Consider the following 139,449-nt stretch of genomic DNA (forward strand, 5'->3'; position numbering starts at 1 on the left):
ATTTAGATGGACTAGCTAACAGCAAAGATGAGCAATTAACAATATTTTCCTTTTGTATTTACACTGCAAGCAGCTGAGATGGTTTCGGAGAAATTCCCAAAATGCTTACAACATTGGGAAGATAGAAGTCTTTCTCATCAGTCTTCAGCCAAAAACTCATTTATAGCTGTAAGAGTTAAATTAATCATGACATTCAGTTTCTCCTTTCATGGGCTCAAGGATGATGGATAGAATAAATCACATTTTAGTCAGAATGCTTCATATTAGATCCTGCCATAGCTAAGACTTGGTTTATTGCATTGGACGAAATAGTAACCAGACATGTTCTATAAATCACAAGCCACAGAATCAGGATAAAACTTCCCTTCTCCCAGAAGTACTCCTATAATTTCTGAGATGTTCACATAGTACACAAGAGCAAAATGACTACACAGACAGGTTGAGTCTCCTGCTCCCCAGCACTGAGTAGCATCACATCCAGCAAGATATCACTGTGATTAAACCAGACTTATGTTCAGAGTCAAACAGCACTCAGACTGAGAAAGCACGACAAAACTGGCACCTGGGTCTTCAAAACAGGTGTAGCTTTTAAAAGCACGAATTTCTGAGAAGGAGCACTGCACACAAATCTTCATCTCCATTCAGCAGACACAGCATCAATTCTATCTGCAGCTGTTTCAGGCAGGAAAAACTAACCCCATCATTTGGATATTATTGCAAGCATAATCTGACTTCATTTTAAACTGGATTTTATCCAGTGTTCTTGCAATAACCCCACAGAGACTTGATCTACTGATGGTTTCTAAAGTGATTTTCATAGAACAGATCCAACATATTTGAAATATCTTCTTTAATTTCCCAGTGACTAACGTGTGCTGTTTCCATCAACATAATGTTTTAATCTAGTAAAGAAAAACAAAATTTTAATTTAGGAAGTTCACCTTCTTCCTGTATATGCTGCATCTTTTCTGTGTTCCCAGCTCCCACCCCAAAAGAAAGCAAAACCTGAGGCACTGAAGGGCTAAACGTGTCGACTCAGTTAACTGTAAGAATTTTCCATCTGGCCAAATGCAGATTTATGCAGCAAAAGCTGCTGTCCCCAGACAACAGGACCTTTGACATTTTTAAGTTAAACTTTCCAGCTTAGCTCTTAGCACTTGAAAAAGTTCCTTTTTATTTTTTTCCTTTAAAATGAGGATGCTGCAAACATGGTAAAGAAATGACTGCAAACAATTTTCTAGATAACTCTGATTTTAGCAGGAGCTACTCAAGCTCCATCGTGGTGGACAATCCCCTCAGCAAACTTAAGTACATGCATGAAAGCAAACATGCAGGTTTGGACTTACTCAGACTCATATGCACTTAAAGTATTTAACTATTGCTTTGCTGAACCAGTAGCTAATGAACCTGTACATTACCTGAAAGAATTTGATATTTTTTCACGGTTCATTTTGCTCACATTTTCCCTGTGCTCCCACTCTGGAACAGGAACCCAGCCCCTGTGTCCATCCCTTTGCACTGCCAAGGCACTTCATTGAGCCACCACCCTCAACTAAAAAGTCCCTTGGTTCTGCTTCAGAGACCTGGCTGAAACCTTCTGGCTTCCTATACAGGCTTGATGCAAAGGAGAACACAGGCTCAGGTTCCTTCTTCTCTGCACAACTGGAAAGGCAAAGGCAGACCACGGGTCACTGCCCACACCCCATGCCCCAAGGTGAGTAGCAGTAGCCAAAGGAACTTGGGCTACAAATTCCAGTTTCTGCCAGTCAGGACACTGAATAGATAAATAAATAAATAAATAAATAAGTGCTGCAGAATGATCTTATTTGAAAACCCTCCAAATTTCAGTGCAGCAACAATCTCTTAATATGTTTGAACACAAACCAGAGATTGAGTGTTCTGCAATAAAATTTCTGTCGGTGACGCTAACAAAAATATTAAATTTCAACAATATGCTGACTTCTTAAAAACAGACATCTGTTTGTATTCAGTTTCTTCATGTGACTGCATTCAACAACAACGAAAGGATGAGAGCATTCCTTCCTCCAAATTGCTCCAAAACTGTAGGTGACTATCAAGCTGATTAAATTGAGAAATTAGCATTGAAGGAAACCAAATCTAGCACATCAATCATGTAGTCCCTGTTTGGGGGAAACACCTCTAGGGAAGAACCTGAACTTCAAGTGATTGAAATCCCTTGACATGAGTAAGGATTGCTGGATCTGGCACAGGATCCACATGAGATCCCAGACTGTCCCTCAGTGCCTCTCCAGCCTCGTCTTCTGCAACTCGCCTGGTCCCAGGGCTGCAACAAGAACTTCCTGTTGTATCCCAGTTTTGCAGCATGGAAAAGCAGAACCTCGTTAGAACTGAGAAAGTCTGATTTCACATGTGAACTGCAGAAACCTGAAAGCACAAGGATGAAAACGCTGCAGTGCCTGTGCTGTGCCCTGCTCTGCTCCACCCCCGCAGGGAGAGCAGGTGCCTGACGTGGCTGCTCTTCCAATCTCCATCCTTGGTGCTGTCACACCCCTGGCATGGGAGGTACAGCCAAACCCACCAACCTGAGCAGCTGAGCAACACTTCCACCCCACCTGTCCTCTGCAGGTTAGCTCTGGTTCCTTGTTTGACGTCCCGACCAGCCCACCTGCAGTGAGCCCCAAAGACTGAGAGTTTTCCAGTAGGATTTAAGCACTCCAGCCACAATTACCAGCAGTCCTGTCACTGAGTTTGGGAGTTGGGGAGCTCCTTGCCAACCTGACAAAGAAAACTAGAAAGCCTCAAGCTTGGGATGCTGGGTTGTCACTGTTATAACCCAGCTCAGTGGCTGACTGCAACTTTTCTAATGGGAAATTTTAAAGAAGCATTTGATGTCACTAGAACAGAGCCAGCCAGATTCCCAGCACAGCTCCAGGTCACACATGAGACTGAGGGCTTGAACACTCGGAGAGCTCTTGAACTAGGAAATGAAGAAGAGATGTGGACACACACACAGAACATTAGGTCTGCCTGGGAACAAATGAAAAGTGTAAACACTGCCTGTTATTCCCATTAAGAAATTGGTACTGGCTTATTTATAGCTACTGACCTCTTATTTCTCACACTTATATTTGTGGAGAGGAACAAGGACAGTAAATTTCCATAATAATCTAAATACATTAAAATTGTATGTTTTCACAATTACTGACACACAATTCTTGACAACAAACTAAATTAATGCAGCCTATTTGGTCTGAGTTACTCAAATAAACTACTTCTGGAAATAGCTAAGATTTTAATCCACTTAAAATTTCAGGAAATTGAGAAAAGCCACAATGAGATCAGAAATTGTTTTTGTCACGTTATGCAAGTATATCCAGAGACTTGAAGTGTTTGATTAAAGAAGGTGTTTCCACAATTTCAATGCAAGAGACGTGAGTAAATTAGATCGCAGTCCATAATCTACCCTATATATTAAACACATGTCAGAGGATAAGAAGGAACTGATGATGATGCAAAACTCTGCTTTTACTATAATTTTTCATTTATTGCTTTCCTAGATTACCATTTGAACAAGCTATAAACAAACAAACTCCGTGGAAATCTGTTCATATAATGTGCTTCTTCAAAGCCCTATTTTCTTACAGAACTGGAAAGGCAAATGCAACTGATTCCTTGGTTATACATGTACCAGGAATATACACTTCCAGTTAACTGGGTAATGCCCACTAATACCATGCTTTTCAAACTGAGCTAGAACCCATTGTACTGCCACTTAAGTAATATCATCAACACTTCCATAATCCTATTTGCTGGGATTTATGCTAACGATCTGCCAGCCTTTGCTGCTGCCTGGCAGACACTGTACAAAGTGCAGCATTCACACCCACACAAAGGAACAACCAGCCCTCCCAGTCTGTGTTCTGTACAGGACCACAGCCTCACACAATTCCCCTCTCCAGAAGATGTACAAATCTGAGCATAATAAAAAATAATCTTGCACCGACACACGAAAAAGGGTAGGATGGCAAAATTCCCACTGACTACCAGGAAGTCAGTAGCAGAATCAGACTGTGCCATTTTTATGCAACCCATGACTCCTACTCTCCTACTACTGCATTTACTAAGGTTCAGAAAGTCTGCAGATCAAAAAAATTTCCAGTCAGTCAGTCAGCAAGCCTGTGGATTTTTTTTTGAGCCATTTGACAGTATGGGTCAGTCCCAGTTTGGGAGTTCTGGCTTTTTATGCCAGGCTGTAAGATCTCACATCTAGTTACTGGGGGCAGTCAACACAAAATCCCCAAGTAAACAGCACAGACTGATTTGCTGCTTCATTTTTAGATTTTGATTCTGGAACTGTATTTATACATACTTATTTCTACAACATTAACAGTCCCTCACTTGTTTGGACTGTTTACCTGACTAAAGTGAAGTACAGGAGGGCAGTAAGAAACATTTACTTTCAGCAGCATTTGGTGGTGTTGTTGGGAAGCTGGAAGGCTCAGCTTTCTTCTCTTTCTTTCTGGTAGATTACTGTAGAAATTTCAGAGAAGTGACACCACTGTGAGTTTGCTTTTTGCCTATTTCCATTTACTGAAGCTCCCAGAGGTCAAGTTGATTGTTCAAGGTCACCCAGAAGCAAAGGCCCCAATAAGGATGACAGCTCTGACTCCCCTCCCTCCTGTTCCTGCAGTTCTTTATGCTGAATCACATGGCAAAGTTAAATCTTCCTCCTGGAAAACTTGCTCAGTTTGTCCCCCATTCTTCTGTTTCACACCACTTCACTGCTCTTCTAGAGCTTGCAAACAATATGTGACTCAGTGACCTTTTTTCTTCTATTGTATTTCTCAATAAGAAGAATTACGCCATAAGTAAACCACATTTTGAGTATTTATTTGCTTTCTTTTCTTTAAGAGTTGCCCCTTTACAACAGCCTTTGAGAGTGTGAGAATGAACTGCTTTTCTCTACCAGTCAAGCTCTTATGAAAAACGCAAGTAGGGCTTTTTTCCTGCACTGAATTTACTTTGTTTCTGTATTTGCGACTACCTGATCTGGACTTAATGATCTTTTCAACCAAAATGATTCTATGATTGTAGAAGGATCAGTGGGTATTAGCAATCAACTAACTTATAACCCAAAAAGTACAGAAGCTCTAAACTGTGCTTAAAAATTACCTATTTTCTATGGCCCTTGGAAGGATACCTGTATTAAAAGACTTCCTAAGCACTCAGTGACAAGACCAACATTCCACAAAATGGTTCCTGCCTGCAGCTCACATTCTTAGACCATGAGCCCATCAGCACTTGGATGTAGGTCACTGGTTTCACACAAGTTTCCACTCCTTTATTTGAACCGACTCCTTCGAGGAAAATAACTGGATGCACATGGAAACACACAGGACCCCAACAATAAACCAAGGGCAGCAGAGAGCAAACCTTGCAGACAGACAACAGCTTAGCATAAATACACAACAGTTCTAGAAGGAAATGAATCCTGACCTGGCCTGCACAGCATGGGTAATCTAGCAATTCAGAAAGCACTTCCAGCCCACTGGAAATATTTCCAAATTCAGAACAAGTGAGGCAACTCTTGGAAGAAGCAGCAATCCACATCTTTCTATGAGGTACACTAGTCATTTCAACTTGTAATTTATTAGAAATATTGAAGGCAAGCCATTAAAATCTCCACTCTCTGGATCTAAAACAAGATCATATTCAGCAGAAATTTCACATGCTCAATAACTTAAATTTGTGTAACTATCTAGATAGCAACAGGATTCCTGATAATTGTAACCATACCAGCATGAAGTGAAGGGTTAAAAAGATCCAAGAGGACAGCATGACACATACAGGATTAGCTTTTTCTTTCTGTTACTCCTGGGAAACAAAAAATATCACTCTACCCATCCTTCAAGGTACTGATACTCAGAAATATTTATATGCATGTTGGAGATACTTAATGGTGCTTCACAAAACTACTTTCAGAAATCTCAGGTGCAAGGTCGGCTGTGCTGCTGAGCTCCCATTTCCCAAGGCTTCCCAACCTGAAGACAGAATACAGGATAAACCCTCACGAAATACAGAGCTTGATGCAGTTCCTGGAGGATGAAGCTTCCTCCCACAGCAACCAGTCAGGTCCTTGGTGGGCAGGCAAGGCAGTGCTTCCCCCTCCCTGACACCTCCCTGGTTTATCTGGACAGGGCAAGGGATTTAATCCAGGTGTCCTGCCTAAACCATATCACAGCACCAGCATGGTGAGGTGAACCTATGTACCCTCTATTTACACTTGGCAGCCTCCTAAAAGCAAAACATAAATGTATTTGAGATACATCAGGCTTCTGCATATAAGGAGTCTGTGGAAAGAATGACCAGCTTTCTCTGATCCCTTGCCCACCCATGCTTGGCTCTTCCTTTTCTGTAAGGCCTTACCAGAAAATCACCAACCAGCCCCAAATATCCAACTGCAAGGCCCAGGAAACACATGTAATTCCTCTTTTACCCACAAATTTCAGTGTATGATACATGAAAGCACAGTTCCACAAGCCTGATCCATGGGCAGTAGCACGTGCTGCCCTTCTAAGGAAAAAGGCAGAGGGATCAATTATCAAGACACGACTGGGAGGGAGCCAAGTTATTCCTACCTAAGGAGGAGTGAACCTACAGGGAGCCTCTTGATTCCTCTGGTAGACCACAGAGCAAGTCTCATGTCCAAGTAATAAATTAAGCTCTGCAGAAGAAGGGTTGCTTCAGACTCTGGGCGTGGTGTCAACTCCTCCTGGGTTAGGGAGAAGGGCCAACACTCTCCACTGGCTTCAGACACCAGAAGTGCTAAATACTTTGATTTAAAAACACTAATAATGAAACATGTAAACCTTTTGAAACAAAACCTCCAGGTCTTACTTGCTGACACAATACAATTTGCTCCAAATGCCTGAAACAGTTACCAATGCTCTTTGGAAATAACTCACTTAAAACCAAAATAAAAGGGGGGAGGGAAAAGAAAGAAAAAAAAAAAAGAAATTATCTAATTTGATGCTAATTTGATCACTTCTAATGACAAATTCCCTAAACCTTCACATGTATGTATACACTTGTGTGCCACATCACTGCTTTCATTAAAAGCCTTCAAATACAAGGATTTTATTAAACAGCTGGTATCAAACACATTTTAGATGCACAAGCTGGATAGCAGATTTTCACCCTTAATACTAACAGGAAATTACAAACTCCACTCTATAAACTGTTAATGAAATAATCAACTCAACATGGAAAGTAACAAGCAAATCCAGTGACGAGGTAGGAATTTTCTGGAAAATGCCCTAAAAAGTTTTAATGCCCTAAATCTGGGGATGCCAAAAACAAATCTCAGGAGTTGTCTTTTTTTCTGAAGTATCATTTTGTCGCAAGTGACATCTGTGTCACTTAACCCGGCAGTGCTGGAAGAATTCCAGAGAGCTCACACACCTCAGTAACCACCACGGCAAGGACATGCCCACACTGACCCAGCCCTGCTGCTTCCCAGGGACACGGGTGTGCCTGGCACAGAGGCACTCAGCTGCCAGGAGAGCCAAGGCACTCCTCAACTCACCAGAGCACTGTTCAGGCAAAATAATCCATATTTTATGTGAAGGACACGGGGCTGTACGACTCTCTCAGAGCAAAGAGTTTCCACTGGAAATCACGTGCAGATGGACCTGCCCTGTCCCAGTGAGGGCAAAGGAACTCAAACCATTTGTGTGTCTGCAGATACCACATCACCTTCTGCTTGGTTTTTTAACATACAGTGACAGTGACCACAGTTCAAGACAGCACACAGTCACACGTGAGCTTATTTTGTAGACATGACTATTTATTACTTATTTAAAATTAAATAGCACTTTAATAGTTTTCTGAGTTGGGATGAGTGTTTATTCCAGGGCATTTGTAATGACTAATTGCATTTTAGCCAAAGGCAAATAATGCTTTTTAGAAGTATGTGAAACACTATAACAAATATTGTTGTGCCAAACAAGCTAAAAAGTCTCTGGAGAAAGAACATCAAAATTTGCTACCTTGCTATTATTTATTACGTGAATTAAGCTCTGTCATCTTTGGTGCTTTGTCTTGATGAGTTTTAGTTCCAACAGCATGATAATAGGCACAACTCCAACCTGAATAGCAAATAATTTTTTGAGTGTACTTTGACTCAATTCTGATGGAAGCAGTTGGATCCTGGGTGAGTTTATACAGGAAACAGAAGGTATTTCTTACAAATGAAAAAAATGTAAAACATCTAGCAAATACTATTGAGTTGTATAGGGCCTAAAAGGAGAGATCAGAACCTGCTCCAGCTGACTGAAAAAGTAACTGAAAGTTTTTCTGCTTCCTTTGTTTTCTAGCAAATAGTTCTGTATTTTTTTCATTCCTCATGTGTGTCTGACAACTGCCTGCTCCTGCATTAACCTTTTTAATATAAGAAAGTTGTAGGAACAGCCCTTCACAAAGATGAATGAAAGCTTTGCTACTTCATTCAAGGCTGTGTGAAACCAACTCAGCCTCAGGTTTTGGAAGTCTGAATCTCATTTTACACTAATGAAATAGATTGGCACAAGAGACCACATCTTAAAACCCTCTGCTGTCACATCTGTGTGATCCCAATCAAATTCCAAGCACACCTGGCTTTTGGTTTTGAACATCCAGGTCCATTCCATCCAAAAATACCATGGGTGCTAAAAAGCCACACAAATCTAAAGTAAATCCAAATTTCCTGATGCCTCTGAGACTGGAAACATCAACTTTCACATACACTGCCTCTGGGAACAGAACAATTAGATCAGTTGACATCTGTAAGTTCTGTTTTTAAAATGTACTTGGGCTTTGCAGTTTGGAACCCCACTGGACCTCTAAATGGCTGCCTAATGGTTTTTAAATATGTATTTGCCCAATGGAGTTGTTAAGGTGTTTAGTGGTAATACGTATTTGCTACTCAGGAATGCACCACTAATAAAGTTTCTTATGAAAATGGCTTTAACAAGTAATTGTTGACAGAGTGCAGGAGCTACTTTTCAGGCACTCGACTCAGCTACATCAGCTTTATTTGCAGAGAATCAGCCTTAAGCATTTACCCACTTATCTCATCCAAAATAAGCTATGTTTTCTATTCCAGGATATGCAACAGATCTGTTATTTGAGTAATCTGTTATTTCAGAACCCAACTGGACATGGCCTTGGGTAGACTGCTGTAGTTGACCCCACCTGACCTGGGGAGTTGAACCAGACAATTTTCAGAGGTACCTTCTGACCCCAACTGTTCCGTGACTTACAATTGCAGCTCATGCTTTCTTTCAGATTTCCCCTTATGAGGAGGAAAAGCTTAGCCTTTGTATCCAAAACCCACCACCTTGCCCTGAGATCTTGCTAAAAACCCTCATGTGTATTGTACTTAGGCATAAATGCACATAACAATGAGTTACTCCTTAGTACCACAGGATCTCAGTAATCTGTGATCGTTCCATGCAATCTACTACAGAATACTAAACAACAACAACAGTCAAACTCCCATTTTTAGTTTCAGTGCCCCAAATTAAGCAATAAAATTAAATTCTAAAGTTTCTGAAACCATACAAGGCTGACTGATGGAACTGCATTCACAGTTCATCCAGCCAACAAGTCAGAAACATCTCTGTTGGTATGTTCTAACTCCTATGGATTTTTATCAGCAGTCTGACTCTCGCACCAAAGCAGCCCAGTAGTGCTTTCTCTGCTGTTTGGACTTTATTTTAAATGTCAAATATTTGCTATTTTTCTTAAAACTACAGATAAAAATAGGACAACTTCTATGTCCGTTTTTTTAAAACACTTTTTGATTTTCATGTGCGCAGAGACAATGTTTTTTAAAAGTAACGACATTAAAAGGTAAAGTCAAAGAAGCCTACAAAAAAAAAAATTGACCCTGGAACGGAAATAAACATATTTTTTGTTCTGAAAGGCAATTCTCTACTTTTCCTTGCTGCAGAACACAGAGCACAATCTAACAGAACATGCATGGACACATACCCTAAATACTTTGCATACCTTCCCTACCCTTAGTGCAGAGAGGCAGCTCTCCCAGCTCATGAGCTCATGCAAACACACAGCTACATTTCCACTGCACTGTGGAGAGGGAGCAAAGCACTGACAGCTCAGGATGCTGAACTGCCCTTCATGCATCTGCTACACAGCCTGTCCCAGAGCAGCTCAGACACAGCTCCATCCTGCTCCTGAAACATCCTACCCAGCAGTTCACCTGAGATCATTTCCATGGATTCTTACTAACTGTATTCAATTTACAAATTCAGCTTGTCACTTCAAATGCTTTTTTGTGTGTTACTTTTCTGTATTGCTGAGTAGCTGTTCATCCCTAGAAACATCTGAGGACTTGTAGGCAGTAAGTCTGAGTTCTCTTTCTGTTTTCTTCTCTCTATCCAGAGACAAAGTTCACGGTCTGTCTTCAACTACTTTTTGTTTAGAAAAACCAAACTAATTTTCCATTTATATTAATAAGGAGATAAATTATGTCATTTTCCCAAACATTTATAATTCTAGAGGGGAAAAAAAAAATAAATGTGCATTGTATAACTTCAGGCCAAACTGAACTCTGAAAACAGTCTCAGAATCCTGACTTACATCTTTTAACCTTTTGGGCAAATAAGGATGCAATCAACTGACTCCTTATTAAACACACAGAAGACATCTTTCCTTCATAAAGACAAAAACACATCATTGGTGTATCTGTCAGTAACAAAGTAAGGCATCTTCTCAGTTCTGAAGACTTTCCAGGAATAAGTTTTGATTTGGATGTTACAACTCTTTCTTTACAGTGGGTAAATCCCCTGAATTTAGGAGCAGCGACTGACCTGCATCTGTAAAACCAAACTCAACAACTCTACAAGTGAACTCCCTTCCATTCACGTGGCATTCAGTCCTCCTTTCCTTCACACTGAGTTGTGCTGTTTCACAACACAGAGTTGGCCATTTTTTTGAGCTTTCAGGGGTACAGACCATAAGCCAGCACTATAAGCACAAGGGGTCAGGCTTTCACATAACCCACAATATTTCCCTACATTTCAATTAAAAAACATTGAAAATATTTTACTATAAAACTGGAGAAAATGTTAAATTCAAATGTTTTTAATCAGATTTGTTATATTACATATTCCTGCTTGCCTTTTCTCTAAGCCAGGTGAAACTTCATTAAATGACTGACATATATCAGCATCACCGTATTTTCCTTTTTTTTTTTACCAGGGAAGGTACAGATTAAGCAGCCTGGACAGCTCAGCACAGCTCTGTGCTTCTCTCACAGCAGCTGGCAGAGAGGCTTCCTGTGCCAGCCCAGTACATTCTCTTCAGTCATGTTTTCTACCAGCCCTTGACTCTCTGTCCCTGTTGAGGAGGCAGCACAAAGGGGCAGCCGGGCACGTGCAGAGCTTTGTATTTCAGCAACACTCCCTCCTCTCTGTGACACACGTTTGCCTCCACACCGACCAAAGGCAAAGGTCATTCTGGATGATCTTCCAGCAGCTTATTCACTTTGTTTGCAGCTGTCACTGGGAATTGCCATTTCCACAGCACATCTCCTCAGTCCCAGGGCAGCAGCACCTTCCCTGGACACGGGCAGAGGGTGAGCCGGGGCCTCACAGCTCGGCCAACGGAGCTCCATTTTATCCACAAAACCCACCGAGATTGAACTACTGAAATTTTGAGTCTTCAGTGACACCTGGACATTTTCAAATGCTAATAAATACAACAGATGTATCTACATTGTAATTTTAGTTTGCATAATGAATTCGCTTTTGGTGCAAAACTCCCCCCAAAATCCCTACTAACCACTGTTAGTTCATCCTGCCAAGCAATCCCTAAGCAGGCAAACTGGATTCCTTTCAGGTTACATTAATCTGGAAGACACTCTCCTTCTAACAAATTGCATTTTAGTTCACAGGATCAGACCACAGCTAACCTAGAGAACAATTCCCCAAATGCATACACTGGAAATACTGGACCCTCAACATCGCTTGTTTTCTCCACAAAAATTCATGTTCCCAGTGAATGTAGGCAAAGCCAATGTCTACACTGCTTTATGCAGAAATTATTCTGTACTAAAAGGAGGAACACAGCTCTCTCTACAGTAAATTTTTTCAGTATGTTTCTTGGACTTTTTTAAAACAGACATAAGAAAACAGGAAATTCCCATCATAGTTTGAATTAATAATTTAAAAAGTTAGAATTAATCCGTCTCCAAACAATACTTAATTTTTCAAATTGGGTTCTTTGTTCTACACAAACCTTTAAATACACTTAAATAAAATTATTTTAAAATATACTCATTTATATTTTACAGATTACATGTTCTTGTTAGATATGAAGGCTTGATTTCTATTCCTCATGAAAAAGAAAGTCAGATGAACTCATGGCTGAAACAGTTTTGCTCAGATATTGTATGCAGATAATCACTCGGACAAATGTTGAAGACCCAAAACTTTTGCATCTAAATGATAAATATTTTCTATCCCACAGAAATCTCAATCCATTAAGTTAAAAGAATATGAATATTTTTATTTTCTAACGACTTCTTAGGTACCCAAATATCTTGCTGACCTGCCCCTTCAGTGCCTGCTTATTTGCACTGGCCCTGGAAGGAGATGTCTAATATCTGAGAATTATACTCTGCTGCAGTAGAGTTCCTGTGTCATAAACTGATTAAACACACAGGGTGTGCTACATGAACCGTGGCTAAAGTCAAGTAAGGTACAGTAATGCAATTACTGCTGTTACTGAAGTCTCTCTATGGGGATATAAATGCAGGGGTCCCTCAGGACACAGACTTTCACAAGAAAGATTACCGTGAATAATCCTAGAAAAAAGGCCTTTTAGGAAACAGCGTATTACTTATTTGTCCTCATGCCAAATCCAGCTCAGAAAACTGACAGGAGGCAATAGTCTCCAAAGCAACAGGCCTGACTGCAATTCACAGGAAAAGAAACACAGAAAAATAATCAGCCAAACAGGAGCATTAACGAAGTGGCCCTTTGATAATAGCAGGACATGCCTATGATACCCGTGTTTTCACAGTTACTTGAACCTTATCTCAAGAGATCCAATATCCCAGGCAGTAGAAAAATCCTTTTGAAACCAGGATTTGCTCTTAACAACACAGTCTTTTCTTCTTTGAAAACTTAACACCTGCTTTCAAACCTCTATTTGTAAGTCAGGCCCCTGCCCTGCACAGCTCTGGAGAGGCTTTAACCGGGAGCGCAGGGATCGCCCCTGGCACAGACAACAGCATCAGTCTTGCTAATGTGATTAAAAGCAGCTGTGAAGACAAATGTATGCATATTTTAAGCTGTCTGTGGTGTAGGTGTAGATGCCAGTTGCCAACATATACAAGTCCTCAGGCCACAGTATTTTCCCTGCAGCTGATGCCCATGCTAACTAGATTAGACTAAGACAAGCACAGAACATATGCTGCCTTCACTTGGCCTTCCAAATTCAACATCCAGCAGTAACTGTGACCAATATCCAACCTAAACAGTGCTCTGGTCAACAAAATGTCCACTTTCATGGGAATACAATAAATATTTCACTAAGCAATTATTCAATAAATACTTAGTGAAATTATTGCAAATTACAGTAATTTATTGAATATTGCAGTAATTTAAATGCTGCAATAAATACCTTAATGTGTATTGCAGTGCAGTTTCATAAATCATAAACCTATCAACATTTAGAATATATAATATGTGCTATACAAACATCAAGCATTCCTTCATATACAAACACCACACAATTCCTCAATTAAATGGTGGAGTGGATTTAACAGTGCATAAATAAGATAAGACTAACTGCTGTTAGGCTTGGACACAGTTTTAAAATCTGCTTGTGCACAGTTCAGTACACTAAAGAACATATTGCAGTGCTGACTATTGATAACTGTTTATTTTTGTCTCTTTGTAAACACTCATGCCATGAAAATGAAACACAGATAAACAGATTAGAGGTACACTTCATCAGAGTGAATAGCAACATGTAAGAACAAAAGTAAAGCTTATGTGTGCAAACAGCTTTATCTGCAAGAGTCTGCATGCATTAGGCAGCGTTCATAGGACTTGCCAAGTCAGACAGTTAGCCTGGGTTTGAATTTTAAAATATTTCTTTAAGTCTTTCACCATATTTTTCGTTATGACTTAAATTGAATTTTGCAGCTCTTCAAGGCTAACCCACCATTCCTACTATTTCATTTGGAAAACAGCATTCACTGTCCTTGAGAACTTCAGTAATTTCCGTGGCTGGGGCAGTAGTGGCAAAAATACAGAATTAATGCTGCTACTGGATGAGCCAGAGGTGAGTTCACAGAACAGTGTGTGCCAGAAAAAGGGCCAAAAGCAATCCTGTATTAAATCATTCCGAACCCCAAAATTTCCTGAAGAACAATGTCAAAGGTTAACTGGAGATGTAAACCTTCCTTGAGGCCATACAGCAGGAGCAGGAACAGTGGCAGGTACAGCCCCAGGATCTCATTTCCTCTGTCTCAGCCTTGCCTGTTCGCTGAGGAATTCCCCAACCTTTACAGAATGCAGCACATAAACTATATTTTAAACCTGAAGACAAACTGTTAATACTTTATACAGCTTGCTGCTTATAAAATGTGATAAGAAATGTTAACTTTCAATACAATTGTATGTAAGCCAGGTGACAGCTCAATGCACTCACGCTGGGCTGTACAAACACGTGGGCAGCTGGCAGGCCCTGCCCAATTACCTGTGGGAATGAGGAACACGTTGCACACTAGCTCCAGGATGTGCCTGTGTATTTGAAATAGAGAGGACTAGGACTGTCTGTATAAAAGAAAGATAAGTTAGAGAGAACTCAATCTATCAAGCAAAAAGTAATCCATGTTGCTCTGCAGTATCTGCTCTAACCATGGTGCTAGAAAACCAACACTGAAAGCTTATAAACAGTCACTAGAGAAAGCCACACTCTTTTGAAGGCTTAGACCCAGTTACTCCTTTTGTAAATGATGAAAGAAATAACCAGGCTTTCCTTACACTTTAAATGTTTAGCTTAAGAATAATTGGAAGTCCGGCAACATAAACGCCTGAAAATACTGTAAGTATGTGAAAAAGGATTAAGAATGTTCAGTAATGCTGATATGAGGTTTGGATTAAGTAAAATCAAAATAAAATCCTCAAAACCAAGCCCAAAACCTAACTCACTAAAAAAGAAAAAGCGAACACTTGACTGCTAAATAATGGAAAACTTTCTCAAGGAGAATTAAGACCATTTAAACTCAGAAAATCAAATTCTAAACACGTAATGAAACCAAGGATGGATAAATTAGGCTAATCAGCAAATCTTTTTTGACTCTTTTCCCTATTAATGTTCTGTATGTTCACTGAGATAAAATTAATGTTTATTCTACATGTTTGCTGCTAAAATTCAGATTTGATTAATGGATGAGCACTGGGAATCATGTTCTCTTAGGAGCTCTTCAAGCCCCGTGGCAACCACTGCTCCTCTGGTGAGAAACAACGGCCCTGTAGCAACAGCTCAGGCAGCAGATCATTGTCTCAAACACTGGTCTAAGGAGGAAAAAGGGTACAAAGGATACTCCTGACCTGCTTTAACTGCCACAGTCAACACTGGTTCTGGCTGGCCAAGTGAAGCCAACCCCCTTCCTGAACCAAATTCCATTTACACCACAGCTGGGTTTGCCAGTCTGTGTGCAGACAGCAGACCTAACCATGCTGTATGAAAAGCAAGGAATAAGAAACTGGCTGGTATTTTTGCTTTCCTGTGACAGTTTCTGTTCAGAATCAGGCTTCTTTTCCTTTCAAATGACTTGGCCATATGTAAGAATCTCTTGGAAATGAGTGAGGTTCAGGAATATACTAAGTACTGTCTATATACTGTCAGTCGCTCTGGCATTGAGACACGTTTTAATGCAGGTCTGAGCTGCTTCTGCCCAAAGGACAACACACTCACAGAACCTCATTAAAAAGATCCCCTCAAAACCCAGGCATCCCTCTATCCTCTATGCTACAGGCATAAGGGAAAAAAAAACAAACACAAAACCTGTTGTTTCTTACTGTTCTTTGTTTTCTCTTTCTGTGACACAGCAAAAGTTGCACAATGAATTCAAAGGTAATGCTCCAAATACCAGTGTTTATTCCAGCATTTCCTCCTAGCATCAAAGATTTATGGCTATTATATCCTTGAAAGGTCCAGGGTGATTACTTAACTTTGTCATCAGGGTAGCACAGCTTGTACAGCTGAAACCTTCAGGACGTGCATTTGTCTGGATGAACGACGACGCATCCTTCAGAATGAAAGTAATTTGACTCTCCACACCCTAATTAATGCCATTAGTTAAATTCTTGCAGTGGAAGAACAATGAAACAACGTGGCTTTTTCTCCTTAAGCCACTAACACACAGAGCCAGGAAGGGCTGCAGTCCTGGGCTGGGTTTAACCAGCCCAAACCAACAGGGCCAATTCCAACAGATCCAAACCCTCTGGGTCCCACCTGCAGGGCACGCTGGGGCTGAGCTTTACCAACCACTCCTGTCAGTGCACTCAGGCTTCCCAAAGGAAAGGGATACTCATATCTTCCCCCTCTATCTGATTACCTCAGCCAAGAGCTATTGTGATAGGAAAACACAGTGGGTTTTGTTTCTCTTCTGGTTTTTGGACTTTAATTAACTAGTGCACCACTTCAATTGCCATAATAATTACTTTTCAATAGCATAGTTGTTTGCAGTTTTCTTTGAAAAGTTCTGTATTCTTTTGTCTCCATGCACATCTTTATTTAATTTTAACTTTTATGTATTCACACAAAGCATCATGCCCGGAAGTAATTTTATGTTTCCATGATAAAATTTCATAATGGAGACTTGACATTTCTCAGACTTAATGGTACAGTTAAAATGAAAAGAGAAAATCACGATTTTAAAATGAGGTATTTCAATATTTTCCAGACTCACCCTGCTAACAATGCAGGTATCTTCCACAGAATCTTGTGCTTTGCAAGTAAAGCAGAATGTCCTAGCCCACAGTTTGTTAACACACTTCCAAAATTACCTAAGTTCAAAACCTTTTTTTTATGGCTTTTATACAAATCGGAGGCAGCTGAAAGTGCATCTTCAACTTTCTAATATCAAAAGGCATCAGACTCATTTCAGAGTCTATCTTTCAGTGCAGTGATGGACATTGAGAGGTAAGAAGGAAAATCACATCCCAGGAAAGTGTAACAGTCCCTTCAAGGTTCTTTCTTAATTCCCTGTGACGGTTTTATCATTTCTGACCAGCTAAAGCAATTATGCAGTGTCAACACATGTAAAAGCAGAAGAAACCAAACTGCCATTCAGGTTTCACAAAAGGCACGTGGCAGAGAGGATAACCAGGTAACTGTCTGAAAGGGAGTTCAGGCTGTGACTGACTGGGCTTTACAAGTTTGTAATCAAAATACCACCACAAAAACCACCAACAAAAACATACCAACAGAAGGCACTGCTCACTGCCACACAGTGGGACGGGGTAACACATTGTTATTCACTGAAGGAACTCCACTTGGCCCTTGCACAACAATAATTTCACAGGGAAATTATAAATTTCAGAACTTGCACTTCAGAACATTGTTTATATATTATATTTTCACCGTATTTCCCAATCTGGTAACAAATACAGTGGAGTCATTCAAATGACATTTTTCCCCACTGTTTCAAAAATTAAGTGTCATGAAAACTTAAATTTCCCCCAGAATATGCCTGTTTTGTTGAAAATGGAAAGAGGAAAATCAAAGTAATTTCCACTTCTTTGTTTCATTTCAATGCTGAAACATTTTATTTTAAAGAAATTAAAATGCAAATAATATTACAATCTGTTTTTAAGTCTTGACAATACCCATCCCAAATAATTTGACACCTAAAAATGTTTTCTATTCCTGGAAAATTTTCCCATTTTCAGTTGTTGTTCAAACTTGGAATGAACACAAGTAGTCAAGATATTAACACTGCAACAACAAAATATGACCCTTTTCCTAAGACATGCAGAGCAGACAAATAAAAAAATATCATTACAACTCATGCGAAATTTTACATAAACACTGCCCTGCTGTTTGTTTAAGGATGCTTTAGCTCTTGTCAGTAATGTTAAAGCACCTCATATGCATTACAGATAAAACATGAGAGATAAAAAGGGCGTTTTAAACTGAATTTCACAGCCAGGATATGGGCACAGAAAGATTAATTAAATTCCTCACTGTTAGGAAATCTGTGCAAGCCAGAAATCGAGTTGTGCATCCCAGCCCCAGTGCCTTGTGCCACCTCCCCACCAGTCAGAGCCCTGAGCACAGGACCAACAGCACCACTCTGCCTTTCACCAGAGCTGCGTTTGGGGCATTATTTATAATTTTACTACTTCAGTTGATCAAAAAGTAATGGACTAGATGTTGACTTTTTAGCTGTTTTGGCAGTATAGTTGGAGGAACTTGAAATTATTAAGCAGATGTTCTGTGACATAACTGGGGGCTTGTTTTGCTCTAATGAGATTCAGTATTTGTTACAATGAAGGAAATTGCTTGTGGATTTGCTATAATGCATTTTACATACACTGGGTTACATTTATACTGGAGCAATGAAAAGAAAATATAGTAAAAGTCTACATTACTTTTCAGATCTGATGATGTCACCAGACTCATATTATTACATATGAAAAAAGATCAAGCTCAACTTTTTGAGGTCTGTTTCTGGTTTTATACTTGATATCCACCTCAGTGGTGAAATGGGTCCAAACAGTTGGCTCTTTGTGATGTCTCTCCAGGGGGATCACTGTACCATTGCAGCAGAACCAACCATAGTGAGCTGCACCTCAGTATTTTCAGGCCTCTGACCAAAATTATTCAGAAGCAGATCTCCTCTCTTTGTAGACATATGAGCAAATTTAATGCACAGTTTCTTTGGCTCTTTCAAACTTAATTTTAAATCTGTGGTGTTTGGATTTAAATTCAGAGTTATACGGGGCAATATGGAAAGCATATTAACAAATTCACAAGTTGACTCTGTGGACAAACGCCAGAGATTTGTATCAATCTGGGTGTAAGAGTGAGGACTGATCCAGAAAAACATTAGCAAGAATTGTCTGTCCTTTGTAAAAGACCTCAAACTGTGGCTTGGATATTTATTATGCGCCGTGCTTATAAAACTTCCAAGACTGTCTAATGGAAACAGAGCACAATAGAAACCAGTTCTGCTTTTCATTTTATATACTACCACTGGGAATCTTTCTTCTGATGTTCATCCACATTATAAGTTTTTCCTTCACAGTGGGTAAGAGTTTCCTTGCTTTGAAAATAGTAATTCATCATAACAAGAAGGAATATCAAGCATATATAAATGCCAGTCCAACTACTTATGCTGGATAAATTGGCAAAATCTTTTTAGTTCCCTTCACAGCACTCAGCACTACCAAAAACCTCCATTCAAAACATTAACAGAACACTCCAGAAACAGAGGAATGCCAATATTTAAATAATAATGTGCAGCACAGGCACCACATTCATATTAATAAGTAACCTCATTTTTCTAGCAAACAGTCCCATCAGTGAGAGCTGTGAACTCTGCGCTCCTTTGAAATCCTGGGAGATGAAGCTGGAAATGGTCAATCTGAGGGCTCTTAAAGGAATGCCACATTAAAAAATAAGCTATAATATTTAATCCTTATGAACCTTCTGCAGCAGTTTATCTTTACAACCTCCCAAGCCTCCTCCCACTCTTTAAGTCCTGCACAGTGACTTCAGACTAAGACTGAGCTTGGAGAGTCTCAGCACTGAGCTCAAGCCACAGGGACTAACCTTGCAGGCTTTTATCTTATACCACAGAAGATAAAGTCTTCTTCCTCATATCCCACAAGTTTCATCAGAATAAGAGAGGCTTAAGCAAATGATTTTTACCTTGTGTTGGTCACAGGCTAAAAGCATGGACATTCCCAGTCAGGATGTTTCCAGGGGTGTATTTATTAAGGAGCAGGAGCTCAGAGGCAGATGCTGGGACAGCCCCTCCAGAGGAAATCCAGGCATCCCTGTCAACTGCTAACCCTGCAATTATGGCCTTACTTCAGGGAGCTTGGATCTCCTGGTTTGGGTAAAAATTGCTCATGCTTTAAGTGTCCTACACCATGTTGCAATGTCAAACACCAATGAGCCACCTGCTAGTAAAGCACAGCAGCAGCAGAGTTGTCAGATCTGAAACACAACATCTTCTGTGGCTGAGCAGCCTTCCTAAACTGTCCAGCCAGCCACAACTTCTGACTTGGGAACTCACACCACACTGCTCTTGATAACTATGATAAAGCTCCTGGCTCCACTTGCAGACTGACCCAAACTTCAGTTTCCAAACTTGGATAGTTAAAACTCAAAGATTTAGAAAGAATCAGGTAAAATACATACATTTTAGTGGAACCAGAACTTGCATATCTACCTTTTCAGTATGTAGGTGTTAGTTCCTAAAATCCACTTAATGCCATAGAAATCACATTGAGAAAAAAAAATTCTGCACCTAAATATTCCAGAAAGTACAAGTTCTTCTACTGAGTGTGTGCATAACTAATGTTTGAGTACACCAATGGAAACTGTGAACATAAATGTTTGGATTCACAGTTGACTCCCTCTGAAGTTACTGTTCTCTTTTCTATTGTATCAGTTGAGACTGGAACAGGTTCAAAATGAACAAAGCATAAATTAGAAGTATCTTAACACGTAATTTTTTCAATATAATAAAATACTCATAAGAAACCAGTCTTTTAAGGTAGATGGGAAAGAGTCTGTATTTACTAGGACCTCTTATGGTTCATTTCTCCAAGAGTTACTTCTGTATTTGGAGGGTTTTTGAACTAGGAACACACAACTACTTTGACTTTTTTAGGACAACTATTAATACTTAAAAGGTTCAACAGTAGCATACATGTTTCATTTATAGTCACAATTTTAATTGCTCAGGAACACATACGGTAAAACTAAAAAACAGATATTTTGGGAAGGGGTGAAGAAGGAAAGTACTTTGGTCTCTGAGATGGTCCTCAACTCCTTTTTTGTGTATTTGTCATTCTTCCCAGAATGAAAGAGAAGCCCTGCTTGGACACTTACCCAACAGAACCGTGCCCAGACTTAGCAACAGCTCCTTTTGGACAGAGTAGAGCCTACAGGTGGCCTCTGAACTACTCATAATTTTTCAAAGAAACTGTGAAAATTTCTGGTGAGTTTCTGCACCTCCACAGAACTATGTACACACCAATTCTCTGAACACAAAGAAATCTGGATATTATCAGCCTGCAACAAAGTTCTGAAGGATCAGACATCAGCTCAGTTCACTTTTTTAGTTATATGTGGAATTTTCTTCTAAATTACCTCATCCAAAAGCCACTGAAGTGAATGGGAAAAACTCATGCTAACCTGAACAATTCTTATACCATTAGGATCTATAAAAAGTTATGTTGCCTTTCTTTAACTTCAGCAGCAACCTGCCTGGGAGCTCTGCAGCCTGCTACACGTGCAGCACCACATCAGGACAATTGCTCTTGGCTGGAATAGATAAATGGGAAAGCTTTTCCGAAATCAAACACATGGAAAATACTAGGAAGCTATTTAAACCCTTCTGAAATGCATAACTGAATCAACACAAACTATTTCCACACATAAACTGAGGCAAAGATAGTAAGTTTAAAAATCTAAGGTACCTTTTGATAAGTATCTTTTAGTAGGGAGCCCCTTTTCTACTTTCCTTCCCAAACTCACTGTGTGTATTTCCTCCCCATGGTTCAGTTGTTCACTTCTTTTTAAACATGAAGAGAATATTCACCAGGCATTTTTTCCATTTTGCCTTCTAGGTTAACCAACCCACACTGCACAGAGGAAAGCATTTAAAAAAATCAAGAATATATACTTGATTTTTAAAATTGCAAACTGTACACGAAATGCGTTGAATAAATATTTCATGCATTTAACAAGAAAAATGGAACACATGTTGATAATCTTTTGCTTAATTGCTGCCCTGTTTGTTTGATACTCCCCAAAATTAATGGATGACATGTCAAAATGATTACACAGCCTTGGTAACAAACAAGGAACGATGACAGGATGCCCTCCTCACACTGGTGTTTTGCTATAAAGAAGTCAACAGAAGTAAACATTTTGATCCAACGGCAAAGGCAAATTTTTGGAGTGAAATTTGTCTCTCAAGCTTAATGGAGGACTTTTCCCATGTACAACAGTATCAGTTAAAAAAGACTAAAGCATCCCAAGCACTTAATTCTACATATGCACTTGTACACAGTAACCATGCCAATGCAACAGCACTGAAAAGCTTTCTTTTGATAAGACAGTCAAGATCTTAATTTGTCCCCCTGTTCTTTCCCTTGTCTTGACAAACCCAAGATACAAAAGGATTGGATGCTACAAACTGAAATGGAGATTCCCAAAGATTATAATCCTACCAGTGGGCAGGATTATAGGTCACCACATAGCCCTTGCTAGAAGTGATGGAGAAGAAGACCAGCATTATCTTTATTTCTTTTTTGTACATAGCAGAGGATTTGCCTCTGAGAAAGTTCTGCCTGGCATAAGATCCAAAACAGAGGACACAGAAAAGACAGAGATCAACCCCTGAAATTGCCTGGGCTGGTTAAATTCCTAGAACACATTAGTTTAAAGCAACCTTCCTCTCAGCTAATTTTCACTCCTGATTATTCACATCCATGACCCTCTGATCTCTAGTAGGATTCTGCTTTTAAGGTATTCCCATCCCACCTTTACACAACCCAGTCTGATCCCCAAATCAAAGGGATCCAAATCTTCAGTTGTCCACATGCAGTAAGTTTCACACTGCTCTTCCACTGGACAAAATGAAGATGTATAAGGAATATATATATGGACTGTTATCAACTACATGAAGTCACATACTGTTGGCTCATGTAGCCCTGCTTATTAAAGACTTTGTTTGACAGCTAAGTCAGACAGTGAGAAAGCTGTGATAAAGCTACTAAGTACTTAACACCAGTAGGTTGGGTTTTGTGGATCAAAATATTCCTTTATTCCATTTTATAGGATGGTGTGGGGTTCTTTAAAATTAATTTCTGAATATTGGGTCTGCATCTTGTTTCAAGGGACACAAGCAGGTAAAACAGACAAATCTTATCAAAGTAGGCTTAAAAGGAACTATACCAGTCACTTCCACACTTGCCTTGCAAACACCAAATCTTCCTCTACATTCTGTTCTAGCCTAAGAATCTTCATTTCCACACAATCTGGATACAATTTTGTTTCTACATCTGAAGCTGCAAGCCACAACATCCGTTCTTAACTTTCTGCTCCACAAAAGAACCAGTAAGTGTGGTTTGAAATGAGGGCATAATTCTTCCTGAGCTGTTCACCCAGCTCACAATGACTGTAACCAGACAGGTCAGATACTCTAAAACACCACACAAACAGTGGCACCTGGACACAGGAGACAGTCTGTCCTCCAGCAAAGCTACACCAAACTTATCATCTAAGCCCTCTAGGACAGATATGGCTTGTCAGCTCCTTCTTTCTCTCACTTTCCTGTCTAGAAACATACATTCTGTTTAGATGGTTTAACTTCCACTGCACTTTGGAGTGTCCTGAATTCATTGTTTAATGATAAGGTTTGCCAGATGTAATTTCCAATTTTCCTAAAGGCACTGACAATGATTTCTAGTTCTTGAGGCTCATCCAGGTGTCCACTTGTAAACACCCACAAATTCTTGCCCATCTCCCTCTCCAAACAGCAAGGAGAAAGTAAGGAAATTAAGGCATGTACAATGAATTAGAAACATTACATGTGGTGCATGTGATCTAATACAATGAAATGGCTCCTTTCAGCCATCAGAGTATGGTCCCTGTCTAAAATAGGACAGTTAAAAACACATATACATTATTATTTGAATTGTAACCAACCACAGAATCACAGGTAAAAGCCAGGATCCAATACCACTAAGCTTTTTACAAATACAAATCAAAATATGTATATTAATAAAATTATACAGAAAGAGTAACTATAAAAGGTAAGTTGCCATGTGGAAGCACTAGGTTTCCATACACATAAATATCTAAGCATTTTTTTTATTAAAGCTTGCTATAGAAGTAGTTACATATGTCAGTAATACACAGGATATTTACAATTTCCAGGTCAAGCTCAACACAACAGATGTTCAGGAAACATATTTATAGATGAAGTCAAAGAAATGCCTCAGATACTTTAGCACAGCCATACTTTTAGAGCTTTGCAAACTTCCATCTGCTTTCTCTTGTGGTCCATTCAAAAAGCAGGAATAAATAAAGAGGGAAGAAAGGGACAAAGTAGAAGTGAACTTCTTGTTCTACTGCATTTGAATAAATTCTAATCTCATAAATCAGCAACACCTCAAAAACACTTCGGTTAAAAATTAAATAGAATTTTCAGTAATGTGTGAAAAATGGATACCTCACTGCCTTGGATAAGATTGCCAATGAGTCTAAAGGAAATCAGAGCTCATATTCCATCAGAATTCAAGAGGAATGGTATGCCTGTACTTCCTAAGCTCCTGTCAGTAATTTCAGGTATATGCTTCAGGATGTTTTATATCTATCTTAGTGAAGTGTCCAGTATTTGAGTTGTAGCTAATCAACAAACATGATCTACTCATTACATTTCAAATTTTCCAAAAGTGTCTGTTGCCCCTTTGATGGATCTGCCTACAGCATTTCACATAAAACAGGAAAAACAACCAAAAAAATGACACTAAAAATAGAGTGCCTGCAATTAAGGGACATTCTTCAAGAACAACCAGCCACGAAATGGAATAAAAGCAACCAAGAAGATTTCTAACAGGTGGAAGCAAAAGAGAAGCAGAGAAGTATCATCTACTGCAATGAGAAATGAAGACTTCAGGCAGCTGCCTCGTGGAAGATAATACCTTGCAGCTGGGTGAGCTGCAACACAGCTGGACTGTTTCTAGAGATGCTGTGTATACATTCACAGTGTCTATGTATATACACATACATGGTCATGGCACACATGGATATCTGGATGGTCACTAACTACAAGTAAGTTACTTGAGAAAGTATAAATAAAACAGTCAGATGACTTCTTGTCCTTTGAGTGAAAACATTAGTTTGTCAAAGTATTGCACACAAAGCTAAGAGAATCTAGTCCAGCACAGCATATCCTGAGCCACAGGGAATGGCACACCCAAATCAGGAAAGGCCAAGCATTAATAAACTGGGACTATGTTACCTTTGGTTCTCAAGGACTGCATTCCTCTATCCAAGAAATCACAGGCATTCAGGATACACCTGACTAATCCTACACAAGAATTACTAATTACTCTAAACTGAAGTTCCACTTCCACTTAACCAGACATGAAAATTATGTTCCTGTGTATATATCAAACTTCTCAACGTTTCTAGAATGGTTTTCTATTAACATGCAATGAAATCCAACAATGGACACTGAATGAATGCTTGCACTAATAACTTGCATATAAACAACATATATTTGTAATTTGTTTATACACATAACTCACAATTGTAAGAGAAGAATTAAAAACACACTAAACCACTGAAAGCAAACATAATATGTTCAGGCTTGGCTCAGAATATTCATTTACTTGCAACATTACACAACAGCCAACAGGCCACATTCATCTCTAGCACCAAAACTTAGTGTCAAATTATTTTTGCCCATTTGGTAGCTATATATTGTCACATATAATAACAGAAAATTTAGAAGCAACACCTAAAAATTTAAAAAGACAAGAGAAGTGTTACTTGTCAGAATTTTCATACTCATTTAACACACTCACAAATAGCTCCAGAAGGGATGTCCTGAGGTTTGCTGCTTCTGGTGGATGGTTTCTGCTGATCCATTGCTGAATGGAAAATACTCCCCAAAACATCTTGTTGATGAGACTTCAGAACTGAATAAATGGTTTCCCTCACAAGCCCATACACCCCTGCCTGCACAAAGCTCAGCAAATGAGCCACAACCTCCCAAACCTGACACATGAGCACAACTGCCCTGTGCCCACAGCTGGGCTGGCCAGGATCCACAGGCAGGGTCTGCCTTGTCCTGGTCACTGCACTCCCTGCAGCTCCTCTCTGAAGCCAGTCCCTCTGACTCCTGGGTACTTAATGCTACTTGAACCTCTCAGCACCTGATCAAGATTTTTAAGAGATCAATTAGGCTTGTCTTCCATTAATTACTTAAATCATATTAATCAGAGCTAAGTTTCTTAGCACCTTAACATCTTAAGTTGGGCCACTATATTTTGATCTGTTAGAAGAAGCTATTTTGTCATTCAAAATCAGTGAAATCTGTTGTTACAAATCCAGCAAGAAAAACCACAAATCAATAAATGTAGCAGCTCTGCATTAGTCTCCATCCTAATACCAGAACCAGTTCAGTCTAACTGATAAATACTTCTCACCTGACACAAAGTATTGAAGTAGCACTATTTGCTAGACACCTGTGGAAGTTATAAATTTCATTTTCTTCACAGTTTATATTTATCACAGCTGTAGCTGGCAGACATCTATAGCTAGAAGTTATTAGAAGGTATTTTAAAACAAAATAATACAATAAATGATTTTACAGCATCTACCTGTACAGTGAGTTCTCCTCTGAACACAACACAGGCTTCAGGTTGGAGCACTGACATGAAAGCCATCTTAGAGAAAGAGTACCATGAAGTCCAGCATGACAACCAGGCAAACCAAATATCCTCCTATTCATCCTGAGTTTGGATTCTGACAGATTCCAAGAGAAAACACCTGAAATGGCCCACCCAGCCCACCCACCCACCATAAGGCTGAGTGCTGACACCTGGTGCCTGTCAGCATCTTCCCCCCCAGCTGATTTTGAATCGCTCGTTATTGTGCCCATCAGGAGCTGGGTTTGGCAACAACGACTCTGGGGGATGCTGGGGACAAATTTTCCTCCCACAGAAAATACAGCAGTGACATTAGTGCCATTCTATATATGCTGCTGCTGCTTTCAGCTACAGGAATTTTTATCCCAGTTGAAACTCAGCCTGACTTGAACGCTGCTCCAAAGAGCCATGTGGAGTATGGGCTCCATACGACTTCTGTCTCTCAGCAATAAACAGAAAAACAGAGAAGTCATAAGAGGAAGCCAGACCTAGCAATTAGAAGGAACCAAACTCTGCCAGGCCTTCCAGGGATCCTCCTCAGTGCCAGAGCTCACCTGTGCTGGCTGACCCTGACCCCGACCCCTGGCCAGGTGAAGGCGCTGCCCTCGTGCCAGCCCGGCTGACAGCAGGAGCTGGGGCCTCTCCACACACCCTGCACGGCCCTGCAGCTTCCAGCAACCATCTGCCAGCAACAAGCTCTTCAAACAGCTCTCAAGATCTGAGCATGGCTCTGTTCCTAAAAACTCGTCTGGCTACGTACGGGATTTTAAGCCAAAGACATCTCGACTCAACCAAGTGGAACTAAATCATCTGTACAGACACCACTATGATGATCCTTGAGCCACGTCCCCATTCCTTATTCCCTTTATAGCAGCTGTCCAGTGAGCTCTAACACAAGTCACAGCTGCCCACCTGAAATCACAAACACTGGAACAGCCAGGATTCCCTCAGTGTCAGTAAATAAGTGTCCTGCCCTGCAAACCAGTGCATTCACCTGAAAGGAGAGCACTGAAACTATAGAGCTGATTTACAACAAAAAGCAAACAAAAACATCACTTGGAGGAAATGCTTGGTCAAGTCCACATTTCAGAAAACTTCCCATTAAAATTTTGCTCTAGAATAACAAAATGGGGGAAAAATAACCCAAAACCAAATAAAATCATTTCCATGAAAAGTTTGCATTCCTTTAACTGTGAGGGAAGGGGGCAAAGCAGCTGCCCTGGCTGGTCCCCACTGCACAGAGCAGCACAGGCTGGGAAAGGCCCCCGTCCCTGCAGAGAGCAGAGCCACAGTGCCCTCCCTGCACAGGGACCTGTGCCTGCACAGGGGACACTCAACTGCTGGAACACGACCCCAGGGCTGGGACTGCTGCACAAAACAGTGTCTGCTACGTGTGCCTGGAAGACATTTTCAAACAGAACTCAATGCAAGAGTCAACCAGGATTTTTGCCGTTGTGGATTTGAAAATACTGTATTTGACAATGTATTCTGGATGCTTAAGATTATCCAGGTATCCTCCTGAAAATGAAATATGAGACAGAGATTCTCCTGGAAAGGACTTTATTTCATCTCTAAACTTACATAGAATTTCTGACAAAAAAAATCTGCAGTTGTCTCCCCTCTCTCAACAAATGCAGTCATTCTTCACTATGAGAGGCTCCTGTGGTCAGATCCCCTCCAAGTTACCCTTTCCAACTATCCAAAAGGTTTTCTCCTTTCAACAGATTCTTTTCATCCAACCATCAAAAGGTTGTGGATTTTTCATCACAATTAAGAAAGAAAGTTAGATGAACTTAAGAGTTCAAATTAAAGAGTTCAATTATCAGTTCTTAGTTCAGTAGATTTAAACTTCCTTACAGGTTTATGGTTATGTCACTGTGATGTTTTCCCTCTGTCACAGCTGTACCCTTCCTCTCAAATCCCACCCTCAGAGTTATCATATACTATTGGTTCTCCAATACAAACTAGGTTTTTTTCATTAAATACTCTACGTTCACAGAGTTTATAGTCCCTTTAGTATGACTTTTTTAATAAAGACAAAAGTTTGTGTTGGAGCAGCAGCAGATAAAATGGGTTAGAAATGCAGCTGCACCAATCTGAACAAGGGAGAAATAAAAATATGTGCATTCTTAAAAAATAACAATAATTACAAAACTCACCATCAGGACAGGGTTGTAAATTACAGTTTAGCTGCCTTTATTGATCCAATATAAACATTAAGAGCAAGCCGTGCTATGCAGGGGAGGGAAAATGAAATGATCCTGGCATGTTTTAGATCCCCTGATTCATCTTTCCTGGCACAAGACAGAGTGAGTCTAAGCTGCTGTGTAGGAAGCAAGGAGATGGAGGTGGGCTGAGATGGCTCAGCATTGGCTCTGTCCTGTCAACAGCAGCTTGAAAAGGGATGCACCAAAGCTAATACATCATAAGTCTTTGGGGCCACCTCGTAGAAGTCATGGTGTCTGCAGAACATGCCTTCAGCCATGTCCTTGCTGGGGTACCAAACTCTTTTTTGTGCCTAAATGTATGGTACAAAGTGCCAGAGTTGTACAGCTCTGAAACTTCCTTTTGGGCAACTTCACAAAGCCAAACATGACTTTAACTAAAAAAATAGTAAATATACACTGATGTTCCCAATTGGAGGTAAAGGGGTGTAGCTCTGCAAGAGTCACTACACCAGCAACAGATAAAATGGGGACTGAGGCATAGCTACATTAGAGACAAACATGATCAGATCAGCCAGGAGTTAGATACCAATCTACCTTAATCTGCACTGACTATGTAAAATAGGTAACATCAATTGTGGGTCGAAGCTGTTCACCTAAAGGAACTACAGAGAGCATGCCAGCGTGCTAAGCATCCACAGAAATGTCCATTTCTGAGCAGAGGAAAAAGGAACTTCACATATTTGCAATATTTCTTGAGTCCCCTGAAAAATAAATGAACAATGAACTCTAATACTTCCTTCAGCACATCTTTGGAAGGGTCTTTATTGATGCAAAACAGGCATTTTGGCTCTGTGTAATGAGGCAAAGGACAGAAGCCACAGAACACAGTCCAGCAAGGGGTTCTCAGTCCCCAGAAGCAATTCAGTGACAGCAGCACATGCTCTTCCAGCTGATGTCCCCAACTGCAGCCCGCTCAGATGTATTTCCACTGCTTTCACTGCAAAACTTAATATCAGGCTCTAGACTGCAGGATAGACCTGACCTCAGTTTATTACCTGCAAAAAATCACCACTAACATCACCCTTTTCTCCTTCCAAACCTATCAGAAGAAGAGAAGAGGAATGAAAATATGAGAACCACGCAGAACCCCTCCGCTATGAAAGAAGCTTCCTCATTCCTTTTCCAAGTCTCTTACTTGGCATCCCTCTTAAAAGTTTGGAAAGGGACTCATCATGATGAGTTAAGGACTGAAAGGAGGTAAAACATACACAGAGCAGTAATGACATCCTCCAGCAAAGAGAAATCCCTGCAAACTGACTGTAAGACATTGCAGGCCATGGCATTACTCCTGCTTCATTGTGTGCATTGTATTACACGTAGCTACTTACACAGAAGACAGGAAAAGCTGTATTTAAGAGACTCTTAAAAAATACAGGTAATAATCTTTCTTACACTTTGCCTTCTGAAATGTAGCAAGAATAAGTAGATGGGCCTAGATCCTGTATTTTCAAATTTTCAGGGTAGACTGTGCCTCCACTGGGAGGAGACACGGGACCAGAACGGCCTCAGAACCACAAGACAGCTCAGCCAGAGGATGTGTTTCTCTGTGCATAAATCCTTTTTGGTCTTTGGAGTTTTGTGAAAAACAACTTTTAAAAATGTAATTTAAACCAGAAAGACAAACTGAATTCCTCAGAACCCAGAGCATATTTGAATAATTAATGATTTGCCTCATCTGAGGCAGTGGGCTCAGCTCTTGTGTACAAAGAGACAAACAAAAGAAATAATATTTCACAAACCATGTTCTCTGACTGAGACTTTATCATCCAAGGATTAGGATTCTAGAGGGGTGGCAGAGCACTACTAGAGCTGCTGCTGCTTTGTGTTCCAAGACAGTCAGTCCAACATGCAGCTGGGGAAGTCCACAGCACAGGTATCCTTCACAGTCACCATCCCAGCTTCAACCACATCATTAGAAAATACAAATTCGACAGCCAGAGAGTCCTGATATGAGGTATAAGCACCACAACTCAGGTGCTAAACTGGTATAAAGAAAACCCCTCCATTTACTGAAATGGAGCCATGCTGAGCCTTTGTCATCACAAGTAAATAGAGGAAAAAAGAAGATAGTTAACACTGTAGCAGCTGAAACAGTGCTGAACCACTATACTGAGCTGATGGTATACTAGCCAAAGTAGGACTTACATGCCTTCATTCCTGTAAAACATAAGAAATACTGATGTGAGATTATCTAACTGTCTGCCCATGAATAAATGTAGCAGACAAATAGAGGAAAATGAGCAAGACTCAATCCTCATGGCTTCCATTGAGTAAAAATCACATTTGGCTTTCCAAAACACAATCTGTATAATAATGCAAAACCAAGTTGTCTTCCCTTACCTTCTGCAAAAGGTTCCCATTCATAAAATCGACCCATAAATGGCTTGTTATTGTATGATGCACATTGCACCTCTCTAATATTTCTGCTGCTTTCAGGACACATCTGTTTAGAATAAAAAAAAGTCACATTATAATCGACAGCAAAGTTATTATTGCCTTCTTATTAAATAACTTTAGAAGGTTAATGAAGGCATTGCAAAATTCTAATCCAGGTGAATGATAGAAACATCAGTAACTCCTTGTCTTTAAAACAGTGTGCTTTTAAGTAACAGTATCAAAAGTGCCTGTAGAAGAAAATGAATTTGTGGAGTAAATGGAGCAACAGTTCTACAAAAAAAAAAAAAAGTAAGGCTTTAATTGAGATGTCATTTTCCTCGGCAACAAGACAACACTTCAAGATAAAGTCAATAAATTAGATCAGAATTATTTCCTTTCCATAACAACCTCATATTTTCATCATTCATTTCTGGGCTCAGATTCAACAGCGTTGAAACACTTGACATATGAGCTTCCTTAACTTACTAAAAGCTGGCCACACCAGCTTCTCATTCTCATCCTGTGCTTCAATACCATATTACCACTTTTCCTCTTGTATCTCCACATGCTGGTATTACAGTCATTGCATGACTTTGCATTTTAACTCGTGCCTTCAAGTCCTAACTTCAGAGTTCTTGCACCTGAAGAGTAGGAAGAGCTTCTTATATAAAGTACACGTGTGCACACAGAGGTATTGAGGCAGGGCAAGTTCTCCAGATGGAAGGAACATCCTTTATGAGGTCACCTGCAATGCCAGCCTTTGGCACACCAGCCTTGTTTACATTTGAAGCAGATTACAAAAGTAAATACAAGTTAAATAGTTAAAATACTTAATTACTTTGTTCTGCCTGTGTCCTCACATTACTGCAGTTACAGCAGAAGCCTTCTCTGTGTGTGGGCACACACAAAGGGGAGAAAGACTTCTAGAAAAGGCAGGGGGTGAATTAGAACAGTTTCTATGTTTGGAGAAATAGGCAAGCTGTGGGCACAGATGCATTTTTTGGGTATCCTTTAGATAATCAATCTGACTACTAAAAACACTATTCAAAAACAGCAGAAATCCCATGAAGAACTGGGCTAGAACAGCAGAATTTTTTTCTATATGACAGAGATTTCAAGGGAAAGCTGGAGCTGATACTCTATGAAAGCAGCATGGCTAAATAACTGTGTTTTTGCAGGGAACAGCAAGAGAATCTGTAAGAACAGCTCTTGATGCAACTGCAAGTCAGTTCTTCTATATTTGTACAGTGGGAAAGATGGGTTGTCTTTGCAGGGAAAGCCAGCACAGCAGAGGTCCCCGAGGAGTTCTTGCTTTGTATCCACCATCTCGGTAAGAAGATGCTTGTAAGTGATCAGAGAGACATCAGAGTCAAAGGTTTTCAAGTGGGCTATAAACTGTACCAAAAGACATGCCTTGGGGGAAGGTTCAGGGACTACTTTATCTTCTATTAGAATCATGGTAACAAATCTTCTAGAATAACACTGTTTCTGGCCAAGCAGCCATCTGTGCTTTGTTCACCCACCCTTCTGAGATCTCCAAGTACATGCAAATTGTGTTTTCCTCAACAAACCTTCTAATAAAAAAAAAAAAAAAAACCAAACAAAACCAATCAAACAAAAAGCCTTCCTTGAAAATAGGACCATGAGCCACCACATTGGAAAGGTGTGACCAAAAATCTTTCTAGTGCCAAAAGCAGAAAGCAAAGCTTTATTCCCACAACAAAATCCAGATCCTTCCATGTGTGGTACAGCATTGCAGCACAATATTCAGCCACAACCACCAACCAAGGCGAGGAAACTCACATTTTTCATGGAAACCCATTATTGCACATATCCTAAAGGGGAAGGGACGGAACCTGAGCTGGCATAAATTAAGGTCACTACACTAAATCACAGCAGAACAAACATCAGTTTGCACCAGCCAAGAACCAGCCTGAAGGGTTTCTATTTGGAACGCTTTTCCCCTTTTTTTGGCACACTTTTGCTACCAAGCCTATGTGAAGTTTAGTTGTTTCTTGTTTTTCCTTTCTGACCCTTGAGCTCATGCCCTTGTGTACCAGTATTTCGGGCTCATCAACCATTTCCTGTACACTCTGCTCATACCAACTGCAGGCGATGTATGAATAAAAATATCAAAATATTCATGGCTGTTGCCAACAAATAGTGACACCCATCCCTTCTAGATCATTTTCATATAGCTACAATTTCTGCTTTAAACTTACTGACAGTTGCCCAAAGGACAGAGGCCCCATGGCTTTAAAGGAGAACAAAGGACTGACAAATACACTCAACATTGTGTGGATGAAGCCAAAATCAGAAGAAAAGGCTAACTCAGTAACACCCCCTGCTACTTTAGGAGTCCCAACTCAGTTGCCCTTCTCTATTTCACTCATCAAGGTTTAATTACAACATAAAATTTTGAGTCAAAATTGAGAGAGTGACCTGGCCTGCAAAAACGCTTTTGCTTTATTCTTTATATAGATTATAATGATTTTTATTTTAGATGTCTTCTAAAGTATTTTGTGAAAGAGTTAACTACGAAGTACAAGTAGCCAAAATTACTCCAATTTATGAATCACCAAGGTTTTAAGTGTTATAGTATACTGTACATGCAGTTAACATCTATGCACCATTTACTAACCCCACCTAAACTATTAATGCATAGCTGAATGAAATGACAGTTTTATGCTGCCTGCTGCTCAGCCCCCCTGAAAATGAAACCCTTGACCCTTTCTCAGAAGACCTAAGAGTGCTGGGCATTCTCTCTTTGGCCTCTCTGCCTTTTTAGCACATCTTTAAGGCAGAAAATCACTAAAGGAAAAGCATGACCCTGTACAATCAAAAGTGAAGCTGCACTGGGGCGGAGGGGGGTCCACAGATCCCCCATTTTTATTTATTCCCTGAGAGTACAACCCGTTTTTACACTTCTATTTAGTTACTAATTCTGTCATCTGTAGCTTGGCTATAAAACTCCTAAATACAGCAGCAGGCACCTGTGGGGAGAAGATGGCAAACCCCAAAGAAAGCTCATGTTTACAATGTCTAGAGTTCATGGTTTGCTTCCCAGCTCACACACAGGGCTGGGAGAACTGGAAGGTGACCGAGGACAAAGCTGGGCTTACCCACAGCCCGAGGACAAAGCTGGGCTTACCCACAGCCCGAGGACAAAGCCGGGCTTACCCACAGCCCGAGTACAAAGCTGGGCTTACCCAAAGCCTGAGGACAAAGCCGGCTTACCCACAGCCCCGGGGGCTGCAGTGGGATCCAGTCCCACCTGGCTGGGCTCAGCTGGGCTCTGCCTGGCACTGAGCCCCTGCCCCTGCCCGGCACAGGGCAATTGGCTGTAAAAAGCTGGCACGTTGGCATGTTTGCAGATGAAGAATGTTCCTGTGGCTAAGCCAGAGCGCTGGGATTTAAACAACCCAGATCTCTTTCCAGAATTTCCCAGAGACTTTTGGAATTAAGTTTGCTAAAATACTTAACTTGCTGTGTGACTCCCCCTCGGTTCCCTCTCAGTGACATGAGGGCATTCGGGTTGTGCTGCCTGGTAGGGACTTGAAAACAACTTTTTGGTAAACAAAGTCAAATTACTTCAGTGTTTTGTTAATGACAGATCTGGAATCATCTAACAATCATGACAGATGGAGTCATCTAAAGTTTTTCGTAGATGTTGGGATACAGAAAACAGGATGACCTCTTTGAATGTTTGTAAAAAAGGAAATAAAATCTCCTTTTTAACCCATGTCTGTGGATGCCAGAGCAGCAAAAAATATACTTTGCATCTTCTAAGATAAATCTCAGATTCCTTTGTGTAGAGGCAGATATAAGGTTGTCTAGAAATATATACTCTCTGGTGGGAGAGGGTTTTTTAATTATTGTTCTTTCAGCTGTGCTCTGTAAAATTAGATACAGCATCTAGATCCATAATTTTAAATGATGTTTCTCCTACTTAAAATATGCTGCTTGGACAAACCAGTGCTGTAAATTTAACATGTAGGACTGCATTCACAGCAAAGTACCTTCAAAGTGCTGGACATTTTCACACAGGTAAAGGTGCTTTCAGAGCTTCCACTGCTGCATTTTCAACGACCACGACATCTCAGCCAACTTTTCCTCCTGAACTTTCAGAATGTGAAAGCAGCAGCAGCACAGCACTGCAGTGATGAGCCAGGCAGTGCTTAACACAAAGCATTTTAGAAGTATCCCCTCGTGTTTTGGGACCTCAGGCCAAATTTCTTGAAATGCACTGAGCCTGCTGTTGATAGTGACTTCGTACTTCAGGAATATCAGCTTTATTTATGCCTCAATTTCTTCTGAAATATGCAGGTATGAAAGTATTCTGAGGGACAGCAACACAGTACTTGTCTTTATCATGTACCATTAGAGCTTTCCTAAAAAGAGCTGCTGGTACAGCTAAGACGGGAAAACAAAAGAAACCACCCTACTTGCCTTTTAGCTTTTGGGAAACATTCAAAAGCATAGGTTTTTAACAAGTCTTTGACACTTTGGTTAATTAAAGAAGTGCTGGCAGAACACCAGAAACATTATCAGTCTGCCAGCAGATGTGGCTCACATCTGCCATCAGCAAACCTGTGTCAGCGCTGGGCTGAGATAAAGCACTGCTGGAAATGTATAAACAGCCCTTTTGGTCCTGAAACCACCTCTACAGGCAATTAAAACATTGACTAAGATTTTTGGCAACGTTTCGTTCTTATGACCTACAGTAACTGGCAAACTCTTTTCCGAGGGCCCATGTTCCTTCTTGATTCTCCAGGCTCAGGCATAATTCATAATTATATTCTCTATGTGTGCAGTGCTACAGGTTAAATGAAGTCCAAGCAATTTAGTCGTACCTCCAGCTTTCATTTCTGTAGTGCTCTATGTGATCATATTAATCCTTTGACATCCCAAGGATAAACACGTCTCCAAAGAAAAAGAATTAAAATACTTGTTCTGAATAGTAATCTGCAGATTCCTCTTCCATTTTCAGAGCTTACTCTTATTGTCCTTGCAGTAAGTCATATTCTGCAAATTCCAAGTCTTTGCACAACAACCCACCATGTCTGCAGTGACCTTCTGCTCTGAACTGCCCGTGTCTTGTTCCTCCTGAAACCTACACAAGTTCCATATCCATGGATGAAAGTGGAATGTGGGGTCCTTCAAATATTAATTCATCTGCTAAGTTGTTTCTCTTTGCATTTCCAAGGGCAGTCCACGGGCTTCAAACCAAGGCAACCCAGTTTTGTCTACCTGAACACGTATTGAAAGACAGCAACTGATGCATTTTAACTACTGAGACTCTGTTATGCCTCCAATAGTTCCAATTTTTTAAAATGGTAACAGAACATGAAGACAACTGTCTGCCAACTAAAACAAAATAAAATTAAATAAGGTATGGGAAATATCTGTGGCACAAAATATCACAGGCAGATTTTTTTATTCGAAGGGAAATGATGCTCCTGAAAACAAAAACATGCAAGAAACTTTAAAATGCATGTGAAGACAGCTCTGCAGTAAAAATAGTGCTAGCCAGCTCTGGTTACAGCCCACAGCCACAGACAGTACACTAATAAATGTGTGGCTTGACATGGAATGAGAATTCCCATCTGTGGATGCAGGGGGATCTGCACAAGTTTACAAGGAAGGAGCACCTGTATTGCAGAACTCTGGGCACTCCTCAAGCATGAATTCACACCCAGGCTCTGCTGCAATGGAGATTAAGCTCAGTAATGGCAATCACCACAAACCAGTGCTGTGCTTTACCTGACCAGAGAGAGATTCAATGCAATCTCAGTCTATGGGAGCAAGGACAAACACGGGCTTGCAGCCTTCCCTTTCCCCTCACACCTCTCCAGAGGCTGCCTGCCACAGATGGTGAAGACCTTAGATGTGTGGCACGACACAAAATCGTTGTATTTCCACCCAAATCTCACTCAGCCAGCGATGAGTTTGTATTTGGAAGAAGGAAGATGGTCCATGGCAGAGCTGCCCACTGGGTGCTGTCCCTGAGGTACCTCTGGCTCCACTGTCAGGGGTGGGCATGCTGTGAAAGTCAGAGCCATGTCCAGTCACACCTGTGCACTGAAGACTGTTTCTGGTCCTTTTTGATCCAGCAAAAGACCAGATGACTATCAGCTCATTTCAAAGCTGGGTTTTTTAAAAATGTAGTTACTATTTTACTCTCCCAATTACTTTTAGTGCCCAGTTCCCTGAGGGAGAACTACTTCAGTATCGAGACAGGAGTTCGCATAGAATGTCCTTCACATGATCCAATCAAGCATCAAAAGCTTGGCATTTGCAGCAGAATCATAACTGCTTTGTACAACAGCTGCTCTCAGTCTCAGCAGTGGGATCACTTTTCTATATAATATGCTGCATAGAAAAAAATCCAGCAAATACAGAATCCCTCCATTCAAATACCTATTTATAGCAACACTACATATGCTCAAGGTGCTTAAGCTGCCGCTATTGCCTCATTTAATGGGAAATCAATGGAAAGCTATTTCCATGTGACACAGCCTGGCTCAAAGTCTGACAAAGCCTTAACGTGGAAGGTTCAGCGTCTCATCTGTCTACATGGTTCAAATACATCTGCAAAACAGAGCATGTTTTAATAGCACTCTTCAGAAATGGGAGGTGCGTGTACTAAGGACAGTTGTTTTAATATAATTATAGTAACTCTCCTTTATATCAGAAAAATCAGCCCCTCTGAAACCTCCTCCAGAAGGCACCACCAGTACCAGCTTTGGAAGATTCAGAGACAAACTCATGCTTGATGCATCCTTAGCAAAGTCTACAGACTTAAAGCAAAGTTGATCTATCTAGTCCTCATGGTTTGCAGAAAATTATGCCAGTGTGATAAACACCTATTCTAGGGTTTCCAGCAGTATCTTATTAAATTTTTAAAAACATTGTTCTTGGAGCTGCCTATTCTTTCTGGACTGCAGGCTTTAATGCCACGCAGGTTCACTGCTTCACTCTTTTATTTTACCAGCTCCATCAGCATGCAGGAATAATCCTCCAACAGTTTTCTATATGAAAGCTTAATCAATGTCAATGGAAATTCATTGCAAGCATTCCACTTAAATGACTGGCCTTTGGTGGGAGGAGGGACTACCTGAATGGTTCCAGCAGAAGGACTGAAAGTTTAGGGGAAGTTCTGATTTGTATTACCAGGATATCCCACTTTTAAATAAAAATTCTTATTACAGCAGTAATCACAATATTTTTAGAGAATGATCTCTAGTCTAAGTAATAAACAGCCAATTGAAATGTCACTGCAGTGTTATATGAGGCAGAAATGTACAGGCAAATGTACAGATGTTGCTACATCTAGGGGGAACTGTAAGTCTGTTGAGAGAACTCATTTTGTTCTTTTTTGTAAAAAAAAAAAAAAGCACCCTGCAATGTGGAACATCATTAGAGCACTGTAAACACAGGTTAAAAATTACTATGAGTTTGCAGGAACCCAGTGCACCAGAAATTGCAGCATTATTCAGATTCTAGAGTTCTTGGTTCCATCAAAAATGACTTTCTGCTACAACACACTCTTACACTGTTCCTGCAGCATATTCTTTCTTCCTAGGTCATATACTTAAAAGAAAAAAAAAAAGAAAGGTACCTTAAACTAACTAGCAGATACATTTGTCTTATTTTATAATGCTTTGGTGTAGCTGCAGCTGTAGCACTGTCCATCTACTGGGAGTTTTTCCAGCTTTAACTGCTCAGACTAAAACTTTCCACTCCTGGTATCTGTCTTAGTCTCATTTTTTTTGACTGAAACATTTCATCCAAGATGAGTTTGAAGGAAAACAAAGGGGAGAAGTGTTTTATTTTTTCCCATGCTTCCATATTCTGATAATTTTTTTCCCCCCAAAATATAAGTGCCTGTTTTATTTTAATGAGTGAAATGACATCAGCCAGGAAAGTCTGTTGTTTGGGTTTTTTCAAGAATGCATCCTGTGCCTTTTATATGGAAATCTACCTAAGTATAGCCAGGCCACAAGACTTTGAAAAAAGTGCTGATAACATACTTTGTACGCTTTGGTCAAAACTTGTTAAAGTTTTGCAGCAAAACTGGTGGAACAATCTGTTTACAAGTGTGTTCCACGTCTGAGGCTCAAAGAGGCTGAGAAGCTTCAAGCAGTTATTGGGAGGTGCTCCTGAGGTCTGCTTGAGGGCAGAGACTGTTCTTTATAACCCTTGAGCCTGTTTCAGGCAGCATGGACAAAGCCAATGCCTGTACCTAAAATGCATGGAATACTTTGGAAAAACTTAGATAAATCTTGGGACTGGGAATCAAGAGAAAGCTTTTTTTGGTTTGTTTTAATGCTATAAGTACGTCACAGGACCTCAAAGGAAGGTTTAATCTCAAATTAGAACAGATTGTCCATGCACTTACTATATAATTTGGCTTTTTTTGCCTGTGAGGTCCATTCTCACATGATTACATACCATTTTTTCCATATGATCTATGACTCATTCAGTGTGCAGAGTGGACCTACTCTGGGGATGAGCCAGGAATATTTAATTAGAGGAGTTATTTACATAATCTCTGTCTCATTCACTATAAAACCCAGTAGGTATACAATGGACATACAGAATAAGGAACATGAAAGACAGTTTCTGGAACCAGCTACTCTACCAGCTATGAGGTAAAAAATGTCACTTATGGGGCAATTTATTTAATCCAATCCTCTCCCAGTTTGTGAACTATGTACTTTCTGTTTTGGGGGTCTGACTGAAAACCTCTGGACCTGATTTGCAGATGAGCTGCCAAATCATAATTACGATTTTGGCCAATGGAAACTTTGCTTTGACTATTGTCAAGTAATAAATATGGTACTGAACAGGGGGAAAAAAATCCAATCCAAACTACTCAACAAGTGGCACTAAATTATGGAACACTTCTTTCAAACATCATTCTTCCACATCCCAGCTCCATTTCTGACAACAGATTAGATCTTGCTATCACACAGCAGCTTTGTGAATTTTAAAGCAAACACTGCAGTAACATTATCAACAACTGGTCTTTGGAGAAGACCTTTTTTCTCATCTTCTGCAAGGAGCATTTCTAAGGCAGGGAGCCAAGGGCTGAGTAAAAAAGAGAATAACACTGAGTAGCGTATCACTCATAACTAAGCTGTTGATTTATGCAGGGACCCTGGGGTAAAATAATATATTATCAGATAATTAAATAGTTTTCTTAACACAGGAGTTACCATATGATTGTTGACAAAACTCCAGTTCTGAAAGCTCTAAATGGCTGCGGGTTTGACTTTGTCCTTTTAATGGCACTTTGCTGTTCCAGCTAAAACCTCACATCATCAAAAAGATTGACATCAGGAAGTGACCCAAACTGAGGTCTCAAAGCAGCCATCAAGACAATCAGGATTCCTTGCTGCCTTTAACAAATGCAGATGCAAACAGACAGTCAGCAAAAGCAAGCAGGACTTTGTCGACTGGCAAGTTACTGAATGCTGAGGCCAAAACCCAAAGCCAGTTTGCAGATCAAAGTAAGGGTTGTTTCCGTGGCTTCTTCCCCCCACAGATCACCCACTGCCTCCCTAACACTGCTGTGACACACATAAAAAATGCAGGATTGGTTTTTCCACAAACACGAGTCAAGAGTTTGAAGAAAAACAGCCTTACCAACCTATCACTAGAACAAAACTCTGCTTTATTAATTACACTTGCGTGGCTCTACACGTGCAATGTGCTGCCCATCGAGGTGTTATTCCCGGGCAAACACACAGCACACTGGATGAAGTACAAGCAAAGGTGAGACAGAGCACCACAGACTGATTTTATTTCTTTTTTTTTTAATCTCACCACAGTTTTAATTATTTCTGGGCTTTGCATTGCTCTGTAGGCAGTTAGATCTTAATGTATCTTATGCAAAAGTCTTATTTAACTGCTCTGGGCACCACAGGGCAGGTAGTGCCAGCTTCCTTCTTCACCACTTGCGGGGGAGAGGGTTTGGGCTGCCATTCCTCAGCTGTGGTTACACAAAGGAACACATGCTTGCTAGATGTGTGTTTATGTTTCCTAACTTTCTACACGAGTTTTGGCCATTTGCTGCTTTCAAGCCCTGCTTAAAAATTCTAAAATTGAAAAAAAAAAAGCCCAAATCACAAAACTAAAAACTCTACTAACAGTACTGCTAACAGATCACTAAAACAGATCACTTCTCCTTCAGCACCCTTAGGTTAACTTTGGCAGCTTCTCTGCACTTCCTTCATCCTCTGTTCACCTCGGTCGGTACCAGAGAGGATTGGGATTGTATTGGTGGTACTTTCACTTCAAGTTTCTGTATTCATGGAATTTATGCTCTTTTCCTGCTATCTGGCTTGAAAATGTGCCTTAACTTCGGTCAATGTTATCAGCAATACCTGAACTACAGTCCTAAAAATACCTGGAAAAAATTACTCTTTCCATGTGCCAAAGCAGATGCTGACATCTGACAGTGTTTTCTATACCTGTAATTGATGGGAATATTTAACAAATGTTCCTAAAAACAACATTTAAAAAAATATTTGCAAATTAATCACGGTATTTCCTCTGATCAAAGTTTCTAAACATTTGCAGCTTTCTCTGCTTTTGAAACCTGGATGCAATTAACTGACATAGGAATAAAAAGCACATTTCTTGTTCAAATTATAGGAGTGGTGAGAAATTACACACCAGAATTTCAGACAAAGACTTGTGTCACTATGAATTGACAAAAAGAAACAAGGACAAGCTGGAACGCCTTAAAATTCCTCCCACAGCACTTGACTATATTGATAAATGATTTCTACTCAAATTTGCAATACCCTATTAAACAAAACTACAAATACACCAGGAATGCAGCCATCTGGTTGCAGTCCAAATTTTCATTGATTAGTTTCCTCTTTAAAACTGGGCACAGAAATTACAACTGAACAATAACCAGGCACCTAAACCACCCTGTTTCACTGTAGAGTGAAAATTTGCTTCATTTTGACAAGCATCCCAAGGAAGTTTCCAAGTCATTCCACAGTATTTTAAGTGCTAGTGATGCTGTTCATAACTGATGAAGTGATTGCCTAACTGTGGATCTTTTTCTCTTTCCTTTCCTCCATCATACAAGTATTTCATTTACCCTCATAATTAGCAAGGTAACTTCTCAGACAGTTGCAATTGCCACATGAAATCTCACATTCATAGTTCACCAAGAAGTCAGGAAACAAATGCTTTAGTCAACTGATGTGCATTTGATTTTGAGGCACTTAGAAGATTTATTAACATTTTTATGTCATGTTACTACTGCACATAAGTGAGGGTCTGAATCTTCAGCTACTCTTGGACACAAATTCACATCAGGCAGTACACAGACTTCTCCAGCTTCACCATGAGACCCATTTAACAGGCTCAGAACTTCCAAATCAACCTCACAGAAGAAAAAGGCACCTCAGTGCTTCCTGCAGGATCGTAAAATACTGAAGTTCTACTGCTAACATACCTTCTGAAGTGCTGTACGTTAAAAATCAAGGAGATATATACATTGGGAAGTTGACAGAATCTCTGGAAAATTCAGCTCCCAGAGTGCTCAAGCTAAACCCCAAACATACCAATGGTGCTAAACGTATATGAATTGTGTAACTCTAACACTAAACTATGGAAATGGTCTACTACGTACAGACACCAAGAACAGAGAAAGGACTGCTCTGAGATACTTAGGAGCAACAGCATGAAATGTAAGAAAGCAGTGGAAAGGATTATTAAGACATTTTTACACGAGGAGGGACTTTTACATGGAGAAAATTTTAACCATTAAATTGTCCTGGGCTATAATTACAATGGTTTGAGATATGTCATATTTAATGTGAAGGGATGTGTGGTCACTGTTTCAAAAGCAGTGCTGCTGTCTGTGGAGTGAAAACAATACCAGTCAGCAGAGATGTTATTATGGATTTTTCAAATCTATGGTGTGAGTCCCAGTTCTTGTTTTATAACATTTGAATGCAAAACATGGGTGAAAGGAGTTGATGCCACTCATTAGAGACCATAATGCAAACTAGAAGCACGTCACAGAATGTGTCAATCACAGAAAAGTTGGTTCTGCACGACACAAGGCAGAGAGTTAAGATGGTTTCATTGACTAATTATGGTAATGTTGGCTTTTCTTGCCTTATAATTACTCTAGGTGTAAAGTGAACATTAAGTTGCTCACTGTGTTTGATAATTCCCTCGCATACTTAGTAGATTTTTATCACTGACACACATTTTCAATCTTTGTTTTCCAGTGGAATATTCCTGTTTTTATTGCCTTAAGGTGTTATTCTATCCTAAGCTTCACTATACTTTATTTATATCTTATTGTCATTGAAGAAAGTCAAAGACCCCATTGTTCCTGCACGTTTTTGAGAGTGATCATAAGAACATTAAAGATCCCACAGGTCACTTCTCCCAGACCTGGACAACACAGAATACAACAGTAGCCATGTATACATTGGCTGCACCTTTCCCTTTGGTCCGTGTTTTTACAGTTCTTGGCACAATAGTGTATGACTCTTAGACTCCGAGACACTAAACTAGTTCAAAATAACTCAGATTTATCCAACAAAGGAAGTAACTCAATTTTCAATTAAAAACCACAGGTCTATAAACATTAAGGTTTTCTGAACTGTGCAATTTTGGACTTATTATAAACATTTTACTAGATTAGTAAGTAATCAACCTAGTAATAATTCATTTGTGTAAAACAGCTACCTCTGTCACTGGCACAACTACAGAGCACACTTGTGGAATAAAACTCTTTGAGAGAGCTTCTAAAGTTAGCCCAGCATACTTTTCCTAATGATTTAAGGCAGACAATTTCCCATAATTATTTAAATTCTAATAAGAATGTCATCATGCCAAATACTTTGCAATACAGTGTTCTCAGCTGTTGAAGGGGCTGTCATAAAGCCACAGCAAGGACACAGAGAGGAAACAGCTGCAGTGCAAGAGCTTTATCAAAGATGTCTCCATGTGAATCCTTTGTACACAAATGACAATTGATCAAAGTACATTTTAAGAGAGGTGTCTCTGAGCCAGTGCCTGGTATGTTAAGCCTGTACTGGTGAAATGCATTCTGAACTAATATTTACAAAATCCTGCTGCAAATATCAAAATAGTCAAAGAAAGGACAGTAAAACCCACAGTAATGAAAGCTTTTAATAAGTTTCCTATACACCCATGGAATGTCAGACTACCAGACCTACACACAGTCCCACAGTGTTCACATGGAAAATTCCTCACATAAAGTTAAATTTCCTCAGGAAAAGATATGTCATCATAACCCCACTTTGCCACTTATGTCAAACACCTACTCTGTACAAATCTCAAATGAGAATAAATAAACCACACGGTAGCTCTTTGGAAATAAGAAGGAGCTTTTCAGTTTTAAAAAAGAAAGTTCACTTAAAACTACATTGTCTTTTGTTAGTCTTTACCTCAATACCTGAGCACCCCAACTACAATAAAGAGTGCACACTTGCAGAACCCTGTATCACTTCTGAAAAGACTAGTCTGGGAATTACATTTGCTGTTCCACACAAAATTAAACATTTCCATTCCTACCTTTGTTAACACTTGAAACCTTGGAAACGTTTCAGTTTCTATAGAGTGGAAAACTTTGGAAAAAATTGAAACACCAGCGAGCTGGTGAATGGCCCAAGATCCCAGGTGCCAAGGGAGCCTGCCAATGCCTACCTACGTGCTTAGGGGAGAGAAAAGCACATCACTTTTTAATGAACTCAACACATTACTGCAGGACTTTTCAGTTCCATTTAACTGGGGGTCTGTGTCCAAAAAAAGCCTTTCAATGGCAAAGTTTTAACTCATACCAGTCAAAAGTAGAATCATCATCATCATCATTAAGGCTCTTTGGGCAATTAAATATATTAATTTATCCCATCACAATAGAGTGGGGGATTGGTCCTGAGCCTTTTACTTCATCTCTTCAATTGTAAAACTTCTTTCCATTTCCAAAATTGTCTTTTTGGATACTTTGCATTCCCTGCTCAGGTGCTGTTCCCAAGTGCTCTGCACACAGGAACACAGATCCAAGCAGAGGACTCTCAGTCACAACCAAAAGCTGGATTTTCCACAGCTATGCTATCAGAACAACAGTATGCACAGCTGAAGGGTCACGGTAAGAAAGTAAAAGTAATCACTGTTTTCTGATCCTCTCTAGATACTTCTCCAAAACACAACTACTTCCTGTTAAGTACCAGTCACATAAAATACTGAGAAAGACAACACAATGTAACTGGAGACATGACACTAATCCATATGAACCAGTAACTGGAAATAAACTGGACAAGCTCAGCAAAACTTCATCCATAAATATCTCGGTGAGCCCTCAACAATTAGTCTTTCATACATTTTACCTTGGGGTTTTTTTTTGCAAATTACTATATAAATTGAGATATAAATTTGGTCAAAAACATACCTCAAAGACAACTCAGATTTAACATCCTTTTTGCATTGTTCTTCATGCTGAAACTCATATATGAATTTCCCTGCCTGGTTTTCATACTCCTTGTTGTGCTGTAAGTGAATCACCAGAAGAGACACTATTTTATTTTATTTTATGGGTTTTCTGACCAGAGCATTGAAGTGGTCATGGGTACTATGGGACCTCATCAGCTGTTTGGTGCAATTTGGAAAGTGGGAACTGCAGAAGAGGAGAGATAACAAGCTGTCAGAGTAAACAGGGCATTCAGGCCTGAACTCTCCACCAAGGACAAGGTAGAATCCTGGAATGGTTTGCCTTGGAAGGGACCTTTAAAGATCACCTGATGTCAACCCCCCTGCCATGGGCAGGGACACCTTCCACTAGAGCAGGTTGATCAAAGCCCCATCCAGCCTGGCCTTGAATATTTCCAGGGATGGGGCATCCAGAGCTTATTTGGTCAGCCTGTGCCAGGGCCTCACCACCTTCATTGTGGAAAGACTTCTTCCTTATGCCCACTCTAAACCCTTAATTTAAAAGGGTTGCCTCTTGTCCTGACACTACAGGCCTTGGTAAAAAGTCCTGCCATCTTATAAGCCCTCTTTAAGTACTGAAAGGCTGCAATAAGATCTCTGCATAGTAAGGATAGAGATATACTAAGAATTATTGTATTTACCAATAAGCCACAATTCACTGCACGCCTTACAAAAAAATAAAATAAATCAGGTAAAACTGACTTTTAAAAGGGGCATTCTGCATCACCAAATAACAAACAGTCTTGAATGTCCAGAGCCTTGAAAGCTTCCTTCTGTACACTGCCCAAGTGACCTGCAGTCTGGAGTTAATTTACAAATATATTCTCACACACTCAGGCGCTCACGGAGAGCGGGTGACTTGGCAGCGCTGGAGACAATTAATTACAGAAAGTGCTCAGTAAATAAATGTTCCATTTGAGTTGCTCCCTTTGTTCTGGCGACAAACCACGCAAAGAAGGTCACATTCGAATTCTACTTCAACCACACATCCATTTAATTCTCCTTCCTTTAATGCAGGGGGCAGTAAGGGAGATTTACCCATCAGCTCCCTATTTTGGAGGAGTGCAGACTGCACTGGAAGAATCTCATTGTACTGCAGGTAGCTTATGGTTTCAGTTAGACCTGTCAGTGCTGTTTGTGTGCAGAGGAGGGATGTTTCCTGCCTGTTTCCTGCCCGAGGAGGTGACAGGCAGCTGTGTGTTCTGAGGGGAGCATGGAGGCAAGGTGCTGAAGAGGGGAAGCCACTTGTGTAACGAGAAAATAGGTTTAAGGACCTGCAGGAACACTTGAACAAATACAAGCACTTCCGAGGGTCTCCGCACACCAAACCCCACAAGTTTAACTTCTATGAATCAAGCTGTCAGTCATGTAAAATGAGTTTGGCTATTAATGAAAAAACAATAAATGTACAATAATGAGGAAATGACCTAATGGACCGAGGCAGATTGACTTAATTTGTTATAAATTAACTGCCCTTAGGAGAAACTGTAGAGGGAGTGGCCAAACACCAGGATAATGGTTAACAGAATACCTTCAATAAATGAGATTTTCATTTTTGGCGTGCTCCAGGAAGAACTGAGGAAAAAAAAATTAAAAGATGCTGTTCTCTGCTTGCTGGCAAGACTATTGGTACAAGTCACTGCTGATAAATTAAATTAAAGCCCGCGTGCAGAAGCATTTAATCAGAAAGAACAAGTGAACAGAGTGAAACACTATCAGCCTTGTTTTGCTCTCGTCCTGGCCTTTATACTCAAACTGTTCTTAGCTACTTCTTTTCTATAATTACATTAATTACCACATTCTAGGGAGAAAAATAACCCTGAACAGCAATTACAGCTTCAACAAGGGTAACAGAAATGTTACTAAATAAAGAATATCACTATGGAGAGTTCCACGCTTAGGAGAAGCTGCATCATCTACGATTTCCCTTAGCTATTAAAAGTCTCCTGTAATATAACCAAAGATTTCTTTATAACTGCATTTATGCTCTCAGCAACAGCAAAGATGCAGAAACAGTATGCTCACCTATGTTTTCTCTTCATCTGTTGAATTCTTCCATTTAAACAACAGATTCTAAAACTGACATGAAAATATTTTCATTCCTGTTCCCCTTCTACCAAAAGAAATTTGCCCATGGCCAAACCCCTCATCACACCAACCTGCCTACCTTGCCAATGTCCAATTCACAAGCTCACTGCCCTCTACTCTCCAGCCCATCTGTCATTCTCAACAAATGTCCTCTACAAGCCTTCCTTTGCCATACCTTGTCTGGGATTGCTTCTTTCTTCCACCTCATTTCTAACTTCCTCACCTCTCACCCCTTGCTCCCTGAAGAGACCTCTTTCCTGGAAGCGATTTTCTTACATGAAGTCAGGCAGAACACTGTCCAACTTTGTGCCCTGATGAGTGAGGGGTGAAATAAAGACTGGGGCATTTGTGTATTGCTTGGACACCACTGAGAAAATTCGGCACAGAAAACTTTCCAAATTAATGCCCATGCACTAAGGTCATTTCCCATTTCCTTCAAAAAACAGAAAGTGTTTTTCAAAAGAGCAATTTGTACCAGAGACTATTCTCAGAGGCTCAAATTAGCTCTTTCATGTTTTCCATTCCAGACAAATACACTAAAGCTTTCTTGACATTAGGTCTCTTCAATCAACTGCTCTAGTCTCTATCAATGGATTTTACTTATAAATAAAGCAGATGTAATAACTGCTACCCTAAGAGTCAAAAAGGCACTCATCTAATTTGTGTAGTCATGTTTTTGTTATCCTGTCTTCTGTTGCTCCATCTCCACTATGCAGGCTTCCACTGAACAAAACAGGATTTTTAAGAGGCAGAAGAATCAGATGTGCACCCACCCAGAAAAATATGGTCTGTTCTGTCAACATATTGAGACCTCTCCTGAACATCCTGCTTCCAACATCCAAATACAGGCTTCTTCATGTTTGCAACATGAGGCCAGATTAGGAGCCCAAATAAGATAAAATATTAGGAGGAGATACTTTGGGAAATACTAAAATGGCACAGGCAGAAACTGGAAATTTTAGCAGGATGAAAACTGCTAATGGGGACAAAGAACAAAACCTCACTCGCCTCCCACATACAATGGGAGGCTGCCCTGGAGCATGGAGCTACACCCAGCCAAACATTTCTGAATCAAGCAGTGAGAGAGTAAGTTTTATTTAAAAATTAACACAGAACAGATTTTCATTCCAATGAATTAGGAAGCCAAAATCAAAGCATGTAGAGCTCAAATGCTGGGAAAAGTAGCATCTGTCAGAGAACATACACAGCACCATGGAAAGATCCTGGAGTGATCTGGGCTACTGGGTGCTGGCTCTAAATGCCAGTTAGAACATGAGGGGCACTCACAAAAGGATAACCTTTCCTTATGGGATTGGGAAGTAGGCAGCCTTCATAACGTGGTCCACTCCAACTCCATTTTTCCACTTCTTTCATGAAAAAAACATTAAACCTGTCTATGACTGTGATGGTTTGACCTGGACTGGATGACAGGTAAGGCTGCTCTGTCACTACCCTTCCCAACTGGCAGGGGAGAAAAAATGTAAGGAGAGGCTCATGAGTTGAGATAAGGACAGGGAGAGGTCACTCACCCATTACCAATCGTGGGCAAACCAGACTGGATGTGGGGAATTTAAGTGAATTTATTACCAGTCAAAATCAGAACAGGATAACAACAAGTACAACAAAACTTAAAACCACCTTCTCCCCATTCCTATCTCTTTCCTGGACTCCACTTCCTCTCCCCCAGCAGCTCAGGGAGACAGCAATGGGGGTTATGGTCAGTCCAGCACAGGTTACCAAAACCTGGCCATGCAAACCCAATACACTCCGCACTACCCTGCCTCTATGAATCACATATTTCAGAATTATCATTAAAATCCACATTCACCACACAACCTTCAACATCAACAAAACAACCAACCAACCAAACCAAAAAAAATTCCCCCCACAAAGAGATCAAAGTAAAATTATCACAGCACCAAAGAGAAGCGGACAACTTACACAAAAACCATCCCTTGCCCCTTCACCATAATGACAACAAAAATTCTCCACGATCATCCCACTTTCTAACATTGTTCAGTCCATATTTTGCTCCCTACCTCCCTCCATTACTATTCTTATCTCAAATTTCTCATATTCCCAGGTTTTGGCACCAAAAAGACCAGTTTCTCCTTCTATCCAATTAGCATTGTACATGTTGGTAGGTTAAGCAACTGCCTAAAATCCTTGAAGGTTTGGTTTTAAGGAACTGCAGTATTATGGATCTACTTTCAGTACTCCCCAAGACACCTTAAAATAAGTTCACAGAAATTTTCATTAAATTAATAAAAAACCAACGTTCAGCTTAACTCGACAATCATGTGAACATTTCCCATACTGGAGGAAAGCCGTAGCTGTCCAACACATTAAATACAGGAAACTCCTTTGAAAAGCAGACTTACAATGGTGTTGCAGAGTTTGTATTGCTTGTAGGTGCCGACACACACGATGGCAGCAGCCCTTTGGGGCTGGGGCTGCCCCTGCAGGGCCTGGGCTGACACAGGGTCACTGCTCTGGAACAGACTCTGAGCTGCAGGAAACGATGGTGACTGATAAACTGAGGGTCCCAGGACCTGATGTCCTGCCTGAGGCCCACTTGCTTCTTGATAAAGGTTCCCATGTTGGACTGGAGGCCCAGCTGCTTGGCTGTAGGTGCTCAGGAGACTCGGGCTCGGGTGGAACACGTGGCTCCTCGAGGACTGGCGCTGCCTCCGGAGTTTCTGAGGCTGCTGCCCAGTGTCAGTTTGTAAAGGTAAAATGTATGGCACTTTTCCATATCCATACTTTCCCGGACCAATAGGATTTCTGTTTCTGCTTCTGAAAACAGAGAGAGAGAAAACAGTGAATCCATAAGCGAGGGAGCAGTTAGATATTTATACGTGACCTGTCACTGCAAAGCAACAGGTAACCAGAAATTTCAACCTGTTTTCTGGAAAATATGTTCAAGATGTAGTCTTGCTTGATATACTGGGAACCTCTGAAGAAGTCTACTGGTTCAACTAAATTCTGGGCCCTCTTTGGCCAAGAGTCACATGGAAGTCACTTAGTGTCAGCTCCCAAAGGCTGAGGGTAAGGTGTGGTATAAACCAGCAGTTTGGAGTGAGGTGGTGGTTGCTCTCTTAATCCCCAGGACTCTCCTCTAAAATGGAAATTCAGAGAATCCAAGCTGTATACTGCTAAAATTCATAACCATGTTCCAGAAGGGGTTGAGATAGACAACAGCAGAAAATCCCTACTGAGGATTTGAGTAATGACAGAAGAAAATTTGCATTCAGCATGGCAAAGATCATTAAACATTTTGTATCCATTCTAAAGGTCTCCTGTGGTTCTGCTTCATTTGCTACTTAAGAAATAAAAATGGAAACAGAAATAAGAATAAGGAACATAAAAATATTACTGAAAGACCTCTGGAAAACATGACAAATGCAGGAAAATATTCTTATTATGTTACACAGATGATTTTCTCTTTTCTGGCCAACAGATTTACCCTTTTTTTTAAATATGCAAAGTGTGGATTTCCAATACATTTAATTACTAAGTCGTGACGCCTCAGTTTGTTGTCAGGATAAAAGTCCATCTTTCACTGTCCATTACCAAAACATTCCCAAGAGCTGAGAGCCCTGAGCACTGACCACCACGTTTCAGGTCTGCTCTCCTGCTCACAGATCTCTTCTCACTTACTGAAAACCCTGTATTCTGGGCCATGTTACACCCGCACCAGCAGTCTCAGGCAGCTGGGATGCCATCTGAGATATAAGAGATATAATAAATAACAAATTAAGGCAATTTGCCTTGGTCCATTAGGTCATTTCCTCATAGCAACATAGTGGACTCAGCCTGGAGTCTCAGCTCCAAATTACAAGTGAAGAGTCAAAGAATTCATAATATCACATTTGGGTCTCACCATTTAAGGGAGGTAACCCTGGAATTTTATCTGCCAGCAACAGACTCATTTGCATTTGCTTTTCTTCTCAACCTGTGCAGCTCAATATCACACCAGGCCCTGATTTCTAACGCCACAGTCTGAAGAATAAGTTGGCAAAAAATGATTTCTTCCAGTTCAGAGCAATGTGTGAATACAGTTATTTTGGGTAACCTTTGCAGATCAGGAAGGGAGACACTTTCTGTCCATAAAATATATTTTATATTTTTAATATATATACAAAATAGACTTGAACTGCAGTGAAAACCAGAAGTTATAAAGTGACATAATTATTTTCTAGAAACTGAAGTGTTACAGATGTCAGACAGACACCAGATCAAAGAGACCTTTCTTTGGGTTTGTTTTTTCTAGGGTTTGCTTTCTTCCCAAGTCTTCTATTCTCCTAAGATTCTTGTTACATGGGAACCCTGGAAGTCATTTACTTCACATTCTGGCCTTATGGCCACGTGGGGCTTTTAATCAATCTTCCTGGCTCAAGATGTGTGAACAAGAGTGCTGACTTGCCCTGGCAGATAAGAGACCAGCACTCTTGAAGTGTTTATCCCCCTTAATCTGCTCTGACCGTGACACTCATTGTTGAGGCAGGGCTTTGGTAGTTACAGTGGAGAGCAGCAGTATAATGGCTTTTGGCATTAAGGCAGGGAAAGGAAGGCTTCCTGTAAGTAAACAGGAGAAAAAAGAAAGAGAAATTATGAATGGGAATTATTTCAAAAGTTTAGACTAAATCCAGTTTGATTTAAATGAACACAGTTTTATTGTTGTGTTTTGGGGGGGTTTTAATGGGCAAATAAATTGATTCCCCCTATGTTGCTGTTATTTTTAATTTTTAACGTAACTCTTCATTTCTGAGCAAGAGCAAAACAAACAAACAATCTTTCTTGAGATTCCTAGTCATATTCCACACTTTGGTATCAGTTCTCATTAAGCATCTCAGATTTTGGAGCAAATTGGTTCATCTCAGAAAACAGATACAACTTCTTCTTTTCACTTGCTCCAGTCTCTACCTGATTTGTACAGGGTGTGGTTTTCTTCTCGACATGAGCACACCAATTTCCAAGTGTCTGAGAGATGAACCTGGGCAACAATCCCTGACACTGAGCAAGTTGCTGCTGCATGGCAGGGAGCAGAGACTGTGGGAGGTGGACAAGGGGTGGCAGCTCAAATGAAACTGGCCTTTTGAATGGATCATCTACAGTTTTACTTGCATTTTTCATCAACAGGAAGAGAAAGCTGCTAATAACTGAGCACCAAGCCATGGGCAGAGCTCATGGTAGGAATATGCCTCTGTCACAGACTTCTGAATGCCAAATTAAACAAGCACTAGACTCTTCCAGAGAAGAACACCAAGATGTATTGTTTGGGAAAACTGCTGCCTGGCAAACGAGGACAGGTCATGCAAAAGGTCAAAAATGAGACTGATGTTTGACTGTTACGCTCCAGTACAGAATCATGAATCAGAACTGGAAAAAAACTGAAGGACATGCAAGAAATGGTGACATGAACTTGGACTCTTCAGCCTGGAAAAAGAATGCTGAAACAGGCATAGTATCCTTAAACACAGAATTACCAGTGTCTGAAAGAAGGACTCATGGCTGAAGGCAGAAGGTGTCCAAAAGCTGCTGGAACTTCATCAAATTATTTGCAAAAATGAGAAAATATTGATTTTGAAGGTATTAAATTTTTTTCTTGTAAAATGGCTGGTCACTGCAACAAACATACAGCAACAACACAAGGAAGTGAAAGCAGTAACAACATTCTTGCTGTTAGTTCCTGCCTCATCTTGGCTTCTTTTCCTAAACTCTAACTTGGAAATGTTTCTGAAGTCCCCACTGATGAGGAACTGAAACACCATTTCTGGAGACACTGGAACATCACACTGCTTTCAACATACTAATTTTGAAAACAAAGTGCAACACACAACCTCGAATTATTAACACTTTTATCGGTGTTCGCACATTCATTTAAACCAGTATTGCCCAGATTGAAACCATTCTGAACACTGTTTTGCCTTAAAGCATCTTTCATTCACACTTGGCAACATCCTGATAAATTAGGAATGCAGTTTGTTGCACTGTAATAAAGAGGCTTGTAAAAATAGCTTAGTGTTAATTAACTCTTATAATTCTTGGGGATTATCAGGCAGAATTTATAATGTCATGCAGCAACAAGGGAGAAAGTGAGATATGTTATGTTGGTCTATACACAATGAGAAAACAGCAGGGAAAGGAGAACCATGGAGAGGAAAGGAGGAGGAAAATTAGACAAAATCTACATTAGCTTACTAATCAAAATTAAACCAAGCTTGCTGACACTGTTTGCTTTATGCTGAATCCACTCAGCTTTGATCTGCTGGTAGAAGACAGAAACAGGCCAAGCCCTGCTGGTTTGTTGGGAATTTTCAGTTGCCAGCAGGGCTTACTCTTACCTGTCATTCATTATGATTACCTACATTCATTCTCAGCCACATAACTCCCTCCTCCCCACAGCATGGCTTGGAAGCTACTCCTTTTTTTTTTAGTTTTTAAAATGCACACTATCATAAGCCAGGTCAGAGTTGGGATGCACTCTCATTTAGTGCAATGGGTAAAGGAGGAAAAAAGCATTAGCAAGTAAAACCCCTGGCCTTGTGCCTACTTAGCCAGTCCTAAATTAGAGTGAGGTTACACTGCATGAGTCTTTGCATACCCAGCTATGCTAAAAAACAAGTTATCCTTCTTAAAGTAGCAATGGTTAAGAAGAGCATTTGAGTAAGATGTTGAGTATGTGTTGCTGCAGAGGGAAGTTGACTGTTTGAATCACAGTCAACAACTCTCAGACAAACTCTGAAAATTCAACTTGAGTAAGATCTGAGTTTTAGGCTCCAAATTTTAGACAACTTTGACAAAGCTTTTCCAGCGTGGTGTTAGATTCTGCCTTCACAAGGCCATGCTTCAATAGAAATAATTACAAGAGTTTGGTAGCAGAATTGAGCCCTATATTCCTCCCACAGCACAATTCCTAAAACATCTGTATTTAGAAAGGATTCCAATACATTTCCAAAACCTGCAACATGCTGCACCACATGATCAAGGATATGACTGTGTCAGTGTAAACTCTTCACACAGCCTCTAAGAAAAGAGCAATAATAAATAATGCTTAGGTTCCTTCTGATAAACAAAGTCCCTGCAGAGCTGCTATTATTTAGAGATGGATTTACTTAGGTATTGAGCACCAAAAATTGGAGCACCAATCATGACAACGATTGGAGGGTTGAATTCCAATGGGAGGTCAACCACTGGCACTAAGGTACAAGCATTGCCACACTCAGAACTGAAGAAGTTAAAGTAACACTTCTCATTTAACTAGACAATAAACAGTTAAAAATCACAAGAAACTCAACTCCCAGAGAGGAGAAAACACCAACTGTTTGAAACACAGGTGACAGGAAAGAGAAGCCTGGGACTTTACCCTGCAGGAGTACCCCGTATTCCTCCCTTGCGTAAATCCAGCGCGTTCTGCACGTGCTGGAGCCCTCAGGAAGTTACCAATTACCTTCCACATTAATCTTTCCAAAAGCACTCCCCTTTCCAGCTGAACCAAATATGACTGCATTAGCATGCTAATTTTCCATTGCCTGTAAATTCATGTTGATAGTCAGAGATTTAATAGGTCTGTCAGGTGTGCTGCCTTCTCAGAGCCCCCACGGTCCTTAGATGTGCTAAGGAGACAATTTAGGACTGGGGATAGTTATGTTCATATCCTACATCTGTTTCACTTAAAAGTTCCTCCTCCTAGTTCAGCCAAATCAGCTCAGGTAAAGGAATGACATGCTCCCAGGTTTCACTTACGCCAGGCCAGTTAATTTTACATGAGGGCTTTTGGCTGCAAATCTTTATGGCAGTCAGATTTTCACTACTGCTGATCCATTCAGGTAAATAAAACTGTTTAATGTAGGACATGCCTTTCACTTCATTGCTTCTGATAAAAAGATATCAAACAATGACTGTCTACAATACTTTGCATGGGGAAAAGTCCTAAATATCCCTTCAAGAAATAGAAACAACAGAAAGGAAGAAGTATCACAAAGCAAGGATAACTAAATCTCACCAGCTCCATCAACTGTTAGTCTCTCTGGCTAAACTGTGCAGTATATCAAATAAACATAATAATAAAAAGTTTTCCAGTTTTTCACTGGACTGAAGAAGAACAAGAGAGAATAAGAGGAGGAAAAGAACTATTCAGTAATATTTGCAGTCAGTTAGGATGAAAAGGGGAAAAAAATGTCGCCAAGAATAGAATTATCATCTAAAGGCAAATTACTGCCTAACAGAAAAACGTACGTAGAAAAGCATTCAGTGTTTCATGTCAGACCACAGCCAGCAGACATCTCTGATCTCTCGTGTTCATCTCAAGCAGAAGAATAACAGCTGTTTAACACAGACCTGGCAATGTCCTTTCTTTGGGTATAATTCTCACAAACACCTGCACCTCCCTGACTGCTCAGACAAATCTGTTTAGCACTTTGATAACAAAAATGATGGGCCCCTTTCAACTTAAGCCAACCTAAATATATTCTTTAATTCAAAAATACATGTGCCCAGACAGGTATGAAAATGAGGTTTTGTGCTATTAATGTAAGGGTTATAGCAAGCATTTTAGAATTATTATCGTTATTATTAGCTAGTATTCTTGGTGTTCTAATTTTTAACTTCTCTCATGCTGAGAGTATGTCAGCTGCAAGTAGTGAGAACTGGTCCTTAGCACATTTGCAGTGTCAAAAAGGAACTGTGCTGTAGTACCTTTCCTAATTTTAGCCATCAGCAAACGTGTGCCTTAGCAAATAAATGCACTGCCACTGTCTCATAGACTTCATGCTAAGAACAATGCTTTGAACCTCAAGTGGTCTTCAAGAAGGAAGCACTTTCGGAGCTGGATATTTATATTGAATAGAAACCCTCTTTGAACCAAGGATATCCAGTGTCTTTAAAATACACAGGTAAGATTACAAATTTCCTGGGCCTCCACCTCTTCTCTTAAGTGCTCTTTACAAAGCCTCTCTCCAACATATCTTTTTCATTTTTTTCCCTTTTTCCATCACTTCCTCTCTCCTCACATTTCTCCCTCTGTTCTCTAAACAGAGGTTCCCTGGCTCACCTCCAGATGAAGCATAACTCGTTTGCTTTTTCTTCTGATGCCTGACAGAATAAAGAATGTATTTTCATGAGCTTTGCAGCATTTCATTCATCTTATCTCGTAGTATCAAAGTACTTCCCTTGTAAATGAAAAACTCCAAGGGTGAACATTAGCAAAAACACTCATTTATGACACCAAGGAAGACTTGTACTGTTGGAAAGTTTCCTTAGAATGAACCTGAAGAAACTGCCAATTTCCCATATTTTCAATGCACAACCTTTCCCTGTTTCTCCAGGAGTAATGTAATGTTCTGGGAAGGTAACAGTTTCACCAGGGATGAGAAGAAAAAACAGCACAAGAATTGTAGATATTCTTTTCAAAACTGTCTGTTGGCAGAAATAATTTCACAAGCAGAGGAAGATGGTTTCCTTCCCTGTTTGCCCAGTCACAACAGCCACACAACAGAATCTCCCCACAGATCATCAGACAGACGTGAAACCAACACTCAGACCTTTCTCTTGATCTTGTTGAGAGTTTGGTCGAGTTTGAAGCTTTTTTCAAAGGTTCCTTTACCAGGAATCCTGTCCAGGAATTAACATGTAAGTCCTTTAATAAGCCAAGGAAACTCATGTCCTCAGTAAGCCCAATCCAACCGCAACCCACAGGCTGACCTGGCTCTGTGAGCCCAGGCCCCAAACAAACATTCTCCAGGTTCTTGCCCATCCTTCTCACTGGAATTAAGCAGCTGCCCTATAATCTGTTCCCTGCAGTGTTGCTGGCTGTGTTTTTCTCCCATCATCACAGCAATCAATCCACCACCAGCACCTACTCACGCTGAACTTAACAGCAGAAACAGAGGCTTTATGTGCAAGACCAAGTGGAAGAAAAGGCAGAAGAGAGGTTACAACTATGATTTATAGCTTTATTTCCCAACATTCCACATTATTTACCACTGTAAAATGTCTTCTAAATTACACTGATTTGTGCTTTTGCATTGCAGTTATTAATTTCTATTTCAAAAAATGCTCCAAAACTGCAGTTCTTTGATTTCAAGTAGAAAATTAGTTCTAAAGGAGCTCAGTCCCCTTAGATCCCTATCAAAGCTCTTCAGCTTAAACTTAAGCCCTACTGCTCATCATGGTTTTAACAGGATTGCTTGTTAGCAGGCAAAATCCTCTATAACTAAATCAATTACATACATTTTAACTTCATTAAATCTATTTCTGTGAATAAGTATTCCCAATTTAACTTAATATTTCAGGTCATAGCAAAATATCTTTTAGGCAGCATTACATGACTGTAATTAATTGACAGGTTTTAAACAACACTACCCATTTACAAACAGTTCAAGTATTTAAGTTGCCTTGATTCTGTTTCTGAAGAACCAAAAGTGACTTATTAGCTATTCCTGTCAGCAATGCACCTATTGAAATATCACTCCAATATTTATAATGTAATAAAGAAGAAAAATAAAGGGAGATGGAGAAGTCCTTGCAGACACAAAACTTCAAATGGAAAAAAACCCTGGCCCTGCTGGCATAAGTTTCTGTTAACAGAATAAGTATGGGCATTTATTTTTTCATGTACTTTATTTTTTCTTATTAGTCCTAAACAGTATCCTAAATAGTATCCTTAAAATAATTTCAGATACATATTTTTAACCCCTGACATTTCCTCCATAATTCAGAACTCTAACTGGCCTACAACTGTCCTAGTCAATCATTTACTTTCCAGCCCTCCTACTGCTTTTAATTCTCTTTCATGTTTTATATATTTTTAGGCACAAAGTTAGCAAGGTTTACTTTAAAGAGACTGTCCAGCATCAATTTTTTCCCCTTTTTCTTATGTTTAAGTCACAAAATAAACTGTGCTACCCTATTCATAACTGTTACCGAGTTTACATCTTCAGAGTATTTTAGCAGATTCTTTGATGAGAATCCTTTTCAAGAAAAATGAATGAGTTACTGGATCTGGATATTTTTCTGGATCTGGATATATTTCCATCTACTCAAGAGAGTGAGAGCTCTGAACAGTCAGGTTGCTTCCCACCAAAAGCCACCATGTATCCCCTCCCAGCACTGCCCCAAGCCCTGGACAGCTCTGCATTCCACAGACTCACTTTTCACCGGCTCCAAATCAATCTGGAGAAAATCACTTAAACATGAATGAAGGAGGGGAACTCTCTGACTCTGTTTTATATTATGGACATGCATGGCTGTCTGCTCACTGAGCTAGAAGCCAGCCCTAAAGCAGTGAGCAGATCTCTCTGATATCCCTGTCCAACGTCTGGTCACAAGAGCTGAACCAGCCACTGGGAAGCAGGGCCAGCACCACAAACTTCTTCTGCCACACCAGAGCACCTTGTTCAGTTTTGTCAGCACCTTGCAGGGCAGTTCATTCAGTGTAGGCATTCACTTCATCTGACTGATTGTCATTAGCATTAACTGAAAGAAAGGAACTAACTTCTTCAATTTATGTCTACGGTAACCTTGGTAACCACACCAGGATTTGTGGATATGCACTGCCTCCCATGTCACATATGCAGAGCAGTATTAAAATTATTGTGAGCGTAGCTGTCCCAAAAATTTCAACTGTTAGTAACCAACCATACCTAAAAAGTGCTTCTTCTGTAGAAAAATGGATTATACCACACTATATCACAAACATTCTCGTTTCTACATCATATTAGGGGCAAAATATATTTTAATTTTTATGAGAAAGTAGAACTAATGAATAAGCTCACTAAGAAAACTGCCTCTTTGGAACAGGTTTAATTAATGGGATGTGGACTGTCTTAAATGAAATTTTCCATCCTCAGAGACCACCACTAATGCCCCAGTTTAGCACAGTTGCAATATGCCCAGTACAATAACTTACTGTATTTGGGTTTGCTGATCTCCCAGCAAGTGCTATACAACCTCATTTATGTCACTCAGCTCTGAGAGAGATTCCAAAATTTGAACCCAAATACTACAGTCCTCTTTTTCTCTGAGTTCAATAATACCTCTGATCCTCTTAGCTTCATCTTTAAGACTTGAATGAATCATGTAACCATGCAGTTGGCAGATAAACCAACAGAAATTCAATGCAAAGAACCTCATAGTTCTGCTGAGATGCATTACAATGTGATGGGAGCTCTGTTGTGTCTCTACCCCTCACTGACTGGGCAATAATTCCCTGGTAAAATGCACTATCTCCACCTGACTGAACAGCAGCAGTGTTCTCACTTCCCCTCCTTCAGTCAGCCCAGCTCAGGAAGGGTTGAACTGTTCAGACCAAGAAAGCTTCTGGGGTGGCTTGCAATTATAGCACCATGTTAGGGTTTTATTTTTGGTAATACTATTCAAAGCACACTCACAGTAGCATAATAAAAATTGATATTAATTCAGTAATAAGAAGTGAGACCTGGAGGGATTAATAACCACATGAGAAGTGTGACAGCATGAAGTCAGCCTGAGGCCACAACCACCCCAGCTAGCTACTCATTTTGGGAGGAAATACTTCATGTGATCATTATTGCTATTAGAATCTATTTGGAATTTTATTCAGAAGGAAAACAAACATCTTTCTCACATGGCTTTAAATCCCCCAAGTGCTACCAAAATGAATTCTTTGATTACCACCCCAACTCTTAGATTTCTTCTGGAAAATTCATCCTCAGAAAGGGACGACATCCTTCTCTCTCTATCTTCCTTCTGTACACACATCAACCTGTAACAAGCTTTTATAACCATGCTGGGTTGGGGGTTAAATGCACGACATTTTTATTGTATGAGAGAAATAATGAAAGGAGGGATGGCTAAGTACTTGAGCTGGGTTTCACTCCAGATACTAAGAAAAGCAAACACTCATGCCAACAAATATAAACCCTCACAACTTGAGAAAATAATACCTTCTTGAACCTCAAGGTGCAGCAATCACACATTTGTCCACCTCTTGGAACTGGAGCTGACTAGAACAGGTCACAGAAACTGCATCACAACACACAGCTAATGATGCTTAAATGGGTTAAAGAAATAACAACTCAATTGTCCCTTTAAAGGTTAATTGTAGACCTGGCAGCTGAGTGACCTACATTTGCCTGGTCAAAGCCATCTGTGAGAGGGGGCAAAAGAAATACTTTCAGAAAGGAAATTCTGGTTTGACATTAAAAGATAGACTCTTCCTTTCCATTGCTCACGGGCCTAGAAAAGCAGACTGAGCCTATCCAGGGTACACAGCAGCACAGCAGACTTGCACGTCAGCTGCTGGCAGCACAATAAAGACCACAGAGCTACAGCCATGTGAGAAGTCGATGATTTTTGGATTATTTCCTCAGTGCAAATCTTTCCTCTCATTCCTTTTCCAAATACAAAAATAAAAAGCTTTAGGGAAGCACTTTCCTTGTTAACATATTTCTTTAAACTTGCCCTGTTTATGCAAGAATGCTTTAGTTATTTTATTATTCTGGTGATAACTCTATTTTTTTTTCTTTCTGCTCCTAAGAACCAGATACAAGGTGCACATCATGCTTACAGATGTGGACTCAGAAGTTTTGCCACTCCACCACGAAAGCCACTTGCTTCTCAACAGAGAGAGAGAAGGCGGCAGCTGTAAGCATCCCACAAGTTATATGCAATTGTGGTTCTGTCTTCTCTATCCCCAAAACAGAGAATAAGAAGTACTAAACCCTAGCCCATGAATGATATTTCCTTTCAAGATGTTTTCTCTCTTTAAACATGTTATGCTTTTGCATGCCCTTATTACTTTTCCATGTGTGCCTCTCTATAAAGATATCTAAATGCTTCGATTTTTTTTTTGTCTAAATGCTGTGACATTTTTTCACTGTCTCCTCATTCCTGTTTGTTCTTATTGTATGGTATAGCCCACGCATTTTAGCCAGGTGCAAAATAGAAAAAAAAAGGCTGTGCTAATGGGAACTCAACTCTTCAAGGCTGGGAAATGCTCCCTGTCTTTGACAGACATCATGGAGAACCATCAGCTTTTAGTGTTTCCATACTCATTCCAGTGACTGACCATCATTTCTGATGCACTGAAACTTTTTAAGCTGGGCTTCAAACTGTAGCTACTTCAAATCTCTCTTTCCCTGAGCTTCAAGTGCAGCCCTGGTTCCCTAATGCCTAACTGAACTAACTTTCAAAAGCTGAAAATGTGAATATCCTCTTCAAAGACAAGGTGTATCAAATTTTATGATATCTAAATCATATTCTGAATTTTGATTAAAAAAAAGTTGAGCAGTTCTTTGTCAGCTGCCTGGAAGCAGGCAGAGAACTTTTCCACTTGCAGCTCAATGATACAAACACATTGGGCTGCTGGAGAGGACTGCTGTTGCTATCAAACCTATTTGCCTTGGAATCCATCCAGTTTCATTCTACCATGTTATCAACGTGAGCTTAATCTCAGTCATAAATGGCCATTCCTCTTTTATTGCTTTATGGAAGTCTGCTAAAATTACAGTCCAGCAAAATTACTTTTTATATAAAGTCCAGCACAGTAAATAGAAATACCCCAAAAAGTTTCCACTGACTGTACAATTTGTGAAAACAGAGGTGTTATTTTTTTAATAGCCTGACATGAATTTCCAGGGTCATCCATTTAGTGAACACTGCACACCGTTCTACAGCATAAAAATCATGTCTAGAGTAACTCACATTTTGAAATCCATTTTCCATCTATTTGATAGGAACACTAATCTCCTCTGTAAAGAAAGTTTTTACTGTGGTTTTTGCAAATTAAGGAAAACTCTTAGGTTTGTCATTCTAACAATTCCATTTCCTACTAACATTTTTTGTTCTCATTCTGTTTTTACAGTCACCACCAAAGAATCTGAAAGTTATGCAACAAGACAGGCTTTAAAGCCACCAGGGACCTGCTAACACAAGATGGAAACAACTTATTATGCAAGTAAGATTAAAACACTGACCTTGAGTCCTCAGTCTTTTGCCAAGGGGCAGCGTGTGTGGGGGGGGGTGGAAAATCAACTGTGGTACAGAAGCTTGCACTGTGCTTAGGAAAGCACAAGAATTTTCAAAAGCAAAGGCCTCCATCATATAAGAAAGTGGAGACACAACAGATATAGTGATCATTCTAATATTTCACAGGCAAGACATCTATTAGGAAATAACACAGCTTCACTTCTGCCCATAGGCAGTATCATTTTCTGCTCATCATCCTCTCACACTGCAGCCAATCCTGCAGTGATTGTTCCAAACCATCCCAGTCTCTGCTGGCCTGCAGAGGCCACCCCAGCAGCAAGGGCCAGCCTGTGGGGATGGGAGCCCAGCTGTGCCAGCAGCCTGGCAGCAGGGCTGCTGCAGGGGCCAGGCCAGCTGGGATTCCCTTGGACACAGAGGGTGCCAAGGGCTGGAGCAAAGAGGCTCCAGATGCCTTTGTGCTCCCAGTGCAAGGCCAGGCCCCTGGATTAGCAGTGACCCAGCCATGTCCTACAACCTGGGGCTGTCACGCTGCACAGCCCGGAACAGAGGTGCTTTATAGGAAATTATTAAGTAGGAAAACACAAGAAAGAAAATATGACTTTTGCCTCAGTGCAGCCGTGTTAACACTCCTTGTGCCTGTCTCTGGCATTCCCTGCACTTCCCTAAGATCATCAGTGCGATGCTGGATTTATATCAACAGGCCCAGGCCAGCATTTGCACGGGTTTGATAGACAAAGCAGTGACAAAGGAAATGAGCAGCACTTGGGAAGATCAGCATCTGAACAGCTGATTCTGCTGCTTGAAAGTTATGCTCCACTGAGGCAAACAAGAGGCTAACAGGTTAATTCTATTTTCAACTATTCTTTTAGATGGAGAGAGGTTCTTGCAGGGGCTAAGAATGTCTTTATCAGCAGCAACAGAGTTCTACTGTCTTACTGCAGTCAGGCTGGAATACTGCCTCAAGGTAACACTCTTTTTTATGTTGTTTGGGGCAGCAACATGGCTTTAAAGAGGTAATGACAGCTGACTGCATCACTAGGAATCTTAAAGAAATAGATGATATGAAGGAAGGTTTCTTTGGTTATGGCTTTTTGGTGCTTTTTGTTTGGCTTGGGTTGGATTTTTTGTTAACTACCCCAAAAAACTTCTCTTCTTGCGTCTCCCAGAAGAGAGCTGAGAGGGAAAGAACCAGAGAACTGCTGGAATACACATTCAGAGGAAAGACAGACAGAATAGAGACATTTCAGGAGCACTCCATCCCAGGGGATCTCCATGCCTGTTCTGCTCAGCTTCCAAACTGGAAACACATCTATTTTCCTTCCATACGTACATTAAAAAACTCTGACAGATTGGTATCTAAGAAGATAAAAAAGTGTTTCCTCAGAAATGGGAGAATTCATTGGAATTGCTTGCAACAGCACAGTTCCACTCAGCCTTAAAGACTGAGCAACTGTTATTACAAAATGAATATAAACATATACAGTGTTTAAAATATTCTGTTGTATTAAATAATTTTGTTTCTTTCTTCAAACAGGAAATTTTGCTAAAAGAGGTGGTAGAAAGAAAAAAAGCAAAAAAAGAGAAAATTAAAAAAAAAGTAATAAATAGAAATTCTTTGGAAAAATCCAAAACAAACCTAGAGTTTTGAGTAGGAAAAAAGTGAACAGACAGTTGGTCATCCTTTATGAAAAAAAGGTTAATCTTTTTTTCAATCAACTAAAATCAGACTGGCTGTGGAAGTTAAGAATACAATTATAAAGCTGTTATTTGCTCTGATTTTTATTATTATGGTGAAGATGGAAATGTCAAATGAGAATGTGGCAGAAAAAGGAAAAATCTCTCAATAAATCATAACACAAAAGGGGAATAAGATAAAGGGGAATGATGTAATCTGCTTAGTACAATTATAGAAGAATTACATGTGTCCTTGGGTATTATCATATCTATAGTCATATATATATATATCTATCATCATATAGTCATGAGGGAGGACAGCCTTCCACAGCAGATGGTAAATGCTGCAAAAATCAGTCTCAATCTTTAATAACTTTACTGTAACTATTAAATAATATCAACTCTAATCTGCCATGTCATTCTGAAAAAACATCACTCCCACTGGGAATGCCGTGTGTGCACAGACACGCACCTCTTTTCCGCCTGGGCGCTGTGCCGCTGGTTCTGGGAATGCTGCTGGATCTGGGAATGCTGCTGGATCTGGGAATGCTGCTGGATCTGGGAGTGCTGCTGGATCTGGGAGTGCTGCTGGCTCTGGGAGTGCTGCTGGCTCTGGGAGTGCCGGCTTCCCCTCGGTGTGCCCCTGCCCCCGTGGCTGCTGTTCCGGGCAGGGGCAGGGGCACGAAGCCCAGCCCAAAGCTGCTCCTCGTTCCTGTGGAGCGGCACGGATGTGCGGATGGCAGAAATGACGTGGCCGGGATAGGCAGAGAGCGAGTCCTCGTGGTGGGAGCTGTGGTGAGTCCTGTCCGAGGCCGGGAATTGCCGCCCCGGGCGCCGGTACCCCCGCTCCCGCTCCCGCTCCCGGTAATAGGCGGGGAGGCAGGGCCGGGTCTGCTCCATCACACCTCCACTGCAGCTCCGGGAGCAGGCAGACCAGGGGCCCCAGTTGCCCCACATGCCTGGGATTCCTGCACTGCTGTCCTCAGACGCATCTCCTTGCTCTTCTATCCTCTGGGGAACCTGCAGACACAACACATGGATTTAGGAATTAGAATTCACGCTGTAACACGAGGAGAGCACTAATACCCTTGGTCCAGCCATTCACTCTACAGTCCTAAGTGGAATGACATAGGAAGCAGCATCTCTCATTCCCAGCCTGCCAGAGGATGGCCTGTCCTGCCAGTATAGGAGGAGGTTTCCTACAACCATCAACCATTCAGACAAAAAGTTTTGGCGGGTCATTTTTTTTGACTATCTGGATAGAAATAGTTTTTCTTTAGTTCTCGGCAATGGAAAGCATTGCGTGATGCAAAGCTTAGAAACGTGGAGATTGAAAACTGTTGTCATAACAGCAAAAGCAGGAAATAAGGTTGGTTTTGGTGATGAAATAGGGTCAACAGACACTGGCTGCTCTCTCCCACTCTGATGCCTCCAACAATGGAGATTGCTAATGCTTGCAATACTATTTCAGGAACTCCCATCTAATGTGGAACTTTTTATGAAAGCAATAATGTAAGAGGACAGGCTGATTTCCAACCAACCAAAAATGCTCCTATATTAACTCTCACAGTACCACTTTTCCCCCGGTCTCCATATTATCACTTCAAGAGAAAGAGCTGTTCAAGATGACCCACCAAATCCTACATTCACAGAAACTCCCACCAAATGCAATAAAAGACAGAACAAATTGTTGGTCTCTGGTGTTCAGTGCCACTTAATCCATTCAGCAGCACAAGGAAAGTGAAAGAATGAATCTCGAAGAGAGGGGTTCTCTTGTGAAGGAAGCTGGGGAGGATTAGGAAAGACAGGGTCTGTTACCACGAGGAGAGTTAACCCTTCAAGTTGTGGCCAAATATTTCAACATCCTGACCTTGTGGTTGGAAAGGTACCAGCGCAGCTAAGAAGTTACAACTACCCATTCCCATCTCCCTGTGGATTTGTGGCCCAAAGTTTACCCATTCTTGGAGCTAGATATAGTCAGGATTTCTCAGAGTTTGCACTGGGCAAAGAACTCACCTTTGTCACACAGAAATTAGATATATTTTCATTTGCTTCCCTTGACCAACTGGCTGAATCACAAGTTTTCAAAGCAGGTTTCCAATGTCTGCTTCTCACAATTATTATTATGCAGAACATCCTTTTAAAATGAGCATCCTTTAAATAGTTTATTTATATTCTGAGCAACCTTTGTACCAACAAGCACACACACATATCAATTCATTTGGGAGACAAAAAGAAGGCACCGTCCACAAACAAATGCTTGCCATACCTCTCCAGAGCTATTCCAGTGTATAGCTACCTCAAAATGAGCTTTGTCTGTCTGTCTGTCACTTCTGCCCCCTTCAAAGGATGAGAACCTAAGCATGTAACTTCCAGCAATAATTGTATAATAGCAAAAGATTAACATCTACACACTTTGCCTCCAATCACGGATCCCACGTGAGGTCGGTAACTGAGCTGCACCCCACCTAGGGCAGGGAGCTCCCATTCCTCCCTCATCCCACCTGTAGCAGGGAGCTCCCATTCCTCATCCCACCTATGGCAGGGAGCTCCTATTCCTCCCTCATTCCACCTATGGCAGGGAGCTCCCATTCCTCATCCCACCTATGGCAGGGAGCTCCTATTCCTCCCTCATCCCACCTGTGGCAGGGAGCTCCCATTCCTCCCTCATCCCACCTAGGGCAGGGAGCTCCCATTCCTCATCTCACCTAGGGCAGGGCCCTCATCCCACCTATGGCAGGGAGCTCCCATTCCTCCCTCATCCCACCTGTGGCAGGGAGCTCCCATTCCTCATCCCACCTAGGGCAGGGAGCTCCCATTCCTCATCCCACCTGTGGCAGGGAGCTCCCATTCCTCATCTCACCTAGGGCAGGGAGCTCCCATTCCTCATCCCGTGGCTGGGAACACAGCAGGCTGGGGGGGAATGTGGTTTGCAAACACGGGTTGGCCTGAGCGTTACAATCCAAGGAGCCAAGCCAGCCCAGGGTTTGTGGTGCTGATGTGTAACAGGCAGTTGTGGTCTGCATAATCTGAAACACTGCCCCGCTCTGAGGCTGCTCTCACACTTTCATCACCAACCACAGAAGAAACTGCATTTAATTATAACTTCTGAATAACAAAAAGCATCTGCATCAGTGTGATATGTTACCCATTTCTCCCATGTAATTTGAAAACAGGAGCAGATGTCTCTGTATTTAATATGTCTTTTTTTCCTGTGGGTACCCCATTTGGCATCAACCTTTATAATCCAATAGCCTGTACAACCTAATACTGCACAATGTCAAAATTATGAATAACATGCAACAAGGTCTTGATTTCTGGCTGTTACATTTGCTCTTATATCCAGTAACAGAACACCGCTGGCTTACAGTCTGACCAACTAAACAAGCTATTCTTCAGTTTGTGATTTTTTACAGTAAATATTCACTGCTCATACTTACACTGCACATTAATGTGGTTCTCCCTCAGATACAAAATGGGAACAGCTACACACAGGAACACTATCTGGTCTGAACCCACTCTGAAGCAAAATTTATTTATTATAAAACCAGCAGTCCTTTGTAATCAAACAAATGATGTTTCACTTGTTTAGACTACTTCTTAATCATTTCTATAATGGTTCAGTACACCTGGATTTTTTTTAAATGCCAAAGACACTCCTGCAGGGAACAACTAAAAACCATTAGTCTGTAAGATAACTCAAGTTACCACTAACATAAGAAATATGTCATTCTACAGAAACAGAAAGTGATATAACAGTGACAAGTGTCAACTTGCTGCAGAGAGAACTTTCTGGCTGCCAAACTTCACTGCAGCAAGAATTGGTTCAGATAAAATGATACTTTATATGACTGAAGGCAATCTAAAGTAATCTCACATCCCTTAATCTTCACAGTAAAAGAGGTCTAGACACGGTACAAAAAGGTTTAATCTAGCTAATTATGTAAGAACATAACAATAAAACTAATAAAAAAGTAATATTATAATGTCTTGTACTGATGTACAAACTCATCAGTACTACTTAGCTACAAGATGACAAAATTCTGAGATGGGAATTTTTGGTAGCAAATCAGGTTATGCACTTTTATTTTTAATGAAGGTCCCTGTTTTCTTACTTTAAGATGTGGGCTACAGATGAATCTTTAGAGGACATGACCTGATTAATGGTATAATCTACACAGCAAATCTACTATGAAAGACCGAATAAATTGAAGCTGCTCGGATTTAGGAATGGAAAACAGAGGGGGCAATAATGAGTCTTCCAAACAGGTAACATAAATAAATACAAGGAGCTGGTCCTTTTCTCTTTGCAGCAAACTGTTCTTGCCTGTGGTCAACACACAACAGTGGACTCAAAGTTTACCAAAGGTGACCTAAATTAGCCACTAAGGAAAACTATTTCAGCAGAAAGGCCAACAAAGCAGGGGAACAGATTGCCTGAGGAGATCCTGGCAGCACCGAGGCCAATCCCAAAGCTCTGCCAGGCAAAGCCCTTCCACAGGACTCACAGGCCACTTCCCTTCCTTTGGTCCTGGGATTTCCAAGTTACTCTGTAGCCAGTAACAAATTCCAACTCAGCCCTACGATACAGCCAAGAAATTCCAGGTAGCTACAGGAGACAGCTCAAGTCTTTCAGAACATTTCAGAAACACCACATATTCAGAGACTCCTGACACTAAGTCCCTCTTCCTCTTGCTTTAAAAACTACCCATTACAAGCACACTTTCTGAAGGGAAGAGTTTGAGCCTGCACTGGGGAACAAGTGAAACACAAACTGAAGTCCTCTTGCCAAGTTAACTAATTTCTTTAATAGAATCACACAGCCTGTAAAAAGGGAGAGATAACTAACCCATTTAATCTACTTTCCCATAATTCATGACCAATCCCTTCTCTAGGTGACCTATTAATATTCATTCTAACTATAAATGCACCATCAAAAAGATTTCTATCTACTGCAAATTAATCAACAACCAAACATTTTGCTCTACAAACTCAATTTATTTTCCCCCTTAGTTTCCCCCCTTTTTTTTCTTCCCTGTATACATTTCAGTTATTTGGCAGGACAAGATTTGTAAGTGGAAGCAACACATTTCACTGTGTGCAGCTGTACAATAAACAATGCAAAGAAAAGTAAGAGAAGCTCCCAGTTGTGCAAGTGCTTGCAATTCCTACACCTGCACTAACTCCTATTAACCTGCTGTCGAAAACTCTTTATAATGATTGTTATGCCCCAAGTATCTTCCAGTCTGCCACCTTTCCAACAGTAAGTGGCAAACTGAATCAAGGCAAGATTTTTAGCAGGGTAGTTGCAGGGTCACCCCTTCCTTTACACATCAGCTCTGCATCCCCTTCTGGTTTTCCCCCAGTCTTCTTGTATTTTGCTACTTTTCCACACAGGAGCTGCATTACATCCAGGTTTTATTCTAAGAGGTTGTTGGGGGCTTTTTTGCAAAAACACACTGAATTAAACACGCTGCCAGTAGGTGGACATAGACGACATTTTAAATAGAAAACCAGTTTATCTCAAATTCCTGTAATTCAGCACTCACTCTGATTCCTGAATTAAAAATTGCAGCAAAAATTAAAAGAACACTAACTGTAGAAATGCAGTGCAGATTTCTAATACTGTCTCTGTCAGAATCTAGAAATAAGATCCACATCCTGGGATTTCAGCAGCAGTTGTTGTAACCATACTATGCAAGAATGTCCCTGAAGAGGAAACGTCACTTGAACTGAAAGCCACAAATACTTAAAACTGAAGTTGTTGTGCAGGAGCACAATGGCAGAGACTGCACTACTGACCTGACTAACACTAATTTTAAATACTGTAGGATACTTCATCCATTAAACCACAGCTTACATACAAATTAACTGTTCAGAAAAGCAGGGGGGACAAGTGGATGAATCAGAGGCCCACCTATGGTATAGTACAGAACAGTGCTATGTTTCTGACTGTGTGGAAGAAGCAAAGATTTAGGGAACAGTGTAAGAACCAGGGCACATTCAGAGACATCCACAGACCCTCTGCTTCCAGCTAATCAATAATTTCAGGGCTTCCTTCAGCCAAACACCATATTGCAATTCTTTTTCATAACCACCACCGGACCTATTCCGCATGAATACAATTAATACCCTTTTTAGCGTATTTTTAAACTTGGCTTCCAAAAGATTGTGCATTTTAAATTGAAAAGGTGGTTTTCTTACCTCTGGTTATACCTGCAGCCTGACAATTTCGTTGTGTCTCCCAAATTACTTTCTTGGTGATAAACGAAGAATGATCATTCTGTATTCTCCTCCACCACACCAGGATGTTTGATTTGCAATTGCTAACACAACCCACTTCCAGGATCTCTTTCTGGAATTCAGCAGTCCTAATCTGTCCAGTCTCTTTTTGTATGGAATTCCTCATTCTCAGCACCTTTTCCACTCCTGCATTCTTACACGGGTGTGCAATGCCTCACACAGTACTCCAAATGTGAACTAATGATGGAATTTCACAGTAATAATGATTATAATGCTTAGTGACAGTATATACATTTTAGCCAGCTACATAATTAAGCTGCTATAACCACAGCCAATGTTACCAAGTATTTTGCAGATACTAAGCATGTTATAGCAATCCAGATTTAAAACTGAAAAAGGATACAAGGCAATGGAAAGCTTTAAACTTGGAGATATCTAAACCAAATCAGACATTTCAGGTCTTTTTTTTTTTTCCAATTTCAGTTTAGATACAATAATATTATATTTCATAGATTTAATTTCTAACATGTTATCCAGTAATTCTTTTTCTGGTTAAATGCCCAGAATGTAAATGGATTCATGAACTAATTAATTACATCATATTCATAAATATACATCGGAAAGGGATATAACAGACATGCATGTATGTTCCACAAAGCTTTACAGTATTATTTTCACCCAAAGGCATGAAACTGTATCCAGAAGAACATTTTATCACCTGCTCAGAAAAATACTACCAATGGTGTTCCCTCAGTTAAATCCCATCCGTGTCCCGGACACAGAGTGGAATTAGCAGAAGCCAGTGTGTAATTTCTTATTTTCAGCTCCTACTGTCCTATCTGTCCTGTGCCTCCAGAGCAAAGAGCTCCAGTTCTGTTCATATCCCCCAACACCCTTCAGGCTTTAGGCATTTTTTCATTGTCTTTTCCATGGTCCTTCTCATGCCAGGATAACCCACGCTGTGACACCAAGCTGTCCCCAGCATTATTCACGGGGTATCAAGGCACTTGGAAAACATGACCTCCTCATTTATTCCATTACCCCAGGGTCACACCTCCTTTATTTTATAGTTCTGACTGATTAAAGGTTTCACTAGGGCGCAGCCTGTCACAAAAGATATGCAGGCAGCTTTTATCACAGCCAGGCTCAGCCTGACTGAGGATTCAGGACACCAGTAAAATAGTATATTGTTACTATTTAAATATCCTCGTCTGGGATGCGAGGAACACAGTATTCCTCATCCCCCTTCAATTATTATATAAGTGATCAAAGAACAAGTCACAAAGTAAGAGCTGGACTTTGCCTTCTTAAAATTTCAGGAGTGTGAACACAAAAGCAGGCAGAGTCCCAGAAAGGAGACCTGAACTGCTGCTGAGAGCAGAGCATGCCAAATTCTCAATGAGCTGGGGAAATGATAGTTTAGTTTTAGAACCTGTTCAAGTGTAACATTATTGTATTTCCCTGCCAGTGCTGTAAACACATCTATGGAACTCGTTTAATTCCTTCACCAATCTAAGCATCTTAAAGGAATGTTCTTCCAATATAAGCTCAGCTGATTTCCAATAAAGACCATACCTATAAAGCCATGATAATTTCCCAGCAGAAAGTCTTTACAGTCCACTTTATACATGTTCATTTGAAACAACCATATTTTTTATGTCTTTTGTAAGAAAGATGTGGAACTGTAGTGGTTTGATAAAAAACAATCTACCAAAAAACCCCTAAAAGTTGCAGATAACTTCTCGGATCTCTCAAGACTGGCAGAAAAATGGGGCAGGGGCCAAACAAAACATCATGACACAATGTGTACATATCTGCCTGGTTAGTGTGCTCAGCTATTTTAATCCTTCAGTGCATTTTGGAAGCCTTTAATCAGAGAAGTAGTAAACCATTTGAATTTTACAGTACATGGTAAGTGTAAATATTACCAGCTTAAACGATTTAGGTTTCCGTTCTTTGTATAAAATCTCTGTCTGAACATCTGTGCCTGTGAAGATTAAAGGGCTAAAAAGCCTGGAAATAGAAGACCTTTGTATTCACAAATCACTGAAGGGAGTTACAATGCCTGGACAGCTTAACTGCCCCTTCAACCAACTTTGACCACATCTGAAGAAACTTTCACATTATTTGAATAGTCTAGAAAGTAAACAGTTCTGGAAAAAGTCAGGACAGTTTTTGTGCCAGCAAAGCTTGAAGCTTCCCCCAAGTCTGGCTACTTTTTTTCACACCAAGACCACCTCCATTGCACTCTGGGAGCCCAGTGTTTTAAGGGAGAGGTTTCTTCCCATTTTTCTGTGAGACCATGAAGTGTTTTCAAGTGACAGATGGCTCACTCCTGACCTCACTTCTACCAGTTCCACACAACCACTCCTTATCAACAGTAGGATTGCTTCTCATTTACAGGAAGGTAAAGATGATAAGCATCAGGCCCTCACTATATCACAAATTAGGCTTCTTTATTTTTAAACGATTCCCTCATCATTAACTATCACCTGTGGTCCAAGTCACTCAGCTTGCACTACCCTTGGCCTCCTCCAGGTCAGTCATCTACAGTTGTGACAAAGTTGTTGCCATTCTATCATATTTCTACACTTAGAAAAATTCTTTGGGATCCACATGTGGTGGAAATACACATTTGATGTGTTCAGTAACAGACATAACACACCCCCAGATCTCTCAGTGAGTCACCCACCCATCACTCCAGCAGCAGAGAGGACAAGCTGTCATAAAACAGAAGGCAACATTCCCCAACAGAAGAACTCAACTGTGAATCCAAAAAGCTTCTCATCTTTATCATCACTCTGATCCACAGCTCAGACAGAATGCAATACTGCTCTGAAAGAAGATGAGAAGCTCATCTATGACCCTGTAAGCTCACCTGCTCTGGAATCCAAATGGAATTAAGATATTTTCTTTTTTTTTTTCCCAGAGAAACACAGAACTCCTGCTCTGAGATTAAAGAAGTCAGTATTTTTTAATTTAAAAATTAAAAAAAATATCAGTGGTCCATGATAAAGCAGGTTAAAAATAACAAAACCAATGGCCTTGATTTTTCAAAGAGTGTATTCACATAAAATAATGTTTCCCTATCCTGCCTCTTTTCCCCAAACAAAGAAGAATTTTATTCCCTAACCACTTTAATCTACAACATCAAGGACAGGGAATTAGTAGGCAGAAATAGGAAGAAAATTCTTTCAGTTGCTGTTGTAAATATTCTGTTGCACTAAAAGGCTAATTTTAAAGAAAAAGTCTTGTCATGGACTAAATCACCTCTCCTGTTTCCTGAAGGTCACTGCAATTAGAACGTCATTAGCTAGGAAGTCTATTTTACCAAAGTTTTTGAATGGAACAGCATGTATATCTACACAGTTAAAATCCAGCAGCTGTGCTGAAGGCAAGTAAATATACTGCCCAGTGGAAAAGTGCAAGAGGAAGGAATGTGGACTCCCTTTGAGTTGGAGTCGTTCTGTAGAACTGCTGTGTATGTAAATACCATCATAATGGACAGCAGGTATCCTATAAACAAGAAAAACATTACAAGGAGAAGAAGTGTGACACCTGTACCCATTTGTTGCACAGGAACAGGAAGCAGCAGCTCTGTGCAGATCCAGGGTGACTGAGCCCCTCTAGGAAAGTTCAGTTTAGTGTGCACAGCCCAGCAGGACAGACCCCAGAACTGTCTTGTAGGTCTGTCAGAGAGTCCCAGCTCAGCCAGTCCTGACACATTACACACCTCAGTCACCACTGACCTCAGGGCAGAGCTTTACCCTTCCTGGATTGCAGGAGGAACACGGCCTTCCCGGCCTTCCCTACGGGCTTCTGCTTCCAAGGATGGGAAAAGCAAAGTGGGGACCAGCTGTGATGGAGATCCCACAGTACTCCTGAGAGCTATTAGGCTTTTAGCCCTGATGTCTTGGCCAAAAGCCAGGCTTAGATATTAACTACTTTGTCTAACTCCAATTTCCTCCAATGTTTCAAGGATATAGATTTGCTTCACGCTCCACACCGTCCTCTGTTATAGTGTGTTCAGATGGACTGGGCAGCTGCATCCCCTTCAGTGAACACAACAGTGACTTTTATGGGGTGTGGTACACCATGGGGCAGAACAACAATGGAAATGAAGAAACACTGTCATCCACTGTCACTATTGCAATATAAATGAAAGTGTAGGATCTCATTTATACACATAATTTCCTATATGAATCCTAAACACTACATCATAGTCAGATTTAGTAACCCAATTCTTGTCACTTGAAACAGTACTCAAAGTTATCACCCTCTTTGTACACTCTCCCTTTACCTTCCCACTTACATCTCCATCACTCTCTTCCTACAGCCCAGTAGAAGGAATTATTCCTCCCATTTTAAGCCCTTTGCAGCAGTGCAGTGTACTGGAGCAGGCCAGCCAGATTGTCCAAGAAAGCAAAGATGGAAAGACACAAAGATGAAAATAAATCCATGGTATATTTCGTGACCAAACTTGTCTCCTTGCTGTTGCCCCTCAAAGTAAGCAGTCCAATTAATCTAAGAACATGTCAGAATCCCTTTAAGTCTTAGCATTCATTTTACTTGTCACATAAAAATGTTCCATTCCTAGGACAAACTTCAGGAAGGTACATGACTGCCAGGAAAAAGGCCTATCCTATAGCAAATAAATGTAATGTAAAGCAATTTTAAAACTCTCCTTATAGGGCATGGGAGCAGGCAAGCAGGGAAATTAAGTATTTTTAATCAATCATCTTGTCCTGAAGCAAAGGGAAAGTTCAGAGATCCCTCACAGTTAACCCACAGGGACATACTAATTTGTTTAAATGAACTTCTGATAAATTCATAACTCAATTTCATGTATTCTGCCAGTAAAATCAATACACTGCTACTATATGGTGGAGAAAAAGGAAAACAGAGAAAGGTGAAAAAGGCAAAGAGAGGTAACTCAAAAGCTGCTCCTTCTAGAGGTAAGGAATACTTGTGTGTATACTGAAAAGAAACCAAAAGAATACCAACCCACTCCTCCAGGCAAACCAGAAAACGTCACCCTCTCCAAAACCCATTATACTACAGCTGGGTAAACTGCTCTGAAGTAGATGTTAATTGTAGAAATTCCCTTTTATGAACAGAACTGCTATTTGAGTAATGTGGGGGCTTGGCCATTACACTGCACTGCAGCTCAGGCTCCATTCCCACAAGGAGCTGAACTGCTCTAGCCGCTCACCATGACCAAAGGAGGGACCTTGGCCACCTTTTCCTCCCCCCTGCTCCTCTCCTTTCCCTCAGCTTTTGCTCCTCTTCTGTTTCTTATTTCTCTTGACTTAGCAGTGGTGACCCTTCAACAAGCATATTTGAATCCAATATAAGAGAGGGGAAAAAATAACCACAAAAAACCCCAACAACACATATCTTAAAGCATGTTAATCCCAAAATTTTGTGGGGAGTATAGTCACATTCACTTGATAAACAGTTGCTTTTCCTAGAGACATTGTGTGTCTGATAGCAAGGTAAAAAACCTGATTTATTTCTTCTTTAATTTAGAGCCAGTATAAAGGAATTAGATTGAGCCCAACAGGCTCAAAATTCTTCAACAGTAGGGTAGTGTCCCAATCAAAAACTTGTAAAAATAAATCCTGACACTGCTTCCAGACACTGAAAATCAGCTTTAGATACTGTAGCTCCATTGAAGTCAATATTCATCTACAATTGAGTGACAAAAAAGATATGCATAAATTCAAAGCAAGTCCATTGCTTCAAAGCTACCATTTAGTACCATAACTGAGATGTTCAAACAATGCAATATTTATGCCAGAAATTTCATTTGGACAGACTTTGCTACTATTTACATTATCAGTTTTACTAAAATGAACACAGCACAGATATAACTACAGCTTATTGTCTTAACACAGCAACACATGATTAGTCAAAAATCCACCCAGGAATGACTCCTGTAAAATTGGGAATACAGACTTCAGTGATTGTCTAGGAGAAGGAGTGCTATGTTTTGTACTTTAACAGTCACTTCACCACAGTGTGACACTCATCAGCCAAGGTTAAATCTCAATACAATAAGCACAGGGAAGGAGAACAGAGAGTTTCATGAGCAGCAGGAGGGCTGTTCAGATGTCCAGCACTGATGGACAAGGAAAGTTAATCATTCAAATATTAAGAAAGATTTCAGTTTAACCAGCTGCAGAGAGCTTGGTTCATTTTAAAATGTAATTTGGTTTCACAAAACATTTCTCCCTTTTTTTGCTATTATTGACAAGTATTTTGGCCTTACAGAGGAGTACACTTGATAATACAAATTCTATACTATGAATGAGGAATAAATAAGTTAGATCATGAAAAAAAAACCTCCAAGAATCTTCTAACCAACACTATAACCCCTGTTTCCAACAAGAAACGTAAGAGTCTTTTGCATAAAAATTTTCATTTCTATCTAACAAACATACCATATTTAATGTGTTTGAATTACTGTACAAACCTGTGCCATTTACAGAGAAGGGATTAACAAACAGAGTAGTACCCTAAACTCAGATATAGGAAGATACAAGGATGCTCTTTCAGTTTTTGTGCAGTTCTGACAGCAGAGACAGCATTGTTTAAAGTAAATAAACACAAAAGCTATTTCTATATAAAAATCAGGTAGCCAGGTATTTCTGAAACTAGAAACTCTGTATTGGTAAATTCTGACTTTGCATATCACACAAGCTTCCAAGACTGTCATTTAAAAATTATAAGGTCTAAAAGCAGAAAACATTGCCCAGTCAAATGTTTTCCCACAACTTTCCCATTTGGTTCTGTCATCTCCCCAAGTTTTAATTCCACTATCTGCACTTCCCTGCTAGGGAAGTAATTTGGCTCATTCTTCCAGCCAACAGTCCCATGCTCTCATGCCAGAAACAGATTTTTGTGTGTGCATCTGAGGAAGCAACCTGCTGAGTTCTGCTCTTCCAGAATCTGTTGATGCAATTTCTCTTAAAATTAAAAAATATTAAAAAAAATGCTGCTTGATAAAATTCTTTCTTCATGTTAAGCTCCTAAACATATATCACTAAGTCAAGAGTAGCCAAATGGTACTTTAAACAGTTCTAATACACTGAAGCTAAATAAAAAACTCCTACAAGTATGAGTTAGGAAACTAAAAATAGATTTTTGTTGGAAAATCTACATTATGTAAGCTTCTCTGAAACTAGTGTGACTTTAAACAAAGAAGAAACAAAAGCTTAAAAACTAGCAAGATTTAAAAAAAAAACAACCAAACCAAACAAAACAAAAACCAACCCAGAACATAGTATTTCCTGATGGTTTTAAGCACACTCAAGTCCTAAAAGAACAACATCTCAGCTGAACTGTGGGTGTGTAGGAGTTACAGCGGATTTCCATCAATTGCTTTGGGGATTGTCCTGGGTTTTACTTCATTTTCCCAAAAGTTTTACTGTAAGAAAAACATCTAGACTATTTGGAAATATTTTAACAAATTACTCAGCCAAATACCCGAGTCCAATTCTCTGATTTTATTTCCCTGTCCATAGCTTTCAGAGGAAAAATAACCATATGCAGGGTGCCCAAGGCATAATCCATATTCTCCAATACTGCAGGTTAAAGCATCAGTCATGCACACATTCTTAACTTTTAGCTGCAAAATCAACACACAATAAGCACTGGGATATGGTCTAATGTTTCATTAGACTTCAGCACTAGTTATTTAGTTTCCACATTCTGTACCCTCTGAGTGTGTATATGGCAGTTACCAAACATCACTTTTGTTATTCACTATTTTGTTAAAATGGTATATTGTTCATCAAATCCTTCTCTCCTCCTCTCCCTTCCTTTCTGCAAAATCCAGCCTCCTCTCACATGGAAGGAACTCTGCCAGACAGCAGAGACATCCACCCAGAAATACTCAGGAGGTGCTGCCTAGGGATGCCAGCACACACGTGTCCAGGTTACTGCAGGAAAAGAATGGAAAGAACTTCCAGAGCTACAAAGCTGGGAACCCACACCCCGTTAGAAACATGTCCTTCAGAGCTGCCAACAGCCCCTCTGGTCTGGAGCTGACAGGTGTGCCAGAAGGCTTGTGAAAAGTTTAACAAATACAGACTTCAAGACTAAACACAGTTTGGCAGGAAGAGAATCCTCTCGGTGGTGTAAGAGCTGAGACTGACAGGCAGCCTCGGAGCCTGTATGAGACCATCACCAGGAAACTTGTGCCTCTCTTGTTTGCAGCACAAAGCAGGGCTCCAAGGTGGTTACCATGCCCCTAAGTCCCTTTAACTAGAACAGAACCCACTCCAGACCCGTGGCATTTCTCATTCAACTGAAAACAAAGAATCTGATTTTATCTAAATTAATTCCGGGGCTTCCCAGAATGAAGCAATTGTTTCTCTGAGTTACTCTATTTTAGTTAGTAGATTTATTCCCCCTAAAGCTATTTGGAAGCTGGATTGCAGCATCTCTCTCCACTGTCAGTGTTACAAAAGAATGTCTAATCAGGCAGAGTACTGAAAGCAGAGCAGCAGCATGACCATCTCAGCTGCAGGACAAAAGAGAAGAGATGTCAGATAGGCAGGAATACTGTGTTGTAGAGCAGCTAAGAACAGAGACCCTGGACAGCTTGTGCAGACTGGACAGTGCCAGTCTGAGACTGCATCACTACTGACCTCATTTAACTTGTCTTACAATAAGGCTGCAAAAGGAGTTAACAGGACATCTGTGTTCCTCAGGAACTATGACTATCAGATGCCTTCAGGTTTCTAGTCCATAACTATGAGGCTATTGCCCAAATACTGTTTAACCCTAAAGATAGCATAAAAAAAAAGGAAACCCAGAAAATTTGCCTTTTATCTCCTTTTAAAAGTACAGTTTATTAAAAAAAAATGCACCTTGCATTATTATTTAAAAGTCTATATTAAAAAGCAAACTTGTTTTTGAATAGGTTATTTGATACCTTTAATAAGGTTGTGTTTGAATACCAACTAAGAAATGAGAACAACATTGATATAAGGTCACAGCCCATAAAGAGAAAGAACAGCATTCAAGGGGTCTCACCTCAGGTCTCTGGCAGGATCACAAACACCTGCACATCATTCCTGACAAACATTTGTTCAACACATTCACAGAGACCTCCATCATGGAAATTCTAAATATTATCCCATCAATATGATCTATTCTTCTTTATATCCTTACCATGAGAAGTTTTTTCTAACATCAAACCTAAGTTTCCCTTGCCTCAGTTTAAATCCATTTCTTCTCATCTGCTCCACAGATAGAAAGAACAGCCTTCTCTTTAGCACTCTAAGTATTTGAAGATTATATCTGCCTCTGCCACCAGTCTTCTAATGTTTAGAATAAAAAACCTGAATTCATTTAAACTTCCCTCAGAGGTAAGATTTTAAAATCTCCTGAGGATAATCATTGCTGGTCTGTGCTCCTCTCCAAAATGTCCACCCCGGTGCTGCAGCCAAGATGTCAGCAGAGCTGAGCGGGAGGGAGAGGTGCAGGCTGCAAACCCCCTTAGAGATGCCCTGGGAGTGAACCAAGGAGTGAACCATTCACAGGAGCACAACAGGAAACTTCGGCAGCTTCCAGCTCCAATCTCTACCAGTGGAAATCTGGCAACAGAGTGGGGTTTGGGTCCAGCTTCTGTTCCAGACATTTCTGTCTCTGTAAGAGAATGAACTGCCTGTGAGCAACTGGGTGGTTCTCTAACTGCTCCATGTCTGAGTGCTGCTCTCACTGACAAGATTCTTTTTCCCTTGTGTGTCACATGATGAAAATGCTCCAAAGCTTCAGTAACTGTGTGACTTACAACACTCCATACAATTACTCAGCTAATTAACCATGATGAGCCTCTTTCAACCAAGTATAATTTATAAAAATAAAAAGAAGCACCCCCCCCCAAAACAGAAGGCACTTATTGCCAGAACTTTATTCAGATTGCATTGCTTTACACACCTTATTCTAATGTTTTCTACTGTTACCTTTAAGTATACAAGATCTGAATATTTCTAATGCTTACCTTTCTGTGTTCAATTGAAGGCTGTGGGATGACAAACTGAAATCCCAACACTGCTAGGGAACTGAGAAGTCTGAAAAGGCAAACAGTGGAACAGAATATAAAAATACCACCAATACAAACTGCACATCTACAACTTATTTACAGGGTTCATACTGCAAGAAAATATTTAGATACTTGAAAACCATTACTAACCAAAGCAGACTCACTAAACTATAAGAAATATCCTGATGACATTCTATTCACAGCAGACAGTACCAGGGCCATACATAGAAAGTGCACCAAGTAGAATCCATTGACAGTATTTCACATAACCCCATGTTTAAATTAAAATATTCTTGGCCAGGCATATTTTAACACCTCAGCATTCAGTACCAGACTGGCATATGCTTTGCAAGTTTTCTAAAGGGTTAAGTAAGAATTCACCCATCTGTGGACTAGGTCTGCTTCTAGCTCTGGCTCCTCGCTTTCCAGATGAACATCCCACCTCCAGCACGCAGGAATCATGGAGAAATAGGTTCTTCCCCAGCTGCCTAACACTTGTGAAAATTGAATAACCTAATGAGCACAGAAGGTGGAAAGCAGCAGACACAGCCCACCAGAGACTCAGAAGCAGCCAAGCATCACCCCAGTCACCACATCTTCAGTCTGAAAGGAGTCATAACGGGAACCAAGCCCAAAAAAACTCTGTTCTGTCAAGCCTCACCACCATAATGACTCCTGTGAGCCTGTTACAAGTTAGGCACAGTTAGCTCAGTCTTTTGTTTGCCATAATTTGCAATGGGGACTGGTTTGCCTCCTTCTAACAAGCCACTCCGTAAGAAAATATGGACAGGTATGACAAATAGGATCAAGGTATCTTTATTTCTACCAGGAATTTGACTTTTCAGTCTACAAAGAGTATGTTTCAGACCCTCTCTAAAGGGGAAAGCTGCTAATGATTTGCTGAATTTCAGTGCAGAATTGGACACAGAATACATCTGCAAACTAATGGACTAGACAAAATCCAGCTGTGTTTCCTACTCACAGCTCCCTCCTTTGCTCCCTACACAGTAACTCTTTAAATATTTCTCATTGTTTCAGGTATTTGCTGAGACAGACCTCCTAAACAGAAAGTGCTTTTTTAATACTAAGCACTGCATTACCACCAATACAAACATTCTTCTACTAGGAAGAACGTTTTTCTTGAGTTTTCTGTTTGTCCTTGCCAACATACTGCACAAGGAACCAGTAGGCAAGTATTGATTGCACATGGCCTATCATCACCTCATCATCTACGGCCCTCTCTCTCAAAGCAATAAACCAATTAAAGGCAAGAAAAAAGTCATTACTTCTTTACTGCCAATTTGGGGAGGTGGGGGGGAAGCAGCACTTTAAAAAGTGTGTTAGAAGGAAGTATTATATTGCACAAAGCTATTATCTGTGATAAAATACTGAGGAGGTGGCTGAAATCAGAGCCAGCATAAGGCACTACAAAGAAATCACTCAGAATATGCATTTCAGAGCAGGGCCCAATCACACAAGGGTAGGTGGAAGCCAAAGGCACGAATGAATAAACTGATCTGCAAATCCCACCTGAAATCAAAGGAAGAATCAGAATTCAGACCTCCAAACTGCAAAATGACAGCATCAAGTCTGTCTTCAGCTGACCTGCATATCTCTTTTCCAAGTGCTCAAGTGATCTCCTAACTCTTCTCAATGAAAAATGACAAGCATCTAAGCAGGTGGAGTGCAGCCTGTGACAGGCCCAGCCCACGTCCTCTGCAAATTATATTTAACTTCCTTTTCAGAATCTCCCTACCTGATCCCTGCTCCCTTATGGCTTCTACTCCCTATAATCCCTCAGAGCATGTGAAAGAAAGTTCAAACTTTGCAGAAGGAAATGAATGCTTTCACCCTCAACAGGACAGGATTTTTCTGATCAGTCTGACTGACTACAGATTTCCATGTGTAAATTCTTCTGAAATCATGCACAAGGTTGCGAGTTCTGAACTGAATGAGAGCTGTAATCTTCAAAGCAAATTACTTACCAGATTAAAGTTCTCAGTTCTAAAATGCAAACTTGTAGTGTATGTGTGATTACTCTGTGCCAAGCCTCTCCTGGCCATTCTTTAAGGAATAACCCTCTATATGTTCGTGGCTCAAGGACAATAAAGCTATTTTTTAAATTTGCTTCTGTATCTGCAATTGGATCTGTCAGAAACAATGGTATCAACCTACTATTCCAAACACACAGGAAATTTGCCAGGAATACTTAAGCTATCCTGAGGCAAGCCTCTAGCTTAAATCAGTGTGTGGCAATTTAAGTTTTTTAATGTTATTTCCCTCAGCAGCTTGCTTTGGCTAACTTCTCCACACTAGGCCTTTTTATTTGTCGTGCTTGACTAACCTCAGGCCTCCCAGGCTACAAGAATAGGCTTCTCCAATTTCAGTGGGTTTGATTCAGGTATTCTTACAATGCAAAAAAGCCAAAAACAAGTGCTCCTCAAAACAAGGCAAAACTTTCCAAGTATCCAGGAACAGGTGAGGTACCAATTACAGGTGATCCATGGCTGTGTAACTCAGGCCTCTGTAAGAACCCTCTGTAAGAACATAAGGCACCTTGGAGTCAAGCACCTGATTTGAAGAGAAGTCAGGCTTTAAACTGTCCATCTATCCAAGTTACAAAGAGCAAACTTGCTCACTTTCTTTTACTGGCAATGCCAATTTCTCTTTAAATGGGAGAGAGGGGGAAGCAAAAAGTACAAAGCAAAACACTATTCGGTCTACTGTAGGAGTAGCAAGAAAAAGTTTGCTAATTAACACCTCATTTAGGAACCCCTCATTGAGAAACACCTCTCAGAGTTCTTCCTTGCCATTGCAGTGGGTATTAGCTCTGCAGGAACGAAGCTGGAGGTACCAAAACAGATCTCTCACCTGGCTGCTGTTCTTTAGTAGCTGTATTTTACAAAGGAACATAATGGCCAACTGTGGATTGTTCAGATACAAGTGAAAGCATTTTAGCCAAGTGATTGGTACTGACTTTTGCAGGATGGCTCTTGTCCCATATTCCCAACTCCCTCCCAAGTCTGCAGAGCAGCCTAAGTCTGGGACAGCTTGGGAGGAGCTACACAGGGTGAAATTTCAACAGCAAAGATAACACAGGTCGTGTCTATAATACGTGACAGATCCATTTTGATGTGGAATCTGCCCTGGCATATTAGGAGGGGGCCAAAATTGCAATTCAGAGATTGCTGTCCCAAACTCACAAGGAGCAAGGTTAGAGCAGAGGTGTTCCTGACAGTGTCCCCATCCAAATGCAAGAGCAGGGAGCTGTCATTCCTCGGAGGAGGCCACCTTTTGTTTGTGGAGCCTGCCTGCTCTGAATCTGCTTGCCCAACTACAGAACCGGCCAGACCAGCTTAGAAACAGCTGAATGTTTCCTTTGTTAGGAAAGCTGTTTGAAAGGTCTTTCCTGTGTTTGCCCACTGGCAAACTGTTTCAGGAATGCATAATACAAATCCCTGAATGAATTGCAGCACAGGTACTAAAATGTATAAAACAGTAATTTAAGCCCAGTGATTGTAGTTGTGCAGCCTCATCAAAAAAAACAGGCACTTTCCACTAACATTTGCCATCACACTGGCACTCATAAGGAGATGCTCTAAGCATAAACAATCACTGAGAGCTTTCTTCTTTCACTATCACCAAAGAATGCTATGTCTGGTATGCATATACTTGAGTATTTGATACTGGGACAAGATTTTTATTTATCCTCCTGTGACGCAGACAATTTAACACCCGAGCAAAAGATAACCAAACTGATATTTATTGCAGTGTGTTAAGAGAACATTAAATAAGATTTTAAATGTTTTATTGTATCACTTACCTCAAAGAAACTATTAAACTGTCTACCATGATCCTTTAATGCAAGGTATCTTGAAGTGAAAAATACCTCTTCACTGTGGTACAGCACAGTGCTGATCACACACAAATCCTACAGAAAGGAAGGAGAAACACATTTAAGACTGCTTATTCAGTATTTTCCGTATCTACAAAAATGTGTACAGACCTACTTCAATTCTTGGGACTTTACAGCAATTCAAACTGAAAATCCAGTGTATGTTACATGAACAAACTGTATGCACCCCCATTTTTTGCAACAGGACTTCAACATTGCCAAAGTGCTTTCCAAAAAGACTATGGGATGCAAAATCTTGATCTGATTCCCAAGGATGCAAATCTGGTGTTGAACTTACTTGCCTTTTTAATTCACATTCCTGATATGTCACTTGTATGACAATAAAACAAACAGCTTTATTTGAAGTCTTGTGTTAATAGAATTCATAGAACTGAAACTGGGTTACCAATTTTTAATGTACAGTAATATTATTAATACATCTCTATTTGTGAGCAATGCCAGGATGATTCTTCTGTCAGTGCTCATACAGTTTGCAGAAAAAAAAACAGAAGAGCAGTGCTGTTCCCTCTAGTACATGTGGCAAAACCACCCACAATGAAATTAAATGCCTTGCCCACAGTCATAGAGGAAATCTGGGGTTAACCAGTATTCTGAATATAAATTCAGCTGATCCTTATTTATAAGTACTATCATTGCATTGTTTGTAAATAATTTTTCAGACATCTGGGAATTTCTTATTTTAGTAAATTTGTAATCATCTATGGACACCTAAAACACCCCAGAATTTTCAGGCAGGAAAGAGATCCCTGAAGTAAGGAAATACAATATAAATCAGGAGAGCAGGGGGAGAGTGGCAAGGAGGGAGGAAAAGAGGAAATAAAACACTAACAGAACTGAACCTAAATCCACACATTTCAGGATTTGGTCAGCTGTTGTCTGTATCTTGCTGTTACAAGTGGTTACATGTTAAAATGCAGTGGAGTGAACAGAAACAAGAGAACATTGCTGTTCACAGATAAAGAGCTCTCCATTTCTGCCAGACAGTCAGATAAAGATCTACCTAAAACAGGACAAGACTGACAGAACTTAAGAAATGTGCAGTTAGATAACATACAGATCCCACTGCTAGAAAAATGTGGATTGTTTGCAGGTAACTGGACAAGTTAAATGTTCCCTGCCCACCCCTAAACGCTGAAGAACATCAGATTTTGTTTAGGAAATCACCAAATACTTGCAACAACTTCAAAAGAATTTTTTTAAATTATTTTTTTACTTTTAATTCTTGAATTGTTTCGTTCATTAAATGCAAGGCATTAAAAGTTGAAAATTTAGGAAAGTTCTGTGTGCAACAGGTCTGAGTCAGTCCCGAGGATGAAAGCACTAAGGCTCAGCTAAACCTCATCCTCTCCTCCCACAGTTTCAGGGCTGTCAGCAGATCTAGGAGGCTTTCTCAAACTTATTCACCGTTTTCACCACTTAACATTGTAAAATCGTTTTTTATGAGATGGGCAGCACTTCTGAAAACCGATTTTTAGTCTGGATCTTCTGCAACACTTTACACCATTTGAGATTTTAGCACCTAGGTTCAGTAAAAGCTCCGTTCCTTTAAACCTTAGGCAAGTCCACACCTACAGTACCAACACAAGGCATTTAGACAGATCCCCTAAGACAGTACTTACCAACCTTATGAACTGAGGAGGAAACAAATGTCTCACTGCTACAACCTGACTCTTAATTACCAGGCATATTGATGCAATAGTCTTTTATATCACTTATTGGACATGGAGGATCTGCCTGTAACCAACATGGCTTCAAGTTCTTATCAGCTTGGGTTTTTTCCAGATGTGTTCTCCTTAGTATTTTTCACTCCACAATGAGCTATTTATTCAATATCCTTGTGTGGGGGGAATCTCAGCAGAACACTGCTACAGGATACAAACACACAAGAAGAGCAACCTGCACTCCCTTAATCCCCTTTGCAAATTGCACTTCATTTGAAAAGCAGAAAAGATGCTATGATAGATCTGGTTTTGCAAACAAGCAGGAGAGGGACCTACCTCCAGTGTCCCTCTGGAGATTGTTCTTAAAAAGAATACTTAAAGTTCATGGATATGTTTTCAATTTTTTCAGTTCATCTCCACCTTCATTGTCAATGGCAGGCTGCATTACAAACTCAACTTTCAACTATATTTCAGTGCCTTTTTCCAAGCACTTCTTACTGCAACTCATATATGCGTTTCTTCTGAAGGATCATTTGAAGTACACGGTGTAAAAACTGCTAAATATTTAAGTGACTTAAGAGCTTGTTTTCAAAATGATCTAAGTGCTTAGGTGCTTTCAGCCTATTGAATGGAATGTCATTTTGGCAGTGGTGTCTTTGATATGAAAATGTGCAAACGTGACAGTTGTTTTCCCTTCAGAAGATCCAGGGCAAAATGAACACGTGAAACGGCTCCACAGTTAACACTGGGATTGAATAACATGGATTTGGCAGGGAAATTTCTAGAAGCCTGATGAGGTGTCCTTGTGTTAGTTACTGCAGAAAGTCTTGGAATGTGAAAGTCAAATTACCTTCCCACAAGGGGCTGAAAGCATTACAGAACCATCTAGCAAAGGACTTTCTAGTAACCCTACTTACAGCAGGAGAGATACTGATTTCTCAGCTGGAACAACCCAACTCTTGTATTTCACAGAGTTAGCAAGACTTTCTCCACTGCACTCCAATATTTCACATTTCAGCAGTCTTCCCTATTTCATCTCCAAGTGGGATGAAAAAAATCTATGAAATTGGGTAGAGGAAAAAAACCTCAAAACACAAACCCACACACTCCCCAGAAAACCCAATCAAATCAACCAACCCACCACACAGGATGGGAAAGAATTCAAACCTTCTCTCCAGAACAACCATGGTGTGACAATCAAAGGGAGAGGTGTTTCACTGCATATAACAGAACGTGCATCAGGCCACAGAAAATGAGAGGAACAAAAGGACCCTGCTTAAAGTCTCCTCCCCCTTCTCACAGAGTTGCCCACTTGCAGTCACACACTGCAGCCCTTTGTCAGCAGGGCTCAGATAAATGTCTAAGTGATCTTAGAAAATAAAAATACTAATTAGTAATGCGGATTTTAAAAAGAGGCAGAGATGGATAATGGCCCAAAAAATAACCTAGTAGGCTCATAGGCAATCACAGAAATTTCCTGACATGGACAAAAAGAGATTTCTCAGAGTTAAATGATGCACTACACAGAATTAGCTGGAAAGACACCACAAACACTGTTATGAAAGTTATGAAAAGAGGAAGAAAGTCTTCTGTGAAGCCAATGGTAACATTTCACCCTTTGTCTAATTATCTTCAAGAAACGTCTTCGAACAAAGAAGTTTGAAATTTTGCAGAGAGCCCATGAATTAGTTACCCCAAACTCTTAATTATCACGGGACTCCTCACATGCAGGTTTCATGTGACTGTACCCTTTGTGTATTGTGAGTGGACGGTATTTCACTTCCATGAATTCCAATGTCATTTTAGCATCAACCTTGTAAGTCCTGTCAACTCATATATATCCATATATATTAACTATAGTTATTAACTATAACACAAATTTCTTAGCCTGAATATGTACAGTACCTACTTAAACAATCTGAGACCCTCTATTTTAACTCACAACAAGGATGTGAGATACATCATGTAGAAACATACACTAATTCAACCAATTTTAAAGTGTTCTGAGCTTTTAGCCTATTTTACCTTGTTAACTTATATCAAGCCTTCCTTCAATATTTATCATTCTGGTTAGATTATGTATCTTGCCAGCTACTGACAATGGCAACTTGAAGTAGCTACAAAACTGGAGCACTGTTCCAAAGTCACGTTTCCACTGATGTGAAAAGCTCTCTTTTTGTAGTATTTGGGGGGGGGAATAATAAATACAGAATATTTAGAAATATTTTTTTAAAAAATTACACCTTTTAAGACTGCCTTTGAGTTTTTTGCCTAGTATGTTGGTATAGTGTATCTGTTAGTTTAGTTGTTCACATCTATGAAATCATGTTCAGTGCAAGTCCTTTGGATTGCATCCAAAATTCATTACATGCACAAGACTTTGATAAAGCACTCGCAGTGCGCCAGGTTTATCTGGCTACATAATTTGTGCACACATCCAGCAGTTTGAACTGCAGCTGTTGACACCTACCACCAGAGTTCTAATCTCTTCAAATGTTCAGCAACTACATTAAAACATACACTTGTCTCTGGAAGGTGCATAACAGAGAAATCTAGCACTGTATCTGATGAAAAGTTCTGATGCTTACGTGGAGCAAGCCTTTTATTAAACCAGAAATTGCAAGTTACCCCACCTAACCCTGAAGGTGCCTTTCCGTTTCATTTTAAACGCTTTGAAAACTTCCAAGTTCTCCTTCTGGGTGTGTCCAGAACTACTGCAGTCCAAGAAAGCTCAGTGTGTGTCTCCAATCTAAGCTTGACTGAGCTCCAGAAGTTTTCATTCCTTTGCCTAAAACACACATGGTGCAGTAATTGTCCTCCAGGATATACACAGAGCGATGATCAAGCCTCTTACATTCACAAATGCAACTAATTGGCTCTCCAAGTAGCCCGTGGAACCATCCCCTCTGGCATCCCGGGTGGTGACTCACCTGCTGTGACTCACAGCTCTTGGGGCGGGGGAGACACTCCCTGGGACCTCGGGCCACCCCTCACCCCTGGCTGATCTGGGCCAAGGTGCCACCACCTCTGCAAAGCTCTGCTCCCACACAGGAGCGCCAAAGATTCCAAATAAAACAATAACTGTGAGGTTCAGGGCCATCCTGGGGCAGTCTTGAAATTCTGGTCCAGTTCCTAGAGCTTAATTCAGCAAATCGTGTTACCTGCTTATCTAGCATCCAATTCTATAACATTTAATCACCCTCTGAAAATCTAGGAGACAAAGTTGGTGAAATGCAACAGTGATCATACACCAAATTTCCCAAAATATCCAGTCACAAAATGCAAATTTTGGCTTTTAAAATATTGCTATGCTGGAAGGTGCCACAACTCAAACAACTCTGCTTCGGTCCTTGTTGAAGAACATATAATTTAATTAAGGATTCAACAAGAGTTGTGACATTAATCTTGTAAGTAAAAGGGGGAGGCAAGAACTGCTTGCTTATAGGTCATGAGCTGCAGTCATACAATACATGACTAGTAGGATTTGTTTCTTTAATTTTTCTTTGTTCACAACACTGGTTATATATTTGCTGAATGTGCACTAGCAATAAATATACCATAAAAGTGAAAGTATTACAATAATGAGTCTGATATAATACTAAAGACCTCTTAAATTTAATAATTAGCTTAAATATGGATTTAACACCATAGAAATAGGTTTGATAATTAAATAAAGTATATTGTTGTGGTATGAATAATGACATACAGTTAGCTCATTGACATTCAGCTCAACTGCAAAGAAGGTATGCTGGAGTAGCAGTGTTTAATTGACTGGTAATTCTGATATGATTTACAATGACCAAATTCTGAAAGGGTAATTTATTTGAAGATAAGTTTTATCAAATTTTAAAAAAAGTTCAGCAAACACAAAATCAAATTGAGTGTCAGAAAAACTGAATTAACTGTTCTTTTTTACTTCTTTGAAATAATAACCCAAAAGAGTGATACTTTCTCAAGACTCAGGCAGCACCAAAATTGCCATTTTTACTCTGCTTTTGTCCCGTCTTTCACCTTTTGAAAGTATTAGCTAATTCTCACAAAAGCTTAACTGAATTTCAAGTTCCCAGGCAGAGGACAATTATGTAAAAGATAAAATTAATCACAAAAATGAGATCATACAGCTCTCCAGAATGACAGAGAGATTTTCGGGATGTAACTGTGTGGAAACTATTGCAAACCTGTCTTAAGTTCATTTCAAGATTTCAATGTGATAGGCTGTGCAATCTTGGCCAAATCCCTGGCATTAGTTTTAAAACTGTGCTTAGCAACTACAATCTCTAGGATTTCTTATGATGACACTGTAGATGGACAACCTCATTTCTAACTGAACAGTGTTTTGTCAAGAAATCACAACTCAAAGTGCATTTTTCAGTTCTTGAACCTATGTTGTCTTCTACAGAAAACAATTTAGAAAACATTATTAAGCTCCAAATTAGAGACCTGTAAGGCTTCATTAGGTCATTGACCTTTCCCTGACTTTATTGTGTTATTTTCTAAGGACAGCCTAAAGTCAGGGTAATGTTTTCCACAATTTTCTATGAAATTGTAAAGGTAGATACTACATTTTACTGAGAAGATCCCTCAACTCTTTAAAAAAGCCTTTGTAGGCAAATAAAATGAAACTAGAGAACACCTTTAATAGACCAACTGGCTGCAGTATGTATTTAGTATTCTATTTTATGAAAGTTTTTACTGCTGAGGGGATGGATACAAAATAGGCACTCGTGTACCTGCAGGTGTATAAAAGGAAGCCCATCACACAACTACCAAAGCTAAGGCAGCCAAGCCACAGGGTTGTTGGGTTTTTCCCTTCCCTCCTCTCTCAGAAGAGACTCCTATAGGAATCTTGACAGCAGCCTGTCACCATTCACTGATTTAAGGAATTCCAACTCTTGCCACAGCTGTTCTGTATCCCTAGTGCAGAACAAACTGGGAAGACTTTACAGAAGACAAGTGTGTGAGGGCCTGAGGAGCTCTGTTCCCATATGGAAGACCTTGCTCAGTGTTCAGCTGGGATATTCTACATGTGTCATGTAAATGTGGCTGCAAACCCCCTCTGCTCACAGTTCCACCAGCAGCCATGGCACACACAGCCACTAAGAGCTGCCTGTTCCACACTTAACCAGCCCAGAGAATTGAAAACTTTGAGCAGTTTCAGCATTTGAAAGCCATGAAAAGTGCTGCTTATCACAGCTCTACATATTGGAAACCATGACCTCTTCTAACAAGACACATTCCATATATTTCAATATTTTTTTTCCTTGTGAAGAACATTTTTTCTACAGTCTTCCAAACCAAGGATGTAGAAGACACTGCACATGTAAGAGGGAGGGAGAAATGACACGTTAAAGATCCTTTGTATTAAACAATCTTTCTTAAGCTTTCCATAATCCTGATCAACATTAATCTGATTATTGGTATGGAAAAACACAAATAAAAGAATGTTTAACAGCCTAAAAAGTCAGGTGGAAATACCTGACATCTCCATAAGCACAAAATATAGGTGAATCCTTCATTGTTATGACAAGCAAGAGAAACAAACCTGTGTGAACTCTGCTACTATTAAACAACTACAGTCTTGCCTACAAAATGACCAGTAACAGCACAAATCTGTTTTCAACAAGATACTGTTTTAAGTCCTTTTCTACCAAGTGTACGTAGCTAGAGTGGTGTTTTGGATTTGGTTCATACACTGATTTGAGACTCACTGCAATGGGTGGAAACTCAGGTTTTGTGAGTGAGGCATTCTAAAGTGTCTGCTCTGACTGGGAGTTCAAATGCCCTGGACAGAAATACTTAATTGAGAGAAGGATTATGTATGAAATGTCAGTCTGCAAGTCTATTTATTTAGTAAAAGTCTCAACAATATTGATACAGCAAAGCATATAACTGCATTTCAGAACAACTAAGAATAACAGAAGTTTCTGAGAGCCTCTTTTAGCCATACTAATTTCTTTACCTGTAAATATGTCAAAGGAAATGAGCTTTTCTTATGCTCCTTTCATGACCTGATAAATGGATGCTGCTTGCAGGACACAAAATATCTCTCTGAAATCAAAGAAAAGCTTCTAAGTTTCAACCTTTCTTAGTCTGTGTCTTCAAAGCTCAGGCTCCCAACAGCATTTAAGTGGAGTTCACACCAAGAGGCAGATGGTGGTTCTGAGGACCTACTATCCTTTGCACAAAAACTGAGGACCCACCAGCCTCACTCAGGGAGTTATAACACACCCTGTTTGGAAAGGTCAGAGAAAACAAATATTTCAGCAAAGCTAATTGAAGGCACATGCACAAGGAAAGTAAAACACAACATATTTCAGCAGTATAATCAGCTATTTCTTAGTAATGCAGATGGGAGACACCCCTCTCATTATGTAAAAATCACATATATTACATAATTATTGTGAAGTTAGGAGTTAGGAGATACCTTCCTTTTGCAAAGAGGAAACATTATTTTTCAGCTGTCTGTTTCAGGAGAATGTCTGTCTGGCAGAACACAAGTCTCTTTTTTTCATTTTTTTAAAACTGCTTACCATGAGAAATAATTTTCACACTGTTCAATAAACATTGTAAATACCTGCCTAAGCATCAATATCCTCCACATAGTAAAAAAAAAAAGGAACAAAATATAGGAGGCTCTGCTTCAGAGAATAATTTTTTTGGACTGAGTATTAGGCAACATTCAACAGCATCCATAGGTGAAAATCAAGTGATCCTGTTGATAACACACCCTTTGGAAGATATATTTCATTTACTGGTAAATAGATGTGTGTGTCATTAGCCTACTGCATAGCACCAACACAAATAGAAAAACTCATGTGAAACTGCCCTTTCTCTAAATTAGAGCTGATTCAAACTAACAGGACAGTATAAAGAGCCAGCAAGTGCTCTGTGAACCCACAGAAACATTGCCAACAATACAAAAATCCTGGACTTCATAGCTGTGATTTTCTAAGGTAGAAATTAAACAGCAGAATGTTTAAATCTCCACAGTCCTCACAAAAAAAATTAAAAAAAAAAATTGGTGCCCAGGTTAAGCACCTGAACATATGCAATCTCAAAATATCAGCTTCCACAAAGTTCCTTCTGTTCTGTTTGCCCTGAGGTGCCAGTGTCGGGACACAGCAGGGAGGAGAGTACGTGATGGAGACTTCAAATCTTCACTTGCTTATTGAGAAACAAAATATTTTCCTTAGAGTAGCAGTGGGAATCATCTCCCTGCATAAGTAATGCCTTCAAATAACAGTGATTTCTGGGGATACTCACACGTTATCCAGAGCAGACCAGTGATAAAGGACACTCCAAAAGTCAAACCAAGCCACTTTTCAAACTTGTTAGCCAACCTCTAATAGAAGCCTTCTCAGTCCTTGGAAGAGATCACTGTTATCTTCCAGTTACCAGAGAGAACAAGACTTGCAAAGATTGACTAAACAGTTCTCTTCTGGGTAGCTATTCCTATCCACTGTTGCCAGAGATGCTTCATTTTCTAAACTCAAACCCTACTAACTGGAACATGTATCTATAAATACCACACAGGCATCTATTGAAATTAGCATTAAGATCCTTGGGATTCAATTTCAAACTTCAGCTCCAGTGACTCCAAGGGCTTCTGTAGCATTATTCTTTGTGTATTGAACTATAAAAGGGATAAAAATAATTTCTGGGGAACTTCAGAGATTTCTCTGCCTGTTTTGTAGCTCTCAGCTTTGGGTTAGGCACTCTAAAGGAAGGTTGGCATTCCCTGAAGACCTGAATGGGACCTTGACACAGAAGAACGATTGGGGGAGGGGGAAACAAAGCAACCCTATTTGTTAGTACAGGTAAAAGCAAGGCAATTCAGTGTCAATTTATTAGTCCATCTACTTTCAAACAAAATACATTTCATAAATGGACATGCCAGGCCACAAACAAACAAGTGTCCTTGAGTTCTGACAGCAAAGGAAGAAGGTCTTGGTAGTCCAAATCCCACAGTGATTCAGTGCAGTGCTGCTCTGCAGACACTGGCTCCTGCACCTTCTCTAATGGAGATTATTGTGGGCACACATCCCAAAATAACTCATCAACTCCTTCTCTACACAAGCTTTCAAGGACAAGTGTTTTAACATACATTTCAATACTGCCATAGCTGGAAGGGAAAACACCACAACTGTCTAATGATGCACAGTTTGCCCTGACAAAGGTCCAAAAAAAAGTGACCAGGGCTTTCGTAATGTGATGAAAGTCCTCTTCCCTTCAGCCCTCTCCTGCAGGCAGCAAACTGCTTTATTTTGGCAAAAAGAAGAGATTTCTTTTTTCCATCATGCAATTCTCATGTGGATTGGGCTTTACTTAAAACTGCTCAGGTATTGGTGCAACCCAGTTGCCATGAAGGAGCTGGGCAATGACCTGAAGGTGCTGTAGTGCCCCGGGGCAGGGAGGGGCAGAGCTGTGCCATCTTCTTAAGGGTTCACAGATTTCATCAACAGCAAGCCCTGAACATTTGGGAGAATTTGGGCACTAAAGACTTGCTAAATAGTTGCAGCACACGAGAGCAACATAAGGCTTCAACTGGCTAGTGGCCAGGTGCAAGGATGTGGAACTTCTCGGGTACCTCTGTGGGAATATATTTTAGGGACCACCGAAAAATAAGTGATATATGTCTGAAACAAATATCACTGAGATACTACAGCATTCAGAAAAATCCTGAATGTGCCTTTGCTGAGCAAAATGTAACAAATTAACTGTTCACATCTGCTCTGAGGAAAAATTCATATACCTAATAGCAGACTTGGGTGCTGTATTTTTAAGAGGCAGTTCAGAAAACAACTGCTAGATCACAGACAGAAAACCAGCTCACCATGTAGCTGAAGCATCTCACATTGTGGAGTTCAGGGTCTGAAACATCTTGAAATGGACTAGTTATGAAAGACTGTTCAAATTACTCTGTTATTAAATAACACTACAAGAATGGTGAGACTCTAATTTATTTCTCATTAAAATCCTCTCTGATGTGAAGCTCTCCACATACTGGTATGGAAATGCAACAATGGAATTTGAAGATTTATTGTTTTCTTTTATGTTCCTACATAATGATGAATAATAAGTCTAATGAGAGGTCTTGCAAGAGCACTGTGAAATTCAGTATTTTTTTCATTAATTTTGAAACAGAATACCAGGAGACTTAAAACCAACATGAAAAAATCAACTATCAGTGGATCTCTGGAAGAATGGCAGTTAAGTTGCCTTGAACATCTTTTGCAAATATTAAGTTCTGCATGCAAATAAATACAGGATAACTCAGAGAACATCCCAAAGAACTGTTTCACGGAGTTCTATTTAGCTTTCACCCACAATAAAATTTAGATGAGGGCATCAGCACAACAACACAGACATTCAATATGTTTATCCACTGGGTTTGATATATATAGATTCTTACAAATCTTCCAAAACTGAACTGGCAACCAAGATAGCAGCATCAGATGCCAACTGTGCTGCTAAACCTTTATCACTTAAAGGGGTACATTTGCAGAGGTGCATCTCCTCTCTGGGGGAAGAAAGTGTTAATGGGGATAAAAGGGAAAGAAAATGCTGGTACTCAGCTTTATTAGTAAGGATGACAAACAACACCATCATTGTGTCTTTTCAAGAAAGAGAAATTAAGATCCAGCATGACTAGTGACAGCAGAAGAAATGTCAAATCCCTATGTTCAGAAACAATTTACATTCTCAATTCTACCCCAAGACTGATGCCACTGAATGTAATTTTCCTGAAGTCCTTATTTGGTTCAGGTTTCAGGAATCCCCTAATGCTTGTATGAATCATAACTCCATGTGGTGAATCCTTCAGCCTCCTGCATTTTAAAACCAAACTGCAAGATCCTTTAAGGGTGGGGTGTGGGAGCTGTTTATTCTTATCCTGTCAGCTTGAAAGGGATTTTAGACATCCTACCAATCTTGCTGCTATGCCTCATGTGCTCTGGTGGTCTAGATGACAGTTAGTATTTCAGTCCATTTAATGTAAACTGCATAAACTGTTACACTCCTACAGGAGATATCAGTCCTTGACACAAAAACATCAAGATAATCATACATTCAAGGAATCTCAGGCCATCAATCACCGAGCAGCAAAGCTGAAACATTTCATCTGCTGCAGATTAAAATCTCCCTATTAGGAAATACACAGTTTGGCAGATGCCATCCAGTGGCCTGTGAAGAACGAGTCTATGGTTGACAGATAAAAGATATGAACCTTGCAGAACCACCACCAGCCCTTGTCATCCTGCATAACAGAATTATGCAAAAAAACTAAACCGAGGAGTCAGGAAGACTCCTTTTCAACTTCCAGTCATCCTTGCCAGATCAGGTTCTAGTCTTGAGTTTTTCTCAGCCTGAAAGTAAATTCACTACTGCTTTCAAGGGAGGTTTGCTTGACAGTAGGAATAAGACATGACTGCATAATGTGACTGAAAGAACTGAATTGACTTTGCTACTTGAAAAGTCATTCACTGGAACTGATGCACACAAGTACCCACTCCCACATCTGCAAAAACCAGATTGGTTGAAGAGAAAAACCACTAAGAAATGCCACACTTCTCTATAATTCCTGCAAGGGCTTAGAAAGAAAGGTAGGTTAATAGAAATCCCTTTGAACAAAACAGTGGAAACCAGCAGTGCAGTCAGTCACAGCACAGTAAAGAAGTGCCTGTATCCTGCCTCCCCATTTAGCCATACACTACACTTTATTCAGAATAAGGTTGCCACAATATTCTTGCAACACAGCAAAATTACTAAATTTAGTTTTGTGGGACCCCTGCACCTCCCAGCTCAACCTGGATTAGGAGGATCCCAAGAGCAGGGAAGTGTGACTACCATGTCACAGGTCTACCTGCTGACAGCACATACAGCCTTTTGGTTGTACCTAAAATCTCTGATGATGTCAGATTAAACTATTATTTTCGGCCTATATATAACAAATGTTTTAACACATAAGCATCTTTGCTCACTATCTCTGTTGATCAGATGTAGCTTAGAAACTGTAATTAGTAGTGATAGTTTCAGAGTTGGCAGCCCTGCAAGTCACAAGGAATTCCACTCTCACCATTCACTTTTCTGACCACAATAAAAGCCAAATCTAATTCGGTTTATCAAAGTCATCTACAGTCCAGAAATCTCTGCCACCATCATGGCTGGGACTCAAGCAAAGTGAATTGCACCGGGCAACAAGAAATCAAAGGTCACCTCTTGGCAGCAGAGCCTGAACTTATTTGTGCCTGAGGGCAGGTTATTACAGCACAGTGACCTTCACCTGACATCACTTAATGCTCCAGGCAAAATATCCCTGCTAATATTCAGTCTACGGACTGAAAAATGGGGACTTAGGATGTGAACGAGAGACTTCTTGAATTTGCAAGACAACAAGAGCAGCCTTTTACAAACTGCTGGCAAAGAGCAGCTGCTCCAACACTGTGGACTTCAGCTGCTGCTTTAAACAGCCCCAATGCAAAGGTGATCGACTGATCTTTAAGAGAAAAAGTGACCCAGTTCTGTATGTTGGTTTTGTTTTTGTTAAATATGAGTCTGCACTGCTGTTGTGCTTAAAGTCTTATATAGGGACTTGTAATCTTGTACTTGAGTACTCACTGTAGGAGATAGGTGAAGACTTGCTGAAAGGAATGCAACTTGAATGTAATCCCTCTTTGGGCACTGCTTCACACTGTGCTTCCTCGTTAAACATAATATCTGTATGGCCTGAGTAAACAGGAATTTTGAAAAGCCCTTCTAACATAACTTTAAGAAAACAGCAAAACAAAAAGCAGAAACAAACCCCACCTTCCTTAACCCTCCAGTTCCAGCAAGATACATTTGGACACAGTTTCTCCCCCTCTTCCATTTCAAAGCAGTAGAAACAATCCCAGTTAAATCACAAGCAGTGTGGTTCAAAAGAAGTCAGTTCAGAATATGACAGTTTCTGTTCAATTTTAACAGTGTGAAAGCAGCAAAGACCTTTTAGCCCTTTCTTGCCCCCACGATTCAAAATTGCATAGGGATTTTTGTCTTGTTCAAAACAACTGTTCATTATTATTATTTAAATTTTAAACATGCTCAGTCAGAAACCACGACCCTGCATTCAGCCCTGGTGTGATGAATTTGGCCAGCAACAAACACAGGCAGAAGTCACAGCTTTAAGAAAACTGATGAATTACAGCAGCATTGTCAGTGCCTAAGTAATAAATCTGAACCTGATCCTGCAAAACTGTAAACATTCCTATGGGAAGCAACAAAAGTACTCCAATCACCTCAGTGTGAGCAAATCCCTGAACTGGGGGGGAGGAAAGAAAGAAAGAAATTAAAAAAGAGACAGTCTTTTTGATGTGCAATATGTATTAACAGGCACAAGCAATGTCTGAAGAAGTAAAGGAATATAAGAAATTACATTTTTAATGGCTTCTTATCACCACAAAAAGATCAAAACTGACATCCTGCCTTAACCCCTGTGTTTCAACACACAAACAGTATTTCCTGGGCCATCCAAGCTGAACAATACTAACAGTTAATGGTTAACCCACAATTTTAAATCCTTATTCTTACGCTGGTTTAGTTAAGTGCTTAAATTCCACATACAGACCCTGAAAATCTGCAAGGAAGTTTCCCCACTATTCCACACTCACTTCCCCAGTGAATGCAGCTCCACAGAACTACAAGAAAATGAGACAGAGCTTTCATTTCTGCCAGATTAAGTAATTGCATCCATTCCATGTAATTTATCACCCTTTTGGGCAGTTTCTGTCATGGGATGTCATTTTATTGCAATTATGCAGGGTGGGATTGGACAGGCTCTTGCTTCTCTCTGCCAATCTGATAAGCAAAAATATTTCTTCTTTTTACTTTCGTAGAAACTACATGTTTTAGATAAAAATAACCAAACAAAAATGCAAGTATAATATACAACTAACTAATAGTCTGATGTTACCGAGTCAGGACCACAACAATCATCTCTACTGCGGAAAAAAAATCCAGGACACCTGAAAACCTTCCAAGTCAACATTTACTCTCAGATTAGTGTCAATAGTTTTGCTGAATTTGCCATTTAGAGATAAGTTTGTCCTTCCATGCACTTCTCTCCAGCTAATCCAAACAGAGTGTCAGGGGAATCCGCTCGATTCAGGATTGCAGATTTTAGTCATACGATATTCAAGTATCCGAGTGACGTTTCCCTCCTGGGGGAGCAGTATCCATGCTCACAGATATCCAAGTGCTGATCCAGCAAGGCCAAGCACAACAGATGTTTTTCACCAAGAAGCAAGTTTCATGGAGAAGGGTTTTAAAAAAGGGCTTCTTTATCCATCCTTTTCCCAAAACGAGGGCAAAGAAAACACGTTCCCACTCGGATATCATGACTCACGTAAAGGCAACACGCAGGAAACCACACTGCTCCTATGAGCACTACAGACAGTATCCTCAGCCTCAGAGCAAACTTTGGGCAGCCTTCTCCTGTGCTCTTATCTCACCAGGCCATGCAGCCACAAAGGACAGACCCTGAACCACCTCTTGGCCAGGCAAGGTCCAAGGTGTCACATCAGCCCTGCTCCTGCATCCAGAGGCAAATTCGGACCTGCTCACCACCAGGTTCCTCTGCTAAACTTCATTCCAGTACAGGAAGAGATCAATACAACCCAGACAAAGATAAAAAAAGTTTAGAAGCTGGAGTTTCTCTTGTCACAAGTTACCCCTTGAAGAACAAAAAGGGAACTGTTTTATTTATTGTAGTATTTTAATGACTTGAGTCTAGGGAAAAAAGCACAAGTAAGAAAAGTGAAATCAACAAAAATACAGTTTAAAGAAGGGCAGTTTTCTGAACAACTGTATTTCTCTCTACACTCAATCACATATGGTTCTCTATAACTTGTGAGTTTATAGCAGTCCTCAAGGAAGGAGAATAAAGGATCAAGCTTGTTATGAACAAGTAGCTCCTCTGCAAAGGGCTGAATTTTATCTACCAAGTCCTGTAATTTAAACATCCTTTTTTTGGTACCCAGAGAGTTTTCCAAAGGCTCCAGTTCCAGGAACCAACTATATAACTCCTGTTAAAAGAACAAGTTCCCAACTCTTGTACTGTCAAAGCAAACACTGTAAATCCATGGCTGAAACCAGTGGTCATGCTTGGCAATGATGAGAGCACATCACATGGGAGTGCCCTGATCCCAAAGACACTGAAGTTACTGATAACCTTTTCCTTGCCTTTACTGGCTCTTAGATCAGAGCTTTAAATAAAACAGATAGTGGCTCGTGCACTTGCTGAGAAAAGAATCTATAGAAATGATGGAAAAAAAAGTAATTTTTTTTTTAAATAAATTTTTCCATATAAGGAGCATGGAATCTTCCTGTGAGGGGAAATTCCAAAACCAGGACCAAAATAAATACTGAAGTGGGATGCCAAGCAGCAGCAGCATAGGACTGATGTGAAATAGCCAACAAGCAAGACCTTAAGCTGTGATTTGAAGAAACACAATAATAAACCTATGAGACACATACTACATAATCTGGGTTTGTTCATGTACAATCAATATTTTTACACCAACGACTTTTTTTTTGTTTTTTTAGCATAAAGCACCTTGCATGCAACCGTCTTCAGGAAATTTAACAGTTGACCAACATCCTGTAATTATCATACCTTGTTCGGAGATAAAGGAACAAGTTCAGAGATAAAGCAAGGCACCGACAGCCTTGATCAGCAGCACAGAGCAGGCCAATGGGAATGCTGAAAACAGAAGCCCACATTCCAGCAACTCCCACAAATATCCCCCAAGCAGCCCATGAGGCCACTTGCTCTCACAAGGACCGCAGTGAGATCGTATCAACACTGGCATGTTTCGAGTGCAAGAACAGTTCCTGTGGAGAAGCCCCACTTTTAACTCGGTGCCATCATTTCAAAAATACGTAACAGATGTCTGGGGATGGCGCTGACAAGTGCTGACTGTTTAACAGCAACCAAAATTATGAACACTGACCCATCTCTGGGAATGCCATAACCCTGCAGGGAGAAGCCGAACAAAGCTCATGTGTGACATGACACTCACAAGTCCCCAGGAGAAAAATGGGTGGGACAGAACATTCCAGGAGGAGATAACTGAGTTGTTTTAAATTACAGAGCTTGGATCTGTTATTGTCAACTGACACAAATAACAAAAATTAACAAAAAAATAATCAGGCAACAGTGAAGCACATGGTTTTAGCTCTGCTCCCTTTATACAGAGTAAGATATGAGGCAAAGTCAGTGCCCATCAGATCACTCTGTTGATCAATCTCTTTTATTTATATCTGCTTAGCATCCCTCTAATTAATCTTCCAAATGAAGTACTAAACCCTCCATTCTCCCTAAAAATCTAATACACATCATCAAGTGTAATGTACTACCCTGAATAAAAAAGAAGTTATTCAAATGCAAAACACTCTTACTTCACCTAGTATTCATTAACAATGCAACCATATCCATTGATCACACACAGAAACCACAAATATTCATAACTGAGTTACCTTTACCCAAGTCGCCCTCCAAACTGCATTTATACCAGGGAAAGCTGCTTTCTGAAAACAAAAGAACTAATAACTCAACTGTATATGTGCCTACTCAAGGGAACAAGACTTGTCATAGAATTCTCCAGACAGCACTACAACCACTAGAAGCATTTCACAATTAAAAGCTGCTTTGTCTATCAACAGTAGTAGAAGTGCTACTATCAGGGTCCAAACTCTTTTAGAAGTTGGTCTGACACAGTAAGCTTTCTGCTTTTACTTTTTTCCTACTTGCAAAAAACAACAGCCTCCTAAACCTGAAGCCTGTTATGATAACACAACACTCCAGGGGACACAGCTAAAATTGCTTATCCATGGTTGACTTTGGAGTTCCCTGGTTTTTTAAGTGCTTAACCATCAAACCTCCCTTTTCTCAAACAGAACAACTCAAAGCCCACAGTGGTGCCTACGCTGACTACACTTCACTGTGGATAATAAACCTGAGTTTCAAAGTAAAAAAAAAAATCCAAACTATCACTACTAAATGTGTGACTGGCACTTCAGCTCCATTCTCAGCACAACTGCCACTGTGAACAGGCTGAATATCACACAGCTGATGTCACATCACAAAGAACTGAGACTACAATGTAGAAAACCAGCTTCTATGTTGTCACTGTCTGCACAGAATCACACACTGAGGCCAATCTGAGTCTTCGAGATGATTCTGTTCATTTTTGTTTTGTTTTCAGCCTTTGTTTAATGCATGTTTGCCTAGCACAGTTACTCAGTTTGTTCTACAGCCAAAAGCAAAGGTTTTGCACTGAGATCATAAAACTCATCAGTGACTAGAAGCAACATAGTTCACCTTCTGTAATTAAACCTGCTGGAGTTCTGAATGAACCTGCTGCATGAAGTGCAAAAAGACAAAAATCCTGCACCATGTGACACCTCCAAGTGTTTCTAAGAGTTAGCTGGGAATCAAAAGTTGCTCCTTCAATTACAATGGAGTTGTTTCAGATTAAACTTATCATCAGCCAGACCTGAGATTAGCCCTGTTCCTAAATAAAACCTGACACGTTACATTCAGGGCACAGTTATGACAATACCTATACTCACTTTGAAGGGCTCTCTGGTACAACCCACACCAGCTGACTTCTTATTTCTAACTTGGCTAAAAATACTGAATGGGTGGAAATCACATCAACCAGTAGGTAACTGCTAACTTCACACCAGAAAGAAGTTTGAGTTGGCAAACTACAGCTTGGTAGTTCAACTTGGTATGAGCGAACTGGCAGTTCTACAAACAGGACTAAACTCAGGCAGATTTGGGCTATTTTCAGTTCTTGCTCTTGCCACAGAAGACAGGAAGAACACACACAGCAGAATGACAGAATATTAAGAGCCCCTTAGGCATTATACCATTGTATTGGGCTACTAACAACTTAGACAGTGACTTAAGACAGTGGTTTCTGATTAAAAAATTAAGCCACACTGATTCAATAACAGGTGACCACACAGTGAGTTACAAATATTTCTATTACTTTTGTTGGCTATTCATGTCACTGATGCACCAACTTATCTGTCACTTCTGCCAGCAGACATCATCATGCCCTTATGTAACTCATATTGTACTGAAATCTTGAATACAGCTCAGTTTTGCTGACCTCTTGATTAAAAAAATATAAAATAATAAAAAATAAAGAGAAAGGAGATGACACTGGCAAGAGATATGGAAGAAATTCTATACAAGAGAAGTGACTAAAAAGCTAAGAATTCTTTACCTTGAAATAAAGGAGGTAGGGATATAATAAAAGAACACAGTTCTGAAACAGTACAAAGATAGTGGGCAGAGAACAAGCATAACACACTTTATAAGAACCAAACAATATCAGGCAGTAAAAAGAAGCAAAAGGAAATAGTTTTTCTACATATTAACCAGTGGAACTCACTGCTGACAGACTTTCTAAACTGTTCATATTTCTAGAATCTGGGAAAAAATCATCTGGATGAATTAATGGCAAGTGTGTCAAGGGCTATAAAACACGCAGGTATGGACACACTGACAGTTGCAAAAATGTAAACTGTAGCTGGAGAAGAAAAGGTATTTCAAGATTACTCTCTGCTATAGCATATACTCCTGACAACCGAGCACAAACAGCTTGAGAGTTGCTGGAATCCAAGCGCAGGAGAGACGGCAACAAAACCAGAAGCAGGAAAGCGCGAAGAGAGATCCCGAACCCAACCGCGGTTCATGCTCTGCACGCTCTGCTCAGACAGACCAAAAGACCTGGCCCAAAGCAAGAACAATTGCGACACGCATTCTTCGCGAGGGAAGTTATTCCCTTCTTCCCCTCTCTCGCACAAACTGCTGGATTCGGCTCAGCCTACGTGCAGCCACGGCTTCTGGTGGGACACCGAGGCGAAGCGCAGCAGCTCCTCGCGGAGCCCCTGGATGCAGCTCCTGGAAGCCGAGCGTGCGAGGGGAGCAGCTTTGAAATGGCTACTTACAGAGCCCAGACACGCGGCGCAGGAGCCCCGCGGGGCAGCCCGGACCGCGCTCCCGCAGCCGGGGCAGCAACGGAGCCCCGCGGGCCGCGACCCCTCAGCGCGGCCCCGCCGCCCCCAGCGCCGCCCCCGCCCCGCTGCCCCCGCCCGGCGCCCACCGCCCACCTGGCGCGGGGCTCCCCGCCCGGCCTCTCCTCACCGCTCCGTGCCCGGCGTCCCGGCCGGGCGCCCCGCGACGAGGCGCTCTCGGTGGGAGGGAGGGAGGGGGGGGCGAGAGGGCTGAGACCCTGCGCGGCCTCCGGCGCATGGGAGGCGGCGCGCCCTGGGCCGGGAATGCCGGAGCCCCGCCGGACCCGAGCAGGTTCCCGGCGGCTCCGGGGCTCAGGCTCAGCCTCTCCCGCTCCCCTCGCGCCCGCCCGCGCACGGCGCCGCTCGCGCCCGCTGCCGCCACCTGCCGGCACGAGCCCGGCACGGCACGAGCCCTCCCCCGGCGCTCCAGAGGGCGGGTGTCCAGCGGGGATGGATGGGCACCGGGGATGGATGGGCACCGGGGATGGGTGTTCAGCGGGGATGAGTGTCCAGCGGGGATGGATGGGCACCGGGGATGGATGGGCACCGGGGATGGGTGGCCAGCGGGGATGGATGGCCAGCGGGGATGGATGGCCATCGGGGATGGATGGCCACCGGGGATGGGTGCCCAGCACAGGATGGATGGGTGTCCAGCGGGGATGGATGGCCATCGGGGATGGGTGTCCAGCGGGGACCGGGGGGGGGGGGGGGGGGGCACGGCACCTTCCAGCAGCGCCGGTGCGCGGACGTGCGGGGGAGAAGGCGGCGGGGGGCGGTGCGGGGGCTGCCCCGCGGATCACCCGGGTCCCTCCTCACCCCCGTCCGTTCACCCCCGCGTCCACCCCCCCTCTCTCCGTCCTCCCTGCGCTCATCCCACCCGTGTCCATCCCCCCCGCGGTGCGGTGACATCCAGAGGTGTCAGGGAGCGGTGCCCCTGCGGGAGCGGCTGAGCAGGTGCCGCTGCCGGGGCCGTCCGGGCTCCGCCACCGCAGCGGGAATGCGGGACATTTGTCATCTCTCAGCTCCTCCAGCCCTTCGCTGTTGGAGACACTAACGCACCCCACGCTGCTGCCTTCAGACGCTACAAGAAAACACGGGAGACAACTGTCATCTCCCTGCCCACCGGCTGGATGAAAGACCATCTGCTTCCAGCAAAAATACTGATAGCCAGAAGATAATCTGTGTTCCTGACAGTGTTTGCTTAAAAGCCCGAGATTTGAAACAGAGCCAGTGACAGTGGTACACTGACACTGTGGAAAGCAAGCCACAAACAAGCAACTACGAGGAGGATCTTTTCTTGAAAACTTTTGAGTTGGCATCTCAGGAAAAAAATGGATTTGTGTCTCTGCTCCTGCTTTATATTAAGTGTACTGGACCTAAGATCCCTGAGGGCATTTTTATTGAACAGAGCAATAAAGCACGAGCTCTAAACCTTAGAACCAGATAGTCACTGGCAGCAGTTCATTGCAACATTTAGTTTTATGCTTTAAAAACCCCACAAAACCATTATTCTTGTGCTGGAACTGGCCCAATCAGGTGAACCCATTTGCTTTAAAGCACAGCAAACAAGTTGTTTTTTCCTTGGCAACATTTTGGGCTCAATTACACTTGAACCGAGCCAAAACAGTAAAAGATGATGTGTTGATTGTGCTGTTCATTGCACCAGAAAAACTTGTCCATTCGCAAGTCCACATATAGCAACAGGCTCTAAGCAAAAGATCTGCTGCAGAAAACTTACTTTCCCCTGTGTGTTCAGCAGGCAATTGCCAGAGCACAGCACTCCCAAACAGCTTCAGACACCTTGTAGGCACCGTGGCAGATCCTGGCTGCAGAAAGACAGCTGTATACAGCTGCATATTAAAGCTTTCTCACAGCCAAAGAAAAGCTGCATTATAACACTAAGAGAGGGGTAGCTATACCACCTCCAAGAGATTGAGATTTGTAGGAAGCAAGTGGCTTTGGAAAGCACAGATTTAATTTAGAAGGAATTCCGCCGGTCCCTCCTGAGTTATGAGGTGGTTTGGTATCAGGTAAGCCTGTACCTCTGCATCAGAAGTGCACTGAAGCCTGTTTGGCAGTGGTAGCCAATCTATCAGGAAGCAAATGCTGCTCTGCTCTGACCATGATCTAATGAAGTACATACATAAGTGACTAATTGCTAAGCCAGGTAGCATGTGAGCAAGACTAGCTCTGGCAGGTTACAGTATTTTAGTTCTAATTGCTGCTGCAGAGCACATGTTCTACTTCATCTACTCTGCCAATTACTTGACTCCTGTTTACTTCAGGGAGAGACAGAACTGCAGCCAGAGGGACTGCAGACAAGAGTTTCTTTTCAAGAGCAAAGACCTAAGTACTAAGGTATTAATTACTGTACTTAACTAACACTGGAACGCTCTGCTTGAGACAGTTCCTAACTCCTGATATTGAAGAAAGATTACTTTAACTGTGCTAATCTGAAAACTAGCTACCAAACTCTATGAGCCCTCGGGGGAGGAGGAGTTGCCTCTCCATTAAGGGAAGCTGAACAGCATTAGCCTGCACCCTGGAGGTCCTGGTTCAGCTGGGCACTGAATAGCATCAGAAGAGTTGGAGCCTTGGTACATTAAAGCAGAGACCACAAGGAGGCCTTTTGAAAAGCCAAGGAACATACACTTGCCACTGTTTTCCCTTCCCATCTCTTTTGTTGCCTTTCATTTCCCTAATCTCCCTCTTGCTTTCTATTTGATTTTCGGAGTGATTGCTCCCTCCCAAGAGCTGATGCAGAATCCTGTCTCTCATCCCTGCACCTCCTCCTCCTCTTGCTGCTCTCAACAGCGTGCACGGTGCTTTCCAGGAAGTTGTCATGCTGCTGAGGAGGTGAGGAGCAGCACTTCCCACATCTTATCTGTGCATCAGAGCAGCTGACACTCAATTTGTTCTGAACAACTGCAGAGCTATGAGTTTCCTCATTATATTGCAACGTTATCCGAGGTTTTTCATGGTCTCATGTAACAAATGGGGCTCTCTGAGGAAAAAAACCCAATATGCTCAGTCTGCTGAGCTTTTTAATAAGAGATGGATGTGTAGGAGAATATGAAATAGCATCAATCTTTTAAATAGAGAGTAAAACATAAATGCTTGAAAGAAAACAGCATTCACTAGATTAAATGTAATTGCAGTAACTCACAAAGGAAAAGTTTGTTTAAGGTTTTAGTTTGCTAGCAGAAGATGCTGTAGAAAATAATGTGTTTAAGGGAGGTATCAACTCACCAAGGAAAGAAAGATCTGAGTAGGACAAGATTCACAGAATCATAAAATCATTTAGGATGGAAAATAACTCAAGGACCATTGAATCCAACTGTAAACCCAGCACTGCCACTCCCAGCACTGAACCAAATCAAAGTGCCACATCTACATGTAACCACATGAATCAACTACTCGATCATTTCTTCAGCACATGGTGATCCAGCCACATCTTGTCTCCTCTGGTGAGGGCAGGGAGAGCCACCAGCACCATTCACACAGCAAATTTCAAAGATTCTGTTTTGAGATGCAAGAGGTATTGGGGTATTTTTACTTCCAGAGCTGAAAGACTTCGCTGCCCGTGAGCCAGTTCTTTGGCCAGCTGCCTTAGTGCAAGAGGAGGAATCTACTTCAGTTGGTTTCATTAAAATTCTTTGGGTTACAGCAGCTTGGGAACAAGACATTAGTGCTACTTCAAAAATTCAGACTAGAGCACAGCATAAAATGATAAGACTGGCAAACATGAGAGGGTAGAACAGGGGACTGCCCTGCAGGACTGAACTGCTGCTCACTAGTCACAAAGAATCATCTCACACTAGCAGTGAGAATGAAAGTGTGTGAAAATCCCCATTGGGATAAGGAAAGAGAGAATCTGAGAAAGAAGATTAGATTGTGGTAGAGTAGGAAGCTAGAGTTTCCCTCCCTTGAATTGTTTCAGCCACTTATTACTTGTTTCAATACTTCTCTGTGAGCCACTAATTGTCGCAGTGGGATCTTTCTGCTTCATTTCCCTCTCTTTGTGAGAGCAGGCGTCAACACTGCAAAGAGTTAGAAATCTGCAGCCTGGTATACAGAGCACAATGTCTGATTTGCAACATGTCCAGCACAGGTCAGTGGCATGGTTAAGCCTTGGAAAATGCCTTTTATACAAGCATTAGATTTCAAGATCTTGGGGGGGAAAAAACCCACTACTGCAAATCCCAAAAGCAAACAGGAAAAAAAAAAAAATAAAATGGAGACAATGAGTTAGCTCGATGGCTTGGGAGAAAGACAGGGTAGTTTTACAAGTTTTCTCTTCACCCCTTGATCTGTTCTCTTCAAGTAGGAGTACTTAGTAGAAAGAGCACATGACACAAAAGGAATAGTAGCTAGCTCAGTTGCAGCTTAGCTATCCCTGAAGAGCAGCAGTGTTTTTTAGTTCACACTCAGAAACTCTGTCCAGAAAAGCCTCTGTTGTATGTCCCCATCCATGCCTGTCCCCGGTGCTAGATCAGCTGTTCCTGTCAGATCCTTGCCTGAGAACAGTGGAGACGCATAGAAGATGGAAAGTTTTCCAATTAATATGTCACATTACAGGAATGGGAGAACATGCCTATTTTATATTCACTGTACTTTGCATGTGAGGGCACGTTCCAGGGATGGCACATTTCCCTGGGACCTGCAGCTGCCCTGGTATGTGGTACCAACACCTCACTCTTAAGGCAAACTTCACAACAGCACAGCAGGGCAGGTTTACTTTCTACCCAAAGAACAAAAGGACTTCCCCCTTCCTCCTCCATACTAAACATTTCTCTCTGGCCACACTGGAGGAGTTCTCCATGTTCCAGATAAGGACCAGACAGGTCCTGTACAACTACACAGACCACACCCCTTGCTCTTACCACTGTGCTACATATAAAAACCTCAAGAGTATTCTTTATGTGGACACACTCATTACTTTTTTCCATTGCCTCTTGCTAATCACCATCTTTAGTCATATAGAGCTAGCATTACAAAATTTATGTCAAATAACCTGTCTACACATGTTTCCTGCTTAAGCCTTCCTTTTAGAACACATTCACAGCAGAAAATATGAGTGAAGGACAAGCAGAAGGTTACACAGATTTAGGTGAAGCAAAAATATGCCTTTAGGAAAACAAGAAAGTCATTCAACCGAGTGACATTTTTAGCTTGTGTTTCTTATCTTTCCTATCTAAAAGCAAGACTGAAGACCTACAGCACACACACCATGTGCTGTTTTACATTTATTTTCCTTTGTTGTTTCTCAGCTGTATAATTTAAACCTTCTTTCTTTTACTATATCTGTAACTACAACACATTCTAATATTTACAAATGGAGAGTGACTTGGCACAATCTTGGGTGCAGCCTGTCTGCCATCAGAGAGGCATTCTTCAAACGGACCTGCCCGCTGCAAGAGCTGGGAGATCTGAACCGTTTGTTTAAAACCTAACTTCCTCCAAAAATAGCCATGCACAGCTGTAGGTCTATTGAAAACTGTTAAACAACTTGAGATTTAGACCAAAACATTGGTTAAAAACCTTTTAGTGGCCAACTAGATATCTTATGATGACTGGGAGGAAAGGGTGCCCGAGCTGTTCAGAAACAAGCAGGTAGGAAGGAAGGCACTGTGCTGGGCAGCAGGACTATTATTGCTTAATACTGCCATGGAAAAGAGGTAAGAACTCAGCTCTTGGACCTTAGAAATAATCATGGACTTTAGCATCTTTCACAGGTTAGAAACTGCAGATGCCCAGTCACCAACAAGCTTTACCTAAGACATCTTTATTTCCTCTGGATGCAAAGGGATAATTACAAAGACCTATGATTAAGAATCAAAACGTCTTGTATTCCTGCTGAAAAGCAGCTATGAGACAAAGAACTGGATATGCTGAATAGAAGAGTAGTTATAAACACCCAACTCCCTCAGGATGCTCCTACATCAGGGATTTATCAATGGGACAGCACAAGTAGCAGTGCTTGCAGTACAAACATGTAGTGCTGCTTGATATAATGGGCAGATGTGGCCAGAAGCTCCCAGTGAGAAGCTCTACAGCCAAGACAACCCCTTCCCTTAAGCCTCACAAAGAAGGTGGGGGGAGAACCCACACACTGCTCCTCCTTGCTCTGCACCTCCTCTCTTACCACAAATTTGAGCCTTTCTCCCCGTGCTGGAGCTCAACTCCTGAGCCTTTAAGTGTGAGAATAACAGGATGACACTGAGGAAATTGTTCTCGAGCGTGAGCTTTGACTCTTCCGGGCAGGGAATATGAGCCACATGGTCTGGATGAGTCCCTGGCACACGAGGTGCCTTTGTGAAGTTATTTGCTGTTTCAGAGGTGTGAAACTCTAAAAAACACTGTGGAAGCAATGGCACTGCTTGTGGTACTGGAACAGCATGGATTCCTCCCGGGCTGTTACAACTTCATAAATATTGACTTTGGATAAATCTTCTGACAAAATTCTGCTTGTTTCTTTTATATTTTTCCTTTTTCATCCCAAGTGGGTTCCCAGGGGTAATTTGCTTAAGGCAACATACGTGACACGAGAATAAGACCTTGGAATAGCAATGCAATTGCTTGGTCATGAAAGGGAAAAAAAAAATCTGGATTTTGATTGATAGTTGGAGTTCATGCTGTTCGTTTGATTTACTCCGTATTCTTTGTCACCTCAGTGCTTTCCTGCCAACACATGTCAGAACACTACTGATTATGGGGTGAAATACTGTTTCAAATTATTTTTTTAATTTTAGACTTACCAGTTTTCCTTCCCCTCCCCACAGAAGCAATGCAAATTTAGCCATGAATCTCTTTCGTTCCAGAAATCTTCTCAGCTACAACTGGCCACATGCTAGGCCTCGTTCTTTTCTCATCTGCAGCAGTATGAAAATTAAAACAACATAATTTATTTCAGTGAAATGATTCCCACACAGTACATCAGAATTAGGTCTAATGAACTTTAGAAAAGTATTTTTAAAGAAAAATTTTTCGCTCTGTGACATGATTTTAATTGCCTTAGTGCACTACAATACTGTATTTCCAGGAATGCAAGAGTCAAGTATTAGTATTTAATTTTTACTCGTCATTTCTTGCCCCTGCACTTCAGTGTGGACCACAGTCTCTATATCACTCACACACACACACACACACACACACACACACAGACTGAACTCACATGTGTAGCTTGGAATAGAGGCTCTTTTCAGACAGTTTTTCTCCTTAACATTACCCACTTTTCTGATTTACTGATTGTTGGCTGAACTTAAAGTTACCTGAAAACCATTGCCACTGAGAAAAATTTTGCTATCTATACTCCATGACCGTACAACATCCAGAGATCCAGATTCTGTGCTATGCTCTGATCAGATACTTGAATCCAAGTCATTGGCAGGAACACTCCTATCAGTTTCTTGTCTTGCTGTCTTCTGGCAACTTGATGCTAAATAGTTTAACATTTGTATCAGCAGCTCAATCAGGATATTAATTTGAAGCAGAAGAGAGCTGTTTACCAAAAATAAATAAAAGGCTTATGGATGATATAATTACTGAGCTATGGGGCTTGCCTCCCCATTACAGTGGACATGCCTGGATGCTTTTCCCCTGATTCATGAAAACAGTTGGATCACAGGCAACCTGCGTGCTGATCTGCAGGCAAATCTGATGTCAAAACATTGGTCTGTCCTCAAAACATTTCCAATGCACGAGGAACAGCATGAAAGAAAACACTGTGGTGGCCCCCTCCCCTGTGCCCCCTGGACATTATTAGATCTGCATCATCTTTTACTCTCACTGGAGGCTGTGAGCCCTCATACAGTAAAGATTTCCATTCTGCACTGAGAAGAGTGCAAGTGAACACTGTGTACTGACTGAATTATTAGTTAATCAAAGAGAGAAAAAGACAGGACAGTGGAAAATGGAAGTGTGCTCGATTTCCCTCTTGGAAAAGAAGGTTCTTTCAGGATGAGCCACATGCACACAGCATCAGGGAGGGTATGGACAGGTTACGCTTTTACAGAAATGGTCATGGCCAAGACTATCCAGCTGCTTTGTAACACACTTTCTACACCGTGAAAAGTCATCTTTACAGCCAAATCTCTAGGAGCATAATGTGAACTAGATTTTACCCTGTCTTCTTCTTAGAAACAGGGAGTCATTCTGGGGCAAGAAACCAAGACATGTTCCATATAAGTCACGAACAGCAATTCCCTCATCTAATAAGCCCACCCTAGGGTTTATTCTTGAGAAGTTTACCAACAGAATAACTAGAAGTCCTAACAGTCTTGGATATAATTTCTATGCTAGAGATTCAGACCGTAACTTCAGCAATATATAATCTAGCAACTACAGGATGCACAATTTCTAAGTCTAATATTTAACAGTTTAATTGGGTCTGATTAACAAGTGCCAAACACTTACTATACAAAACACATTTATTTCAGTTTAGACTCTTAAAAAGCATTAAGCTGTTGCGAATTGTTAAAATCCCGCCCTTTTTTTTAACTCTATCTTTATTTATCCCTACATATGGTTATAAAATTGATTGTCAGATAGTCTTCTTCCTGCCCTCCTCCAAACACCTGACACAAATAACAGGTAATGCACAGCAGGAAGGATCTTTTCCCTGGGATGATACTTTGAGTGTTGCTGAGCTACCTAAGAACCTCAGCCTTCCTGTGTTTCTCTCCCCCAGCTGAGCAGAGCCAGCTATCCCCAGGCTGCTCCCCAGCCAGGCACAGCACGAGGATGAGCTGTCAACATAAAAGTCTGGCCCAAGCAGAGCTGGACTCCCCACAGCCAAAGGCTGAGCCCTGGTGATAATCCCTCCCAACAAGTAGCTCGTGAGCTGCCTGTTCTCTGCCTGCCCTCTGCAGCAACACACACAACGTGGCCTCTCAAAAAACCCTTGATAAAACTTGAATCACATTTAATTTATTTGCTCCAGTGAAATAAAGGGAGGAAAAAAAAGAGAGTGGAGACGAGAGGGAAGATACTCTATTTCATTTAAATATTAACATGAGAATAATTTAGTAAATGAGATCTCATATATTGCCTTTCTTTGTGCTCAATGTAAACAGGGCTCAGTTCACTTCAAGCAGATGGTCCACAGACTCCAAGCACTTGAAACAAGGACAAGCACAGTCAAGCACAAATGGATGAGAAGGACCAGGGGGCTTGGAACATGCCAGACATACTCTCAGAGCTATTATGCACTACAAACCACATAGCAAGACACCCAAACTCTGCTTCACTGACCTACCTTCCCATAAAACCTAATCTACATAATATCAGCATCTGTCCAGCAGGACAATTAGACATGTAAGTGTATTTTTTATATATAAGCACACACAGAGCCTCATATTAGACAGTTTATCACTTTCTATAAAGAAGTAAGTAGAAGTGCTATCATGGGAGGCACATTTCTCATCTTGGAAAAGCAACTCAGAGATGTTTAGAGAGTGAGTGCAATACTCCTCACTATCTAAATATCTCTAATTCCTAATTTCTTTGAAGTAGGCACTGCTAAGTTTTTTCATGACAAATATTCCCTTATGCCTTTCAGCTGCCCAGAGAAGAAAAGAAGTTCATGTGTAGCTTTGAACAGATGTGTTTACAGGCACAAAAGAAGAAAAGCATAACCTTACAGCTACGCAGCAATTTTTCCTATCCGTAGCATTTCTGGATGTTCACTTTACAATTCCTGCAGTTTATTGCAGTTCTGTGGGGTTAATTAAAATCATTCTACAAAATCAGATAAACAAGAAGAATGAGGGAGGGAAAGTGTGCATTTTATGGACTGTCTATTCATCTTGAACGAAGCCTGTCCCATGTGTATAATCAACATCTGTGCAGAGCCTGCATTTCCACCAGAGCAAGGACTTTTTGCATTCCAGCTTTAGTAGCGGGTTCTTCTCTTGAATTTTGTGTGTGTGTACGTATGCATAAAAACATATCAGGTTTCAACACACTTTTCACAAATGAAAGAAAAAAAAAAGACAATTTACTTGACATTTTATTAAGGTAAAAGCCCAAAAAACCCCTTCAGGCCTTAAATTGCAAACAGATAATGTTTTCGAAACTTCTACTCTGAGATTTTATACAAATTAGGAAGTAGCCTTTGTAAGTCATAGGTAAGTCACATATTGATGTGAGAGCAGTCAATACAATCCAATAAATCAATCTAGATTATATCTACCCTCTGCATATGCATAGGACCTTTCAATACATGAGATGATCCGAAAAGGAATTAAATCAATGAAGAAACACCACGTGGATTCCAGGCAGCTGGGCCAGACCCATACACTGCAAGGAAGAAACAGCTTATGTTCAACTCTTAAGTAATGATTTTACACAGAAAAATGGGCTCATGGTTGCTTAAGAACTCATATTCCTCAGAACTCTAAAAGAGCATGGCTTGTTTCCCAGTCCTGGTATCTTCACCTGCCATTAATTTCAGCAACTAAGTGTTGCTCCTTCTGGTGGAATCTGGCATTTTACTCTTCTCAGATAAGCTCTGAATGAAATTTCTTTAGTCACACCAACAGCCTTGCCTTTGGACTTAGAGGGCTCTGAGATTACAATGTTTCAGGCCAATATCACCACTGAGCTAAGAGAACCTTACCAGTGGAGAAAGCACACCTACTGCTGGCTGGGAAAGAAGAATCTGCCTACTTCTCCACAAACCTTTAAGAGACTCATGCAAAGAGCTAAACTAAATTCTGCCCATTCTGGTCTCATTTGTCAAGACTGAGCTGCATTCATGGGTGGCAAGAGTTCCACATCTGCATCCCTGGCACATCCCTGTGCTGTGGTAAACACAGGACAGAGTAAAATATCTTCACTGAAACAGCATTAGTGGGCACGTTGGCAGCTGAAAAGGCAGGCAGAGTGTAAAAGAAAAGGGAATATTATGGTCACATAAAAGCAGCTCTTTGCATAAGGGACTTTAGATGCTTTTACCTGAAGTCAAAAGTAGATTTTCCATGTCATGTAAATTTTGAAGATTATTTTTGATAAATCATTCTGTGATAAGATGCTCCAACTCCCTTGATCCAGTAGGACACCATCACATTCTAAAATGACATAATAACCAGTGAGAGAATCTGTCTCTGTTAACAATCTCTGTTTCTACAGAGCAACAGTTCTCTAGTCCAGCACATCACATAATACACAGAATTTCTGGTACTTACATAACTACCAAGTAGGCTGAAGCAAAACAGACTTTTTTTTAATGGGCTATTAAAATTGTTACAGGTCACTTGGTTATTACATTCCATGTTATTATGTAATTTACTTCCAGTATTTCTTTAGTAACCACTGCATCTTTTGCAGCATTTTGCAGTTCAGAGCCACAGACAATTGAACCCCCTCCCAAAATTCCATCTTGCACAATGAAGCATCTTTACATCTTGCCTACTTTATGTCATGCTTGCCAGGGTTCAATGTTCAACTTCTAAAAACAGTATGGTTCCATTTATTTCTCTTCAACAGCCTTCCTCTTGAAAGTTTAGCATTTCCTATTAAAATTATGGGTGCAATTTCAACTCTGAGAAAGCTAGAAAGGAACCTGCTCCTCTCTATATGTTACACATACACTGTCTGGACAGTGAGTCAAAGCACAGCACAAGCACCTCGAGCCACATCAGAACCTCCACTTTAAGGTGTGGACTCGATGAAAGGAACAGAAAATGCATTACAATGTCCAGAAATCTGTCAGAGTTGAGAGAGATCTTAAATCTTAACTAGCACTGTGCTCTGCTTCCCATGCTCCCAAGGCTCTGTGTGTTTGGGGATTCCAGGTTCCAATGTGGCTGGAGAAGCAGCAAAGCCTGGCTTCTGCACAGCTGAGGTTTCTGGCACCTCCACAGAGATGCTCTGCAGAAGTAACTCTGAGTCAACTGCAATATTTGTTTTTCTACCTGCACAAGCTCACAGTTCCCTGGTATGTGCAGGGAAGAATATGAAGCTGTTCTGCCAGGACATTCGGTTTTAGATGAGACAATCCTCTGCATACTTGGAGATCTAGAGAATTTCCTGACAGATTAGGAAATAATTAGTTGGCCAGAGATCCAGTCCTGGGCTCATTCAGTAGGAAGACAAATTTTATTCCCTCACAATCTCTGACTGGAGCTGGACAGAAAAGCAGGAGGGGTTTAATCCCTAGAGGAAAGTTGATAGTCTTGAGATAATGGGTTTTCCAAAGAAGTTAAAAGTTACACTGAAAAAATCATAAGTTTCCTGTTTGTTATTTTTCCTATACTTTTCTGGTTTTCTCACTTTTGTACTACAATTTCTTTTAGAAAGAAAGGAGTTGGGAGGAAAGGAGGTTGGGGAAGGAAGAGAGAACAAAAGTGATCTTCCCCCCAACTAGTTTCCACGTATCAAATAAAACCTGTTGCTTAATAGAATATTATTAAGAAACTACGTAGGTGCAAAACCGGCCTTTTTCTAATTGCTGAGATAACCCACATATAACCCAGAAGAGTGTCAAGATTCAAACTGTAAAGTACAATCCATCACAGTTGTGAAATGCAAATAATTACAGAGGTTTTGGGATTCCAAGATTACTGTTAGTACAAGGTAAAACCAAGCTCTTAAAAGAGCTTCTTTAGAGGCAGGCAGAAGGAAACTTTTAATAACCCAAAAAATAATCAGGCCTTTTGAACTCTGCTGACGCCAGATGGAAATACCTGGGGGAAAAAAAAGATGGAAAAACTAAACCCAAACAAAACCTAAATACACATGATTTAGAAATATTTCTGCTTTATTAGAGTCACAGTAGACTGATGCAGAAAATACTATATCATAATGGATTAGAACTTCAAGTAATAAAAAAGCAATGGAAGTACAACGTTAAGAATTTAAAAAATCTTGAAACAAAAGAAACAGAATTTCTGACAATTTTTTTTAAGTACATCGTGTTTTGGGGTTTTTTTGTTGTTGTTTATTTGGGGGGTTTTTTTGCAGGGAGAGAACACTTGTATGGTCACTTGTGTGAAAAATAAGTGGGAAATAAAAAGTGGGGCAAATAAATGAAGTCAGATGCAGGCAGTTTCATAGTGGGAACTATTGCTTTTATGTTCTTTTAGTCAGATTAATTTTGATTCATGTTATTTTGGGCTTGCAACATCAAAAGTCACCCTAGAAAGCTCAATAGTAAGAAGTGCTAAAATCACTACTGTCGAAAACTGAGAATATTGAACTTCAATTGCTAAAAGGGTCCGATATTTTCCAACAGAAAACTTCCTGGTGTCTTGCAAAATTAGGTGTTTCAGTGGACAGATACAATTCTTCCTCATATGCTAAGCCAAGATCTTTTTTATCTGGTGACAAATGAAGTTCTATATCACTTCCTCTACTGTTGAAAGATCAAGACACAAAATCGAGGGCTATTCTAATATGGGAATAAAAGGTGTGTTAGGTTGCAAACACATCAGTGTCCTTTGTTCGAATTGGTTCAAATTAAATTAAATCCTTTATCTCAGCCATGAGTGTTCTCTTGAGAGCATCCTCTGGCCAGAAAGTACAATGGCTTAGTTTTTCAAGGATATTTATCATAAAAAAAAAAATAACCTTTGATAGGAAGAACTGATAGGAAGAACCTATAAAAAAGAACAAAGCCCTAAGATTCTTAGGTGTGCTTCGGGAAATTATACCATTTCACTGCAGGAGAGAGGGAAACACATAACAAACACCCAAATGTGTACTGCACCTTTGAACACCTCTGTGACCACCACAGAAACCAAAGAATCTCAACAGCAGTGGATTTTTTTTGACAAGGTGGAAGAACTGTCCCTTCCTGGAGCTCTGTCTTAAAGTGATCCCAAAACTTGCCCAGCTGGGCTGTCCAAGGATGGCTCAGTTAGGAATGGTCTGTAGGAAATGAGATATGAATCATCCAGGGCACCCAGAATTCTGCACCTTCAGGGCTCCTGGGAGACTGAAGGACCTCATGGCCCATGTCACAAAATGAACACAAAACAGACTCATCACATCACTTAATCAGATTTACTTATTTAGATTTTTATCTTTTTTTTTTTTTTTTTAGCTCTCCCTTGGAAATATTTCCCTCCAGGGAATCCAAAAGCATTCTAGATATTCTTTTATCTGTTTTGCTTCTCCCAGAGGCCTGGCCTGTAGAGCCATCAGAATCATTATGAAAGGCCTCATAACTCAAATGAAAGCAAGAACATTTCCATGGACTTCTGAAGAGTAGCACTAAGACCTGTTACATTTAAGACACAAGCAGTAACACTTAAAAACAAACAACATCCAACTTTAAATCCTTATGGCAATGCACAGGATTGTGAGAATCTTGGCATTCTCACACTTCTCTTGATGTCAGGATCCCAAGGCTTGGAAAAACACTTATTCTGCTGAGGAGGACAGAAGGGCCAAAAGTGACAGGAGATGGAATGAGAAGGGAAAAGCCTTCCCTGGACTAAATAACATGGAAAAGATTGATCTATTCCCTTTAAAACATAGAAGGCTTCAAAAGTGTCCATTCTATTACAGACATTCACACCTGCTACACCACTTGGCTTGGCTCTTGGCATAAAGCAGTGTGTCCTGGGAAAGCAGAGCACTTCCAAAGGCCAGCTTTAACACAACAAGGTGAGTCATGATCCAGACATGGATCACTGATAATCATGCACTGAGAGAAGCCAGAGCACCAAGAAGCAGAAGAGGACTGCAGTCCCCCAGGTGCTGAAGGATGAGTTAAGCACTAAGTCAATCAAAAGTAAGTGACAGAAGAAATTTATATCAGCTTCCTCCCTGCTTCATTTCCAAAGGACATTACACCCATTTTCATCCAAGATCTGATGCTGTCTAAAAAGCTTCTGCCAGCTCAGCTTGAACAACCACCACCCTGCTTGAAATAGAAAAATAAAAATAAAATGTCCTAGCTGTTGAAAGCTTTCCAGGGTGCCAAGATGAAGTGCCAACTCTTGTTAACTATTCCCCATTACTTACTCCTATGTTGCTTTATCCCTTTTTTACCATCTATTCTCTCAAAAGGGCAAATGCTCAAAGAAAAATCAAATAGATGCATGCATACATACACATACACAGACAGGGAGTCTATCCCTAATCTCGCTGTTGCTGCAACCCTTGCAGTTTTGGAAAAAGGAGCCTAGACATATTTTAATCACACAAAGCTGATTAGATAAATCTGGCCTGATTTGTTGTTTCTATGATAAATTGATGCAACAGTTTCACCTACTCTGGCCCATTGCCAGTGCTGGCCCAGGAGGAGGGTGTGAGGATCAGCTCTGGCTCAGTCACACTCCCTGCTCAGTATTTACTCCAGCAGTCGTTCCTTTACACTCCCTGTTCTCCCATGGCTGTGGGTACTCACTGTCACAGCACCATAAGCACGTAGACTCTTGGGGTTCTAATTTTTGTTCTTGTACAGCCTTGTCGTTGACTTTTTGTTCTGTTTTCAAACAGAAAAAGAAAGAACCTCACTGCTGTTGTCGGGACACCCATTTCAGCAGGTTTGTTTCCAACTCCCACACACTGGTTTGATGCCAGTGCACTGCTTTACCAGTCAGTAACATGCTCATTCCCCCTAAGGAAGGGTCACAGAGACATTCAGCAATCAAGGGGGAAACAGCATCACTCATCCCCTCCTCACCCACTGCCAGGCCAGAGGAGATGTGGAGCTTGTTGTCCAGTCACACCATTCCAATAAGGCTTCTAAAACCAAACCTCTGCTCAGCACTGGCCAAGTACCATCTTACCCATTTTTCCTGTCCCCTGACTTCTTATCAAAGTTATGATGTGTGAAGATAAAGCTGATCAAAAATAACATGGATTTAATGTTCAAGCCAGAAGTTATTTCTCAAGCTCTGCAGTGCAAAAATAATCCTAAATATCAGTTGAAGATACCATATAACAAACCATACTCTGAAATGTGGCTTGAAAAATTTGATATAGATTTTGCAATATCCCTGAAGAACAATACATTATAGAATCTTAAGTTATCAAGTCAGGCCCTCAGTACCACTGCTCCTATACTACATATTGGAAGCCCATTTTAGTTTTTAAGTCTCAAGGAACAGGAGCAACAGTTTAATTTTGCCTGTAAAACTACCCTACATTCTAAGCTGACTAACTCTTTTCCTTGTCTTCACGTCCAAATTATCCTCCTTCCTGGAATTGGTCTAGATGTCATTAATCTGAGGAGAGAATTTTGTCACAGCTGGAGTCAGTAAGCATCAGCTATGGACAGCAAAAAGAAGTAATTCCCAAAAGCTGATGTGCAGACATTCTGGCACCCAAATGCAGACTAAACTATTTCTATACTGTCCTTGCAATCTCACTGCATTTCCTATATTAAATCAAAATAGCTGTAATTTTCTTGATATGTAGGACTATTTGTCTCTCTAATGTCTTCATTTGTGTCCATGTTATTAAGTTGCCCAATAATTCTACTTCAAAGAGTAACCAAACCCCCAGAGGGTATGAATCCTGCAGTCACAGAGTCACAGAAAATGCTCATGCCAGGGACTCCAGGGACCCCTGTCCCACAGCAGGATCAGAGCTACCTAGCATTGCCTGTTAGAGCTGTTTTTAAAAGCCCAAGTGATAGAGATTTTACAGTCTTCCAAAGAAATATACATTACCCCTAACTAAGCATTAACCAACACTAAGCAGAATTTATCTTATTGCCATGCAAGTCCTTCATATGTTTTCCTATAAAAACTTGAAAACACATTATCTTTTCTACTTTGCAGTAGTTTTTTAGATATTAAGGAGGGTAATTTTGTTCTCTTGGTCAGAGAACTGAGCTTTCTGAGAAAGCCTTGTCACTGCTGGAAGATGAAAGAAACATATTTAGGCCTTCTGGGAGCTCCAAAATACTGGTTTATTTCAGAACATATTTGACACAGCTGTTTCTACACCAAGTATTGTGTAGTGACCAAGCACAAATGATGCAATCAACCTTGACCACGCCAGAATTTCCAGAGTGACTCACTGGCCCTTCTTCTATGCAACTTCGAAATTAATAACTTGTAGTGTTACTTGTGGGTAACAAGTAACACTGGTGGCTTACTTGTGTCCTGGACTGTAGGAGCAGCTGGATAGACACCACCAGCCACCTGGATGAGAAAAGAAGAAAATACTAAAGCAAAAATATTGTGGTCCTGAGCGAGCCAGAGCTAAGATTAGTGTGTGTGAGAAAAGAATCAGAAGGTCAAGCTGGAAAGCTGCTTGGAGCATGGCTGTTCTCTGTGTCTGGAAGCAGTCACATGGGGTGTGGTATGTGGGGAGATAAAGAAACATCTGCCTGGCTGGATACCCTGGGCCCAGGGTCAGTAGAGAGTCTGGATATAGGTATGGAGTAATAAAGTTACAAGAGTTCTGCCTGGACAAAAGTCTGTCCCGCTTGAATTGATTCACCATGAATGGTGCAGAGTGAGGGACTGATTCCCTGGACCTTGGGCACAGGTCAGAAAAGCACATTGTGTGATGACACCACAGGCTCTCTGGGGAGCAGCTGGAACATCTACGAGCTGCAACTATGTCTTCTTCCTTTTAACTCCTATCCTTTTTCATTCTGGCCAATATAAGGAGCGGGACAGAGAAATCATGGATATCAGAGAACTTTGTGCTGGCAATCAGAGCACAAAAAACAACTATCTGGGGTGAACATAAGAACATCACTGTCTTCTCACACCTTGCAATTTCATGTACCTGAGTGAATCCTCCTAATTTTCCTATGCTGTGATTTATAATCCATGTCATTCTAAGAATGTTAATGATGTCAAGCCTTTCAAGAACCCAAACAACAAAGAATCATTACCCTGACTGTTTTCAATTCAACCCAGCAGATGACAGCTTTCTGACAATAAAACACTCTCACTGTAGCTGTGAATATGTACAGCAAACAGGCAAAAAAACTGTTCTCAAACTCTGTCCAGTGTTGAAAACAAGTCAGAGACCATATCCTGCAAGACTCAAAAAAAGTCACTGGCTTCCATTTCACTCTAGCAAGAATAAGTGTATTGTTGTTCTCACAGAACCCTTACAAGAACTAAAAACCAATTGAATCTTGATAAACTGCAACAAAACACCCATATTTTTCAGTAAAGATAGCACCAGTGGCTCAAATTCTGGTGCCCTGAAATTAGTGACATTTTCTCAGCTGCAGAGCCAGGTTGCAATCCTTATTTATAATCTTTTAAAAACTGAGCACCTATAACTACCTGCCCTAACACACTGTGAAGCTTTACTCTGTTAATAACAGTGATCTGGAGTTGGAAAGAATAATTGTTTTGTAGAGTTTAAAGGAGGAGTGTTTAAAGGAAGACACCTGCTTTTTAAAGACAAACATTTCGATATTAAGGTCCTTCACTAAGAACTGGCAGAATGTTGCATGGGCTTTGAAATACCCCTAAATAAATGTTTGATATGTGCACTAAATTTAGGGAAGTTTGACCAAGAGTTAAGATTTGTGTGTAACACTAATAGAAATACCACTGAAACACAGGAACTGCCACTGTAAACCAGGCTATTAGTCCAGCTAGATCTGCTATTGTTTTTCCTCCTACTGTGACTAATGATACTGCTTTGGAGAAAAGCACAAGAATTCAGCAGTTCTTTTGGCCTCACTGACATCTGATGGTGACAAGTTTCATTTTCATTGCTTATTGCTCACACACAAAAAGAAGGGAAAAAGCCACTGTAAAAACACTGCTTTCCAACCTGCTTGAATGTTCTTGGCCATGTGTTATAGCAAAGGTGAAAAGAAACACAGGTGGACTTACTCAGAGCACCCACCAGTACAAACACACCAGTCAGGCCTTCTCTCTTCTCTTCAACCCACACAGTTCTGCTTTCCTCTCACTTGTGTCTTTCTGGGGCTTGAGGTCCCTTTGTTCCCCTTCCATCTCCTCATAACATGGTGGTACAGCCACAGCAAACTTCACTCTTAAAACATTGTAAACTCAGTGTTACTTTCCATCCCTTTCTTTAAACATCTACACAGCTCACTTGCATCTCTGTTGCTTAATATTGAGCAAGTCCTCTAAACCATTATTCAATTTACTGCCAGCTGTCTGCATCCTGCACCCCACAGGATCTTCACTCTGTCTCTTCTACTATGCAGCATTGATCTAAAATATAATACGTTGTGCTAAGGTTTGCATTCAAATTGTCAAAATTTATCACCATTCCTGAGAACTTCAAAATTTAAATGAAGTTCCAATATGACCATTTAACAGCTTAGAAAATCTGTGATCTTTTATTCACAGAGCTTCTTTTCTTCAGAATGTTGATGGTGTCTGCAGACTTTCAGAAAGCTGCTGAGGGCAATCACTCTGAGCAGCTGCTTCCCTGGTTTTTGCTGTTCTGCAACTGGACCCTGCATCAACAGTTCTGCTTTACTCCCATAATTTCAGATTATTTTCTTCTCTTTATCCTTGTTTACATTACAGAAACCACTTATTGCTGGTTCTGATGGATGCAGAATATGCCAGATTAATGCCAGTTCCCCAAATGGTTCTGAACACTTTGTCCTTGTGTATCCTGGCAGCAAACCCACATTCATCTGTGATTCTGCTGCAATACTGCTGACACTTAATATCAGCAAGAGATAATTTTCCTAGCATAAACATGGCTTTCTTCTTGCCAGGTATTAAACTTGTGTCATTCATAACATTAGGCAAAGCCACTTCGCCACAGAACCCATGGGAATAATTTTGACTTGAACTCATTTTGTCTCTCATTGTTTAAAGGGTTGAAAAAAAAGTCAATGAAATAGAAGGTCAGACTTCTGAATGGTTTAAATCTGGGCATTTCTGTTGATGGTGCCAAGAAGGCCCATACAAGAGCATGGAGCATATTTTAAATTCACATTTCTCCTTCCCTTTTATTAATGTAATCTGCTATGTTCATCTTAATCCTAAAATCATACAAAAACTATTGATTACAACAAATATTGAATGGCAATGAAATAACCAGACTCTCCCAAACTGAACTCTGCTAGCTGTTAGGTGCACCCCACATACTGTGATCAGCAAGCCAGAGTCCCTGGCTGTCATCTGGCAAAAGCAGCAGTCAAAATCCCTTCAAGAGCCACTTATACCTACTCTCATGCATCTTTCTGGTTTCAGGAAGAGGAGATGTCCAGAAAGCACAGCTGCATTCCTAGAACAGAGGACGTGTCTGTTCTGTTAATCTTTAGAAGGTATACTGATTTCTGTCCCTCTTCAAAATTTTGCTCTGCTAGTCAGAAATCAAATGCAATTCTTCCTCAAGTTATGTAACCTGGAAGAGGATGCTTATGTCTCAGCTGAGGAGACTGCCAGGGAAAGAGTCCACTTGCAGACACAGACTTTGCAAGAGAGAGAGAGACATCTGTCCACTAACAACTGGACTGCAATTACCAAACATTTTCTTCAGGTGCTACTGACCAGTAAGGAATCAGAAAAAGCTACACAATTGTATTTTCTACACTAGTTCAGGTTTAAGGAGACCTTCTAAAAATTAGAAGCAGCACTAGTGTAACAGTAGCTTCTAAGAGCCCTGAGAAAGATCAAGACCCATAATGCCAGACAATTACAAATGTCAAGTGCAAACCACCATCCGTAAAAGCTGACAGCCTAGCAAGAGTTAGACAAACCCCAGACAGAATATTCTTACTCACTTTAAGGTGAGGGAAACAGAGAGACTGAAGAGCCTGCCCAGCTCTCTGGGAAGCAAGCTCCGGTGCCCTAAATTAGCACCATACAACTAAACACCATCCTTCTTGCAGTTTTCACTAAACTAAACAGCAGAAACTATTCTGTGACTTTCTTTTTCCTGCGTTCCAGGACAACCTACTCCTGCCCAGTAGGTAAAGCAGTACAGCCAAGCCCTTCCTTTCCCCTGCTGCAGCCTAAGCTGAAACTGCAGCCCCCACTGCAGAATTTAGGTAATGTTTCACAAACAATACTCCACATAATAACCCAAGAAGGCAATAATCCTACTAACTGGCTCCAAACCCATCTTAGCATGTGCCTTCCAGGTCCTTCCCTAGACACCCATTCATTGATTCCCTACTAAGGAAGTGTTTTTCCCTCAGTTCTTGGCACTGATGAGGCCACACCTCAAGTGCTGGGCCCAGTTCTGGGCCCCTCAGTTCAGGAAGGACACTGAGAGGCTGGAGCAAGGCCAGAGAAGGGCAACAGGGCTGGTGAAAGGTCTGCCAACACTGACTGGCACTTGGCAAGAAATCACTGCTTTGCACCAATCTGCAGCCCACAAACAATCCTAAGTTACCAGTGGAAGGCCTGTAGGTAGTAGGCAGAAAACCTGAAGCCTGTCCAGCTTTGAACTTGATCTGGAAGTTCTCATAAATCTTTCTTTCTTCAGTGCACAGCATTGTATTAACAGTGTAAGATCAAAAAAGAAATAAATAAATAAAAAAATCTACACACAGTTACAACACACATGGAGAATGAAGGAATGTCAAATTAATTTCCTTACCCGAATTTGTCACAGCTGCTTGGCTATTTTCAACTGCAAATAACAATCATAAAAGGTCATGGTGAAATTAATGAAATTGAGTTAATGATTACTCATACATTTTCAAAATCCATTAGTAATAGATAAGTAAATGCTATTTCAGGGGAACACAGACAAAAAGAATGACTGTTTCAAGTTAAAAACCACCTTAGAATTGCTTAAACACGTTTTTAGCATCAGTTCAAACACTGAAAGTAATTTTTTGTTGAAGAGGACTAATAAGAGGGACTCTAAAAGAGGACAATACAACTGGAAATCTAATTCTGCTCCTGTTAACAACAGAGAATAACAGAACTCTCAGAACTTCATCTGGAGCAACATTTGCTCAAAGCACAGCTGACAGACTCTGGGCCAGGTTGTTTAGAGACCTGTTCCCGAGCAACAGAAAAACAACCAGTATCTACCAGTAGAAACACATTCATTCAAGTGAGTCCTGGGAATGAGCTGAGTTCAAGGAAGTTCTTTCCAGTTTTGCTATCACACATGAACTACTTCTTCCACTGAATGGAAAAACTGTCATTATGTAGCTGATCCAGATTAGAAACATGAGGAAATTGTTTTTTTCAGATATTAATCTAAAATTATTATCTTCTTTCAACAAAGTATCATCACATCCTTGGGAATCACATCCAGCAGTACCCAATATTGGTATCTCTATAAAAGATCACCAAGTACAATTCTACTTGAAGAACAGCCTGCTTTGATAAAGATGTAGATTTGGTAATTATTAATAGAAGTGGCAAGTACAGTGTAAAGACTAGAATGTAGATTAATGAGCCAAAATACTTGCCTCTCCTCCCACCTTGGTCATGCAATTAGTGTGTGATCTTAAACAAGATATTCGACTACTTGAGAGTAATTCACTGACTTTGCAACTGGAAACCTAAATACTGTGAAACTTCAGGTGTGGAACAACTGGCATCGTAGGAGAAGGAAACACAGCTGATGTTGCCTCACAGTCAAGCCACAAATACTTCATTAATGCAGCTTCTGGAATGGCTTCTGCCAACACCTGCAACATTCCAGAATGTTGGTATGTTCCTGACTTACACTCTCCACATGTTCACTTCATGGTTATTCCTTTAAAACTTTTAGGAGACTATCAAAAGTACTGCAGATATTTAAAGAACAAATTCCACCATTATGTATGACTGTATCTCTAGCATACTTGAAATGGAAGAAAAAAATTCTTCACCTTCCTGTGTATCACTTTAGAGGAATGCCAGACAGAACGAAATAATTCTTTTTGTCTCTGTCCCTTTCTTCTCCAATGCTTATCCAATCTCATCCTGTCTCAATCAACAAAAGCAGTAGTTGTAACAGGACTCTTGGTGTTATGAACAAGTGTCACTATGTTTGAGAATAATAAACCTACTATCCAGTGCCAAGAAAAATGCTCTGCAAATCTTTAGCAGTTACCTGAATTATTGCTTGGCCCTGAGAAGAAAAATGTTTTGTTGAAAAAAAAGAAAAATTACCACTACAATTCTAATTACACATTAGTCTCCAACATCATTTACTTTCCATTTCCTTCATTCTTACCAAGATCAGTGCTCTGAGCCATATTTCATCCCAAGTCAAGCACTTGGAGCAGGCAAGCCCTTCCAAGGGAGAGTTCCAAAAGCCTTCTGATGTTTTGGTCCTACGTGCTGTGCTCATGGGCTGCCTTTAGCTCTGCTCTCAGTGCTCTTGGACAGCTTCCTCCTGAACAGAATCAAGATTCTTGGAGAACCTGCCATTGCCCAGGCAGAGAGTCAGTGAAATCACACAGACGTGCCTGATGTTGGACAAAACGTTCCAAGAGTTCCAAAAAAGCTATTATCTAGCATGCTTTTTATTCAGTTTCTTACTCCCTCCACCCTGTAAAATGTCTAAGTTTTATAAGATAGCAGAACTTATGGAAAGACATGGAAAAGACATTACTTTTACAGTATTAAACACACCACAGTGTCTGTGCACACATATTTATGCTTTTAAAGAGAAAAGCTAAAAGAATACTTGAAGAGTCAAGGGGAAAACATTTCTAACTTCTTTGAAAGAATCAAATCTATCCTTCAAATTCCATTCCTTACAAGATTCCTTTACACCCCACTTCTCTTCTTTCACACCTTCTCTTCTTTTTTCACTCCATAAAAAAATCCCCAAAACAGAACAAAAAGCAACCCCCCCAAACAAACAAACACCACTCACCAAGCAAAAAAACCAACACCCTCCCAACCAAAACAACTCCAACAAGAAAACCCAACCAACAACCCCAAATTCCAAAGAACTTTCTGAAAGTTGCCTGAGGCACAAAGTAAGCAAACAGAACACATGTTTTTCCCAAAATCCTGCAAGATAAGAGGAAGTGAATCTTTGTTCTTCATGACAGCAATCACGTGAGCAATTTTTGAAAGGGGAGGAATAATCAAATAAATAGGTTTATCTAGTATAAATAATATATGTAATGAATTTCATGTCTTGTAAGGGGAAGAAATGCAACAGGGTGTACCCAGAACCTTCTATTGCAGAGAAAAAGAAAACTAACAGAAGAGATTTATTTTAAAATCTATAGGACTGACCTCACAATTTCAAGACTGGCTTTGCCTTTTGTTTTTTTATTTCTCACTTCCAATATCCAATCTTACAGTCTTTGCAAAGAAAACCTTGGTCTTTTACTCTTGGGACAGGGCCCTTATGAACCTACACACACATGTAGATAAAGCTTTTAAAGTTACTGTGATGCCACTTTACCTTTTCCTGAACTCCTGGAACTGGTACAATTCACTCACATTTACTAGCTTTCCAAATGGCACAATAAATCAATCTCATTCATTTCTTGAAGGCTCCTAGAAAACTCTATACACATATTTAACAGTTCTTGAAACTTTACTTGGTGGAATTTTTCAGGTGGAAGCTCTGCAATGAAGAATTTGGAAACACTTGAAAATCAACAGTAAACTGAGGGAAACTGCTAAGCAAATCATCCTCAAGACAATAAGTGCAAGTCCTGCCTATTCCACCCAGTTGCTCAAACAACTGTTGACTGACAGCTGCAGCATTTAGGTGTAAACACTTCAGGTTTTTTGTCTGTCGTTATCACTTCTTTCACTGAAGATGTTGCTTCAAATTTGGTTATCAATTTAAAAAAAAAAAAAAGAGGTTTATAAATCCCACTGAGGTAAAAACGGATGGTAAACAGAATTGTTTATAATCCAGTCAAAGAGAGAACCATAGAATAGTGGAAGTCTACACCATTAGAGTCCTCGTACTTCCTAAAAGAAAACTGCAGTGGCTTCCAAATGGCATCACAGTCCTTCTCCTATTCTGTGGTCTTGTGTCCTATGGCAAAACTAGTTTTCCTCTTCCTTTCACCAGGTTTTCTGAGTTTGTTCCAGTGTTCTTAATGGCCTATATGTCCATTTAATAACCCTGTCTTGGGTTAAACTCTGGAACTGCTTGGCCCCTGGTTCTAAACAAAACAAAACAAACTTTTCTCAAGCACTGTCAGCAAATTTAAGGGAATGAACTGCTCTCCAACACCATCAGAGAATGTTCTCACTCTTGTGGTCTCAAATTTGAAAAAGAATAGAGGAAATCTGTATCACCTGTGTCTATCCTGCATATCAAAAAGCGGGTCTGCATTTGCATTTATTTTGTTTGTTCTTATTCTTACAAAGAGAAGTCTGAATGTAGGACTGGTTTTGAATTTTAAGAAAGTACTTAACATTCATTCTGCAGTTAAAAGTCTCTATGCTGACCTTCAAACTCTGCTTTGGATAAGCAGCTTTATGCTGAAAGCATGTACCTGAGGTGTGCACAGACCGTAGCAATGCCCAAACCTGCTAAATGCCTTTTTTTAAAGGAACAATAGAGGAAAGAATCTTTTCAACATAGAAAAACTGCATACTATTAAAAAAAAAACAAACAAAAACCAGAATAATTGCATTGAGTCATCCAGTGAGTCATTAACTAATTAAGTTAAAGAATCAACTGGAGCACAGGAGCCAAACAAGGCGAAGTGGATGTAATTTTTTTCTTCATAAAAAAGCTTATTTTCTTCTTCCTCACCTTTCATATCCACAGATTGATATGTACCAATAGTCCTGTTTGATCAGGTTCAAAACAGAATTTATTAAAGAAAAAAGGATTGACAGGATGGGCAACTAGGGTGAAAAAAACCCAACCCAACCAACCAGTCCAGCATTCAGGACTCCAGGAAGAAGTGTCTCATTTCAGACTTGGAAGCGTTTTAATGCTTTCTTGTTTAATAACAGTGGGAGTAGGAATGTGGATGAAGGGTGACCGGTTTTCTACCCACAGGACAAACTACTCCTCAGAGATGCTAGAAATCTAAAATCCCCACTCTTTGGTTCCTATCCCAACCAAGTTTAGTGTTGGACTTCTCCTTTATAACACCAACAACCAGAAGCAACTCCCAAATGCCACTGGCTTGAGCCATCAAATGGACATGCCTCCCACCACACATCAATAAACTCTGCTGTCTCTAGTATTTTCACTCTTTCTTTAAGGAATTAAATACTTAATACACACAATTAGACACCTCTGCTAAGTATCTGAGCTAACATCCAACAGAGGTAAAGGCAGTAGTTCACACCTCCCACTATTGTCACAACCTCTGTGCAAACTTCTGTCTGCATCCCCTACATCCAACTTCACATATTTGAGGTTTTCTTTGATACTAAACCAGCTAAGGCCTAACTTTCCTTAAAGAAAGAGTATCAAAGCTGAGACTGGGCGGGGGGGGGGGGGGGGGGGAAGCAGGACATCATGGAAATCTCAAAGATCCCAAAGATTTATTTATGTGGAAACCTCCTGGCCCTTTTCAATTCCAGATGCAGATCACGCAAACGAGACCCAGACAGAAAGGAGCTCTCTGCAGCATTGTCTGTGCTTAAATTCTTGTGAAAGCAAGACATATTTTTAGCACTTGCACCTTCACTAATAATAAAAGCAGAGCACTAGCAGTGTTGGACTTTTACTATGAGGCATCCAAAAAGGCCTGGATGTTGCTGCAGAGTCAGCCAAATTTCAGCAATGCAAAAAACAGCTGCATTCTCCAACCATACAGTTGTGTGGACAAAGTTTGGGACCAGCAAAACCAGCTGCAATATGCTTTAAGTAGCTGCATGTGACCCCAATCCAACTCCCCGTGGCATCCAGGCACATTAGAAGAATGAGAATTAATATTGCTACACTGATTTTAGTCACTGATTTTAGTTGCAGCTCCAGAAAAGAAGAGCTCAAACAGAGCTCAGTGCCAATGAAGTAGCATTTAATAGCATTTAAATACTTATTCAGTGTCAGAAACTTCTGAAAATCTTGAGACAGAACTCCTGTAACATATTGCAAGGACAGCCCCAGACTTCAGGATAAAAATATAGATCTCTTACCAGCTTGGTTAAATAAGACTAAAGATTCTTGTCTCTGTATCAAGACTGTTGGCCAGACCACTCTGAAATATAATATGAGTAGATGTTGATGGGAATATAAAGAAATCAATCAAAAAAACAAAATTTAAAAGAAGAGGCCAGAAAAATGTATGAACCTGTTTGATCTATAGCCTAAAGCTCAAGTCCTGCCAGAGTAAATACCTTTTTATTTTTTTTTTAAATATTTGGGAGAGGCATAATGGAGTAACAGCAACGTTTTCTGTAACATAACTGTTCTGTTTAAGAAACATTTTGGACCAGTTTGAAGATTCTTTTCATGTTTGTCTCTGATTTTCCAAGCCACCACACCATTAAGGAGTATTTTCAGACCTGAGGCCTTTGATTTGCACAGGTTTTGCAAACACGTTTTGCTCAAGGTCAGCACCATAGCAATGTCAGTGAATCCTGAAATAACAGACCATCCTCTTATATCCCATGTATGAGGAAGACCCTGAGCACTGGACTGCTGGCAGATTAGGAAGTGATTTCCTAGACAGCATTAAAAGATGAATGGTCCTATTTTGTCCTTAGACACCAATCTAAGCCTGCTCAAACCATAAGCTTCTTCCCACCAAAGGGGAATATGTGTCTGGGCTGGACCCTCCCCTGCTACATACCTGGAAAGGGAACAGTACAGCAAATTTCCACGTTTTCTTAGTTCAGCAGGACACAAATGTCCGTTGGGGGGGCAGAAAAGAAAAGCCAACCTCCTCCCTCCATGCTACTTTACAACTTTGAAATTAAGAGGGTTCAGGTGAAAGGTGTGGAGAGGGAAAACAACAGCTCTTTATTAACAAAACCAAATAAACAGCAAGTGGCCCCACTCCTTCCCCCCTTCCCGCCTCTCTCCACTCTGGAAAAAAACCGATGTGTGGGGGGTGATTGATATTGGGGAAAAAATTCCAACACCTCTTTTCAAACCTTTAACACCTGTGCATGACACTTGCCAGTAGAACGTTTTCTGCTCAGATCTGTGGAGCACCAAGGAAAGGTGTCCATCCATAGCTGCAGTCACCCACCACTTCTCACCCACTTGCACTGCTTTTCAAATTAGCACTGGGGGCACTTTATCCTCGATGCCATCCTTTATCCCTGCTGAAAAGATCTGCCAGCTTTTTGGCAAGGGCAGCAGATGGGAACAAGCTGCTGCCCCAACAGAACAATTCATTTAGCTTGAATTTCTCCTCAGTTTATCTGCTCTAACACAGAACTGCGAAAATGCTTTCCCAGAAATGAATTAAGCCTCTAGCAGCAGTGAGCAGGTGACTGCTCCCTGCAGAAAACACAAAGATGATGGGTGCCACAGAAAACACAAAGATGATGGGTGCCACAGACTTGGAGGAAAGTTTGCACAGTTCCTGGTTTTCATAAGGTGCCTGGGAATGTCTCTGGTGGAGTGCCAGGAGAGAGACATCACGCAGCAAGGATTATCAATACTGCTTGTAAAGGGCCTACCCTTTCTAACCCAAGACAGGTATTTGTATGATAGAGCCATTCTCTGTCATTTTATAAAGTGATCACCAGGCATCCCCAAAGTAAATAAAGTAGTAGCAAACACTCAACAGTGATGTAAAATCCTGACCTGACACAGGCCAGAGGCATCCTGCTTTAACAGAGCCTGCAGAAAGCTGCCTTCTGGAGTGAGCTGGGAGAGCAACCAAAGAGAACAGTTAAAGAATGTTATGAGAAAAAGACAAATGCTCACTGAGGTTGGGGTGCACATATTTCTTACTCAAAATTGCAGAGACCTGCCAAACTCTACAGGCTTGAAATCAAAGTTGCAATCCTGGCTCCCAGCTCCCCCTTCCTCGTGTCTAGCTCTCTACTTCACTCCATTGCAGTCCTGCAGTCCTTCCTCTGCTCCATAGCACTGTGCAGCAGAGCCAGCTGGTTTGCCAGTTCCCCATGTTCATGAAGGAGCCCTTCAAACAGGCCTATTTCCCAATTTCAGATCACCATTCTAGTCCCTTTTTTCTATCTCACAGCCCACACTCTTGCCAACCCTCCAACTCTTCCTCCCATTCTCAATAGTCTCAGAGAGGTAAAAATAGGAAGACCAAAATTACAAATTTTGACCTGGTTTGCTCCTTATCTCTATTCCAGTCACAAAAACAACCACTTTCTTCACCTCTATTTGATAAGAAGAAACCCTAAACTTCTAGATGCAGCTGCAAGAATCCCTTCCAAGATCCTCCTAGGAATGGAATAATATAATTTGCTATCAATGCAAGCAATTTTTTCTCAGATCTGGAAGTAGATGCAAATTTTCCAAGAATCCCAATAACAACATAAAAAATAATTAAATAACAAAAACCTTTATTGGCCCCCAGTAAACAAGCTGCATGTAACTGCTTGGTTTCAGTGTACAAGTAACTGCTGTTCTTCATTTCCAGAAGATCACCCTGGAGTCTGCCCTAGCCAAAATCCTGATTCCAGTATCATAACTCCTGCCAAGAATATGTTGTAGCTTCAAGCTCTAATTTTCTCGGATGTGAAGACTGGTGTCATCACACAGTGCTAGAAAGAAGAAAGTCAAACAGCATCATATCACTTTAGTCCAGAATGAGAACAAGATAAACAATTATACTCACCAAGTTAATCTCTAGAAGATTCTGTAAATCACTCTGAAAAAACAGATTTTATGAAAGAAGTAGTCTGAAGCACATCACAAAACTGGCTTTTGAATAGTTAAGGAAATAAGCCTTTGAAAGCTTTGTCTAAAACAGATGAAAAAATTTCAGCCAAAATTTTGAAATAATTTTTATTTGATCTTCTAAAGACAATTTCCAAGAACCTACTTAAAGTTTTACAAGATTTTTAGCTGTAACACAAATTGTCATTAAAAAACCCCCTACTACATAAATACTAATAAAAAAGCAAGACTTGGCAATCCTGTTCTTGATTTCCAAATGCTTTGGACTAGGAATCACTGAATTAATAGCATTCTGAAACACACATGTATGAAAGAATCAAGAGTAAAAGACTCCTCTAAATCAACAAATATTTCAAAGTGATATTAAATGCTTAGCACATAAGCTCACACAGAAATACCTGCTTTCAGTGTGTTTTATTTATCACAGATTCCACACATGCTATGGGTGGAATGGGCAAAACAAACAAACACACGAGCAGTGTTGACAGTATTTCCCTTAAATAACAACAGAATACACTGCAGCTTGGAAACAAAGGGTGAGGAAAGTCAGAGCCTCCTCAGCAGAGTAGGGGAGGGGAAATTTGGAAAGATTTGGCTCCCCACAACAGTTCTCACACCTCTAAAAATACACAAGACTGCCTCATTCTCTGTAGCTGCCCCACACTTAATATACAGCACAGATGAGATAAACAGCACCTGGCTACCTTAACACCCTTGTCAGCCCACTGCCAGATAAGTAATGCAAATAAGTGTTTTTCTTTCACTTTTGCTGCTGTTAAAATGTAGGCCATGAGGGGATGACCCTCACCAAGGCACAGCTTTTTATCCTGCAGTCTCCTCTGAATACCATTCTGGAGGTGTTTGACAAGTGTATTTTATAATAGTAACAATAAAAATTGAGAGCCAGTCAGCAGTAAGGCTGCACAGACACCTCACACTAAATATTCTAATAGGAGAATTTTTACAATTGACACTCATCTGTTGCACTGAAAGACCTCAAACCACAGGTCACATGTTGAGGAGCACGTTATCAAAATGGTAGTTTGTCCCTGCAATGTGACAAAGGTTGTCCAAGTGAGGTGTTGATGGAAGGTGTGAAAATAAATGACTAATCTTAGATGGCACCATATGCTGATGGAATTTGGGGACTGCCCTGAGCACACCTAGTTCTATTAAAATAGTTTCCTGACACAGCCTCTAGTTAATCCCTGAGGGTGAGTGAGCTACAGCATCATCAAGCAAGGGCAAAAGTTCAGTACCAACAAAGAAGGAAGAACAAATAATGCAACTTTCTCAGACCACCTGTGGTTCCTTTTTGGTTTCTTCTACAAGCAGCAATGAGACACAGACTTGTGCAGTTTAAAAAAAAAATTCTTAACAGCCAAGCTAAAGGGTCCCTCACATCTCTGAAGCAATTTTTCCTTTAAATAAAACTGAAAATTCTGAGAATGACGCCCTGCAGAATATATGAAGAATCTGTTCAACAACTTGAACACCCATACTATCTGCAAATGACCTACTTTCTTTGCAGTTGCCCAGCACAATAATCCCTTACAAGAGACAGCAGCTGCCTTGCAACCAGTCAGCTCCCCACCACAGAAAGGGCTGTGCCTGACAATGGAGATATGCTGCTTAGTTTGACATGTTTAACACATGTATTTCTGGCCTGTCACCAAGCACATTCAACATATTTTGCAACACTCTTTACTACTCACAGGCATATGCTATTGCAACGACCTGAGTGAAAAAGCAGTTATCTGCTGTCTAACAATGTCTACTCCAATTCAGTCTCTCTCCTCCCTTCAGCAATATATGCATTCAAAGGAGCAAAGGAGAGAACCTGGGTTCTGAGAACCTTGAGTCTGTGTGCCAGACCTCAAAGCCTTTTCGAGTGTGACAAGGCTTCACTGAAGACTAGCATGACTCCTTTTGGAAACCTAGGATACTCAGATTTTACCCCAAAGCCAAGCAGAGCACATGGCTGTTCATCATACAAAGGGCTACTTCTGTGGGCTCTGACTGGCATGGCAGAAAACACTGGATTTAATCACATGAGAGGGAAGCAGACAACAGGTGGGAAGGATGGAACTTGCCTGTACAAATCCAAACTTTTGCAGACATCAACATCTGGATGACTGCCTAGACTACCTTAACAGGGGAATTAAAAAAAAGAATAGGCAACTCCACTTCATTGAAAAGATGGACATCTAAAACAAATCAGATTTTTCACATTGTAGAAGTGTCTACTTTCCTCTAGCCAGCACAGATAATTGAGACATAGATGTCATCACCATAAATATAAATTGTCACTTGCAACAACTTCAGCAGCATCAAGGTTTTAGCTCACATAGGTTACCCGTTTTAGATCTTCCTGTTTTGATTATGCATCCTAATAAAGAGCATAAATCAATGCAAATACCTTTTAGAATCTTCAGCAGTATATTGATTTGCATTTAAATCTTGCATTAGTACACCTGCAGAGAAGACTTTCACAACAGCTTCATAGTCAAATGACTCTGGAAGCTCCAACATGTGCACTATAGCCAGGATACAGCAGTTGTATGAAGTTCAATATACTCTATTGTCAGTGCTGAGTTAGAAACTGAAAAATTCTTTCATCATCCCTCAGAAGTATTCCTTTACTTTATTAGAAAGCACAGATCGTTGTAGCCTAATGCAAACAGGCAGCAAATGTGCTACACATCCATATAGAACACAAACTATAGCACATATTGTGTCAATATATAATTTCTAAGTGTAATATAATAGCTAATCAATGAACTCAGCATTTTTTATCTCCATAAAGTCACAGCTTCTCTACATATCACTATGATTTCTTTCATGTGAGTGTGAATTACATTAATATCACTGTTACTTGCATGACCAAGTAAGAAGTCTAGACTACACTGGCATGTAGGACAAACATCACGTTCACAGGCACAATTTCTTCACCACTGTAACCTGAATTAACTTTTCAACCTCTTGTCTAATGATATGTTATAAATAGATGGAAACCATTATCATTCCAGACTACCTTCTCCTGTGCTAAAGTGTTAAGTGCTCCATACTACACACAGAAAGGCTTTTCCTTACCTTTACTCCAGACAGGTATCATTCTCACTGTTTTAAAAGGTTAGTGCTGTTGATGTTATCCATGTCTAGTATTCCAGAAAGAATGAACTTGTTTATGACCTGCTCAGTATTCCTTAAAAGTTCCAGTTTTGTTAGGTGTAAAATGGAGCACTGATAACTGCAGCATTTAAGCCCCGGGATACCCACGTTAGTCAAACAGAAGTGAAAGGAACAGCTGGTCTGGAACTGGAAAGTCCCAGTTATGGATGTAGCAATACACCAGGTGCCATGCACTGTATAAGAATGAAGGCTGCACACAAGATTTTCCTGAATATCCAAGCACCTACCTAACTGGGAAGATTGCAGCAAAAGGTGGGAATAAGCATTGTCATCCCATGAACCAGTGGAACCCACAACTGAGGAATCTGATCCTGCTGTCTCGATACATTATTTTACACTGTACCAATCAATCCAAGTCCACAGCAATCAGGAAGCCTTCAGGGTTTTCCAGAAAGTTGGATAAAACAGGTACCCGTAAGGGCATCCTCAAGTCAATGTATCAGTAGTAAGGAATATAGGGTTGCCTTGTACCAACCTGTTTCTTGGGGATGCTGGACACTTCTAATGCTGGATTTGGTACATATATTCTAACCTACAGTTTTCTGCTTTTTCAGTGTGCTTTTATCAGTCAAGTATGTTTCTGCTTGAAATACATCTATCTATAACTGAAAAAAAAACCAACCCAAACACCAAACCCATACAATTTAGAATTTGAGAAGAGTCACCTTTTCCCCCATTAAGACTTCTTGATCCTTCACCAGGATTTCCTGACATTTGATACAATAAGCAGAAGCATCTGTGCACTCCATCTGTACACAAGCATGGCATGTAAGGCCCAGTACACAGCTTGTAAAGAAATGCTGTTTTCACCACAGCAGAGACAGGAGTTCCTCCAGATGAGTTTTTCCCTCTTCCTCTGAGAGCAGAAGCCTAGCAAATCTAGCCAACAAAATTAATGCTTGGGTTGTATAAACAGTCCCGTAGATTCAATTTCTTTGAGTTTATGCTCAAGAAAATCCAGCTCTGAGGTGATGTGTGTAAGCAGATACCTATCAGCTTTTTCTAAGATTGTCTAATGTCTGTGTAGCCTACACTGTCTACTTTTTCATATGAAAAAAACCCCAAACAGTTTATATTCACCTTCGAGCAAAAGCCACCTTATCAGACAACAGAGCAAACTCAGTCTCCTCTTTCCTGTCCTTGTTCTACATGTGTGCAACAAAACACCAAGCCTTAAAATACCCCAAAAATATGATGCTTCCAAATTAAAAAGAAAAATAATTTCACTGAAACTGGGTTTCAAGATGTTTGGATGATGTGGAAACAGAAACACATCCAAGGAGTCTGTTTTCCCAATCAAAGCAAATAGCTACTATTGTGATTTTGAATATGCACACAGACCTCCCAATCTAAATCACATCTTTATGGATATTGCTTAATAATATGAAATAGCAAGTATTTGGCTTAACTTCTTTAAATAAACTAGCTAACAAAAAGCAGTTCATGCTGATGTGTCACTGTCATTAAAAGTAGCAACTGAAAGTACCCTTGTTTGTCACTTTTACAGCCCTACAGCTCTGACTAAAAAAAAAAAAAAAATCAGCTGCTTGTCCTGAATTTACAGAATGTATGCACAGATTGTGGACTAACTACTGGTTCTACAATAGCCTAACTTAATCTGTAGATGGCCAATGTTTTAATAGGTTAACCTTTTTATTATTGTCGTTATTTTAAGTAGTTTACTTGATAAAAGTATGAACAATTCACTTTTAAACAACTTTCAGCTATTTCCAGATTCAGATCTATCCCTTGTTCCCAGGCAGTGAGGCAGTTTTACTTAGTTCTGTGCTCAGTTTAAACCTCTTCCCAGTACCTTTTTTCCTCGTAGCTGACAGCATCAGCTTTTGGTTTGCATCAAGGGAATCTGTTCTCCCTTTGCTCCACTGTGGCAGCACATTTGCAGCTCTATGACTTTTTCAGATCAAAAGGAAATGCAGCCCTTCATCAGTCTCCTTACTGAAGATCAAATTTCACTTGCATAACAGTGACTCTGCATCACATAACGAGGCCTTCACGTGTGACAGAGCTAAACTGAAACTGAAAAAAAATAACATATATCATTATCTTCCCTTGTCTGGATACAGGAGAAGTTTCTCTCAGAAAATAATGAAACTGATAAAAAAAATCCAAAAATTAATGGGGAAAAAAAGTTTTCAAAAGACTTAAAAGTCAACACAGTATCTTTTTAACCCTTAAGATGACT

The 139,449-nt window shown here is 40.6% G+C and overlaps 1 protein-coding gene across 1 annotated transcript; it reads right to left on the bottom strand.

Annotated features, from left to right (window-relative positions):
* Window positions 1–29,901: 29,901 nt before the first annotated feature.
* On the bottom strand, window positions 29,902–104,720 carry LOC116792956 (thrombospondin type-1 domain-containing protein 4-like). Its single transcript, XM_032700462.1, has 8 exons — window positions 104,556–104,720; window positions 84,643–84,750; window positions 80,778–80,847; window positions 64,995–65,542; window positions 50,260–50,674; window positions 31,259–31,361; window positions 31,064–31,075; window positions 29,902–29,957 (listed from the first exon to the last, which is right to left on the bottom strand). Exons 2-8 carry the CDS (start codon window positions 84,669–84,671, stop codon window positions 29,902–29,904), a joined length of 1,233 nt encoding a protein of 410 aa, XP_032556353.1. The 5' UTR covers window positions 84,672–84,750; window positions 104,556–104,720.
* Window positions 104,721–139,449: the final 34,729 nt, after the last annotated feature.

Source organism: Chiroxiphia lanceolata, chromosome 12, assembly GCF_009829145.1.
Source record: "Chiroxiphia lanceolata isolate bChiLan1 chromosome 12, bChiLan1.pri, whole genome shotgun sequence".
Classification (NCBI taxonomy): domain Eukaryota; kingdom Metazoa; phylum Chordata; class Aves; order Passeriformes; family Pipridae; genus Chiroxiphia; species Chiroxiphia lanceolata.

Coding starts and splice junctions, on each gene's coding strand:
- LOC116792956 (XM_032700462.1), bottom strand. CDS start 84,671: ATGGTAGACAGTTTAATAGTTTCTTTGAG. Junction 50,675..64,994: donor AGCGCCCAGGCGGAAAAGAG/GTGCGTGTCTGT, acceptor CTCTGTTTTCAG/AAGCAGAAACAGAAATCCTA. Junction 31,362..50,259: donor ACAAACTCTGCAACACCATT/GTAAGTCTGCTT, acceptor TATTCTAAACAG/ATGTGTCCTGAAAGCAGCAG.